This window comes from Phodopus roborovskii, unplaced genomic scaffold (assembly GCF_943737965.1).
Source record: "Phodopus roborovskii unplaced genomic scaffold, PHOROB, whole genome shotgun sequence".
In the NCBI taxonomy this organism is placed as follows: domain Eukaryota; kingdom Metazoa; phylum Chordata; class Mammalia; order Rodentia; family Cricetidae; genus Phodopus; species Phodopus roborovskii.
In genome coordinates this window covers 2,144,944-2,282,500 of record NW_026126550.1, presented here as the reverse complement: position 1 = coordinate 2,282,500, position 137,557 = coordinate 2,144,944, and the positions used below count along the sequence as shown (strand labels likewise).

Genomic DNA, 137,557 nt, shown 5'->3' with positions numbered 1-137,557 from the left:
GACAAGGACTGGGGATCTGGAGAGGGCTTGGTTGGTAAAGTGTTAGCTTCAACATGAAGGTCTGATTTCAATCTGTCATCCAAGTAAAGAACCAGGTATAGTGATACATCCCTATGATCCTATCGCTGAAGGGACAGAAGCAATACAATCTGTAGAGCTAGCTGGTGAACCAGTGTAGTGAAATCAGGTTCACTGAGAGACTCTGCCACAAAATATACAGTGTTGAGAAATCCATCAGGTATCAACACACTCAAACACTCAAACACACACACACACAGAGAGAGAGAGGGGGGGGTGAAGGGAGGGAGGGAGAGAGAGAACCAGTTTCTAGGCTCCTAGCAAGGGTCAGAAAAAAAAAAAAACAACATAGGACTTTTTTTGTTTGTTTGTTTGTTTTTTAGAAAGGGTTTCTCTGTATTGCTTTGGAGCCTGTCCTGGAACTAGTTTTATCTGAGGAATTTCAGGGGGAAATGGGTCAAGCATATGCTTTTGTTGCTGGCTGCATTCATTATTTTCTCATGATGGATTCTGCCCTTTTCTGCCAGCTTATACAATATTGAATTCTGCCAGTTTCTCTGCTATTCTGCTGTGATACCTGCCGCAGACTACCCAGTGGGCTGTGACTGCAGGAAAATCAGGATCCTAGGTACTCAGGTTGGGATGGATTCGGCAAATGACAGATAGACACAAACACAAGAGATGCGATTGGAATCTGCTGCAAGTTTACTTCAGTGAAAGCATCAGATATATACATATGATTTAGGAACTAAGACTTGACCCTATGCCAGGTTATACATAGTCACATCTAATGAGTGGTTACATGTTGACAACTTATCTTGAAACTAAAAGAACAAAGCAGGAAATACCCTCTGAGTACCATCTGGCCTCCAGACAGTGGTTAATAGTCTCAAACCTGAGGTCAATTTTATTCTTAGAACTCTGCTGAGCTGACTGCTATGTAAAAATGCAGAAGTTTTCAAAGCTTAATATATTTATGGCCAGTCAGGCCAATTTTATGTGCTGCTAAAATTCTAGCCTGCGTCTTAAGTCTTCTTCATACCATTCTCTACTCAGATGCCAGTGGCCATGCCAAGCACAGGAAGAAAAGATAATATCGAAACTATGCAGAACCCATAACTCAGGAAGCGAAGCATCTTTAGAGAACATCCATAACTCTTTGGATCCAGAACTGGGCACTCTGCCAGAGGGCTCCAGGGAGCTTAGCCATGAGAGACATAAGTCATGTCACACGGACGACTCTGGAGTTGGTATGGCAGATACCATTCTGCTATTTTCTTCTTCTCTTCTTTGTGATGCCACATTGCCAGCTCTCTCTATCCTACACCACTTATAAAGACCCACAAAATCTTACATGCATTCCATCTGAAGGTCACATACTATTTCCTAAGTAAATGATAAGAAACAAAGTCCTCTCAACAGCTCTAAGCAATAAATCCAGATTAATTGTCACATAGCAAAAAATGAGCACGTTCTTTCAGTTAAACTCCCCAATTAGTAGGCTGCAAACTGCAGCTGCAAAAAGAGGAGTTGTAAATTAAGTTCTGAATTGGTCTAGATAATAATAAGCCAGAGTCAGATATGGAGGGAAATGCTGAGAGATCAGAGAGAAGGAGCAAGACACAGCACACCTTACCTCCTTAGCATCACAGCAGACAGAGCAATTTCCTGTTTCTCCTTACTTATATACTGTTTCTGCCTAGCTACCTCACTTCCTGTCTGTCTGTACAGACCTCCTTTCCTCTATGGTTAGCTAGTGCCTGGCTCCATTCTCTGACCCCAAGACAGGCTTTGTTTGTACAAGCAAGAAATCACCACATGGAGTCTTTCTGTTATCGAATCTATAGAGGTACTCTTATACAACTAAACTATACTGAGAGAAATAAGGAAATTGTGAGTGTATAAATTATCTTAAACATTTTGTGGTTAGTGGTCATAAAAGGCCAGACTTTCTCAGAATGGAGACTTGTTTGTTTATAAACGTGTTCTCAGAGAGTGCAGCAGCTCTAGCTGCAGGGGCAAGAGGCAGGGGTATAACAGAGGAGCCCACTCAGCACTCTCCAAGGCACAGTGACATGAAAAACATTTTAAATCCTAAAATACACTTTCTTCTGTTCTGAATGTAACCCTTGACCATAAAAGAAGGAGACTTGTAACTCTCTTTCAGGGCTATGAAGTTAGTTTATAGTTTGTAGTTAGTCCTAGCCAGTCAGGGAATCTTGTCTGGTGGTGCCTAACAAAGGCCATAAAACTGAGGTTAGGAATCCATGCAAACAGTTAATTACTGTCCCTGACACCACAATTAGGTTACCTGGAACTATTTACCTTGACTCAACAAATCACACAGCTGGCTACATGTCTTTGTGAAAGACCCCAAAGGCTTGGAGTCAGTCGCTGAGAGTTCCAACCCCAAGAGATGAGACCAGGCTACTGGATGCAAATGCAAGAGGCGGGTTTATTGTCCACACAGGTACCTGCAGACACTACAGTCCGCCGGGAGACTGCAAGTCCTGAGGCTAAAACTTGGGCAGTTTATATAGAGTTTGGGTAGCAAGAAACAGGCTTACAGAAGCAGATGCATGATTACAGGCATTTCATTGGTTCATTCAAATAAGGCGATTGGGGTCAACCAAGGACAGAGTTGTTTATTCGGGTTGGGCACAAGGAATTCAATTATGACTATCTCAGCATTCTGGTGGTTTCAATAGAATGTTCCCGAGACCTTCTGTTCCCGGATATCGTTCTGCTGACCTTGTTTTGGCTCAAGCTGTAGACCACAGATATCCTATGGTTGGCGTCAGATGAGAACATCTTGTTCCCTCTTGTGCTTTCCTATAACTTGACCTCGGCAAGAGCAGCTCAAGCAGGTAATATGCATAGTGGGGGTCTTTCATTTGTAAATAAGATTGTAATTTTTTCTGTGAATGGTTCATCTTAAAATCCATTTAGCAAAGCACCTGGTCTGATCTAAGGTTGTTCTGAAATTTTTTATCAGTTGATAGTTACCCCAATAAGTAACTTCTTTCCCATGTTGCCTCTCAATATAGCCAGACCTAATTTGAGGACACAGTCCTTCCAATGCATGCCAGTTTTCTCATCCCTCCAAATGAGCCTTTTCCTGCACTACTATATGCTCACTTTCATTCTGCTGTCCTCTTACCCAGTTATCGATTCTGCCACTACATGGCTTTGTGTACCTCTGTGTTCCTTTTTATCTCCACTATTTGGGCTCCTTTCTCTGACTCCATTATCTGTCACAAAGAATTTCAATCTCTTATACAATCCTTTGACTTAATCTAGCATGGCCTTTGTTATCACCACCACACCACCACCACCACTTACCCCCCCCACAACTCTCTCAAGACAGAGAGAACGTCTGAATGGCATCTCAGGTGTATGCTGATCTCCTTCATACCCCAGGTAAGGATAATAATCCATCAGTGCTGAGGAATCTCACACAGTGGACCTCATTAGGATTAGACTTCTATCACTTGGTCCAAGACTTGTGCCCAACTAGCAGCGAAGCTTTAATGTCCATGTGTCCCATCTGGAAACAGAACACCCACTGACTTCCACATTCCTCCTCCTACCTGTTCTCAGTACTAAATCTTACAGGTGCTTTCTTTACTATTTGTCTTGACGCATATTACCAAATCCTTTTTGTATTACTTGGACAGATCATGAACATGCAGTGATCCATCCAGATAAAATGGATAGTCCTTCCCCAGAGATTCTACAACAGCCCTCACCTCCTTCATCTCACTGACAGCACTCTCCTCCAACATATGGGCACCTCCTTCAGTATAGTCCTCCTTCAAACTGTCTCCACAGCACACCTCCATTCTTGTTGGCTTCCCGACTGAATGGAACAAAGTATCCTATTCTAAAGCCCAGGTATGTTCCTCCCACATAACTTATCTTGCCCTAATCCCTCTCCTCTTTCTTGTGGGATACCTCAACACCATCAGGCTCTGAACTAGAACACACCTTCTCTTCAAACCAAGTGGGGTCTGCTCTCTTTCCTGGGTCTCATGAGTTATTTTTATTTGTATCCACAACTTAGGGGTCTTACCCAAATCACTTTATCAGGCTATTCAGACTCCCCTCATAGACACTTTAGATCCCACCTATACCAGGCTTTTTCTTTTGGGCCACCAACCCAAATCATGACATGGGGACTTACTATTAGTTTTGAATGCTTGACTTTAGCTTAGCTTTTATTTTAATATTTCTCTATTTTTTTTTTTTGCCTCCCCATAGCTGGCTAACTGGTGGCTGCCTGTTTTTTGGTCCCTGGTATGTCCCCCTTGTTCTCTTCATTCTTATTCTCTCTTGAGCCTCCTCTTCTTTTTCTCTCTGCTTGCCATCCCTGCCTATGAATCTTCTACCTGGCTATTGGTCATTTAGCTTTTTATTAGACCAATCAGGTGCCTAGGCAGGCAAGGTGAAACAAATGCAACACAACTTTACATAAACAAATGCAGCATAAATAAAAGTAACACATCTAAATATCATTAACAATGGTAGCAGGAACAAATATAGCACATCTTCATAGTTAAAGTAATATCCCACAGCATAAACAAATATAACACATATTTGCCTGGTTAAAATAATATTCCATAACACCCACCCACTGTCCATCCTTCATTCTCCAAACTTAAAGAAGCCCTCTGACTGCTCTTCTGCTAGGGTTCCTAGGTCCCTCAGCTTTTCACTGTTTGTATACTCCTATAACTTAGCCTTAGGTCTCCTCTGTCAATTATATATAAGGACTCAGCAAGAAGTAGCTCATCTGTTCAAATGGCTTGTCTTTGTGGTTCAGGGTTGGCCTTCTTGCTTAAAAATCCTTGGAGTCAAATCTTGCTAATAATAGAAAACATATTCAAACATACTTAGACATACTCTATTAATACATTACTATGTCCTCCTCTCACAGTCTGCTTGAGCTCATAAGCCAATCTCTCTTCTCCCTCTTTCTCTTTTATACCAAAATATACACCCATGAGTTATACAAAGTCCCTCAGTCGTCCACCTCACCCAAAACAACTCCCCAGCACTACATGGACACCTTGTCGTAAAACTCCCCACATCACCACCTATCAATGTGTTACCTGCTCTCAGGTCTACCCTAAGGGGCTCTGAAACCACCTCCTTCTCCCAACTACCAAACCCTAGGGCATCTCCAGAGACTAGACAAAGTAGATGGACTTTACTCATGTATGCTATTCTCTTCGTGATTCAACTGTATCCTCACTGTGGAAGATACTTACCAGGTTCCAACTATGTCTAAGGCCACAAGAAATAGCTCACACCCACCCTCTTCACCACATTCTGACAAGGGATCTACTTTCATTTCAAAGGTAACTCCTAAGGCGCTGTGACCTACACACATTTGGACTTCCTGACTGGGGATACAGGGAAGAAAGAAGCAACAGACACACATACTGAAGAGCTGGGATTGGATGGGAAGCAGGCTGGGCTGGAGGCATAGTGATGACACCCAGGGTCCTTAGTTCCTTTATTGCATACTCTTAAAAATGGGACACATGTGTGGCTGTTTATCTTCAGGAGGGGGATCAACCATGAAATCAATAAGCTTGCAGGTTGAGGAACAAAAGTAACAGGAAAATATCGCGGTTTAATAAGGATGAGGATAAACAATTACGCCGAACAGATGTTTATTTGGGGAGAAATAACGCACAACATAGACAGGTGAACAGCAACAGGTTCCTGCTTCCAAGAATTCCTCCAGAAGTCCTCCTGTCCCCATGCAGCTTGCAAGAGAGTACTCTCCTGCACCTCCTCTGACTTAGTTCCCCAGGTCACTTCCGCCCCTGGCTCCACTCCCCAATGGGTGTAGTCAGTGCCACAGAAAAAGACAAAGTGAATATCCCACTACAATTCCCATTTTAGTCTAAAGAAAAGATTTCACCAGGAGACAAGGAGGAAAGAGGAAGTAGTAAGGACGAGTCAAGATGGAAAGTCTGGAGAGAGCAGGACGCCAGCCGGCTCTCTGGTGAGATGAAAGCACATGGAAATACGTGGATTAACAGAAATGGGTTAATACTTAAGACAGAGCTAGCCGATAAGAAACTAATACCTGGCCAACAACATTATATCAAATACAGAGTCTCAGTGTGTTATTTGGGGCTGGTGCGGTGGCGGGACAAGACCAGCAGTGGATGGAAAAACCTTACTCCTTACATATGGCACCCACCTGGCTAATAAGAATTTCCACTTAAAATTTAACAAAACTTGAAAAAAGAGTTTTACAAACAAAACAACAGAGATAAGCAAGGTTTCTTGGTAGCAGCATTTTTCTCGGTTGGACTCTGATTTGTGAGAGACAAGCAGATATTTGCGAGGCTCCTTTAAGGAAAGTTGCCTGACTCAGCATAAGCAGCAAAAAAAAAAAAAAAAAAAAACTGCACAGCTTTTAAGGAGCACTGCTAACAATTTATTGGTGTGTATGAAAGATGGCAATGGCAGTGACCACATCTCCAAGCTGGCAGCATGCTGCTGGATGGCAGCACAGACCAAGACAGTGAGCACAGCTCTCACTGCTGGCGGTAATGGTACCCACCTCCATCTTTGGTAAACTGCAGCTGACACAGCTATGACTTTCATTTTAGCAATGTCGTTGTTTACTAGAGAAAAGACTCCTGGCCAGAAAAAGATAAACATTTATAGTAAAGATAGATTCACATTAAGAAAAAAGCACTAAAGGTTTACAATGTGTTCTAAAATATATGTAGGCTTGGGAGAGAAAAGAAATATAATGGTTTTTAAAAGAAATCTCGGAGCTGGTTGTGGTGGCACACACCTTTAATCCCAGCACCCGAGAGACAGAGGTAAGCAGATCTCTGTGATTTCAAAGTAAACCTGGTATGCAGAGTAAATTCTAGGATGGATAAAAGTTACACAGAGCACAGAGAAACCCTGTCTCAAAAAATAAAAAAATAAAAGCAAAAGAAACACAGTAATAAAAAAGCCAGGATGGAGAGAATCTGGGTACTGTACAGTGTTATATTGTCTTTGTATCTTTTGACTGCTGAGGAAGTAGCAACAACTGTGAAAACAAATGCTACTGGATAAATCCAATTTATATATTTTAAAAATGCTTTGACTTCAAAATTTAAGTCTAAGGACAAGTTACTGGGGAAAAGAATTTCTATTTTTGTTTCCACAGAAAATGAAAAGCTGTGAATTCCTTTCAGACTAATGTGGTTTGGTCAAGCCAAACCCCCTGAAACAGAGTCGCAGGTGATCCAACATTCAAAACAGTGGGGACATAGCAGCCTTGCAAACTACTGCCAAGATTTCTGCATCTTCTTAGGATCCTCATGACAGCGCCCCCTATCAGTAGGAAGTAGTTTGAAAAGAATGATGCCCAAATTCCCAAATATTGTTTATAAATGTTTGTTTTCATTTAAATGGGGTTGGTTTAAATGGTTAATGACCACAACCAATCTCTTTTAAAGGTAAAAAGGGAATTATGGTATAGATATGAATACTTTGTGTTGGAATGGATTTTCATTTATTGATACAATTTAAGGTCAATTTTGTGATGTCTATATTTCTCTTGTTTAGGTATTAGGTTTATATAGCTCATTTAGGAATGTAATGTATAATTTAGTACAGATTATAGATAGCTACCTATAATAGTCAAAACTTATAGCTAGGTGAGTTAGGTTTTCTAGATATGTAGAGATATATTTGAGATGAATAGGCATTCTTCAAACCTACAGAATATGGCATTTAAAATGGTTTAGGGTTTTTCTTGACAATGCGGCACAATTGCTCCTGGCAACACCATCTGCGTCAGAAAGGAAGATGGACATTGAAGAAACTCGTTATGAAGTTTACTTCCAATATGGCAAGGCTGGCCATTTGGATAAGATACTGCTCTTGTCTGGACTGTTTGACTTTATGCTGTATAAACTGGACATGCAGGACCCACAGAAAAGTGACTGCTGATTCAAGATGGACATTGCTACAGAGTTTCTGCTTCATGGAAGAGTCTGTCAGACAGTCTGCAGGACACAGAGAAAAATGACTGACAAACTGCCAATACAAAAAGACACTTTAAACTTTCCCGCTTTGCTGAAGAGTCTGCCAGACACACTATGGCCTGTGGGCTGAAGATGGAAGATTACAGAAAAACTTCAGGTGACTGACCAGGCAATGAGTTGTCTCTGTCATTTGTAGAGTTTATATACTATCCTTCTGTTGTCTTTGAAGGAGTTGAAGACAGATAGTTATGGTTATAGTTTTCCTTAGTTAGGATTAAAGATAAGTTACTTAGACTTTAGACACACAAAGATAGATGATGGAATATTTTCTTAAAATCTTGCTAAATGCTAATGAACTAAATATTGTTAACTGTAATTCTTACTTGATAAGTGTTGTGTTATATATTTTGTTTTGTTAAGGTTAAAACCCTTCTTTTTATTTACACAGAAAAGAGGAGATGATGGGAGAAGTCATTCTGTAAATATGTTTCTCACACTGGTTAATGAATAAAACACTGTTGGCCAATAGGAAAGGATGGACTAGGAGACAAGGAGGAAAGAGGAAGTAGTAAGAAGGAGTCAAAATGCAGAGTCTGGAGAGAGCAGGATGCCAGCCAGCTCTCCGGTAAGATGAAAGCACATGGAAATATGTGGATTAACAGATATGGGTTAATACTTAAGACAGAGCTAGCCGATAAGAAACTAGTACCTGGCCAACAGCATTATATCAAATACAGAGTCTCAGTGTGTTATTTGGGGCTGGTGCGGTGGCAGGACAAGACCAGCAGTGGACAGAAAAACCTTACTGCTTACAGGAAAACTGTGAGCAACTTATTGTCTTAAAGTGTTCTTATCTGAAGGTCCTGTTCTCATAAACACATTTATCTCCTTGGTGGAAAGGCCATGACTCTTCATAAAGGAGACTGTTGGGAGGTGTGGCCATGCATTTGTCCATAGCTTTGTGGTGTCACTCAGTCCAAGCTGATGTTGCTCTCCATGTCTTCCCTCTTTCTGAATGATGAATCTTCATGCTTAGTTCAGAGGAGGTTTGTGCAATGCTCAGCACCAGACTGTAAAGGGGATAAGAAGAAAAAAATGTAATAGCTGCTATGTCTAACAGGAATGAAAAGGAGTGTTTTAACAAGTTAAAAGGATTGAAGTCTCAAAAACACATTGAGGATCATTTGTGCGATAATATCTATGGAAACAAGCTGATTGTACTGACTAGTCTTAGGTCAACTTGACACACAAACTAGAATTACCTGAATGGGCAAAACAGTAGGTAGAACTTTTCTGTCCTGCCAGCCAGTTCCAAAGTAACCACACCGAGACTTACTATTAATTATAAATCCTTGGCCAATAGCTTAGGCTTCTTACTGACTAGCTCTTACATTTTAAATTAATCCATATTTCTTATCTATACTCTGCCATATGCCTTTTTTTTTCAATACATCAAGTTCATCTTGCTTCGATTTGAGTCTCCTCATGACTCCTGAGACTCCCCACTTCTTCTTCTTTGTGCTCTTTTTATCTGCAAGTCCCACCTACCCTCTACATGTCCAGTCAGCTCTTTTATTAACCAATGAGAACAATACATATTTACAGTGCACAAAGATTATTCCACAACATAGGACCTTAATTAATAAAATGCCTCCTTAATATCCAGCTGTACTGCATTTTATGAATTACTTTTGATGGGGGAGGGCCCAGACATTGTTGGTGGTACCATTTCTAGGCTGATGTTTCTGGGTGCTATAAGAAAGCATCCTGGACTGGATGGTGGTCATTGACAGAGGGGATAGTAAGATGGTAGTTGTGGCCAACAAAGTAATTACTGCATTATTTCCGGTTATGATCAGTCTGAAATGACTAAGGTAACACCAACTTGTCCTACTCTGTTTTGTGTCTGCCTAAACACTTATTAACCTTACATTCCCCAACAACCACATTGTAAATGGAAATTTTCTGTCCTGACCACCTAGCTCCAAAATAACTAACCTGAAAGTTTAATATTGTAAGACCCTAATTCTAGGGTCCTGATGGGCCAATGGGAGAGCCCCTCAACACAAACACCAAAACCAGGAGATGCAACAAGCAAGAGGTTTTTATTGAATGAGTGCACTCAGGTGTCAGCAATCTCAGGGAAAGCTGCACAACCCTCAAAGGGTTTAGGCTCCTTTTTATAGAGACAAACTGCAAATCAGCATACATGCATGGGGCACAAGGTGATTGATTACCAAGTATGATCTCATATTTGAGAGATCACCCAGGTGTGACCTTTTCTTCTTTAAAGGAAAAACCACAGAATGACTTGGAAAGACCCAAGACTGTCCATTGGCCAGGTATGACCCAGACAGGGCTGTTCATCTGGGACCATTTGTTCCAGGGTTGGGGGCCTTTTTCCTTGTTGTGGGCCAAGACCTGTGAGAAACTTCTTTCATACTCTGGCTTTCTCTTGGCTGTACATTTAGAGCCTTCAGTTATTCCACAAAGGTTTGATGATTCAGTAACTACCCCTATTTAACAAGATCAGTCTAGCATATAACCACTAGCCCTATCACCATGGTAACCTTTCTTGTTCTCATAATTCCTGATCTTTCCACCCATGTCCATTCTTTGTGATTTTCTATATTCTGCTTTCAAGAACTATTCTCCTGACCCTTTCCTATATCCTTGCTCTGCAAACTTAAATCTTTCAATATTAATTATAAATGCCCAGACAAAAGTTCAGGCTTGTTATTAGCTAACTCTTTCACTAAAATTACCCCCATATTTCTATTTATTCTTTTCCACATGACTCATAGATTGCTACCTTATATTCTATACATACTGCTTGCTAGGTGGCCTGCTGACTTCTCTTGACTCCTCCTCCCTTCTTCCCATCATTCTCAGTTTGGCTTTCCCACCTAACTTTCTGCCCAGCTAGCAGCTTGTCAGTTTTTCATTAACCAATGAGAGTAATACGTATTCACAGTGTAGAAAAGGATTGTTCCACAGCACCACATCTGCCTTGGCAATGCTTTTGGGACTGTCTGTGACCCTGACCATGATCCAGACATATTAACTAAAATAATTAACATTTGTGCAAGCTAAAACATAAAACCAAGATAACTAAAGGAAGTGTAAATCAAAAATAACTTCCTGCTATTTGTTGTCTCTTTAAAATATTGCTAAGCTCCACAAAGATAGAAACTGTGTAATCTTGGGGGAAAATAAACCCCTGAGTGGATGTTCAGTGTAGTATATTGGAATGTGAGAATCAAGTAAGCCAGGCAGTAGACTGTTACCAGAGCCTATGTTGTTGGTATCCTGGATATGGGATAATGGCTGACACCTATTTTACCGACTATTTATATGGTGCCTTGTGCCCTTTGAGATTAATTTTGACACCAAATCATAGAAATCGTTTAGAACCCTAGAGTATATGTGTATGTGGGTGGGGGGGGGAGATGTCACAAATGCAACCATGAGAAAACACCCTTCAGTTGCCAGTTTCCCAGCAGGGGTCATGGCCAATATTAAGACTGATAGCAAAAGTCGGGTGGTGGGGCCTCATCTCTGTACTATGGGACACAGCTGTTTCCACTACAGCTAGAGCCATCCTAGCCTCAGGAGAGACTGGTTGTTACGAGCAGTTTCCCTCCAGCCTGGTTCTATAGCTGCAATAGCCCCAAATAACACACAGAAGGACTGTATTAGATATAAAGCTGTTGGCCTGTTACTAGCATTTCTTATTTGCTAGATATGTCTTAAGTATTAACCCATTTCTATCAATCTAAGTGTTTCCATGTGGTCTGATCTTACCAGAGAAAGGGTCCGGATCTCTTCTCTCATGTCCTACATCCTGACTCCTCTCTATTACATCTCCCAGAATCCTCCTTGTCTCCTAGTCCCACCTATCTTGCTTTCCTATTGGCCAACAAGGCTTTATTCATTAACCAATAAGAGAAACACATTTACAGAATGGCATTGCCCATCAATTGGTGTCCCTTTTTAAATTCTGGAAAACTGAAAGAGTTCCTGGCTATTAAGTTTAGATGAGCTGCAAGCTGATTAACATCTCCCAACAGTTTTTGAAAGTCATAAAGAGTTTTGAGATTATTCTTATGAATTTCTACTTTTAAGGGTATATAGTACACTCTTTTAGAAGTTTCCACAGGGATTGGATATAGACAATTTTTAACCTTTGTAGAGAAATATGAAGCTCCCATGCTTGAAGGTTGTCTGGGGGGTCGGGTATCAACAGAGATCACAGCCAATTCAGAAGAGTCAGGATGGCTGAATAGAACATCGTCCACATGGTAGATGATAAAAGCCTTACATTTTTTGTCACATATAACTTGAGAGCCTTAGTAACTGAGGCCTGTACACATACTCTGGGGGAACTGGAGCTGACAGCTACTGTGGACATGGTTAAATTTTAACAATTACTCCCTGCCTTACAGCTGACAGCTACTGTGGACAAAGGTTAACCTTTAACAGTTGATTCCTTTAACTTTTAACTGTTGCCCCTACATGACCCTTTGCCTTGCATTGCCTCCTCTAACTGTTAGGTCATTCATTTGCAGCCCTTTGGAACTGGACTGGGATCATATGGCCCAACACCCAGGGTTCCCCTGTCTGTGTCTGCTGGATTTTCATCTACCCATTTTTATTTACTCATTGTCTTGGTTGTTGTCTTTCCCCTTGTTATACTTGCTTGTGAATTAATCTCCACTATGGGTCAAACTTCCTCTAAACCTAAAGTACCCTTAGACCTTGTCCTTTCTCATTTTCAGGACATCAGGGATGCTACAGCAGTCTCTGCTGCCAGTATGAAACCAGGGTTACTTATGGTCTTTTGTTCACTAGAATGGGCAGCCTTCCAGACTGAATGACCTTCTGAAGGTTTCTTTCATCTTAAACTTATTCTTAAGGTCCAGGACATTGTTTATAGGCTTCCAGACAATCCAAACCCAAGTTTCCAGACAATCCAAACCCAAATCCCCTACATTGTAGCCTGGTGTTATACCTTGATCAACCCCCATTCATGGTTAAAACTGCCACGCCTGCACGGCGGGGGACTGAGAATCTGTGGAGGGTGTCAGGATTAACAACACAGGACTCTTGCTTGATGTTAAGAAGGCTCTTTTTTTATTTTGCTCCAGGGGCTGGCTTTTATACCCCAGTACCAGATGGAAGAGGAGGAAGCAGAGGGGGGTGGTTAGTCATCTCAGGTTCCAAGGACCGGTTAGGGCATTTTTTAGGGGCCCGCCCCAAGGTTGCAGAAAACAAAGAAACATCTTGTCTCAGTAAACCTGTTTTTCTTTTCCTGCAGTTAAAGCTGCCTGCCCTGAGGGCAGCAGGGGGAAGTGAATTCTTAGCCAAGGTCTTAATTCTCACAATTCCTCCTTTTTTATTTTCTATGAGAGACCCCTGGCTTAGGTCGTATAGGGTGTGCAATCCCTTACCCGTCCTCAAGGGACCTGGCAACCCCATGTCTTAGGCAGGAGATTCCCCTACAAGTTGCCTGCCATAAGTGATCCTCATTTCTGCAGCATCTGTAACCAGACCTCATGACTGTTGGGAGAGCCATGGGCCAGACTGAGCAACACTTGTCTATGTAACTGTTCCTTTTGTGAAAAGGGCTGTTGGATCTTGCATAGCACAAGAATCCCTGCCCCGGCCACTACCAGTCCCAAGACCCCTATAGAGACAATGCACCACCCCAACACTGTACTCAACCTCCGATCTGGGCCCTCTGCTGAAATAGGAGTAATTCGAGTCTTATTGACCTTTACTATCTGGTGAGCCAAAACATTGGTAAAGTTTACAAAAGAATTGCAAGGCCTGCCAAGTATGCATTAAGGCTGTTGGCCCCTACAGAAGGTGACACAAGAGGAATAACAAAAGTGTAAGCAGGAGAACTGCTACACCAACCACAATATACCAACTTGTTCTTGAAGTAAGGCAGTTTGCTGATTTAAAATAAGGAATCCAAACTGAATATGAGCATTCAGGGCATTCTGCATAGCTAGAGCTTCGCTGACTCTGCCTGCCAGCTGATTAACAGTGTCTGTGTTGGCAGCGGACTGAGTGACAGCAATCCCTGAAATGGCGGTAGCGCAGGAACTCTAACTACCAGGGCACCAGTGTCCGTTGGGGACCAGCAGTTGCTCAGGGGCCAGGTTCTGGAAGAACAATTGAGAGATTCTCCCTCCCTCACAGACCCATTAAAGGTGGTGCACAGTGTCCCCAAGGCAAGGGCCTGTGCAAGTCATAATTTTTGGGGAGCTTCCAGCATAGGGACCCGGGTCCCTGTTCCCGCTAGAAGTTTATAGGGTATGGGAACTCTCTAAGTCCCAAGCCATTGCTCATACTGGCATTGGGGTGAAAATGAGCAATGAAAACATTATTCAAAACTATACATGACACCGAGAATTACCCATTGGGCAACTGAGAAACATTAAGCACCCTCTGGAAGCAAAGGCTCCCCTGTGTCAGGAAGGTCAAATTACTCAGTAATGAAGTCTCCAGCGGCACATTGGCATCCAGTAGTCCCAAGGAATGATTGGGGGAAAAGAAAGAGGGAAACAGTGAGCTCTCCTGACTAACTGGTATCAGGACTGGGGGGGGGGTTCCTCACCAAGGCCCCTCCATGGGCCAGAAATTCCAGTAAAGCAGGACTAGATTCCTGATCAGGATCCACAGGGCAAACATGTCATTCTGGTATCCAAATAGGTTTCTCTGTTCCTGAGGGGAAAACACAAACAGCCCCCCAGACCCTAGCTAACAGGGGGGTGGGTGGTTGCCATTGTCCTGTAATTATGTCCTTCAATCTGACCCATCCTAATGTTTGAGAGGGTTTGTTCCAATGTCTCTCCATGGCAGACAAGTTATTTTTATCTATAGTCAAAAGATTTAAAATATAAAGTATGGTAGATAACTGGGAATTGGGGGAGGTTCTATATTTCCCCTTTTTTATTTTATTAAAATATTGTTTAAGGGTGGCATGAGTACATTCCACGATGGCTTGTCCCGTAGGGTTCTGTGGGATGCCAAAGGATTGATTAATATGATGTTCCTTGAAAAAGGCTGTGAGTCAATGACTAGCATATGCGGGGCCATTATCTGTTTTTAAGATATCAGGAACACCCATATAGGCAAAGGCCTGTAAACAATGAGAGATGACATCTTTAAATTTTTCTTCAGAATGTAGAGACACAAAACCCACCTTAGAATACGTATCCACAGAAACATGCGTATATTTTAATTTTCCTGCTTGAGGCAGGTGGGTAACATCCATTTGCCAAAGACTGTTAGCCCTTAGACCCTGGGGATTAACCTCCTCATTGGGGGAATTATGATAAGGGGCCCAATCAGGGCATTGAGAAGTAATCTGAGTGGAAACAGGTAAGGAGCAGTTAGTATGAAACTTAAGGGAGCATGCATTTAGGTAATACCACTCATGAAGCTGGCGAGCATGATGCCCCTCTGTGAACATGACTATTGGGGGCCGAGTTGAGGAATCAGCAAGTTGATTGCCCTGGGCAAGAAGTCCTGGGAGGCCTGTATGGGCATGTATGTACCCCACAAATGCAGGGTGTATCCGCTGACAGATAAGATGTTGAAGCTTAACTAGAAGAGAATGAACTTGAGAGGTGGGAAGGACATATGGCAAAGTCTCTAATGGTTTTACAATATTAGCAACATAAATGCTATCAGTATATAGATTAAAAGGTTCTTTATCAAACAACTGAAAGGCCGTTAGGCAAGCAATCAATTTGGCACCCTGGGCGGACATTTGCCCTGTAGGTGTCCTCTTTTGCAAATGACCAGAAACTAGTACAGTGAAACCCTTAGAGGAGCCATCGGTAAATACTGTGCGCATCCCTGAAGGGGAAGCCTCCTTTATAATCTTAGGAAAAATTACAGGGTGCTGCCTAAAAAAGGACAGCAAGGGGCTATTTGGGTAGTGGTTATCAAATTTAGCTCCCATAGATGTGATAAAGAGCATCCATCCATCATGAGAGGTCTGTAAAAGCCCAACTTCTTTCTTGTCATAGGAGATAATGATCTTATCAGGGAGCTTTCCAAAGGTTTGAATGCTAAATTTATGTGATTTCCCTAGCAATTGTAATATAAAATCATAATAGGGGGACACCACCTTCTTAGGGAAGGCTGACAAATGAATCCAATATAGGCCATTTTGAAAAAAAAAAAAAAAAACAGCAGTGGGTGAAAACTAGAGGAAAGTACAACCACAACAAAGGGTTGTCCATAATCTAGGTGGCAAAGATGGACATTTATAATGCTTTTTCATAGCAATTAAATGGCCTCCTTGGCCTCCGGTGTAATTTGTCTGGGAGAGGTTGGAGCTGGATCCCCCGGAAGAATATCATAAAGGGGTCTAAGCTCTCCTGTTTTAATGGAAAGGGAGGGGCAGATCCATTGAACATCTCCCAAAAACTTTTGCCAATCATGAAGAGTTTTTAAATTTGAACAATCAATTTGGAGCCTTTGAGGCCAGAGGCTGGTCTGTTGGATCTGGTGGCCCAGATGAGTGTAAGGAGGTTTCTTTTGAACCTTCTCTGGGGACAAAATAAATCCACGGGCCTCCAGGAGCTCCTGTAATTGAGCAAATGCTTGGAGACATCTCCCCTCAGTGGGCACTGCCAGTAGAATATCATCCATATAATGGATAATGTAAAGATCAGGAAACTTGAGCCTGATAGGATCCAGGCAAGCAGCCACATAAGCCTGGCATATTGTAGGACTATTAGCCATTACCTGGGAGAGCACCAGCCATTGAAAGCAAAGGACGGGTTCCCAAAAATTAATCGAAGGAAGGCTAAATGCAAACCTGGGGCTATCTCGGGAATGCAGTGGAATGGAAAAGAAGCAATCCTTCAAAACAATGACAATTAGATGCCAATCTTTTTGAATAGCCATGGGTGAGGGCAAGCCAGGCTGAAGGGCTCCCATAGGCCACATTGTTGCATTAATGGCCCTCAAATCCTGGAGCAATCTCCATTTTCCTGAAGCCTTTCTAATCACAAATATAGGGGAATTCCAGGGGGTGGTGGAGGGGATCACATGTCCTGCCTCCAATTGTTCTTGAACTAGTTGGTAAGCCACCTGAAGTTTGTTTGTTTGTTTGTTTTTGATGTTAAGAAGGCTCTTTTTTTTTTTTTTATTTTGCTCCGGGGGGCTAGCTTTTATACACCGGTATCAAATGGAAGAGGAGGAAGCAGAAGGGGGCTGTTAGTCATCTCAGGTTCCAAGGACCAGTTAGGGTGTTTTTTTTAGGGGCCCACCCCAAGGTTTCAGAAAACAAAGGAACATCTTGCCTCAGTAAACCTGTTTTTCTTTTCCTGCAGTTACAGCTGCCTGCCCTGAGGGCAGTAGGGGGAAGTGAGCACTTAGCCACCAAAACCCCTCATTCTTTCTTCAGAGAATGAGATGTCATTCTTCCCATTCAACTGAAGAAATCAAAGGAAAACCTAGACCACTTGATACTCCTGCAGTCTTGCCCTCCCCTGCTGGTCCTGAACAGGATGACTCTCATCCTCTCTATAAACCCTGACTCTAGAGATGAACAGGGAACTCCTCTCTGATGGGGGCTAGCAGAACTGCTAAAGGCCCTGCTGCCTCACCTTCCCTTAGACCCTCTGTTCCCTCCCAGAGCACCTCTTCCTTCCCATCTCCATTAGCTGAGTGCACTCCATACTCCCTCAGGAAGTATGATTTGTGACCTCCATTTCTCTCCCTCTCTGCTGCCCCACCCTGCAGTCAGTCAACAGGGACCCTGAGGGAGGGAGTGAAAATAAAGGGACAAGAGACATGAGAGATGGAGACAAGACAGTATTCTGATCAAATCTTGTTTAAATAGTGGACAAATGAGTGAGTGGGGCAAAGGGAAGATAAGGGAGGCAGGACGTTCTTGTAAGCAGAAGGCAGGTATTCTGCTATAATATATATTGTTATATGATAAGCCTGCAGCTGGGACTCTTCCAGGGTCAGGCTGTGTAATTTGCTTAACAGAAAAACAGTCATAGGGGATTGGAAAATTACCAGTATGTTAGTATCAAAAAGAGTAGTAGGAAAGATGGCTGTTAAGATACTAACTTTGCTCTGAAGTTCCCCACACTCTTCACCATGGGGCCACCTGATGTGGAGGCCAACTGTCCCCTAACCTACTTTCCCTTTGCCACCTGTATAACTGGAAACTCCAAACTCCCTCTTTTTCTGAGAAGCCACAACCACTAATAACATTTCTTCATACTGTATTGTTCATCCATCAGCCCACTGGGGAGGATTATCAACAGCTCCCACAGGTTCTACTGCAAAGAGAGAGAATCTGGAGAGAATGCTGCAATTTGGTTCCAAGGCAAGATAGTCACCCCACAGATGGCAAGTATTAATGCTGAAAGACCCCCACTATGCATATTGCCTGTTTGAGCTGCTCTTGCCAACTTGCCAAGGTCAAGTTATGGGAAAGTACAGGAGGGAACCAGGTGTTGCTCTCATCTGACGCCAACCAGATATCTGTGGTCTGCAGCTTGGACCAAAGCAAGGTCAGCAGGACAATATCCTGGAACAGAAGGTCCTGGAAACATTCTATCAAGACCACCAGAATGCTGAGATAGTCATAACTGAATTCTTTGTGCCCAACCTGAATAAACAACTCTGTCCTTGGTTAACCACAATCGCTTTATTTAGATGGAACAATGAAATCCCTGTAACCATGCTTCTGCTTCTATAAGCCTACTTCTTGCCACCCCAACCCTATATAAACTGCATATGTTTTAACCACGGCATGCTCAGTCTCCCGAAAGACTGAAGCATCCACAGGTACCTGTGTGAGCAACAAACAACCTCTTGCACTTGCATCCAGTGGTCTGGTCTCGTCTCTTAGGGCAAGGGCCTTTCCCTGACAGACTACGAACTCTTGGGGTCTTTCATTACTTCCCAGCTTGATGAGGGATGGAGTATACCCATCTGAAAGTAGGGAAAAGCTTATGGGAGGGGAGGTCTCCCAGAAACTGCTAGACAGCCCACAAATTTGTCTAAAGTGAGTCAGGTGGTACAGGGAAAGAATAAACCACCAGAACCATTTCTTGAATGCCTGATGGATGCCTATTATACTTACATGCCATTGGATCCTGAGGCACCAGAACATCAGATGGCAACCAATCTGGCCTTCATTAACCAAGCAGCTCCAGATATTAAAAGAAGACTTCAGCAGTTCAATGGATTTGAAGGTAAAAAACTGTCTGGATTTCTGGCTATATGCTAAAAGCCATTATCGTTTATTATAGCAGATTGTGATTAATATTCAAGGTATTGAAAGACCCACAGAGCGTGGACCCTCATGCCCCGACTCAGGAAAGGTGCCCCCCACAAATCACTCACAAGAAGCGGTCTTGATGTGAGAGCATGAAGTCTTTTATATTCCAAGTGCACTGGGGTCCACAGTCATATGCCATGCAAGGGTAGAGGACCGAGGACCATGAGTACAGAATTGAGGCAGTTTTTATAGGATAAAGCCCACACATCATAAACTAATCATCTCATAGAATCCACAGCCTGTTCGGTGTGGACCAATTAATTTAAACCATCCAAGCCCACACTTTATAGACCAATCAGTTTTCTATAGCCTGGGCTCCTGGGTGGGGTGACAAAGCTCATTTCCTGTACTCACGTACTCATAGGCCCTGTCATAAACAGTAAAGAATGTGACCTTTTGCCTATTTACTGGCTGAGGGCAGAGTCTGAAATTTAAGGCTTAAATTTCTAGCTTTCTGGGGTCATTGGAGAGTTAGGCTGTATTTTCCCATCCTTACAATATCAACCCACCAGAAATATCTTCTAATGGAGGAAATTCATATTATTGAAAAGTCTGAGAGAAATATATACTCCAGAATATTTTTGCTTCTGTCTATAATTTTAGATGTGCTAAATTGCATTCTTTCCCAAGTGGCTATGGGAAATTCCCCACAGCCTGTATCTAGTGTGTATCTCATGATTACTATGCTGATCTACTGGGCATTTTTATATGTGGATTGTCAAGAAGGTTGCTTCTCCCTAGCTGTATTGACTAATTGATATTAACAATGTTAGCCTATATAGAGTTTTGATGAATAAAATGAATACAAAAAGATACTACCCAAATCATGGGTCATAAGTTTCCATTAAGAATGGACTTGGAGAACACATTAAGAAAATAGCTGTATTTTCCCCAGCTTTAAGATAGCTGTATATTATCAACTGATATAAAACTTCAAAATAGCTTTAGATCAGACCAGGTGCCTGACAATGGGTTTTAAGATAAACTATTCATAGAAAATTACAATCTCCTAGTGGACACCAGAGCTCACCATTCAGTGTTTAAAAAGTCCACTAGGTCCTCTATCAGGCAAACATATATGGATTCTAGGGGCTACAGTGACCCCATTACATCTATGAACCACAAAATAAATTGGGGACTTTGGCAGGAAGAAGTAACACACTCCTTCATGGTTATCCCTGAATGCCCCTACCTCTCTTGGAAAGAGACTTATTGACCAGGATGAAAGCCCAAATTCATTTTGCTGGGAAGTGGATAATGATCTCCCTACTGCCCGAAGTCTATACCTTGTATCTGGATCTAGAAGAATGCAGGCTTTTTCCACCAATACTTCAGAAATGTCGCCTCTCATGCTTGGAGTATAACATTCTATCCCAGGAGTATGAGCAGAGGCCAATCCACCAGAACTATCAATCTGTTCCATCTATTTTAATGTTGACATAGGAAAATGAAGATCTCAGATGTAGGTTCAAAAGGAACACTAAAATGGACTGTTTTGCGGGAGTTTATTAAAGTGTAAGACCCTCAGAATGAGGAGTCTCCCAGTTTCGGTCGGTACCCCCAAAAACTCAATGTCCAGTCCAGTTGATGCAACACACAACAGGCTTTAATGAACAGGAATCATTTGCACAAACAAGCTCTCTCAGCACACAGGCTAGAGAGAAGCCCCATCCCCCGGGGCACAGGTGTTTTTAGCTTAGGGAGGGGGTGTGACCCTCTGTTCATTGAGTATATGACCCTTTGAGGCAGGATGGTCTTGCTGTTAGGGTCAACAGACCTTAGGGCCTCAGGGTATGCTAATTAATTTTGTCTGGGCAAACCGGAGGTGCAGCTATCTCTTTGTTTTTTAAGGACCCTATTTACCACCTGTTGACTCACGGAAAGGAGGGGCAGTGTGAATTCTTGGTATCCTGCCATCACAGGGCCTTGTGAAGGGAAGTTAGCAAATTCCAGATCAGACTGTCCTTTATTTTAAGTGGAAGGGTTTCCTTAACTTTACTTTTTTGTCTTCCGAAAGTTGTTAATGGGACGGACAGACAAAAAGCATGGTGGGGACTCTGGAGAAGAACCAGACCCACATGGTAAATAAGTTCTTCTCTTACAGCTTTCTGAAGATGGGGATGGTTTTATAGGACAAGCCGAAGCCAGGCTCTCCAATTCTTAGATAGGAGACAGGGAAGAAGTGAGAAACCGAATGTCTTCTACCCTCACCCACCCAATATCACCGCCACTGAAAACTCATTTTTATGGGTAAGAAATCTGGGCACCTGAAGTCTGTTAACTAGAGAAGCACAGACAATGCCTCAGCAGGCAGCTGCTTGTGTGAGAGGAGGAATGGCTGCTGCTGTGATTGTGGCCTGAGCAACAGCTGGTCTGGATTCTAGCCTTTCATTCTTAAAAAGAGAAACTGAAAACGATGAAAGCATTAGGTCTGTCCTGTTGGCTCTAATTGTCACCTTGATACATCCTAGAGTACATGAGAGAAGAGACCACCATCCAGTAATTGCCTAGATCAGATTGGCCTGTGGGAAGGTCTTTGGGGAAGACTATCTTGATATTAGTTGATGGAGGACCCATCCCACTGTGAGCAGCACCTATCCTAGGCTGTATAATAAGCTAAGGCTAATCATGAATGTGTGAGTAAGTCAGAAAGTTTGGAAGCATTTGATCAGTGTTTTATCATAGAGCGGGGAGGGGACCATACCATGGCCTGAACTATAAACAAACCCGTTCTCCTTTATTGATTCCTGTCTATGGGATTTTGTTAAAGCACCGGACAGGGTGCTGTACAATGAGACAAGCAGTGCCAAAAACTCTGCATCCAAAAGATGCAATAAATCTTTATTCTTTTTAAGTTGGTAATGTCAGGTATCATTCCAAAGCAATGAAGAATTCATTAGTATCCAAACAAATTTATTTGAGGGAAGAAAACTATGTCTAATAAAGTATACAAACTCATAGAATAAGAGTTTATCCATTAGTTAAAAGGTGTAGATAAAAAAAAATTCTAAAAGACCCAGAAAACACACATTGATGTTTAACAGACTACAGTGAGAGCTTGTCAGAGCAAGCCCTGCGCATGGGGTGATCAGCCTGAGACAGAATGTGATGCTCTGAGAGGATCTCCTGGATCTTGTCCAGGCAAGCTTTGTTTGCTGCTATCCCTGCTTCAAACTCCTGGCGTTCCTCTTTCTTCTCTGCTTCTAGAGCCTGCTTCTGGTAAGCAATTTGCATCTGAAGTTGATTCTTATACTCCTTAGCCAAACCACAGCGCCTAAGGTTTAAAAATAACAAAGGACAACATTAAAAGTTACCATTTGTATTTATTCATAGCATTATAATTAAATATAGTGCTTCCATGAATATGTACATGTGAATTCCATTTAGAGACCGAGAAGTGGGATTGCTAGATCATGTGACAATTGGGTTTTTTTGTTTGTTTGGTTGGTTTGGTTTGGTTTTTTGTTGTTGTTGTTTTTAATATTTTAAGAAACTCCAATGCTGGAGAGATGGCTCAGAGTTTAAGAGCACTGACTGCTCTTCCAGAGGATCCAAGTTCAGTTCCCAGCAACCTCATTAGAGGTCACTACCATCTGTAACTCCAGTACCAATATCCCCTTCTGGGTCTAAGGTCACCAGATGAAACATGTGGTACTGGTAAAACATGCACACACATACAATAAAAATAAACAAATAAATATCTTTTTTAAATAAAAAAGTAAATTCCGGTTTGTTGTTCCATAATAGCTACTGATATACAACTGGGACACTATCTTAAACTGAAACTCATGGTCCTAAAAAAACGAGCATGGATATCTCTTTAAAACTCCCTTACCAGTTCATCCATAGCTCTTCAGCAGAATACCTGCTGCAGTCTCCCCTTCCTCTCTGATTCCCATCTCCAATAGGTCATGGAGACCTCCTCCTCCAACCTTCCTTCCTCCCTCTCATCCTATTGGTCCAGCCCCCCATAAAAGCAGACATTCCATGGGAACATGCTGGCCCCACCAGCTAGGGAAACAGGCAAGCTAACATCAGATCTTTGCCTCTCCCTTCCCTCTGAATCCAGCCCCTAAGTGTCATCCCCACCTCTGTATCAGAATCTGCTGCATCCCCATTCCTCTCTGTTCCCATCTCCATCGGACTACAGCGATATCTGTACCCAAAATTACAACTTCCCCAAATGCAGATGCCTATCTGCCAGCATAAAAACACAATTAATAACAGCCAAGAAAATAGGCCCCCTTAGAATACAAGAAGTACTCCAGTATGTGGGAATTAAGACCTTGGCTAAGAATTAACTTCCCCCTGCTGCCCTCAGGGCAGGTAGCTATAACCACAGAGAAAAACATGTTTACTAAGGCAAAATGTTCCTTTGGTTACAGGAATACTGGGACGGGCCCCTGAAAACGCCCTGACCATTCCTTGAAACCTGAGATGACTAACTGCCTTCTTCTGCTTCCTCTTCTCCCATCTGGTACAGGGGTATAAAAGCCAGCCCTCTGAGCAAAATAGAGAGCCTTTTAACATCAAATGAGAGTCCTGTGTTGTCAAACCTGACACCCTCTGCAGATTCTTGGTCCCAGGCTGTGCAGGCACAGCACCAGTAGGCCTTGAGAAATGCAAAATAGCTGTAGCATAAGATAGGGAACTAGCACATCCATTGCGGATATGATGGAGCACCTCTTGGAGGAAGTGAATAAATACCTTAAAGATAGCCATGAAAACACAAACAGCAGAAGAAAAATAATAAAAATGTTCAAAACTTCAAAGTGGAAATCAGTCAATAAAAAAACCCAAACTGAGGGAAATCTGGAAATGAAAAACTTAAGAACTTAGACAGGAACCACAGAGGCAAGCTTCACTAACACAGTACAAGAGATAGAAGAGAAAATCTCAGGCATTGAGGACACAATAGAAGAAATGGATACCTCAGTCAAACAAATATTAAATCTAAAATCTCCCTCCTGTTACAAAACACATATGAAATCTGGGATACTACGAAAACACCAAATCTGAGGATAGTAGGAAAAGAGGAAGGGGACAAAACACAGGTCAAAGGCAGAGGAAAACATTTTCAATAAAATAATATAAGAAATTTTTTCCTAACCTAAAAAAAGAAATGCCTATCAAGAAACATACAAAACACCAAATAGACTGGACCAGAAAAGAAAGTCCTTTGGTGTATAATAAACAAAACACTAAAAATACATGTCACAGAAAGAATATTAAAAGCTTCAATGGAAAAAGACCAACTAACATATAAAGGAAGGCCTAGTAAAAGAAACCTGACTTCTGATTAGAGTCTCTAAAAGCTAGAAGAGCCTAGACAAATGTTCTACAAATTCTAGGAGACCACAGATGACAGTCTCTGCTACTATACCCAACAAAACTTTCAATTATAATAGATAGAGAAGATAAGAATTCCATAATAAAACCAAAATTTATGAATATATATTTACCAATCAAGCTCTATACCCAGGGCTAGAAGGAAAACTCCAACCTAAAGAGGTTAAACACACCCAAGAAAACACAGAGAATTAAATAATCATAGACACACAAATCAAAATCGAATAACTACACACCACAATAACAAAATACTAGGCATCAACAAACACTGATCATTGTTATCTTTTAACATCAATTATCTCAATTCTCCAATAAAAAGACAGAGTCTAAAAGAATGATTTGAGATGAGGATCCATCCTGCTGAATCCAAGAAACACACTTTAACATCAAGGATAAACATCACCTCAGGGTAAAAAGATGGAAAAAAAAAAAAAACCAGATATTCCAAGCAAATGGACCTAAGAAGCAATTGGGTATTTGGGTGTGGCCATTTTAAGATCTGACAAAAGAATTGTAAAACCAAAACTAATCAGAAAAGATAGGGGGAGGACAGTACATACTCATCAAAGGGAAAATCCATGAAGAGGGCATTGCAATTCTTAACATCATGCATCAAATATAAGGCACCCAAGTGTTATGAGCAGTTTTCCTGCCAGCCTGATCCCAGAGCTGTGTCAGCCCCAAATCACACAAAGACGATATATTAGATATAAAGATGTTGGCCAGTTACTAAGATTTCTTATTGACTAGCTCTGTCTAAAATATTAACCCATTTCTAGCAATCTAACTGTTTCCACGTGGTCTTATCTTATTGGAGAGAGGGTCCGGACTTCTTCCAATTCCCTACATCTTGACTCTCCTCACTACTACATCTCCCAGAATCCTCCTTATCACCTAGCCTTGACTATCTTGCCTTCCTATTTGCCAACAGTGCTTTATTCATTAACCAATAAGAGAAACATATTTACAGAATGGCATCTCCCGTCATCTCCTCTTTCCTGTCTAAAATAAAAAGAACGGCTTTAACTTTAAAATAGTAAAATATATAACAAAACAGTTATCAAATAAGAACTATAGTTAACAATATTTAATCCATTAACAGCAAGATTTAAAGAAAATATTCTATCATCTAGCCTATCTTTGTGAGTCTAAAGTCTTATATGTAACTTATCTTTAATCCTAACTAAGGAAAACCATAACCATAACTAACTAAGGAAAACCATAACCATAACTAACTGTCTTTAACTCCATCAAAGACCACAGAAGGATAATATATAAACTCTAGAAATGACAGAGACAACTCGCTGCCTGGTCAGTCACCCGAAGTTCTTCTGTAATAGCCTATCTTCAGCCTATAGGCCATAGTGTGTCTGGCAGACTCCTCAGCAAAGGAGGAAACTTTAAACTGTCCACCTGTATTGACAGTTTGTCAGTCACTTTTCTCTGTGTCTTGCAGATTGTCTGGCAAACTCTTCCATGAAGCAATCCTGTAGTACTGTCCACCTTGTTTCAAGAGTCACTTTTCTGTGGATCCTGCATGTCCAGTTTATACAGCAAAAAACAGTCCAGACAAGAGCAGTATCTTGCCCAAATGGCTAGTCTTGCCATATTGAGTTTCTTTGATGTCCATCTTCCTTTTTAATGAAGGTGATATTGCCAGAAGTTGTGCCTCACTGTTAAGAAAACTCCTAAACCATTTAAAATGCCAAATTCTGTAGGTCTTTGAAAGGTTTGAAGAATGCCTATCCATTTAAAATATATCTCTGTATATCTAGAAAACCTAACTAACTTAACTATAAGTTTTGACTATTATAGGTGTACTAAATTATATTTTTTAATATATAAACACAATACCTAAACATGAGGAGAAATATACATATCACAAAATTGACCTTAAATAGTATCAATAAATGAAAATCAATTCCAAAACAAACTATAATTGTAGTGAGATATCCACCCCTCCTGCATCTGTTGCACTGACCACGCCCATTGTGGGTGGGGACAGGGACTAGGTCTGGGGTTGGGAACCCCAGAGCTCTCTCTTGCTTCTTGGATGGAGACAGAGAGCATCCTTGGGACTGGAACCTACTGGTGTTCATCTGTCTCTGTTGTAAGTTATTTCTCCCTGAATAAACATCTATTCAGCCTACCTGTTTTCTCTAAACCATATTTTTCACGATACCCAAACTCATAAAAGAAACACTACTACAGCTTAAATCATATATGAACCCTCACCCACTGATAGTGGGAGACTTTAATACCCAACTCTGGTGGAATGATGAAAAATCTATTTAGCCTTGGCCTTTTAGTATCAAAACATGGTCATAGGGCTTCTAAAAGCCTTGAGGGAACAAGAATATCTTCTTTAATTCACCAAATCAAGTCAGTTTATGGTAAAGAGGTGGATCCCTAGGTGGGTTCAAGACAGGTTTCCAGTCACCAGAAAGACTAGTTCTCGGGTACCAGAGGCAGGCTCTAAACCCACTATGTAGCTAGACATGACCTTGAACTCCTTCCTAATCCACCTTCTACTTCCACTCAAGTGCTAGAATTATAGGTGTGTACCACCACATCTGACCTGGATATCATCATCATCTTCTATTCCTCCTCCTCCTCTTCTTCTCCTCTTCTCCTTCTCCTTCCCTTTCCTCTTCTCCTTCCTCTTCCCCTTCTCCTTCCCCTTTCCCTCCTCCTCCTTCTACTATCTTGAAATTAGTGCCTGGGAAATGACTCAGTGAACTGAGTTCATATCTTTAGAACCCACAAAAGTTGGGGACAGTAGAATGCATCTGTAATTCCAGCATTCCTATTGTAACTTGCCTGCCTGTCTCTCTCGCTTGGTTATCAAACTACTAAAACAATGGACCCAAGAAAGTAAGAGTTTGACCATAGTAGAGTGCCTCCTTTGCAAAAACAGGAAAAACTGGATTTCAATTCAATCACAGCTGGCCTTTGCTGAGACAGCCTATTGCCCTAAAATAGTCTGTCTTGCTTGAACAAACAGTTCCAGGAAGATAGGACCATTGCAATCTGCATGTATGGTTATTATAGTTCCTACTTCCTCACCTGCAAGCCCATCCCCTAACCCTATAAAGAGTTCCAGTAAGCTCCAACTCCCAACCCCACCTCCGGGGAGACCCCCCATTACCTTAGGAGAGAGGCTGGCCTTGCTATGTGTACCAATAAACCCAGCTCAACTGTTGAGGTCAGACTCTGGTCTCTAGCTGGCCTTTGTCTCTTTACTCTGCACTTGGGTCAAAAATCTAACAGTGTAGGCGTATCCTGCCTGAAGCTCTGGGGACAGCAGGGGAGAAATTAGTCTCCCAGAGAAAGATACACAACTTATTGGGAAGACTTTCAGGAGAGACCTTACCTTCAGTTAAATCTGATCCTCATGTTGGGTCCCCTGAAGATGGATTTGAGGGGTTGCTGGATCTCTGTGTCCCTTCTTACAGTGTGGCCACATTCAATAAAACTCTTTTGTTTCCCTGCTTTCATCTATTAATTTGACTTTTTAAGTCTCATAGAGTCTAGGTGGCCAGACCTAGATTGTTGGGACAAAAGTTGTAACTTCAAATATGGTAACAATCACACAAGATGGGAGGTGCCTTGGTGGAGAAGAGCACTGACATGCAAGCATGAGAACTTAAGTTCAGTTCCTCACTACCCTGGTAGAAGCTGTGCATGGTCACACATGCCTGCAGTCAGCCTAGTCAAAACAGCCAGGCTCTGGCTCAATGATAAACTCTGCCTTAAGGCAATAAAGTTGGAAGGGGTAGAGGAGGACAGGCTGCTCTACTATCAGTGTTCCAGGCCTTGTGATACTGCTGCAAACACAGGTGAGATCTCCAACTACAATCAAACACACTGACAGTGATGAGTAGGTGCCTTTAGGTCTACCCCAGTCAAGCCTTCAGGTATACCCAGCCTTAGTTCAAATCTGGCTTTAATCACATGAGCTATCCTAAGCAAGAACTACTGAGTGGAGCCTTGCCAACTTTAACTGATTTAAACCACAAATCTTGGATGTTTTCAGGCAGCAACAGGAATCTACAATGCTTTCAGTTCACACTCGTTTCTTATCCCCCGGTTGACTTGATGTTGAGTAGGAAGGAATGCTATTTATGGAGACACTTTCAAATATCCAACAATAAACTTTTCAAAGTAGGAAGGAGGGACTGTCAAGATGGCTCCACAGGTAAGGAGGTTGCCACACAATCTGATGACTTGAGTGTGACCCCTACAGCCCATATGGTGAAAGCTGACTACAACAACTTGTCCTCTGACTCCCCAGGCATGCCAAGGCAAACTCACACACATACACACATGAAGATATGTGTGTGTGTGTGTGTGTGTGTGTGTGTGTGCATGTATCTCTGTGTGTAATAAGACAGGCCTATAGAGCAGATACAGCAATTAGAAGTCAATAAGGTCAGTTACATACTATTTTTATCAAACTGGAAAAAGACTTAGATACAAAACTATTCACTCTTAGAAAAAAGAGAACATATTTAAATGCACCAAGAACCAATAAATGAACAGAAAGCCCTCCTCCTCCCCAAAGCAAAGAGGATGACTGAATTAGAGGATACAGGCCCTCTTCTACTGCACCCCATGGAAGGTAGTGAGGAAAGCTGCAAGGAGAAGGTGGCCTGTTTTTCCACCTCAGCCTGACTGGTAATCCTAAGGGAACACAGTGATCCCAGAGAAGACAGCTGTCGGACAGTGGTGTTTCCAAAAACAAAACAGGTAAGCATTTTAATCTTGGGGACACATACAAAGAGTGCTGTGAATATAAGCCATTCCTGCTAATCTAACTAGTAACCATGCTGGGCTATGCCAGGGGTCTCCTCAATTGCTCTTCATGGTATTTACTGAGGCAGGGTCACCTGTTTAACTCAGAACTCACTAGTCTAGCTAGCTAATTTGTCCCAGGGAACTCCTATCTTTATGTCTGAGTGCTTCCAGCCTTTATGTGGGTTCCTGTGATCTGGTCCAGTCCTCAGGTTTCTGCAACAAGCACTTTATCCACTAAGCCACCTGCCCAGCCCCCCAGCCTGATAGCAAACACTGTTAAATAGAACATTCTGGGAAGTCCTCTGGTCACCAGAATCTTGGCCTTGGTCACAATATTGGGACCTTGGCTGCTTCTTCTCCCCATCTCCTGTATCTCAACCATGAGGGGATTAGCTTTCTGCACTGCTATAGGCCCAAAGAGATAGTGATAACTTAACAAAACTATGAATCAGTGAGGGGAAAAAAATCTCTCTATAAAAAGAAAAATAACTGGCCAGGTAGTGGTGATGCACACCTTTAATCACAGCACTCAGGAGGCAGAGGCAGGAGGATATCTGTGAGTCTAAGAATAGTCAGGTCTTCTGGTCTAAAAGTGAGTTCCAGGACAGTCAGAAAAACACAAAGGAACCATGTCTTGAAAATCCACCCCCCTACAGACACAAAAAGAAGGGAAGGAAGGAAGGAAGGAAGGAAGAAAGGAAGGAAGGAAGGAAGGAAAAAAGGAAAGAAGGAAGCATTTCTTCTTATGTGGGAGGTATGGAGGCTGTTATGCTCACAGGTAATCACTAGAGGAACCAGGCATGTTAAACACAGGGCTGTGTCTTTAGAGGGAGAGATCTATGCTCTTTCTTCTTCCCAGGAGTGAATGTGGCTAATAGCCTGGTGACCTTTGTGCTATCTGTGTGACCAAAACCACACTGATCCTCCCCCAGACCCTTATTGTGAACTTGTTTGTCTCAGTCAATCTATAGAATCCAACTTCATGCAAGTGTCACTTGTATGTTACAAAGAGTTTCAATGTCTTAAGCTTTATTGTGCACATGGAATTAAGTATCACCAGGGAAATTTTCACCAAATTGTGCTGTGCTTAAACATGCCTAAAACACACTACTGGTCATCAGACTCTCAAAGTTTGAACCAGAAGCACTACTAGTCTTGTTGAACTGAGCTGCCTTCTTTCCTCCTGTGGATCATTACCCTGCAGGCTGTAGTGAGCACAAACAAAACTGCCCCAGAATCCCTGTGAACAGTTTTCTTTGGGTATTTGTAACAGTAATAAAAGCTGACTCACACTTTTTTTTTTTTTGCTTTTTGCTTTTTGCTTTTTGTTTTGTTTTTTGTTTTTGTTTTGTTTTGTTTTGGTTTTTTTTTTGTTGTTGTTGTTGTTATACTTCTTGCAAATTCATGTTATTATTTAAGATGATCATCCGGTCTAATAACCAACGTGTATATTCAGACCCACGATGACAGCGTCATTTGATTTTACCAACACAGCTTGTGCCTATTTTTATATGAAATCTTATTAATAGCTCTGAGGTTCTAGAAGGACCAGCACAGCATTAATACAGGATGGTATCGGTAATGTATGGATTAATTGTAGTGAGATATTCACCTTGTCCGTACCTGTGACATAGACCATGCCCATTGGGGGTGGAGAAAGGGCTATAATCCCTAAGAATTGAACATTTACCTCTTGTAGGGGGCCATCATGAAGGCCAAGATTTATTAGTTATGATAGTTACATCAGCCCCTGTGTTAACAATATCTCCAAACCATCTGTTACTCATTTTAACTATCAATCTAGGCCTATGACTGTTTGTAGAGGTTTGCCAAACTATACTGTTTTTTTTTTTTCCTTCTTTCAAGTTTGATTCAACTTCCATCACTAGTTTGTCATCCAGAGCAGTATGAGTTTTTACAATAGGCACTGGATTTTCTAATTGTCCTGTAGGAAACTGTCCTCCACTGTGACTGGGAATGTCCAGACCACCTTTGACATGGGGTCTTCGAGAGGCCCCCCAAGGAGTTTCCTGATTGTAAATGGTTTCCTTGCTTGTCTCTAGTTGATCTACATTCATTGGTCCAGTGTCAGCCTTTACCACACCTTCTACATAACCCAGAAGGATGAGGCCTTCTGTTCAATTCATTCCTGGGAGTGTTATTTCTAGAAATTATTTGCCTACAATTTTTGAGATGTCCTATCCTACCACAATTAAAACATCTGACATTTTGATATCTTTTCAAACATTTGGAGATGGCTTCTCCTACCCAAGCTTCTATGTCACCATAGTTAAGACATCTGTTATCTTGATGTCTTCTCAGACCTTTAGATATGGCTTCTCCTACACAAGCTTCAGTGTCAAATTTGTGTTATTATTCAAGATGCTCATCCAATCTAATAACCAACATGTATATTAAGATCCACGATGACAGTGGCATTTGATTTTACCAACACAGCTTGTGCCTATTTTTATATGAAATCTTATTAGTAGCTCTGAGGTTCTAGAAGGACCAGTGCAGCATTAATACAGGATGGTATCGGTAATATACGGATTAATGGTACATTATCCTTATGCTAAAGATACATTTTTCTTCATAAGAAACAGTAATAAAGAGAATAAAATCATACCTGGCATAATTCTCCCTCTCTTCACAGTTGAGCTCTTTCAGACCTTGACTTATTCGTTCTTGTTCCATAGCAAGTTCTTCCTGTTCTCTAAGTTTTCGTTGTACTAAGAAAGGTGAGAGAAATTACTTGACAAAAAAAAAAAAATCCAAATAAGACTGGCTGATGTCATTCTGGGCACTAAAGCCATGTTGCCTTTAGAATTGCTTGCATGGATGCTGGATTAAGAATGGAGAAGTGAGATGGTTTGGTGGGTAAAGGTTGCTAAGCCTGAAGACCTGAGTTTGATCCCTGGGACTGAAACATGATGAGATGAGAAAACCGACTCCAAAAAGTTGTCCTCTGACCCCCACGTGTGCCATGGTACATGAGTTTGTGCACACACATACACATGTAAATAAATAAACAAATAAGATTAAAATAATTTTTTATAACTAAAGGGAAAGAGAAGTACCAGCCAGGCATGCAGTTGTGCTCCAGTAGTCCCAGGTACTTGGAAAACTGATGGGACTCTCATGAAACCTAAAGGCTTCTGTGTAGAAAAGTAAACTGCTAATTGAGTGAAGGTACATGTTCAAAGGAAAGAAAAAATATTTTCTAGCTACATGTAACAGGGCCCCCGGTCTTAACACAACTAAGTCAAAGATAGAAGTACCATTTAGGCCATAAAACTCAGCACACATATAGCACTCACTAGACAAAAAAGAAAATGAAGAACTAAATAAATCATTAAAGCCCATCATTCTTGGAAAGTCTCCAAACATACTGACCTTGCTTTTCTGCTTCTGTAGCTCTACATCTGACTATCTGTTCTTGTTAACCCAAGTATGTCAACCCATGATATGGTCTTTGTGCTTAAAAGCTCACCCTGAGAAAGGCTTGGGGCTACAGTGAGATCCTGATATACCCAATGTAGTCACCAGTCAGCTACTAGAGACTTTCTATTGGCTTAAAACCATTATGTGCATACCCCATAGTTCTATAGGTTTCACTGAGATCCCAGAGACCAGACTTTGAAACACTGGGGTCTCAGAACCCCTTGGAACAGGAAGAGTGTGGTGGTCAAGGGGCTTCTTGGGAGTTCACCACCTGAGATGTCCCAGGTCCCCATGATGACCTTTGATCAATCACTGCCTAACACTTTGGGGAAGTCTGAGACCTCCACCCCAAAAGGAAATGAGATAGACAGTTGTCCGGTCTGCCACTTCCAGAGGTAATGTGAGGGCTAAAGTTATGTTTTCACTCTAATTTACTGTGCTTTAAGAGAGCTGTAAAAGAATACCTCTAACCTGTGAGCCCCACTTTGCCCAAGGACAGATAATTTCCTGAAATGCTAGGAGCTGTTGCTCATATAAGACAACAAGCCACATGTTTTTGCTTCTGTAAACAAGTATGGTTACCCCAAATGCACAGGATGTGCTTGATTGTACATAAGGAAGTACATAGACAGAAGTATGTCAGGATGCATGCTTTCCCTTATTGGATGAAAGGTGGGAAGTTTGTAGCCCTGTGGGTTTTGGCTTTGCAAGCCTCTGACTAATTTAATTTGGTGCCATACTCTGGGAGTCCTGGGTATGGACCTGGCCAGTGTCCATCATCCTGGCCAGTATTTAATAAAGCTTGCTTCAAATTTGGCTCAAAATTTGTGGCAATGGTCTTATTCTCATCCCATGAAATTAACAGTAAGCCTTGTTAAGGCACCTCCTGTTAGGACACATAGGAGAGGTTGAGCAATGATATTCAGCAAGTATCCAGAATCTGTGTGAAATGTCACCAGATTCCCCTGTTTGTTTCAAATATGTGGTGGCCACCTCTGTGTGTGTGTGTGTGTGTGTGTGTGTGTGTGTGTGTGTGTGTGTGTGTGTTTCTATGTGTTTCTGTCAGTTCTGTATCCCAGTATTGACCAATGGCTTCCTCTGGTGTGAGATACCCTCCTCCATGGTATTGTCTGTACCCCTTCCTGTTGGGGACCTGAATCCTTTTGACTTTGCCAGGTTGACCAGAAAAATTATCAAAACAAAAAATAAAAAACAAAAACAAAACAAAAACCTCCACTTGTCTCATTCCCAGCTTGCTTGTTTTATCCCCTGACTCCCATTTCTGGTTCAGAAAGATCCCTGTGTAGAGGACTGTAGAAGCTGGGCCCCTTGACATCTAAACAGAATGCACACTTGAGGCCTGTGCCATGAGAGAGAGCCCATGTCTGATACTGCATGGATGGCCAGGAACTGGAATCTGGATGAGTTAGAGACCTAGTGTAGAACCAAGAAGACTGACCAAAAACAAGTCAATGAAATGATTCCTAATGATATTCTGCCTATTTCAATCACCATCAGAAAGGCTTCCTCTGGCAGCTGATGGGAACAGATACAGAGACCCACAGCCAAATAAATATTAGGCAGAGCTGGGAGAACTCTGCGGAAGATATGGATGAAGAAAGGTAGGAGTCAGAGATATCAAGGACCAGAAGAACATGAGTCACAGCATCAACTAAGCAGGGCTAACAGGGGCTCACAGAGACTGAAGCGGCAAACATGGTGCCTTCATGGGTTTGTGCTAGGTCTTCTGCATACATGCTGTGGTTTTAGATTGGGGTTTTGTGTGATTCCAAACAATGGGAGTAGGAGTGTCTTTTTTTCTACTCTTGGGACCCTTTTCTTCCTACTTGGTTGCCTCATCAAGCATTGATATGAGGGATTGTGCCTAGTCTCGATACATCTTGTTCACCGGGTACAGGGGGATCTGGTCCGCCATGGTCGCGCCAGCCCCGCCGGCCACACTCCGCTCCGCATCTCCTCCCCGCCGGGTCCTGTCGCTGCCAGCCAGGGCCGAGCCCCGCCCCCCGGCTTGTTATGCCATGTTCAGGTGGTATCACAGGGAGGCCTGCTCTTTTCTGAAGGGAAAAGGAGAAGCAGTAGATCTTGGGGAGAGGGGTAAATGTGAGGTGGGGGGGGGAGAACTGGGAGGAGTTGAGGGAGGGGAGGACTTGGTCAAGATATATTGTATGAGAAAAGAATAAAAAGAGAAAAAAATGCTGCACCTGCACGACCAGAGTGCCGAGTTGACAGAGGGTGTCAGGATTGAAGCACTTAACAGACCACCATGAGAAGTGAAGACAAAGCTGCTGCTTATTACATGAGTAATGGGCTTACATACCCAAGCCAGGGGATGGGCTAAGCATAGGAGGAAGTCATGCACCACCCACACCTGGGGTCAAGGTACCTGTACTGTGTACCAAAAAGTTCTGAGAACAACCTTGTTTGCTCAACCTTGAGAGCATGGAAGTTCTACATCTGGGTGGGGAGGAAGAGAGCTGTAATGGACAAGTACTTAAATTTCCCAACAACAAAACAAACAAAAATACCTCCCCCACTGTCTCCCAGGTTCAGAAACCAGGAGTTGGCAGAAATCTTCAACCATTCATTTCCCAAGTCACTACAGGCCCTCTAGTCATCTATAAAGTCTTTTCATTAGACTATTTGAGAGACCCAACTGACCTTTAAGTCCACCACAGTTTCCCCTTGTTTGAGTCCAGTGATACTGTCTGGGTCAAGCAGGTAGCCAAGGGGATGCTAGAACTAACTTGGAAAGGACCCTACAGGGTGATTCTCTCCAGTCCTATAACCATGAAAGCAGCTGAAATTACACCATAGACCCACCATACCCAGGTCAACAAAGAGGAAGCCACAGAAGAGGATGCCAAATGAACTGTTTCAGGATGAGGTTTTATTGGCCCCAGGTACCTCCACTCCCTAGTACTCTACTTCCTCCTGAGTCCTGTGTTTCGTATAAACACAGGATGTTGTCCAACATCAACTAGTGTGACTATAGACCAGTAACCCATATTCATCTTGGCCTTGCTCACTAATACCCACTTTAAATGCCTGATTGTACTGAAAAAATGGGGGGATATAATAATTTATCTTCTCAGGTAAAATTACAGGGTTTACAATTCTACGCATGTCCTTTGGCTGGGCCTCTTAGTTGCCAAGAACAAGGGAGTTTCCTTTGCAAAAATCGGGGTACTTAAACTTAAGGGGGAAATACTTAAAAACAAATCCGGCATTTGGGAAACAGGGAGAACCTGAGGATCCGACTTCATCTGTGTCAAGGACTGACCAACTCTCTCCTAAAAGCACTTGACACACCCAGAGCCAGAGTTTCATCTCTCACTGCCCAGGAAGCCGAGAGACACCCCATCCCTATTATCTACTCTTGACATGGTCCATTGCTTAGTTAATCATCCTCAGCCAGAAATCATCCAGGATTGCTGGTTATACTTAACCCCCAACCCCCTTACTACATAGGGATAGGAACTAACCAGACTGTCAGCTCCTTGACTTACAAAATTCACTGTGACTGGGAACAGTTCAAATTAACATTAGAGGACTTACAAAAGGCTAGAACTTGCATAATATCCAAATCTAATCTAGGCAAGTCTTTTATTCTGATGCCTGCTATTCTGCCTTGTGGGTTAATTCATATGGACAAAACAATATAACTGAGCCCGTGAGAGCACTGCTGGTCATGTACTAATGGCTTTACTAAATGTGCCTCTTCTAATGCTTTCCAAACTGGAAAAACCTTTCTATGCCTCTTAGTACACACTCTGCCACAGGTATACATATAATGGGGAAGAAGAGAAAATAAATTTTAATATGGACCCAGAATGTGTGTGTGTGTGTATGTGTGTGTGTGAGAGAGAGAGAGAGAGAGAGAGAGAGAGAGAGAGAGAGAGAGAGAACTGTTCCTCTTGTTCTGGTCAAAACAGGCGTTAGTATTCAGGCATCTGTACTGGTCTTCCTTTGGAGTTCTGACAGGATACACCCTCAGCTGCAGCCACTAAGAGCACCACCTGTGCACATTCACTACATTCTGGTTTAAAAGGGCCCTGCCCACCTCCCATTTCTCTCTCTCTCTCTCTCTCTCTCTCTCTCTCTCTCTCTCTCTCTCTCTCTCTCTCTCCTCCCCTCCCCCCCCCCCCCCCCCCCTCCCCCCCCCCCCTGCCTCTCCTGTCCCCAGAGACCAGTCTTCCTTCTTCCCTCCCCCACTTTTCCCATTAACTTTCCCCTAATGGAAAAAAAGGCCTCCATCCAAGCTCTGTCAAATGGCATCTTTCTCTTGTGTGGTGCTTTCTTAAAAATTGCAACAGGCATAGCCAGATCAACATCCATATCTTATCAGCCTTTATCACTGGAGATTAAAAACCTTAAGGAACTAAGTAGACATGTTGATTGGGACCCAGAGGCATTAAAAGTTTCCATTTTTATATTAAAACAACCATTAGATTCCCTCACAGAGATGGTCCTTCAAAACCAGAGAGACTTAGACTTACTTCTTATGAAATAAGGGGACTATGTCTGGCTTTAGGAAAAAACCTATTGTTTCTATGCTAATTGATCAGGAGTAATTAGAAAAAAATCTTTTCCATGGGGAAAACCTCAAAAAAGGAAAAAACACGAAGGCATAATTCAGATAGTTGATACCAGCATCTGTTCTCTCAGTCCCCCTGGCTAACTACTCTGCTATGAGCACTCACATTACTTCTCATTCTAATTTGATTAAAGGCAGGGACCTGAATCTTAAACTATATGGCCAGTTAAGTATCACTTCAGTAAACTTAATGATCCTTAGGAGCAGCTACACCATCTCTACAGCAGAAAGAGTCCACAATTTGACTCACTCAGTAAGGCCAGTGCAGAATGTAACCGGCCCCCCAGACGTTAGGACAACGAACTCCATGATGGAAATGCTATCCAGGCCATAAAACTCAGCACATAGACAGCACCACCTGCCAAAATGAAAACAAAGACCCAATCCATCAAGTCCACAAGTCTGGAAAAGTCTCTAAATGCATTAATCTTGCTTTTTGGTTTCTGTAGTTCTGCTTCTGGCTAACTGTTCTTATTAACAGAAATATGTAACCCAGGATATGGTTTTTGTGTTTAAAAGCCCAAAAAGGCTTGGGGCTATACTGAGACCCCAAATACCAGTGTAGTCATTGGCTGGCTAATAAAGTCTTTCTACTGGCTGAGCAGTCTTCTTTGGTGGATATCCCACAACACTATATATCTGGCAGAAGCTTAATAACTTGAGTATACAGGGAATAAAATAAAGAAACAGCCTTATTAAAACGGAGAATTGTGGAACTAAACAGAGTTCTCAAAGGGAAAAAAAAAAGTAAGATTACTAGAAACCACTTAGAAAATGTTCAGTATCGGAACAAAGGAGACCTGCCTATCCATGCGGGACCAACCGTAATTTCCACCTGCTTGGTCTCTGACCCCACCTCCAGTGATCTGCTGGAGTCCCGGGCCCCTCCCAGAGATCCGCCTATCTCTGTAGGTCCACTCTGAGTTCCTGCCCGCAAGAGCCTTGACCCCCAAATCCGGGCCTCTGCTAAAGAAAGAGGCCTCAGCTGGAGAGTTCCAGTTTCCAGTGAGATCCGACTATCCTGCAAAACCTTCCCAAGTTTCAGCTCAGCCTTTGTCCTCTTCCGCCAGCTATTGGCCAGAGGTGAGTCTGGGCCCAATCGGGGCTGCCTCTCCCCTACAACCTCCCCCCCCCAAACTCCCTGGGTTGGCCCCTGATCCTGATGCTCCTGTGTCCTGTCCCCATCGAGAGCACCCGTGGAGCTCTGATACACCCCCACCCATCCCCACTGCGAGCCTGCCCGCCCCACCCTGTGCCCTACCCTGCCCACAGTCCTGCTGCTCTGGTTGAGCACTGGGACAGAGGGTGGAGCCAACAGTCCACCCTACTTTGGAGACTTCTTGGAGCAACTATGAACAAAGGAGACCTGCCTATCCACGCGGGACCAACCGTAATTTCCACTTGCTTGGTCTCTGACCCCAACCTCCAGTCCTCTGCTGGAGTCCCGGGCACCTCCCAGAGATCCACCTATCTCTGCGGGACCACTGTGAGTTCCTGCTGGCATCTTCTACTGGATCCTCGTCCTTGACCCATCCCTGGGTCCCTGTCTGCGGAGAGACCTCCTAAAGAGCTTGGACCACACAGATCTACAGATATTGAATCTCTGACCCAAATAAGCCCACCGGGGAAGTACCATGGAGAGAAGGGGAGAGCCCATCAACACCTACTGGAAGAAGCTATAGGAAGAAGGCAATACAAGGAAACACCTAACAACAGAAAGACAAGCATGACACCACCAGAATCTAGGGAATCTACACCAACTAGAACGGAACACAACAACAAAGTAGAGGAAACAGAAGGGAATGACTTAAAAATTACCATCAGAAAAATGATAGAGGCCCTCAAAGAAGATGTGAGAAAATCCCATAAATAAATGGAGGGGAAAAAAAAACAAACAAAAAAGTGGAAGAAATGAACAAATTCCTTAAGGAAAGTACAGAAAGCCAAGAAAAAACAATTAAGCAGGTGAAGGAAACGTTTCAAGACTTGAAAACTGAAATTGAGAAAATAAAGGCAACACAAACCGAAGGAATGCTGGAAATAGAAAAACTGGGCAAAAAATCGGGAACTACAGACACAAGCATAACCAACAGAATTCAAGAGATGGAAGACAGAATCTCAGGCACAGAAGATAATCTAGAAGAAATAGATTCATCGACCAAAGAAAATCATAAATCCAACAAATCCTTAACACAAAACATCCAGGAAATGTGGGACACCATGAAAAGGCCAAACCTAAGAATAATAGGCATAGAGGAAGGTGAGGACACCCAGCTCAAAGGTGCCGAAAACATATTCAACAAAATCATCGAGGAAAACTTTCCAAATCTGAAGAAGGACATGCCCATGAAAGCACAAAAAGCATACCGAACCCCAAATAGGCTGGACCAAAGAAAAAAGACCCCTCGACATATAATAATCAAAACACCTAGCATACAGAATAAAGAAAGAATATTAAGAGCAGCAAAGGAAAAAGGACAGGTAACATATAAAGGCACACCTATCAAAAATACACCTGACTTCTCCATGGAAACCCTAAAGGCCAGAAGGTCCTCGATAGATGTTCTAAAGGTATTAGGAGAACACGGATGCCAGCTTAGGCTACTATATCCAGCAAAACTCTTAATCACTATAGATGGAGAAAACAAGATATTTAATTTAATGACAAAACCAGATTTTCCCAATACGTATCTACAAATCCAGCCCTACAGAAAGTATTGGAAGGAAAACTCCAACCCAAGGAAGGTAACTACGCCCACAAAATGTAGGCAACAGATAATCCAACTACACCAGAAACCAAGGGTAAAGCAGAACTAATATATTCACAAAACCACTGCCAACATCAAACCTAAATCAAACAAGCATCAACAATCAATGGTCCTTACTCACCCTCAACATTAATGGTCTTAACTCACCTATAAAAAGACACAGGCTAACAGAATGGATATGAAGACAGAATCCATCCTTCTGCTGCATACAAGAAACACATCTAAGCTTCAAAGATAGACATTACCTCAGGGTAAAGGGTTGGGAAAAGATTTTCCAATCAAATGGAAATAAGAAGCAAGCAGGTGTAGCTATCCTAATATCTAACAAGTTAGACTTCACACCAAAATTAATCAAAAGAGATGAAGACGATCATTTCATATTCATCACAGGAGAAATCCATCAACACAAAGCCTCAGTACTGAACATCTATGCCCTAATACAAAGTCACCCACATTCGTAAAAGAAACACTACTAAAACTCAAAGCTCATATAAAACCTCACACACTTATAGTGGGAGACTTCAATACACCACTCTCAACACTAGACAGGACCACAAATCAGAAACTCAACAAAGACACAAAAGAACTAATAGAAGTTATGCCTCAACTGGGGTTAACAGACATCTATAGAACATTCCATCCAAAGACAAAAGAATATACCTTCTTCTCTGCTCCACATGGAACCTTCTCTAAAATCAACCACATATTAGGTGGCATAACAAACCTCAACAGATACAAGAGAATAGGAATAGTCCCCTGTATCTTATCGGACCACCATGCTTTAAAATTGGAATTCAACAACACAAATAGCAGAAAACCTGCAAACTCATGGAAACTGAACAATGTGCAATTGCACCACTCCTGGGTCAAAGAAGAAATAAAAGAAGAAATCAAAGACTTTCTAATATTCAACGAGAATGAGGACACAACATACCCAAACTTATGGGACACCTTGAAAGCAGTGCTACGAGGGAAGTTCATTGCACTAAGTGCCCATATGAAGAAAACAGAGGATAGTCACATAAGAGAATTAAGACCGCAACTGAAAGCCTTAGAACAGAGAGAGGTGAATTCACCCTGTAGGAGTAGACGCCAGGAAATAATCAACTTGAGGGCTAAAATCAACAAAACAGAAACCAGGAAAACAATACAAACAATCAATGCGAAGAGTTGGTTTTTTGAGAAAATCAACAAGACAGACAAACCAAATTAACGAAATTATCCAAATTATCGAAAAAGCACAGAGAGAACATGCAAATTAACAAAATCAGAAAAGAAAAGGGGAACATAACAACAGACACAGAAGAAATCCAGACAAAAATTGAAAGTTCAAAGGAAATGGACAACTATCACTTACCAAAATTAAATCAAGAACAAACAAACAACTTAAATAGACCTATAACCCGCAATGAAATAGAAGTAGTCATCGAAAGCCTTCCAACCAAAAAAAGACCAGGGCCAGATGGATTCAATGCAGAATTCAACCAGACATTCAAGGAAGAACTAATACCACTACTCCTCAAATTGTTCCACAAGATAGAAACAAAAGGTTCATTGCCAAACTCTTTTTATGAGGCCACAATAACCTTGGTACCCAAGCCTCACAAAGGCACAAGTAAGAAAGAAAACTACAGACCAATATCCCTAATGAACATCACTGCAAAAATACTCAATAAAATACTGGCAAACCGAATTCAGGAATACATCAGAGAAATCATCCACCATGACCAAGTAGGCTTCATCCCTGGAATGCAGGGATGGTTTAACATACAAAAATCTATCAATGTAATCCACCATATAAACAAACAGAAAAAGAAAAACCATATGATTATCTCCCTAGATGTAGAAAAAGCCTTCGACAAAATTCAACACCCTTTCATGATAAAGGTCTTGGAGAGGTCAGGGATAACAGGAACATACCTAAACATAATAAGAGCAATATATAGCAAACCAACTGCCAACATCAAACTGAATGGAGAGAAACTTAAGCCAATTCCTCTAAAATCAGGAACAAGACAAGGCTGTCCTCTCCCTCCATATCTCTTCAATATCGTACTAGAAGTTCTAGATAATGCTATAAGACAACAAAAGGAGATCAAGGGGATCCAAATTGGAAAGGAAGAAATCAAACTGTCTCTATTTACAGATGATATGATAGTTTACATAAGCGACCCAATAAACTCTACCAGGGAACTCCTACAGCTGATAAACACTTTCAGCAAAATAGCAGGATACAAGATAAACTCAAAAAAAATCAGTAGCCCTACTTTTTTCAAACGACAAAGAGAAAGAAATCAGAGAAACATCACCCTTTACAATAGCCACAGGCAACATAAAGTATCTTGGTGTAACGCTTACCAAACAAGTAAAAGACCTATATAATAAGAACTTTGTGGCTCTAAAGAAAGAAATTAAAGATACCAGAAAATGGAAAGATCTCCCATGCTCTTGGATAGGTAAAATAAACATAGTAAAAATGGCAATCTTGCCAAAAGCAATCTACAGATTCAATGCAATCCCCATTAAAATCCCACCACAATTCTTCACCGACCTTGAAAGGAGAATAATCAACTTTATATGGAAAAACAAAAGACCCAGGATAGCCAAAACAACCCTATACAATAAAAGAACTTCAGGAGGCATCACCATTCCTGACTTTAAGCTCTACTACAGAGCTATAGTTCTGAAAACAGCCTGGTATTGGCATAAACATAGACAGGTAGACCAATGGAACCGAATTGAAAATCCTGATATTAACCCACACACCTATGAACACCTGATTTTCGACAAAACAGCTAAAATTATACAATGGGGCGAGGACAGCATCTTCAACAAATGGTGATGGCACAATTGGATGAGGGTGTGTAGAAGACTGCAGATAGACCCATGTCTGTCGCCATCCACAAAACTCAAGTCCAAATGGATCAAAGACCTCAACATCAATCCAGCCACATTGAACCTCTTAGAAGAGAAAGTAGGAGGTACCCTTGAACAAATTGATATAGGAGACGGCTTCCTGAACATAACTCCAGGGGCACAGACACTGAGAGATACAATTAAGTAATGGGACCTCTTCAAACTTAGAAGCTTCTGTAAGGCAAAGGACACAGTGGACAAGACCAAACGGCAGCCCACAGACTGGGAAAAGATTTTCACCAATCCTATATCCGACAAAGGGCTGATCTCCAAAATATACAAAGAACTCAAGAAACTAGTCAACAAAACACCAAATAACCCTATTAAAAAATGGGGTACAAAACTGAAGAAAGAATTCTCAATAGATGAAATGAAAAAGGCTGAAAGACACTTAAGAAAATGCTCCATATCCTTAGCTATCAGGGAAATGCAAATCAAAACAACTTTGAGATACCATCTTACTCCTGCCAGAATGGCTAAAATTAGAAACACCAATGATGACTCATGTTGGAGAGGATGTGGAGAAAGTGGAACACTCCTCCACTGCTGGTGGGAGTGCAAACTCATACAGCCATTTTAGAGATCAGTATGGCGGTTCCTCAGGAAAATGGGAATTAGTTTACCACAGGACCTGGCAATCCCCCTCTTAGGCATATACCCAAAAGATCCACATCCATGCAACAAAGACATCTGTTCAACTATGTTCATAGCAGCATTATTTGTAATAGCAAGAACCTGGAAGCAACCTAGATGCCCCTCAATTGAAGAATGGTTAATGAAGATGTGGCACATCTACACAATGGAATACTACTCTGCAGAAAAAAATAATGGTATCTTGAAATTCACAGGCAAGTGGATGGCACTTGAAGAAACCATCCTAAATGAGGTAACCCAGTCACAAAAAGAGGAGCACAGTATGTACTCACTCATATATGGATTTTAGACCTAGATCAAAGGATCACCAGACTATAATTCACACCACCAGAGGAACTAGGATACAAGGTGTATTCTAAGAGATTCATATAAAGTCCCCCCACAGAACTGGTAAGGGACAAGTCCCCCAAAGCTCAGGGGAAGTGGGGGGACAGCTCATGGAGAGAGAAGTAGGAGAAAACGAGGGGGAGGAAAGGAAAACATGTGCGACCAGAAGATTGAGCCTGGTTAGGAATAGAAGACAGGAAAGAGAGAGATAGAGAACATAAAAGAGGGAGCCAATATTGGTTTGAAGATAAAATTGAACACAAAGAAAGGTCTAGAGAAGTATAAGACTGCTGCCAACTAACAATTTGAGCTTCCGTGGAAAGGCTACCATAAATGCCCTTCCCGGAGAGTGAGATCAACAACTAACTTATCCATGGAGCCCTCAACTAATGCCTGTTGGAAACAGGAGCAAACACCCATACATAAACACTGAGTCTAAGTAGAACCCAGATGCAGATGGAGAGGACAAGGCCAGGTTGCAGAAACACATAGAGACAGCTTACCTTAACAAGGAGGAGCTAACGGGCCACCAGACTGATACCTGGGAAGCCAGCATGGGACTGACTCAGGCCCCCCTGAATATGGGTCTCAGCCAGAAGGACTGAGCAGTCTAAGGGACCTCAGACAGTGGGGCCAGGATGTATTCCTGGTGCACAAAAGGACTTTGTGAACACATCTCCACCCCCACCCCCACCCCCGCATGGAAGGACAACTGCCTTAACCTAGAGACAGGAAAGAAGCCCTAGTCCCTACTTCACATGACCTGTCAGATCTACATGACCCCAACTAGATGGCATTCCCCTACATATGGAATTGGGGTGGGGGGATGGGAGTGGAGGGTGTTTAGAGTGCATGTGAGAGGGCAGAGAGAGTAAAAAGGATGGAAGGAGGGAACGAGGAAGGGAGGGAGGGAGGGGGAACTGGGATCGACATGTAAAATAATAAATTAAATTAAAAAAAATGCTTTGACTCCAAAATTTAAGTTCAAGGACAAGTTACTGGGGAAAAGGATTTCTATTTTTGTTTCCACAGAAAATGAAAAGCAATAGATTCCTTCCAGACTAATGTGGTTTGATCAAGCCAGACCACCTGAAACAGAGTACCAGGTGATCCTACATTCAAAACAGCTGGACAAAGCCAGCCTTACAGACTACAGCCAGGATTTCTGAATCTTCTTCGAATCCGCCCATGACAGCACCTCTTACCAGCAGGAAGTAGTTTGGAAAGAACGATGCCCAAATTCCCAAAGATTGTCTATAAATGTTTGTTTTCATTTAAATGGACTTGGTTATATAAAATAAAAAATAGAAAGAAAAAGAAAAATTTCTCGGGAAATTTAGGCTAAAACTACTTTGATAATTCCATCTCGCTCTTATCTGAATGGCCATGATCAAGTATATAAATGATAGCAAATGATAGTATGGATGTGGGGGAAAGTAACACTTACACATTACTGGTGGGAATGTAAACTAGTCTAGCTGCTCTGGAAATCTCTTATAGAACATTTGATCACACTGTGAACACTGAGTTTGCATTTGCACTAATTACAGTCAACCTTGGGTCAGGAAGTAACCACAGAGCATCAGAGGGAGTCCAGAAAAGGAATAGAGAGACATATAGGAAGTAGGAGGGAGGGACTTTGAGTGTGGCAGTACTTTTTTTTTTTTTGGTTTAGAGTGACAGAAGAGATGCCCTCTTTCTGACACTCCTGTGGAGAGGAAAGGTCAGCTAATTGCTCCTCAACCTCTCTGAGGTAGCAGGTTTTCATCCCAGCCTCTGATTCCTGAATTTTTATTGGTAAAGGTAATGACAGAGATTTAGTTTAAAACTACATTTGGTGTCAGCAGCAGGAGGCAGACCTAGCAGGACATAGGAGTCCCACTAAGCTTTTCCTGAGAAGCATAACTACTGAGTAGTTAATAGCGAAAACAGCGGTAGATTCAAGCACAACTACTGTGCCAGTGGAAAACAACATTTAGGCTCCCAATGTGAAGCTGTTTAACAGTCCTTGTGAAAGAACTTTTCAGTGGTACCTTTAGAAAGCTGGGAATTTTATAAGTAGGCACTGAAAAGGCAAATTTTTCTCTATCCTGTTCTTATAAAGGTATAGTTTAAAACAAAAAGCAGTCTTTTAAATCAGTCACTATAATAGGCCATCCTTTAGGTAATAAAGAAGGTAAGGGAATTCCAGGCTGTTTAGGATCCATTGGCTGAATCACCCTATTTACTGCTCTCAGATCTGTTACCATTCTCCATTTTCTAGATTTCTTTTTAATAATAAATATAGGAGAAATACAAGAAGTTTTCAGTTCTTCAGTATGTTGAGCCTTTAGCTGGTCCTGTACCAGTTGTTTTATAATGTCAAAGGTCATTGTTCTACCCACACAGGTTTGTCGGTTAACAATTTAAAGGTAGGGCTGTTGGTACCTTAGAAACACCAACAGCTACTGTCCTCTGCTTATGTACAACCCGAATGGTCTGTGATAATAACTTTAAATAGTTTTCTCAGAAGTATTCTTTATTTTATTTTTGGTTTGTTTCTGAGATTGGTGAAATGAGAATCTGTATTTTCCATTACTGCAACAAATCAAGTTGCCATAAACACATTGCTATGTTAGCCACAAATAGCTTTAACTGTCCTATCTGTCTTTCTGGCCCAGTGCATTCAACCCATCTTGTATTTTGTTTTACCTGAGATAAAGTTCCAATCCTAGAAGTTGAACATTTACCTCCTGAAAAGGCCAATTGGGATGCCAACATTTTTTTTATTGTTATATTTACACCTGTATCTACTAATCCTGCAATTCCAATACCATTTATTTGTATTTTTAACTTTGGTCTCTGATAATTTATAGCAGTTTGACAAAATACTTGTTTTCTGGTCTCTCCTGAAATTTTTGTTTTATCTCCTAAATGTTTTGTCTTTGATCACACCCAGAGCAGTGTTGTTTTCAACAGGCATTAAGTCTTTTAGTTGTTCTGTGGATGTGTTTCTCCAATGCAGAGAGGGAGTGATTGAAAAAAAAATTGGTATTGGGGCCTGTGTTTCCCAATGGCAAGGTCACTTTGCCTGTCCAGTGTTTCTCTGCATTCATTAGTCCAATGCCAGCCTTTGCCACACCTTCTGTATGTCCCAGAAGGCTAGGGCCTTCTGTTTGGATTAACTCTATGAGGGTGGGGGGGAAATGTTTCTAGGAACAACTTAACTACAACTTCTTCTCAAATGATCTTGTTTACCACAATTATAACATCTGACATTTTTATTTCTTAAAATTTTTAGAAATCACTTCAGCTGTCAAAGTAGCATCATAAGCATGAGATCTAATATCAGCTGTATTTCTCATCCATTCATCTACTGGTACTGATTATGTATTTCAAAGTCTAATCACCATTTTGCATTTTGAATTAGCATTTCTAAAAGCCAAAGATTCAATCAATATTCATCTGACTTCTGGATCGGATACAGCTGAAATCAATCTTCGTTTAAAAAAAAAAATCAGTGAGACTTCTTTTCCTGATTCTGCAACCTAGTCCCAAGCATTCAAAGCTGCTAAACAGCATAGGGCCAAGGTGTGATTATTAAAATCAAGCTATCTTTGCAATTCAGACTTGAGAGAATGCTGGGGAGAAAGGTAGAGTGGTCAGCCAGATGCAGAATGAGTAGGGGTATGTAAAAAAAAAAAAAAAAAAAGTGAGGTAAATAGCCATGAGCCACATGGCAGTATGTAAATTAATAAATATGGGTTAATTTAAGTTATAAAAGCTAGTTGGTAACAAGCCTAAGCTATCAGTTGAGCATTTATAATTAATAATAAGTCTCTGTGTGGTTATTAGAGAGCTGGCAGGCAGGACAGAAAGTTCTACCTACAGTGGCCTTCAGCATAAGGAGAAGGAGGAGAAGGAAAAAGAAACAAAGAGAATTCACTAATGAACAAATACAACTAGCCTCATTCTAATTTTTGATAGAAAATCATACACACACACACACACACACACACACACACACACACACACATATATATATATATATATAGAGAGAGAGAGAGAGACTGAAGAGATATTCTTAAAACCTGTGAATAGTTATGAATTACTGGGTGGTAGAATTACAGCTGGTTTTATTTGCTTACTTGTAACTCACCCTAAATGTTTCAGTTTACCATTGTTTCTCAAAAATTCAACATTTGTCAATGATGAATACAAGCATAGTTTCCACTTACAAATTTTCTTCTCACTTACTGAGCACTTTACCTAATTCTATTTAACATTTTTGACTGTTGTTATAGTTCCTACAGTGGAGAATTAATCAGCAAAAGCAGGATGAGGTACTCCTGTAAAGACCATGTATGTGAAATCTAACAATACTCTCACAGTCTATATTGTAATGCTCTGGCAGTTACCTCAAGGTAACCACAAACCTGACTCCAAGACCAAACCCTGAATGAGGATGAGGAAACACTTCAGGGTAGTGCATTTGGCTATATGAGAGAATGTGCTTAAGAGAAATGCAGACACATGCAAATAAAGGTAAGGGCAGCTCAAGCATGGGACAGCAGAGTAGAGAGAGTGGCAATTGAATCTTTAGATTTTGAAGGAGGTTCTGGGACACCAAGGAAATAAAAATGTTATGGTTCCATCTGTACTTAGATTATGTTCAGGAGACATGCCCTTGGCTCCCAGAAAGTACAAGAAAATTGGCTATTTGAAAAAAAAAATAGGAGAAAAGTTAAGGGTTAGATACATAGCTGAAGGACCCCAATGTACCCCACATTTTCACCTTGGTTTATGGAGTCTTATATGGGATTCCATAGATTCTAGTCGTTTCCTCACAAAATGACAGACTCTGTCAAATAGGGTCCCAGAGGGTGTCTGGCCTTGTGAGTTTGCCCCCCTCAGGTTAAAAAGGACTGATTCCTTGTCCCTGGAGACAGCCACAGATAGTTACAGGGGGACCAAAGCTGTAGCTCCAACAGCACCCCTGGGGCCTGGGGAAACAAAAAGGCAAATTTGATTTACATATCATGCTGGTCCTGATCTGCCTGATATCTTGGCCACTGATTCTGAGAAATATGACCATGGAGGATGAAGACACCTAATCTGTGGCAAAAAAAAAGGTACCTTGAGTCTAGGCTTCCATGAGATTTATGGAGAATTAAACTCACTCCTTTACCATAAACCTTGTTTAGAGGGATTTGGAGGAAGACAGTGATGGGGAATGTCCTTCTGTATATGTTTCTCTTATTGGTTGATGAATAAAACACTGGTTTGCCAATGAGGCAGGAAGACAGGTGGGACTAGGATATGAGGAGGATTCTGGGAAACAGGCAGAGTCAGTCACCATGTAGGACACCAGAGGAGTAGCAGGACCGGACCCTTCTCCAGTAAGATAAGACCGTGGAAATACTTATATTAATAGAGATGGGTTAATAGCTATGACAGAGCTAGCCAATAAGAAGTCCTAGTCATTGGCCAACAGCTTTATAATTAATATAGCGTCTGTGTGTTCATTTGGGGTAAGGTGATTGCAGAACTTGGCGGGAAATCCCACAATAAGACAGTGATGGTTTTAACTGCTTTCCCATATTTGAGTGGCTTGATCCACAGAATCACAAGCCAAATGATATGCTGTTATGACACTGTGACTTCAAAGTTTTAAAGGGGATCAAACAAGCCTGTGCAGCCTACAGACCTACAGCTCCATATATCCAAGGACTTATTCAGGGTATCCTCAGCGACAATGACTACCTCCTTCTGATTGACTGCCTGTGGTGGAAAGATCTTGCCTCAACCCAGGTGACTACCTGTTATTCTAAAACAGGTTTACAGAATTCTGCCAAGTCCAGGTGCAATGTACTCCAGCCCATGGAGTTGCTGTAACCACTGATGTGCTCCTGGGGATATGGAACCTTACCATGGGTTCACAACCAATTACACTGTCCTTTTCAAGCTTACCAACAAATTAATATCGCTGCCTTCAGGGCAATGAGAGAACTGTCCTCCAAAGGGGAAAAACCTGGTCACTAACAGATTTGCCAGGGCAGCAAAACCGTAACCCATTCTTTGTGAGCTGGCTCTCACAGCCCTGACAGAGGTATACTGCAGGGGCCAGGAAGACCTTCCTGGTTTTCCAGTTTTTCCAGTCTTTGAGTAGCATGATTGGAATCACCCAGGTCAGAAGCCAAGGAGTTTTGTTTTTTTCTTCTCCTCAGTCAAGTTGCAGAGACGATGTATGTGGAGCTGCTGCAGGGACTAGAAGTCAAGCTTCCTCGGGAGCCGGAGCAGTTAAGAAACAAGAAAGGGAAAGATACAGGAGGCAGATGAAGTCCTGAGTAAATATGTGTTGTTGACAAGAGCAGAGCCAAGTTGGGGATGCCAATGCCTCAGACCCATGGGAACACCCCTCTGGTCCAAGTGCAGATGTTGAGAAATGCTTGAACTCTAGCTAAAACCAATGTGTGTAAAAGTACCAAGTTCATTCTGTACAAAGTACCAACTTCATCCTGAGACTGCCTCTCTATAGAGACTCTCTACTTAGATTAGCTAATACACCAGATAAATGTGCCGAGGCTCAAGCTGCTGTCACTGCACCTCACACCCAGATTTTCTGTATGTGTTTACCATTTCTTTGTCCCCTATTGCCCCAGTTAGGTCAACTACAACTATGCAGGTTGTTGAAATAAACAAAGACTTCAGTTATTTTCTTATTAATATTCCTCACTGTATTAACAGATCTTTCTGTTAGAATATTTGTGTTAGAATATTTATTGATTAATGTATTATTATTGCTGTTTGAATTGCTGACTTTATTTCATTTTAAAAGATCAGCAAATGAATTTTTCTTTAGATTAGGGCAGAATTCCCAACAATGTCTGCCATTTTGAATTATATGTTTATGTGAAGTGGTATTTTCAGTATTGATGATTATAAAATAAAAACACTAAACAACTCTCAAAAATATTAAAAGCGCTATCAGTCTTGTATTATCAAACATTCAAGCAAAATTAAGCCCCAAGACTTCAATCTTTGTGTAATTAAGCAAGCATATCCATCTCATTAGTATGCAATGTTGCTTTTGTCTTTAATAAACTGTAAAATACACATATACTAAAGAATTGTTTTAAAACAAATTTACTTATGATATATTATCAGTTCATGTTTGATCTGTGTACCTATTTTATACACTCATATGTGTGGGGTTGTTTAACAATTTCCAGGGTGAAAGGGTCATGAGTGGGAAACCATAAAAGAAGCTACAAAGTAGACACCCTGAGGCCATGGACTCCAGGGGACCCTTTGAGCATCTTACTGAAAGGCTTTGCATTCAGAGAGCACGAGGGACACTATGTTCAATTAACCTTCTGGGTAAGGGATTTATTGAAAGAAATATTAACTTTAATAAAGACATGCAGATACTAGCATGGCAGAAACTCTGGGGAAGACCTCAGGCCCATGCAGTAGAGGAAAGGTCCCTTATAGACCTCAGTAATCCATAGTACACACACACACACACAGTCAGACTCCCTCTGATTCCCATGTGGTGGATTAAGAGGGGTATCTTGCCTTTGGGAAAGGAATACATGACCTTGAGAATGAATAAGGAGGATAGGCCCATTTAGTTAATGTGTATCTATCTACAGTTGGGAGTGTGTTAGCCTAGGTCCAGTATGCAGAATCAGCTAGAGGGAGGAAGAAGACACAGCCACTAGCAAGCATAGTCTGAGAAGTATCTGGTCTGGATTCTAACAGAGTTAATAGACTCCATCACTTAGTGGTATGGGGCAACTTGGTTCAGGGAGATCCATGAGATGGGGGTAACTCAGCACACATGTAATTCCAGAAGTCTTAAACTAAACTTCACCCTCATAAGAATACGTCAAAGTTTCTTATGAAACACACCTGAGAACAGATGTAGACTGACTGCTAACAGAAAAAGACCCTTTTGGCCCATCAGTCATCAAATTGTAGTTAAATCCTTGGAGAGAAGGATACACTTTATTTGGGGGAACACAGAGAGCCTCGAGTGAATGAGCCATTTGAGCTGATTCCAACAGACACCTAGGATTTCTCAAGGTTTAGCACATTACAGGCTGTTTAAAACTGACTTGTACAAAGTTACAGAGGGACAGAAAGACCTTCAGAGAGAAAGGAGGGACAGATGAAAGGGAGGAGAAAGAGGCGGGTGTTTCCTGTCTTTTATAATCATCAAGGTGAACAGCAGTCAGAGCACACACACTGTTCCATCTTGAGAGCCACCTCCCCTGGAACTGGGCAGTGTCTGCTAGAATACAAAGTTTCTCGTGCATTTATGCCTCCTATTCTAAATTGCATATGATTTGCAAAAGCAGGGGTCTTAATACTTGCAACGTACATGGCATTGCCCAGATGGATACCTAAATGTTTTGGTCGTTAAAATAAGAGCATGGGGGAAGAGGGGACAGAAGAACGGTGGAGAAGGGTGAATGAGAGCACAAAATAATGATAAGTATGAATTAAAATGTCACAGTGAAACCCATCATTCGATGCTAACTAAACAATTAACTTTTAAAAAGTAAAGGCAAAGATGAGATGGATATAATTCAGTTCCTTACTCTTTTCTTGCACTTGGAGTTTTCTTGTACACATGACTTCTTTCATAAGTTGCTTCCTTGCCTCCCTTTCAAGTGCCAGCTGCTGATCCTTCTCAGCCAACTTCTTTGCCTTTATGTCTTCTAGTATTCTGTCTAGTTCTTTCTCCTGGGCTTTTTCTTCCATTCGTCGCTGTATTAGATAGTCATTGTATATCTTCTGCTCTCTTCCCATGTCTTCCTACATGGCATAAAATTTAATTCATGTTATTAGAACATATCAGTAAAAGCAAGTTTATTATTTTTTAAACATATGTTGTCTTAGTTAGGGTTTTATTGCTGTGAAGAGACACCATGACCATGCAACTCTTATAAGGAAAACATTTAATTGTGGTGGTGGCTTACAGTTCAGAGATTCAGTCCATTATCATCATGGCAGGGAGCATGGCTGCAAGCAAGAGCTGAGAGCACTGCATCTTGCAGACAACAGGAAGTCAACTAACACACTGGGAAATTTCATAAGCATAGGAAACCTCAAAGCTCACTCCCACAGTGACACAAGTCCTCTAACAAAGCCACCCACCACTCCAACAAACTCACTCCTTATGAGATTATGGGGACCAATTACATTCAAACTATCACACATGGTAATTTATTTATTTGATGTCTGAGTGTGTAATGTGTGTGGGTGGAAACACATGTGCCATGGTGTGTGTGTACGTGTGCACATGCCTGTGTGTTGGGGGAGAGGGGTGTCAAAGACAATGTTTAGTAACAGGTTCTGTCTTTTTACCTTAGGGTAGATCTCAAATCAACAGGCTTGATAGTAGACTCCTTTACCTGATGAGCTATCTTGTCAACCCCAGGGCAGCCTAAAAAGCTGTCTTCCAAAATGTGCCATCCTAATCTATGGTGCTATATACTTAAGGATTCACTGATCCAGTATTATGTCTGGGATTTACTTCAAGAACTCAGGAGTGCTTGTAGGCATAAACAAGACAAGAATGAACTTTAGTTGAAGTTTGCTAAAGCTTGTTAAGGATACAAAGGGTCTCAGACCATCCATTATGTCTGTTTGAAATGTTTGACAACACATTTTTGAGTAAGCTAGTTCAAATACTTTCTCAAAGAGTCTCCTAAAGCAGTTGCCAGCACACTGTCAATGGGAATGCTGCTACCCTACAATGGGTTGACTGGAACCTCAACAGGAATGACCCAAGTAATCCACAAGGAGACCTTTCACTTAAGGGATTGTAGAGAAGGCAAATAAGAGCACAAAACACTGTGCAACAGCATTAACTATTAGGGGAAAAGGTCATATGTGATGTTAGTCAACATGTACCATAATAAAGCAAAAAGAGTGACAATATCAAATGCTGAAGAGAGTGTGGGGAAACTGAAGTGCTTCTGCATTGCTGAAGGGACTATAGCAATCTTTTATAGTCTTCCCCCCATTCCTCCCTTCCTCTCTCACTCTTTTCTTCCTGCCTTCCCTTCCTCCCTTCCTGATAATGGAGATTGATCTCAGGGCTTTGAGCCATAAAAGCACACAGAAAGTGACAACTCAGCAGCCAATCCTGACCAGCATTTAGTAGGCACTAAATAAATGTCTTACTTTCTTTTGCTTCTTCTTATCTGCCTCCTCTTGTAAGTCTTGAAGGGCCCTTCCCACGAGTTTCATGTTCAAGTCCTCTTCCTCTCTGTGCTCCTGCTGCATAGACTCTATCTTCTTTTGTAAGGCTTTCTGCAAAATGTTCCTAGTTTCCCGCTTAGTCTTCTGCTTCTGGAGCTTCTCTCGTTCGTCTTCTAGTTTAACCTGTGCGTTGTTCTGCTCCTAAGGAGGAATAACGAAGGGCACCATTAAGCAAAGCAAGTAAGTTAATGCTTTTGTTCTACGCTGGTGAGCCTATGAGGTTTCTTGGAAACGTGTGCACACAGCAGCATTTAGGGGGATTGTAGAAATGGAGCTTTTTTAACATAGCTGAGTCAACAATAAAGCTTTGTAGAGATTGCTGTGTGATTGTAAAGTAAGTGATAAGTGGGTATAAGTCCAAAAATAAACCCCCTAAAAAAATAAATGTAAAAGATCTTTGACCCCACTACACATCACTATAGTCAACATGCAAGCCCACATTCTTCCAGGCTTTATGCTTCTATTCACACCTGTACATCTAGTATGTTATTAAGAAGCAATGAGACTTCCAAGTGGAAATGTGCTTAATGGACCAGCCCCAAACTCCAATCCGGAAAACTGTATTAACCAAATGGAAAATGCTACACCCATGGAGCCCATCACTACATCACAGGCACCTGACAGGGCTCACCAGGAGGCGTGCCTCCTCTTCCTTCATCTGCTGTGCAGCCTGCCTTTGCGCCTGGAGGCTGGTGACTTGAGCATCCAGTCCCAGGCGTGTGTTTCTAACCAGCTCTTTCTGTCTCCTCTCTTCTTGAGCATCTCGGTTTTCCTTGGCTAGTCTGTCTTCCTCCCAGAGCCTCGCATACAGCTGCTCTTCCACCAGCTTCTGCCTCTGCAGCTCCTGGTTGAATTCAATCTGTGCTTTCCGTTCCTCAACCACCTTCTTCTCATGGATACTAACCAGTTTACTGCGGAGCTCCTCACAGCGCTCCCTGGAAGGGAAATGAAAAGAGCAGACCCCAGCATTTTGTGAGGCAGTGCTGTTTTTAGGCATATATCTACACAGTAATGCACTGGATTAAGGAAAACCAAAACACAATCCAGATGCTGGATGCAGACCTTCTGGACAGAGGAAATGTGAGGAAGTCAGGGGGTGGGGGTACTGCTAAGATACAGGTGCTGCTACCAGGCAGAATCAGCTTGAATCCTTGCTCCTTGCTCTGCTATTTCGTCTGTGACACTGGATGCCTTTAGTTCCAGCACTCAGGAGGCAGAGGTAAGCAGATCCATGCCAGTCTGGTCTACAGAGTGAGTTGTGGGACAACCAGAGTTACATAGTGAGATAGACCCTGCCTCAGAAAGAATTAACTTACATGGGCCAGTTGCCTTGTCATTAAAACACCTACCCATAAACTTGTTCTCTCTGGGTTCCTCAGTCTGAATTTACTCTTACCAGCTGTTCCTGCAACTCATTATAGCAGCTTACTTTTCAGATTAGCATCTAGTGCAGTGGTTTTCACCCTTCCTAGTGCTTCAACCCTTCAATATAGTTCCTCATGTGGTGTGACCTCCAACCATAAAATTACTTTTGTTGCTACTTCATAACTGTAATTTTGCTACTGTTAGAAATCATAATGTAACTGGGTGTTGGTGGCCTACACCTTTGATCTCAGCACTCAGGAGGCAGAGGCAGCCAGATCTCTGTGAGTTCTAGGTCAGCTTGGTCTACAGAATGAGTTCCAGGATAGGCTCTAACACAGTACTAAGAAACCCTGTCTTAAAAAAATTTTTAAAAAAATCATAATGTAAATATCTGATATGCAGGATATCAGTAAGAGTGTTGTTCGACCTCTAGAGAGGTCGAGACCCACAGGCTGAGAACAACTGCTCTAGCAGGAAGGATTAGGGCAGTGTGTATTGTTAATGGAAAGTCTACAGAACTGTTGTCAGTGACATAGATTCCATGGTTCTCTGAACCACACCTCCATCTAATTTTGCTGCTTTGCAAGTGCAATGAAAATGAACTTTGTATTCTCCCCGTTAAGTGAGAACTTACTCAGAGACCATCTGAATGCAGTTTAACGAGAGACATCCCTTTGCTGACTCGTGGTCAGTGACTTGAAAACCTTACTGACATTCATTTTCCTTACATCAGTCAACATTGTATTCATCAAAGAGTCTGATATATGTCCCAAAAATATTTACTGAAGCCAGGTGTGGTGGCAGTCTGACCACTTGGGAGACTACACCTTGAGTTTTGAGCAAAATTAGACCTTATTTAAAAAATGAATGCATTTGGGCTGGGGACATGGCTCAGCCGCTAAAACACTGGTTGCCCTTGCCAGTATCCACATGGCAGCTCACAGCTGTTTGCACCTCCAGTTCTAAGGCCTTCGTGGGCACTAGGCACACACATGGTATATTTACACCCATGCAGGCAAAATGTTCATAAATATAACATAGTAAGTGTATTTATTAAATGAATTTTAAAAGGATAAAGGCCATGTTTTAAACACTTCCAGGAAAAAAAAAATTCAGATCCCTTCTGAAGATTAAAATCTTAAAATTAAGACATATAAAACCCATAATCATTCATGTGACAATCGGTACTTTGAAGAACCTGAATTTAATAAGAGAGCAAAATGAAGAAACCAACCTGAGAAATATGATAGCAATTTCTTAAAGTTTTGTTTCGTTTCTTAAATTATGTGTATATGTTTCTGTCTATATGTGAGTACACATGCTAGTGGAGTCCAGAAGAGGGCACCAGATCCCCTGGAGCTTCTGCAAAAGCAGTACACAGCTCTTAACCCCCTGACAGCAATGTCCTTAATGTTCACCTCCCAGAAGTATGAGAGGCAGGGAAAATACAACCACAGAATAATAAATTAGTTATAAATAGGTTCTTCCTCTGGCAATTATAGTCCTAGGAAGAAACAGAAATCATAGGGACTTTACCAAGTATCTTTGCATTAGGGCTGGGGAATATATAAGAGCATATATATATATATATATATACATATATATATATATATATATATATATATATATATATAAATACAATCTGCTGAGTATGTCCAATGTGATTTAATGTATGTGATTTCAGGACTGATCACTCAGCACTGTAATACTAACCAAGAAGCTCACCCCTGGAAGACTATTTCTTACACTCTCAACATTCCTTAGTTGCCTGTAATTATTTGCTTGCGTTATGAGACATTCCCCTTCCACAGCTCTGCTAGCTTTCTTAGACAAAGAGCTCAGGCCATTTGTCTAAGGGTGACACTACCCACAGTAGCCTAGGACCTCTCACATCAATCATCATTCAAGACAATTCCTCACAGACACAGACAGAGGGAAATCTGATCTGGCCATCCCTCAATTGAGGCTTCTCTCAGAAATCTCTAGGCTGTGTCAGGTTGATAGTGAAAGCCACCTAGGACACATACACACACACACACACACACACACACACACACACACACACACACACATACTTTCTTTTAAAGGTAAGGAATGTGTCTTAGTCTATGAAGTTAAAAGCAGCTGCCACAATAGGTCGTTTCAGAGAAGGGGTATTTCCTTCAAAATGTTCCATGAAATCAGCACAGATTCAGGACATCTTAAGATGGAAAGGCAAAATGAGAAGAGACCTAGAGACAACCACAGAGTTAGACTGACTACAGGGAAGACCAGCAGGGTCTCTGCAGTCTGTGACAGAAAGCAGATCACAAGTCCAGGTGATCTGAAATGGCCACAGTAATAATCAGACCATAGTAAATGGGAACAGAAGTGGAAACAACCCTCACTTGGCATTTCTGTCCTTGGGAGGCAAGCACAAAGCACGAGAGCAGGATTTTGAGACAAACTGGGCACTTGTGTTTTAAGTGACCTATGTATTTAATGTATGCATTTTAAGTGATTACCAAGATTTGACATATGATTACAGTGTACACCTGTCTAAGGCTCTAACTTACTGTAAGTTGATGTTCCTAAACCATTTTTAATATACCAGCTGGAATGCAGGATTGTCCCTTTAAGATAGTGGTCACTCTTAAAAGACTCCAGAACCCAAAGAAGTCGAGCCCTCCTCCCCCACAGCCACCTCCAGTGCATAGAGAATTACAAAGCCCTGATAGTTCTTAATTTATTCCAGCCCTTTGTCATGACTGTTATGCTGAACTGAATCACCAATGTTAAACTTCCACCAGCCTCCCAACAGTTATAAAATCTGGTACTTTCTTTGTTCATGAGGTTGCTCTGGAGACTTTCTGTGAGCCCAACCCCCACCCATCCCAGGTGCTCCAGTGAAGGGAGGGGCTCTCTCCCTCCACTCCATCTCCCCTTCCCATACCTTTCTCCCTCTCCCTCTCCTTCCCCTCACCCCTCCCCATTAAGGGCCCCATGGTGTGTTCCCACATACTGCACCATTTTCTGTCTAATGTTCTCTCTCCCATCTCAAGGATCCATCATGGTCCTGAAGTTCTTTCTCCCAGTAAAGCACTATTCCCGAGGGGAACTATGGGTCTGCTTCTTTCCCTTGGCTAAGGGCAGCTGCTTTGTCCCTTTAATAGTCTAGGTAACAATCCTATGTTCACAATCTGCCTGTATGCTCTTCCAAATTATTACCTGAATTGCTGCTCTAATTTTTCAGCTACAAAATCCTGCCTCTCTTTTTCCTTCTTCTCTCTTAATAGCTTGGTTCTCTCTCTCATTCTGTCTTTTTTCTCTTCAATGGTTTCTCCTTTTGATTGCAGTTCAGTAAAATACTCATTTTCTTCTGATGCTAAAAGTTCACGTAGCCTGAAACAAATGAATGAAAAACAACTAAGTTATTTACTCTTTAAAATTATCATTCTAACTAACTTTTGTTCTGCATTTGTGTCTGATAATTTTTAAAGAAATAAAGAGATTGGGCTGGAGGGATATCTCAGTGGTTAAAGGCTATACTCACAACCAAAAATATAAGAAAAAAAATCTTCAAACCTATAATGGCTCCCTCTTTTATGGTATCTCTCTCTCTCTCTTTCTCTCTTGATATTGTCTATTCCTCCCCTGACTCAATCTTCCTAGTCCCACATGCTCTCCTCTCCTCCCCTTCTCTTTCTCCTAACCCCCTCTCCACTCACTGTCCCCCAACTCCCAATATGCTCAGGAGATCTTGTTCCTTTCCCCTTCTGTGAGGGACCTTGTATGAATCTTTTAGGTTCCTCCTTTTTTCCTAGTTTCTCTGGCAGAGTGAATTATAGGCTGGTGATCCTTTGCTCTATGTCTAAAATCCATATATAAGTGAGTACATACCATAGGTTTGAAGAGAAAACTGACTCTAGAGAAATGTCCATAGTCCTACAATGATAGGAGATGTCATTTTGTAAATATGTTTCTCATATTGGTTAATGAATAAAATACTGTTGGCCAATAGGAAAGCAAGATAGGCAGGACTAGGAGATGAGGAGAGAGGAAGTAGTAGGGAGGAGATTCAAGATGGAGGACGGAGAGAGAAAAACGCCAGCCCCTCTCTCTGGTAAAATGATACCATGTGAAAATACTTAGATTAATAGAAATGGGTTAATATTGAAGACAGAGCTAGCCAATAAGAAACTAGTAACTTGGCCTACAGCTTTATATCAAATAGAGCATCTCTGTGTTATTTGGGGCTCGAGCAGCAGTGCGACCAGGCCGGCGGAAAAACCTACTCACAACATTACAAGGATGACCCCAACTAACAATCTGAGCAACAGTGGAAAGTCTACTTTAAATGCCCTTCCCTGATAATGAGATTGATGACTAACTTACCTACCATCATAGAGCCCTCATCTAGTAGCTGATGGAAACAGAAGCAGATACCCACGGCTAAACACTGAGCTGAACTGGAATCCAGATGCAGACAGGGAGGAGTGATAAGAAAATGGGGACAAGACCAGGCTATAGAAGCCCATAGAGACAACTGACCTGAACAAGGGGGAGCTCATGGACCCTCAGACTGATAGCTAGAAAACCAGCATTGGACAGACTCAGACCCCCTGAACATGGGTCTCAATTAGAAGGCCTAGGCAGTCTAAGGCCCTGGTGCACGAAAGGACTTTGGGAGCACATTCCCCATGGAGGGATACTCCCTAACCTAGAGGCAGGAGGGAGGGCCTAGTCCCTACTCCAAATGACTTGACAGATTTTGTTGATCCCTCCTGGAAGGCATCACCCTCCCTGTGGACTGGGGGAGGGGTAGAGGTGGGGGGTGAGAGGAAGGGAGGGAGAGTGAACTGGGATTGATATGTAAAATAAGAAAAAACATTTTAAAAGAAAATAAAATCACAATAAGGTTGAGGAAATACAGGAAAATACTTTCCAGTAAAACATGGGTTTTGTTCCCAGAAGCCACGTTCAAAGACTAAAAGAAGAGTAGGCTGATGACCTGAGTCTGACCCTGAGTGAAAGGAAAAAAACAAAAATTGTTCCCTGACCTCCACTTGCACAATGACACACACTCCCTTCGATAAATAATGTTTAAAAAAAATCACCGTGGTTCTCCATAAAATAAGATCTTAATATCTATATTACCATAGTTTATTTGGAAATATACAGATAAAATATGAAATGCTTATCTTCAAAAGTGGCAAAGTCAATACATTGTTATTAAATATTTTAATTAAAGAAATAAACCATAAAGCAGTATATTCTTTCTCCGTCAAAATGTAGCTAACATAAATAAAGATAATAACCAACAATAGTTATTGGTTTGATTATGGCACACTTAGCCATGGCCTTTATTTGACCTGATTGTTTCGTGCACGGTATTAAACGTTTGCGAGCGGAGGACTTGACAAAATGTCAGAGAACTTGCCTAATATAATAGAGGCCCTGGGCTTGATCCCCAATGCTCAAAGGAAATAAAATGCTCTGGGGGTTCTTTGATGCCTGGGTACCAGGTCTGTGAGCCTTACTTATTCCGTCTCTCCTCAGTGTTGATGATGAAGCCTTGCATGGCATCCTTGACTCTTGCTTGTACAAGACTGTCAAAGTACTTGCGGTCATTGTGCTCAATCCAGTCAGCTCTCAGGCGATCCTGCTCATTGGACTTAATGGAAGCCAAAGTAGTATGGTACTTGTGGTAGCTGCGCTGGATTCTTTTCAGATGTTGCTCAGCCCTTTGAGCCTTGGGAGGCTTGGCCCTCTAAAAACAAAGGACAGCTGTCACAATAAGCAAAAATCAAAAGACTGACTGTGGAAAGAAAAAAATGTGTGTGTGCTATTACAACCAAAAGCATCTAAAACTTAGGTGTGTACACACACACACACACACACACACACACACACACACACACACACACACAGTCTTGCTGTTACAACCAAAAGCAGCTTAAGCCTCTAATGGCTAACTTGTTTGGTTCCCTGAGTTTGATATTCATCAAATCAGCCTCAAGTATGGAGTCTTTGGCTTCTAATGGCATGCATCCTGAAAACCTATTGTAAACAGGAGATACTGTTAGTAAAAATGCATTTAACACACACCAAGCATAACAAACACAAACATATCTATCATTTGGCCTCACGCTCTCGCCTAAGCCTGATGTAAGTTTAACCTCACTGTCCTGGCCAAGACCCTGAGAGTAACCTTACTTTATATTGCTAGTCCATGAAAAGATCCAAATTCACATTTTAAAGTACAACATACTGAATGCCTATCATTTTTGCACCATCATAAAAAAGTAAGTCAAATCATGAGTTATAGATCATCTAATTTCCTTAAAAGGTCCTTTGATTAAAAGTAAATATAATTATTAAAATTAAAATTTGAACAGATTTTTGCAACACTTTCTTCATATTCCCACCAGGTCAACACATACCTCAGTCCTCACCAGAAACTTCTATTTTTAGTAGGTGGTGATTAACCCTAACAACCACAATGGGCCAAAGTACATAGAATAATAGCCCACAGGATGCTCCAAAGGAAACATAAATACTGTACCCCAGTCCCCCACCCACTCTCAAGGCTCAGAGATCATTGCAGAACAGCCAGGAGTGGCAATGACAAAAAAAAAAAAAAAAAAAAAAAAAAAATCTTCTGGACACAGGAGGGCAGCTGCACATATGAACTCACAGTGATTGCAACAGCACAAAACCTTTGCAAGCCCCAGCCAGACAGCATCCCAGCATGGAGAGGGAGGCTGGGCAAACAATCCAATCAGTAGCTATGGAGTGAATGGCAACAACTGTTAGCTGCTGAGAGAGAGTTGGTTTTCTCTCAGAGTGTATCCCCTGGTAAGTTGACCACACTCAGCAGAAGACCACACATCCAAGCATATGGGGGCAGCATAAACTGGTCTTAAAGGGTTAAAAAAAGAAAAAGGATTCAAGTTGGGTGGGTATGAAAGGAAGGGTGGATATGAGAAGAGTTTGGGTAAATACAAGCAAAACAGGCATGGAACTGGAAACTCTCAAAGAACTAATATGGATGGATGGACAGGCAGACAGACAGGCAGACCGATAAAAATTTAACAGACCAGGTTCTAGAAATGATTTAGTCAACCAGACATGTAAGTGCTATGCTCAACATGCTTTAAATAGGATGGGCCTGGATAGTAAGAGTTAGGGGCTTTCTCAAACCTGCTCTTGTGACCTACTGTCCAAACATGGTTTCTAACCAGTTATTAGCATCAAAATACTTTCAACGAAAAAAAAAAAGGAAAGAACGATGAAGGAGGGGGCTGATTTGCTTCATTTTTAAAAGTTTGAATGCAAGGCCTATGCCATGGACAATGCTGGCACAGTTTCAATTTCTTTAAATGTATGCTTATTGCATAATGGGCACTCAAAAGTTGGACATGTGTGCACATTTTGACTATATATCAACACATTAAATGAAATCTCCTTGACTATATCTTTATCATTTCTGTATTGCTAGCGCTGAGCACACTCTTCCCAGAATTAGCCTCTCAATATGAATGAGCAAGCGTTTCTGGATGGTCTTGATACAGTGTCCGTACCTCCTGGTGCCACCAAGAAATCAATAGTCTTGAACTTGGTGTTTTCAGCAGTGGTTTTATCAAGTCATCCTTGGGTGAATTGTGGCAGGTCAGTGCTCATTCATAATAATAAACCCAGAAGGCACAAGGCAGATTCTTCTGCTGAATTACATTTAGAACATCAGTGCCAAGATTACCGGATACTGGGTTTGATATTTGTAGTAAAGCACTTGGAGGAAACAAACAAACACAGCATCCAAACACAAACAGATGGAATGTTTCAGACTTGGGGGTACACAAAAGGGTACCTGGATGCAGCTGAAACATCCTGTGAAATGGGAGACCCAAGAGCAGGAAGTGTATCATGAGAAGCAAATCCACATCAAAATTATTTGGAGTCTAGAGTCATCCAATTAAGCTACTGTTCGTGAACATTCCTGGTATGTTATGAGCACACATTCTGTAACAGTGAAGTAGGGCAGGGTCTCTTTGGCAGGGGACACAGGAAGCCTTTAGGCTTCTGATTGTGGGCTGAGTACAACACACAGGCCAACTACAAGAAATTGTTGCCAGTTGTCAGGACAGGAATCAAGACTCAGGATACACTGACAAAAGAGAGGAACAAGGGAAAGAGTTGGTGAGAAACAGCATGAGTGGTAGCTACACCTGGAAGCCCTGTAAGACAGTGTCATGTAGCTCAGGCTGGCTCAGACTCTCTCTTTAAGATCTTCTGCCTCTATCTCCCAAGTGTTGTAGTTACAGACTTGGGTCACCACATCTAGCTGAGTCCCCAGTTTCTGGATGATCAAGGTGGGACCTTGAGTTATCTAAAAAAGGAATAGAGATGCTAGTTGAGGAACAGGTTTGTCACTGACCAAAATCCACACTGTTCAATAGAAATATAATGCAAAACAGACACTAAGTTTTTCTTGTAAATGAATTAGTTCAGTGAAAATAGGAAATTACTTTTGATAACATATTTCTCCAGTATACCCAGAACACTATCTTTTCAATGAGTGATTCAGCATTTTCAACACATTTCCAGAAGTGGAAAGTTACGTGTGGCCAGTAACTACAATAATGGACACTGATGCTCTGACCACACTAAAAGATGAGCAAAGAGGATTTGTGATGACCTAGGAAAGCCTTTGCTACCATAACATCTCAGGTTCCTATTTTAAAGAACAATGGCTTTATCTGAGTTTGACTCTGAAAAGACTCTAGGGATTCTAGGTTTCAAGTCTAGGGTTTCTCCTTTGTCAAATAAGAAAAAGAAATGTGCTAGTGGCTCCTCACATGATTGCTTGTTCTTATTGCTTTTTCCTAGAGAATTTCTGAGGGTCCAAGCTTCACCAATTCTGATACCACTCATGTCTGTGTTTCTTATCACACACTTAGACACCAGAGAAGAAGAAATAACTCTGACTTCTTTTGGCTCCTATGTTTTTTCCTGTAAGAAGACAGAATTCAGTGGCCTGCTTCTGCTTTAGCAGTCTGGCTTTTTTTTTTTTTTTTTTTTTTTTTTCCTGTTCCTTATTGGTTATTGGCATAAATAATAGTCATCAACAAATGGCTTGGATCCCAAGTGCTGCATTGAGATATGTGATCCTAAAGTGTTCTGATTCTGTCCTTCATGAAGTTTTCTTGAGCCCTTAAAGCCCTTAGCAGTTTCCAGACTACTTTTTCCAAGTCCAGATCCTATAGTCCTTCAGCCTAGAGAAGAGGGAGGTCTGTAAGTGAACAAAAAATGTGGCACATGCCCTATGGACCATAACACAACTGTATTCTTGATTAGCCCAAATCTTTCTTCCTTCCACAAGTTGCCACCACAGAGAACATAACTTATTACCTGCCTTTAATGGCTTATTTAGGAGGAAGCTGTTTCTTTGCCTTGTGGATGGGGCTTTTAATGGAGGGGAACTCACTGGATTTGCCCCCTGTATATTCTTTAGCATTGCACACCCATTAGAGGTTCCAGCTAGGACTCTGAATTATGGCAGATTTTCTGGTGTGTAGAACTAGCTTGCAGGAATAAAGGAACCCAGATGCATGGATGAGGAGTGCCTGGATTCCTAGCAAAATGCATTAAACTACTTTCTTATGGGCTACCATTACTGGCCTACCCTAGGAGGCTGATTTCCGGTTTTTAGGGACACTTTTGTTCAACACACAGGGAACATTCCATTATCACACACAGCATTCAAAGCCCAATTCCCTTTCTATAGACTTTTCATAGGGTCACAACATCAACCCAAGTTTGTACCGTTGAACTGTAGCTGGCACAGATCCAGAATCTGCCTCTTGGCTCAGAACCCTTCCCACACCCATGCACATGCAAGGGGTCAGCCCTTTTCGTTTGGGGGAAAACACACACACACACACACACACACACACACACACACACACACACACACACAATTCCCAAGTAGTGATTGTAGCTGGAGGTAAGAGTGGAAAAGATTGGGTTGGGTATGGGCAGAATGATAGGAGAGCAACAACCTTTTCTTCCTCAAAACCCGCGGCATGAGGAACCTGCTTCCCAGGTGAAGGAACCCCGACAGGTCGGGCTCCACCCAGAGATTAAAAAAAAAAAAAAAAAAAAAAAGTTTTAAGTTTCCCCACGCAAACGTCCTATACTTACTATGATCACCGCCTTGGGAGTGGGACCCTTAAATTCTCTTGGGACAGTACCAAACCGCTGGCTGTACATTTTTAAGTCTGCTTGGGATGGTGACGACCAGGAACAGCAAAGTCCAGAGGAGTCTGCTTCCCAGACACAGAGGTCGGTTGCCATGGTGAGCCAACCCTCCCCGCGAGCTGCTAGTGAAGGTGGGCGGGTCAAGCGGAAGTGCCTGGTTACTGGCCCATAAGAGCACTCTGTTGTTATCACTCCGCCCAACCATTGCCCAAGCCCTGGCATCTACACCTCCACCCACCTCCATTATCTCCAGGGCTAGTCAGAAGGTGGGAGTGGGGAGGAACAAGGCCAACACACCTCTAACTGAAGGGTCAAAACACAATCCAGTGGGTTTTGCTAGTTATCTATCGCCTGTAACTGACCTAAAAGCATGAGAAAGGTTAGTGGGCTGTGAGTGGAAAGGTTAAAAATTTTCAACTACCTTAATCTTGATAGTGGTGATAATCACATGGCAACCTTATGCTTGGAGTCGTGTTTGGTTTTCTTACAATTTGCAAAGTATTTCCAGAAACAACCTTTGAGGCTGACAACAATCTTACAAGGTTGAAAGACCTGAAGGTATCATTAGCTTTATTTTACAGTGAAGTCCATTAAAACTCAAAGAGCTTAAGTGCTATATAGAGCCACACAACCCGTACTATCTGTGAACAGCATCTTCCCACTGCACTGAACAGAAAACAGGGCTTAGACTTTAGGTGAACACAGGAAACAAGCAGGTCAAATGTACTGGTGGGGCAGTAAGTAGTCTTAGAGGTTGAATACAATAAAGTCTTAATGGAGGCATCAGTGTGGACCTGGACTGTGGGTCACAAGGTCAGCTACTCAATCCTTGAACATCAGATCCCAGGCAAAACTGGCAACATAGTCCAGGGAAATGGATGGTCCTCAGCACACATGGGAACCAGAGCTGTAGTTCCCATTGGTAGTAAGATAGTTACAATGTTGAAGCTACTTTGGTACCCATTCTTAAGTGGTGGGCAGAAGAACAGAAAAGTAGATGGGGGAGGGGCAGTAACAAGGTCAGCCACTGACAGACACTAATAATCTGAATGTAACTCATGTGTATACCCTCTTAAGGTCGGTTTTCTTCAAATTTGCATGCTTAATTATTTGGAACCCAACCACTTCAGATGTTCTATACGGTACATCTCTAGATTTGGATTCCATTTCCTGAATTCCGGGTTCAGCTTTTCAGCCACAAAAGAATGTCTTTCTTCTCTTAATAATAATTGTTTTTCTCTCCTACAGTACTTCTTCTTTCAACTGCAGTTCAGTAAAATACTCATTTTCATTTACTGCTAACAGTTTATGTAGCCTGAAACAAACAAAAAAGAAAAAAATTTAGAGGATGTCTGGGTTTCCCGACAATGTCCGAGGGGCAGCTCCTTCATCTGAGTGGCTCTAAGTGCTGGCTTTTAGGCAGGTTCCCCTCACCCCCAGCACACATTCCACAGAAGGAAAGAAACCCCTCCAAGAGGGTTTGTGAAAGACACCAGAGATTGGGGCTGCCTGCCCCACACCCTTGAGATTTGTGTAGACAGAGGACCTGTTGGTGAGTTTGGGGCAGCCTGGGGAAACTGACCCTTGGAGACAGTCGGCTGCCTGCAGGCAGCTCAAAACCATCCTGAGCTCAGAGCACTGGGAAGGAGCAGCCTGGGAAGGAAACTCCCAGTTTAGACTTTCACCATCCTCTGAAGAGTGGAGCTGGCTTCTGTGTACACCAGGAGGTACTGCTGGTACAGGCTCTGTCCCAGGGTGCCTGGCACGTAAGCTACCCAATGGTCTTCTCAAACAGCCTAGGCCTGGAGGAACCTTAGCGGCTGCAAAGTAGATGAGTAGCACGCACATTACCTCAGCCTGCAATCACCCCAGTCTGAAGCCTAGAGAAATGACAAAACTGACCTTCATCTGGCCACCCACAATCCCAATTTTTCCACAGTAGTCAACACTGTTACCACCACCAAATAGTTCTCTAAGAAACAGTAACACATAAAACTGTTGGGCCCTACCCCTGGGGGATCTGCTGACCAGCTTGTTGATCAAGTGCTTATTGTGCTAGAACATCCTGCAACCCTCCTTCCTAGATGACCTGACAGTAAATTCCTCTTTCCACCCCCCAGCTGAGACGCCTCCTGCTTATCAGAACTGGAACTTCCAACCCTGGTTTTCCACTGTGCTGTAAGCCTGTATATAAGGCTCCCCTGTTCCTTCAATAAACGGCATTCTCTTAGCATGAATGACCTGCTGTCTTATTTTCTTTTAAATCCTCAGCCCCTCGCCCGACCCATTGGGTAATGCAGTAGTGCAGGTGCTACAAAAAAAAAAAAAAAAAAAAAAAAAAAAAACAGTAAATAGAACAAGAAAATTGTTTTAAAATAATTTTAAAATAGAACAGCTTAGAAATAGAAATGATTAAGTTTCTAACTTCTATAGCATCTCAAAACCTCAAACAAGGGCTGGCTTCTCCATAGTATACTAGATCCTATATTTTGAGCATCAAGGTCCATAATAAACTGGAGATCTTTTTATCACCTGTGATATATATTGATGCAGTTTATAAAATTGCATTTCTGGATCATGGTATCATGTACAGTGATAACTATGGGCCAAGTTTTCAATAACTGGATGAGTGACACAGCTAACAGCTGAGACCAGCAAGACTGTTAGGGATGAGCTTGACAGGGTTTCCTTGCTTGCTGGGACCATCATGAAATCCATGGTCTTCAGCTTTACATTTTCAGCAATGTAGTTGTCGGTTATCCTTGGGTGGTGGTGAGACCTTTGGGAGCTGAATCATGGCAGGGTGGCTTTCTAACATGTCACCTTGACTAGACTATGCTTCCCAGAATCCTTCCCCATAGACTTCTAGTTAAGAAAATCCACAGAAACATTGTGGTTAGCAGAAGTGAAGCGGCAGCAGGCTGTTGGGAAGTTGGTGCAGGGATACCAGGCATGTTGCAGTTCACACAAGCAGTCATTAATCTGCTGTCTCACCTTGGTGTGGGGAAATAGCAAGTCCTGCAGCCAGGCCTTCAGCTGCTACTTCCCTGGACTCTTCCTTCAGCTTCTCTAGTTCCTAGGCCAGATGTTACTTCACTCTGATGAAGGACACTAGCTTCTTCTGCGAGACACAAATGTCATCGAAGCTGGAGGTGGTTAGACACTGACATAGTTCCAGGTCATCTTCTTGAATTTCAACTCTTGTTCTTGAGCTCCCATGTGTCCATCCACCTTCCCTTCCGACTGCCTCTCCTGAATACTTTAAGTTCCAGCATTACATACAAATGACAGCCTTAGAGGCTTCTGAACGATCTCCCAAAATTATGTAAAATGTCTCCCAAAACTCCCTTAAAACACATACACTATTCTTTGTTGTAGTGGTTCTGATTTTTGATCGCACCCTAGTCACATAGTGACCACAATCTTTGTTCACAGGTCAAATGCCAACCAGAGACATTGTTACCCTTAGAACACCAGCAGAATTGCCAGAATACTAGGGACAAGTGGTGTGCTCTAGAGGTTAAAAGCAATATGACTCCAGGACAGAAGTAGGCAAATCAGGGCAAAGGAAGAGTAGAAGCTGCCAAGAGCTGTGCCTTATAAGTTGGAAATAAGAAATGAGAAATCCACATCTGAAATCACCTAAAGCAGCAGGGCTGGGGCTAGGCTACAGCAAGCGGGCCACACAGGACACAAAGTATGACGAGGCGCTCAGTCCTGGCCCAGTAAAGCTGGCTAAGTAACCAATTATATTTCTTTTTGGCATTTAAGTATGGAAAGTGAGGTAAGGCTGAGCCAAGATCAGCCCATGGGCAGGACTCAGTACATAAGTTAATTCAGCCTCCTAACAAACATTTGAGCTAGGGGCAGGAAATAAACATAAAGGTCATCAGAGAAAAGATGCTGCCAGGAAAAGACGGTCCAGGCTGGCAGCTTTAGTTCCAAGTACTGCTCTGGCCAAAGTGAGACCACTTGGGCTCAAGCAAATTGTCAGCAGCAGTGGGGAAAAGCACAATTTCTGGGTTGAGGGATCCTATGCAGCATCTAGGGCCTTCAGGGAACCTAGATTCTAGATGAGCCAATGCCCTGACAAGAAGGTGACCCCATCCATCCATAGCCTCAGCATTCCCTAAACCACAATAGAGGCAAAAGTGTAAAGGATATCTTGCAGTGTTCATAGTGATCCACTGATATTTTCAAAGTCACTAAAACTGTTATTGTAATATACATTATTGCACAAAAGACTGCAGTTAACAGTTTAGTGGATTAAAGAACAAAGCTTTTTATAGCCTGGTGTATTTCTAGACTCTACCAACACTAGCTGTCTAACACTGGGTTCATCTCTTCTGAATCTGTTTACCCACCTGCAAAAGTGCACAGTTATCACTCAGGCTTCCTAAGGGCTACTGTGAGTGCTCAGGAAGTGGCTCCAAAAGAGGAGCACACCAAACAGCAATGCCTTCTCCTCCTTTATTCTGTAGCATCTGAATTGCTGTTTCCCTGAGAAAATGCTCAGACACACTGCCAGGTGTCATCCAGAAGCCACCAACCAAGTGTTAAGAAGATGGCTTTTTTGAATGGTTTGTAGTGGTTTCAATTATATCCTTCCCCTACCCCTACATCCAGCTTTTCATTGCACTGAGATCTTGGGAGGAGCAGATGTTCTTTCATCCTTCTACACTTTCTCTTGCTTTCCAGTTTGCTTCCTCTAAGCTTCAAGGACTGAGCAGCCTGTTCCTCGATTGTGCTTGTAGGTTTTTCTCTTAGGGTTGATTCACAAACAAACTCTGTAACCAGGCCAGGGCCCAGCACCTGGTAGATCAAGGTTCTTTCTCATAGAGCCGGTCTGCAAATATCACCTCCAGTCCTACAGTCAGCAGAAGCCTCCAGTCTACTGCATTTTAGCTTCAGGTTTTTTAAGGTCCTTGGACCTAGGGAAGAGGGAGCAGGTCTGTCTGTTGAATGAGGTTTGCCATGTATAAAAAAAGAGTATCACACAACCATTTCCTACTGTTCTGCATCTGCATCCATTTCTCCTAATTTACTTACAGTCACTTTCCTTTCTTCTACAGACTAGCAAAGTAAACAGTACAGAACTTATCTGTTAAGAGGGATCCTCTATCTCCTCATGGTAAGCCTTACAGCCTGCAGAATCATGGCTAATGGAAGTCCCTATCTGCCATACACCAGGCATGGTCTCTGCCATCTCCAGCTGCTATCTACAAGGTACTCTAGCAGGTTTCCTATCGATTAAAACTGATGTATGGGAACAATGGGATCCAGATAGTTGGCCTAGAAGATTTTTTTTTAACCTTGGGGGTGGGTCCTCCTCCTACTACAATGGCATCTCTCCTCACCTCTGTTACTAGACTTGGGGACAGTTCTACACAGTATCTGAAACGATAAACTCAACAGAAAAGGTTTGGGACACAAAGCCCAAATCTACCCACAGAGGCTACTCTAGGAAGTGGGGGATCCACTTGAGATCACACAGCTACACACAGACTCAGCCCACACAGCCACTTAAAGCCCAATCCCCTAATTCCACTGCTTGGGAAAGTCCAATGTCATCTGTGTGACACACATTCTTCCCATCATCAGAAACAGCTCACCCAATAATGAGCTCTTGGGGGCATCTAAGGCCTTCAAGATAATGAATGGTGATCTTCTGAATAAGAATGCTTATGTCAAGTCTGACTCTTAAAAGGAGAGCAGCCTCACTTTATCTGTCTTCTTTCTAGTCTCATCATGGTGCATCAACCCTTCTGTTCCTTTCCCAAGAGGAGAGCACTAGAATACCAACAGGCTGGATCTCAAAAGCAATCTTCACAGTGCAGCACAAAACACTACCTTACTGTTGCAGGCCTTTATGTCCCTCTGCACCTAATCAAACTGCTGACCCTAGGTTTAAATCTCAGGGCCCACATCTGGCTGGCAACCACCCCATCCCGACACCTAACTGAATGGGGCACACCTTGGCAACCAGGCTGCTGCATCCCGAAGGCGGGTTCCACCCAGGCTGAAAATCTCTGTGATCTAGGAAAGAATAATAACATTATGGGTCAACATGACAGGAGAGAAAGCAAGGTCAGGGTAGGGTGGGAACGTCCCCCAGCACTGACCACTGGTGTGCCAACCCCTCCTATCTCCTCCTCTGGGGTTGATGCAGAGACACAATCTTCTCTGTTTTCTCTATCCTCCTCAGGGCCAGGGGGCTCTTGTTTCACAGGTACAAGATCTGGGTCTACTACCTAGGAGAATGAGGAAGGGCTGTAGTTAAGACAGGGCCAGCCTGAGGCAAGTTTTTATTTTTGTTTTTAACTAGCCAACCCATTATGCAGACAGATCTCACTTTTATAACTAAGAAATGCCATCTCTCTGCTATTCCTCAACAATCTTCAGTCTCCTATGAGCTGGGCAGTATGGCAAGCAAACTTAGTTGCCTATGGAGAATAAGGCACCTGCTAGATGTGCTGGATAATTCAACAGATTGGTCATCATCAGCATACCATAGCTATTCAGTGCCACCATCATGGCTCACTATAATTCTGTTTATAGACCACCTGTATGGCACCCATAAGACACCCATTACCTCCCCAACCTTGCTAGGGCAGCCAGGCTGCATGGTGGATGGAGTCAGGAAGGCTGTGCCTGCTGCCCACTCCTCTGGAGCATCGGCCTTCTCTTGCTTCACCTGAGGCAAGGCCACAGCCCAACTCTGGGCAGAGCACTGGGCCTCCTGCATAAGAAAGGAGGGCAACAGACTTGGTCTCAGCTCCATGGCACAAAGCTGGGTGGGGCCTAGAAGAGTGGGGCGAGGGGAGATCCTTACCTGTAATGGAGCTTCTGAGGAAGCTGCAGCAGGGCCAGGCACCTGCAAAGGACTGCTGGCACCTTCTCGTAAAAACACAAGGTCTGTGTCAGGTGGGGGCAGCACAGAGTCTCCACCTGCTCGCTGCCTGGCTGAAACCTGGGCAGGGCCTGGTGGGGCTGTACGAGCAGGCAAAGGTGCTTTTAAGGAAGGGCTCGCATGCATTTGTCCAGAAGAACGGGGCCTCCTTCGACAACGGTGATGTGGAGGTGATACTGTTCCCTCCTCAGACCCTGACCCAGTACTGGGCAGCAGCCGCTTCTGTGAGAAAAAGATTGAGTGCTGTGGTCACCCTGGTGCCATCCAACTTTCCCCACCCTGCCCTACTCAATGTGCCTGCTAATGTCCCATCAGAGACCCTGCTGCTAACATGAGCTCTCATCACTGAGCCTGCTAATCAATCTCCTGTTAGCAATGGCAGGAGAGCTGGACTCACCCCAACACACTATCTGCAAATTCTCAACGGGAATCACTACACCACCCACCCATCTACCAGGCCTGCCCACCACTCCCAAACACGGGGTGGGCCAGGCCCAATCTAGCCCAATCCGCCTAACCCTTCCTGCCCCACCCACCATGGCAAATTGCAGGCACTGGCGCCAACGACACTTCTGGCGCTTCTGGTTGCTGCCCCCGAATTTGGGCTTGTCGCAGCAGAAATCGCAGTGGCCACAGTCCATTCGCCGTAGGCAGGCTGCACAGGCCCCGCACTTGCGGTTCTGCCGGTGATTCGTGTAGTGCTGCTGGGGTGGAGGGGAATGGTGCTACTGTCACTAAGACTAGGAGAGGCCATCCTCAGCACCCACTTCAGTGCCATTCCTGGTACTCCTCAAGCCCTGGAGGAGCTAGCTACACATGAGGCTCAGCCTGCAACCTCTCCTCAGCATTTGCGATGGCAAAATAAGCCACAATCACTATGCCTGCTGGCCTCCAAGACCATTAGGATTGAGACTGCATCATTACTGTATCACAGAGCACCTGCTATCAGGACAATGTCTTTGGTCCTCACCTCCATCAGGACTTGGCTGACCTTCCATTAGTCCTCATCACTGCCAGCTGGGTTGACTAGTTACTCTACACAAACGTATTTACCTGCACCCTTATGTCACCATTCAGCATGTTTGTCATGCACCAGACATTGATGTTGGATCACCTGACAGTAAGCACCACACTGCTAACCCCTTCTTCCCCAGTAATTGCTTATCCACCTTGGTACAAACTATTACTCCCTACTAGTCCCATTACAGCATCTGCTTCCTTGGGGTTACAGAAGCATCAGGAGTGTCTAGGTTTATCCAGGTAAGGTGGGGCCACTCACTAGCTCGTCCTCGTCTACACAGTAATAGATGAACTCAGCAGGTGATGTGGGCGCTAGGTCGCTGATGTGCTGCAGAGGCAAATGTGCTGGGGTCAGGGCAGGTGCTGAGTGAGTTTAGGGTTGTGCCTTCCCCCTGCCCACCAGGGCCTTACCAGCTCCGTGGGCTGTGGGCGCTGGGATGCAGGAAGTGGAGGCAGTGGCTGAGCTTGGGAGTCATTCTGGGCAGCCACCTTCGAGCCACTCTTACGACACTTATGTTTACCCTAGAAGTCAAAAACCAGCTAAGGCTTGGTGGTACCAGGTAGACACTGGACCCCCAGGGAGTGCAGAAAGCATGCATTGACTGGTCAGGTGAAATGTGTGGTCAGACACTCACAGTGGGGGCAACCACAACCTGGGGAGGGTGTCGGTGACATCCTTGAGGGTGGTCACGGAAGCGATGAGCAAAGTGCTGGCAGAGAAAGGCAGGTAGGCAGAACCAAGGAGGTGAGCATGGGACGGAAAAGAAAACAAGACATGAGGCAGGCAAAGCCAGATTGGGTGGAAGCAATAGCAGTGTATGATCCCTGGCCCAGCCTTTGCTCCAGCAGCAGTGATCGCTGAGCTGACTCACCCAAAAGCAGCGGCGCTGCATACACCTCCACTGGCGCTTGACACCAGGGCGGGAAGGGCGAAGGCAGACACGGCAACAGCCACAGTCTTCTTGGGTCTGACAACCCCGACACACTCCACACCCTCGGCTCTGTGTGGGGAGGTGGGAACAGAGTTGTGACTGGTGGAGTCAGGGCCTAGAAGGCCAGGGACTGAGGAGAGCCTTGGCCCACCTCATCTAACTGACTCACCTTCTCCACAATCCGTAGGCAGCGTCTCTGCTCACACTTGCAGAAGAGTCCTGATGCCACATCATGGGGTAGCTGCAGACGGCAGATGGAGCAAGTCCCACAGTCTTCTTTTACCAGGCAAGCTGTACACTCTCCACAGCCAACTCTCTGTCAGATATGGATGGGGTAAGATTAGAAGTCTAGGTAGGGGACTCGAGGACCACTATCCTTCCAAATGTTACCCATGCTTAATAGTCTCCCATTAGCTTCCTTACTATAGCTAATAAACTAGTGACTAGCTTATCAATACCAAGGCCACTACTATGCCTTCTACCAGTACTCTGTTAAATTAATCCCTGTGTTTACTGATAACCCATTAATTCCCATTATTGCATCTACAAACAAACCAACAGCCAGGTCTCAATTTAAAAAAAAACAACGAAAACAAAAACACCAACCCATCATGCCTTGTAGGCCTGTCATGACTCCGAACCCTCCATTAATGCTAGGACACTCTGCTCTCCTGTAGGCTGCAAAAAACAAACTGTTCTTACCCTAAACATTCTCTGTTCTCGGTTGAAGGCAATTCTCTGTGCTGATGAAAGAAGAAGAATAGTGAGAAAGGAAAAGGAAGCAACAGACACAGACACACAGCTTCAGCTACTTCCTTGACCCTGACTCTCACCATTCTACCTATGCCAGTAGAGTGGGATCCCAGGCGGATTCCACATACACCCAAAGCCTCTGTCCTGACCTGTACCATACAACCTCCAGTTTAGCCTGGCACTGGGTCTAATATGTGGCCTGTCTCCTAATCCCTAGGGTCTGTCTTACCTCGGCAGTCTTTGCACAATGCCTTGAGCCTCTGCCTTTTGATATCCCATGAGAAGTGGATTCCACAATTTTCACAGCACCTAAAACGAAAAGAGCAGAACCATGTACTCACAATCCCAAGCCTCAGTAACCTGGCTCACCTTAAGCCAACACTCACCCAGGAGCAGGTAATGAAGCTGGAGCTGTACCAGTGCCAGTGCCAGTGCCAGCCTTATTCCCATCCCGTTGGGTCTCTTTCCTGACCTCACTCTTCTGGGGTCCAACCTGACATTTCTTAGCCTTGGCTGGTGTAGAAGGCTGCTGCTGCTGCTTCTTCTTATTCTTATTCTTCTTCTTCTTGCTGGGGACAGCCACAGGATGGGTCTAGAGATGAAGACAGGGAGTGTGGATCAGCACATGGGTATCATGTGACACAGTTACCCTGGCATAGACACTGACATTGGGAAGTACCTTGGGAGCTGGATAGCACAAGATGCCTTGTCTGAAGTCAAAGAGGGTAAGATCACACGCAGGGCCGAGGTATCGAGTCAGCTCAACTTTGCTTCGGATCTTATCTCCTGTGGGGCTGAGAGTGAACCACAATGAGTTGGCCCAAGAGGGAGCTAATGTCATGCCACCTACACAACATACCCACAGATCTGGTGATCCCCTCACAGCCTGTGAGCCCCACCCAAGTCCTACCTCTGTATAAGTAACAGGAATACAAGATATGAATATAAATACCAGCATGCATACAAATGTTAATAAATAATTCAGCTGTGAACCTCATTTTGATCCACGCCATCACATATTCTATAATAATCCCATAAAATTATAATAAGGGGAAATTCTAACATCTGGCAATACTGTAATAATTTTAATGTCACCACACACAACGTTATACACGCATCTGTAGTGGGGTTATTGTAAACAAACCTAGTGTAATACCTATAGCACATCGACATATAGTAATACTTGATTAATAATAATTACAATCACTGGTTTATGAACTTAATGTGTTTTATCATTTTAGAGTCCTACATATGAAAAGAGTTAATGTACTGTGAAGCTGCAATGTTAGACTAATAGTAATCTCATACAATTAAATAATTACCGCTTTTCTTGACTTCCTAATTCTCTTTTGTGTTTGATTTAATCTTGGAAGTTGTCTTTGTGGGGCTGCAATCAGAACCAGCTGAGCAGCCCCAAGTTCATACCTGAGTGGGGGTGTATGGATGAGGGAAAGGCTAGCTATAGACGATAAAGAAAAGACAGAGACACAGAATAAAATCAGGAGGGCAGATCCAGTTAATACTGAAATGCCACCAGTTTATTTTTCACCACTCTTATATACACCTTATCCAAAAAGGGAAACATGGTATTATGTATATAATACAACAAACAGATTTATCTTCCTCCTTTCTCTAAGGGTTCAGGAACCACACCTCAAATACAACTTCTTGTTCCCTAGCCTTTAGGCTCAGGAGTAGCCACACTTCAGACCAGGTCTGTTGTTATTTAGAATGAGACAGACAAGTCCAACATCAAACACCCTACTGTAGCTACACCTTTGACCTTTAGGTCTTATGACTTGCTGAGGACAGTTTTGAACTCTCTGCCCTTGAGCCAAAATGGTATGCAGCCATCTTTATGGGCACCAACAGATTATTAGTAACCTAATATAATTAAGTGATTACTGCTTCTCTTGACTTCCTAATTCTCTCTTGTGTTTGATTTAATCTCGGAATTTTTATTCAGTGGAGGAGCATATTCTATACCATATACAGTTATGTGGTATCCAATGATGTTCTCATCAATAACCAACTGCATATACATGACATTCCCTAAGATTATATTGTCTAATGACATCACATTCTAGCTGTATAATCTATGAATTTAACATGAAAAATCATTAAATAACATGTGTTTCAGAATGTATCAATACCAGTAAGCAATGTATGACCATATGAATATTTAACTTAGATGTATAGTGTAATATATACATCACCTGAGTTTGTGTATTTCTCAGACTGTATTACTATTGGCAACTGTATATAGACACATAAACAGGCAAGACACTGTGCACATGCCTTTAATCCCAGTACTGGGGAGGCAAAAGCGGGTGGGTGGATCTCTGAGTTTAAGGCCAGCTTCGTCTATACAATCAGTTCCAGTATAGCCAGGGCTCTGTAGAGAGAGACCCTGCTCTAAAATAAATAAAAATGAAGACACATAAACATCCTTATAAGATGTAACACCATTAGTGTTGAAAATGAATAAAACTCAACATAAAATACTTACTAAGTGCGTAACATATAAATATGCTCTTTTGGTTTGCTTTACTTTGAGATGGGGATATCACTTTAATCCAAAGGGCTTTGAAACTAGTATATAAAGAAAGATGACCTAGAACTTTGGATACTCCTGCCTCTTCCATCCCAGTGCTAAGGTTTCAGAAGTGTACCATCACACTTAGTTTAGGTAGTGCTGGAAATCAAACTCAAGGCTCCATGAACACTAGACAAGTACCCAGTACTTAAATGTTATGCATTACATACCGAATGCATGATCATAAAAGCTTATAACAAAACTATGTTTTAAAACATCAAAATGAAACTATATTCAATACAAAGTATAAGCAGTTAATGTTGAGGGATGACACTCCAGGTCTTTTCACTTCTGCAAGCGTCATCAGAGGTATTCATTATCTCCTGAAATAACAAACTACCTTCTCACTGTTTGCAAAAACAGGTAACTTTTGAAAAAGTCCCCTTTCAGGGGTGCTTATCATACTGATACTTGATTATCTAAACTCAAATACACAGGCTGCCTTTCCTATATACAGTGCAGCACATATGCTAATTAGCCCTTTCCATGTCATCCTATGGGAATTGGGATTCTGGGATATGTTAAAAACAGATATTTTAGATTCTGATACTACTGTGAGAAATTTTATTATCTCTGATCCAGAAGTATCACTTCCTACCAGCATCCACAAAACTAACAAACCCATTTACTAGTCTGATAAATACATATCTTTTGCCAATTACTTTTACGTTTTGAAATTTTCATATGTGAAGAAAGTTAAAAACATAATGAGAAATATCTGAAATTTTATGATATTCTACCAGGGAAATGACAACTTAGATAAACAGGAAGGGTATAGAAATGTTAGTAGCTGTATCAAGAATACCTGCTTGTCTGTGGGAGCCCACAGTGACTCTATTCCATCTTGATTTAAGGCCACAGATTTCAAGCCTGTTCTTGCTCCTCATGGCCAAATAACAGGATGTTTGACCAAAGGTGTGGTTACTTGATGTTTTGAGAATTAAGGAGATGATTATGCTTGTCTTTTCCTTGAACCATGGTTAAGGAAGTCTTTTGCCCTCCCCTTTTGTTTTGGGTATAAAATGACTATGAGAAAAAATTCTGGGCTGTTGCAATATTCACTGAAAGCCCTCCGGACTCTATCCTGTCTTTTGTCTCTTTCTAAATCCTCACTCTCCTTTTCAGGGACTTTTGACAGGTCGGCTGGCCACAACACTTAGGAATTTTAATGTTAATGTATTTATCGTCAATTCTCATTATATGTAGTAATTATGTATTATGAAGTTCTTGAATTCATGCAACAAGGTTCTTGTTGGTCCTACAGGAAATACACAGGTGAGTTCCAGCAAGCCTGTCACATTTTCAACAGCTGATCAATCATAGTCTTGTTTTATATGTTTCTGTTTAAAGACCCTGTAACATTTATTTCTTATAAATGACTTCATGATTGGTTAATAACTAAGGGCCACACTGGCTTCAGGGGATGTTTTGTCTAGGTTTATCTGCCAGTGTTTTAGTCTTGTTTTTCTGATATACAGAATGTACATCCCAAGTTTAATGTTTTTCATACCATATCACCTTCTGAAACATGCAAGTCAGACAGAAATAGCTAAAATGGTTTACATTTTCCTAATGCTGACCAATATGACTTTGGCTTTCTTCATAACAATGATGTTCATTATGCTTTACTGTCCATCAGTTCATGAATCTACAGATTTAGCTGCTTTCCCAACTTCTCTGAGCATCATCAAGTACTACATATGTTAATTTTTGTTCTTTCCAGAGCAGCCTTATACACGTCTCAGCAAGTTTCCTCTTCTCTTTCGGGATGTACCATTTCTGATTCTTTAACATTGTAACTCAAGCAGATAGTACATGCAATTCATGGAAGAAGCTTATCTGACAAGGAGAAAAAGCACATGCCTTCTTCTTGCACTCAGAATACTAGAAGACACTTCAGCACTTTATTTGGGAGATTTTTTTAAACAACAAATTTGGCAACAAAAATATGGCACTAAATAGATCATGGAAAGGATGCTCGATTTGAAACAAAAAGTTCTTGTTCAGCTTACTGGGAATGCAAGCACTAGACAATTCAAATTTCTGGCTGCCCCATGCATGTCTGTGAATAATCACAAATGCACTGTGAATATTGACTTTGGTCAAATAAACTTTATTAAGAATGGGTGATTATGAAAACACAAAACTTTTAATAAAGGACTGACTATGTGCACAATTTTAACTTCATCCATAGATTTAAACAAACCTGTTTAATTACTAACAACGTAGTTAGTAACGACTCCATTGAACACTGTCCACAACCCTCCCATTACCTCTGATAATAGATGTCTGAGCGTCCACAAGAGGCCCCTGATTTTCGAAAGGCCTCACGTCGCTTCCAACCAGGGCCCAGGGCTGGGCAGTCCTGCCAGTCCTCAGCCATAGGTACTTCAGAAATGAAGAAACGCCTAGGAGGACTGGAAGTAGGTAAGGTATGGAAGAAATTAGTGGCAACCTGTTTCCAGGCCATAAAAGTCAGGTGTTGACTTTAATACTTGCCCTAGACAAGTGTAAGTATTTGCTTGCCATCCCTCCTCTTTGTCACCCTCCAAACATATATACTACAATCTGGTCCCTATGCCTCTTGTCCTCAGCCCCCTACTTCAATTTAACTTAATCTACATTTTTCTTGATCTGAGCTTCCAATATCTTTCAGTGTTTCAGCTGCATTTATATGCATGAGTGCTCAACTCCTCCATATATCAGTCCTCTCATTTCTTTTCATTCCTCAGCCTGCAATCTCCCCTCAAGTCCAAGAGCTCTCCCCAAAACTGATCTTCCCTCATTTTTCTGGCCCCACAATTCCTTTCCAGCCTCATCCCTCACCGCTACAGCCAGCGTTTGCTACTCCATTTCTCTTATCCTGTGAAAACTTCCTTGTTCCTGCCTCTCAATTTCTGTTTCTGATCGGGGACAATACCACCCGTGTCAGTCTTCTGACATTCCTCTTTTCGTCCTCCACGAGTCTCTAGTCCCTCATAATTCTAACGCTGGTATTTCTCCTGTGACCTGTCTCAGGCCCCGTGTTCTCACTATCAGCGTTGGGTTCCCCGTCCTATCCCGTTAACATGGAGGCCTGACGTCTCTCTGAACGTTCTGATTTCTTCCATTCCTCTCCATCCTCGTCCCAGAACCTCGACATTGCTGTCAAGGCCGTGAACCACATACATCCCTTCCCTTCCTGCCCTCTGTCCAGTTTCCCCAGTGCTCTTTCAATTCACAGAAGACGCCATTCCTCCTCCTAGCCTCAGGGCCCTTCGTGTCTCCCCGCCCGTTCGGAGCCTCAATTCCTCCCCAGCTCCTCCTGAGCTCCCAACACTTCCACGCCCACGGCTGTCTCACCAGCAGGACAGGAGGCCCTTAGCTTCCACCGCGCTAGGCCCGTGGACCCATGGGGACGATCCCGCCCCGGGCGCCCCGCCTGGTCCACTCTTCCTCCTCCTCCTCCAACGCAGGCTCCACCAAAGCACTAGTTTTGTAGCCTCTGCGGCCGTTGATTACTCCCGGAACCGGAAACCCACGGGCCGCCTTTTGGGCTCCGAACAGGACCCACACCTGTGTGCAGTCTTGACAAGCCTGCCCTGAGTGGGGAGGCTCCAGCGCTTGCGTACTGTGACTTTCCAGGGGCGCGCGGGTTTTCCAGGGATCTGCTACGCCTGCGCGCTGACAACATCCGCATCCCCGCACAGCCTGTGCGCCTGCGCTCCTAGCTTTCCAAGTCAGTGCTCCTTTTCCACTCTGCTTGTCCTGTGAGGGTCGGTGATGTCCGGTCCCAACACAAGGGGGAGTGGACACCCTGGCCAGCTCAGCCGGCTCTTATTTTTCTTTTGTCTCCACAAGTATCAGGCTCACGATCACCGAGCTTGTGTTGTTGTGCCTACCGGGTTTCCTCTACCTTCAAGGAAGTACTCCCAATTGTAAAAGCAAAAGGTTTTTATTGCTGAGAACCTGCTGGGACCTCACTCATCAGAAGAGTAAGGTGCCCGCTTAAAATTGTGAAGCGTTTTTAAGGTTTCCAATAGAGTACAAAATGTTTACAAGGCGGGATTGTTTAGTACACCTGCAAAGTTAGGGGGTTTCCTTCTCTAGGACCAGCAGGCTCAGTGGCCTTGTCCTTAAGATAATGGGGGGGGGGGGTGCAGGGAGAATGTACTCTCCAGTCAGGGAGTTATCTATAGCTATTGGCAGAAGCACTTGCTCTCACTGGTTTTCTCTTGTTGCCATGAGTCCTGCATTTTTAGTTACTAATTTTCGCTCACATTCCCCCCTTTGCTATGAACTTTAGAGGCCCAATCTTGGGTCTCTAGTAGTTAAAAGACTTCTGGTGGGTTTTAGGGTACAGGTTGGTCATTTTGTCCCCTATATATGATAGCCTCTCAACCAGGGAAAGGGGCGACATATTCTTTCTTGTGCTACTTCCTGCTGACTTTTGGGGTGTTGTCTGGGGCTCTAGAAGGCTGAAATGCTAGTCAAAGGTAAAAAGAAAAGGTGGGGGGATTTAGGAAATGGAACATTTATCAGAGGCATTAGTTCGTAGACTCTTCTGAAGATTCACATCGGCTGAGCTGGTTCACATCCACAGCAAGTCTGGGGCTAGCAGTCTTTTGGAGGAGGCTGTAGTTAGTAACTGATGCTCACAACTAAAAGGTTAAAACTTGTAACACTGAGAATTGATACATAAATTTAACAGTCATCCAGGTAATAATGGTTTTAAAAACATAAAGGGTACTTTATTTTTGATATTATAAAAAGATGTTAGTAGCCATCCTTATAAATAAACTGTTGGTTATAGTCAAGGTAAGTATTAATAATTAATAATGGAGATAAACCTTACTCAGTCACCTGTATATGTTTTTAAAGGTTAAGCTTAAAACAAGTAACCAAAAACAAAGTTGTCTGTTTAGATCTACCTAGGCAGACTTCTAATACTACAGAGATCTACAGAATATGGCATTTACAATGTTAACTTAAAAGCTTATATCAGAGAATCCCAGATCCTGACAGTAACCTAAGGTCTCTAGAAAAGATTATGGGGTACCATGGATTGTGACAACACTGACCAGTGAGCAAGATGCTCAAATGTGATGCCTGCTGCCAGGCAGGACCCGGGTTAGACTGTGGACAAGCTGCAGGGTACTGGAAAATTGATTGCCATGTCCCTCTTCCAGAGAGAGAGAGAGAGAGAGAGAGAGAGAGAGAGAGAGAGAGAAAGCCCTCTCACTTTTTGGACCTGGTGAAGACTTACTTCTGCCCCCAACTCTATAGAGACTTGTTTATGGCTAACTGTATATGGACTGGTCCGTGTCATTTTTTAAATAGATTCAAAAGTTACACAAATTTATCCTTCTCAGATCTCTGATAGTATTGATGGCTGGGCTAGCCATAACTTTGTCAGCCTGACAATATTAGGCTGCCTTAATATGGCTCCTAAATAAAAAAATCTAAAAATATAAGGACATATAAGTCTTAAAGATATAAAATAATTTAAAATATAAAATTTCAGAACTTAACATTTAATAAAGTTCTGATAAGCTAATAGAGTGGTGACTACCTGCTGTCAGTCACAAGCTCAAAGTTTTATAATTTATTTTGGTTTTCATCTAACTATAAATATAAAGGGCTTTTCATTAGGCCTAAGGCACTGCTGTCCAATCTATACCTGGCTCTCTTTAGACAAAAGAAAAGTACAAGCTTCTAACCAAAATCTGTAGTTTTTGCTAGGACTCAAAGGTATATTCTTGCTGTTTTATAGACATCCACTATCCACTTTTTCTACAATATGGATTTCAGTACAGATTGGTAATGGTAATATATCTAAAACATTTATGTCCTTTTATATAATTAAGTTCATATAGACTTCAGAGGATCAAAAGTCATAAAACTTGGATCCACTTCTCACAGGTCAAAAGGACTCCAGATAAGTACAGCTTATCTCCTGAGGATGGGATTTTCTCCCTGGTCTTGGGACTCCTGTCCTTCTTGATCACTAAAATTTTGGGTCTAAGAGTTCCCATTAAATATATAAGTTTTAACTTCTGTTCCCAGTTTAAACATGTCTCAACAGATTTCTGCTTCTGGCTTAATTTTTAACAGATTTAAACATAAAACAGTTTTATCTGAATGTAATGACCAGAGCTCAGAGATAAATTTTAAGCTATATCCATAAATGACTGTTGTTTGCATTAGACAATAAAAATATTTAAACCATTTTTGTTTTAACTCTATATTTGTAACAAAGCTTACATTTATACCAGAAAATTTGAGCCTCTCTGAACCCTCCATTTTTTCAACTGTTGACTTTTGTTGGGGTTTACCAGCTCTCCTATTATGATGATGATTTGGGGGGGGTGGTCAATCCTTTGTTTGTTTGTTTGTTTGTTTGTTTGTTTTATCTTTTATTGCCCAGAGAAGTAGAGTTATACTTTTAAAGCTCCTTCCGATGTTCTCTGTGCTGCTTTGGTGTGTTTTATGGACCTCTGAATTTGTAGCCCCATTTGACTTACATCCATTGTTTTACTATATTTTGTCTTCTTTGTATTAGACTGTACCAAGTCTTCACATAGTCATTAAATCTATATTCCATTTATTTTGTTAGTCTTAATTTTTTAGTTGACATAAAAATATTTATCAAAGTCATCCCCCTCAACCTCCCACCCCACCCCCCACCCCCTGTACCTGCATTGCTTGCATTGCCAGGGGAGGGAGGGGCTGGGTGCTGTTTACCCTGGTATTCTGCTTTGCCACCGGGCTGTAACTTCCGGGGGATGCGGCAGGAAATTGTATGATTTTACACAGAGGAGGAAGGAGTCTGTCCTATGTTAATTTTTGTCTGGAGTAGTGTCCATAGGGGAAAGACAAAGGAAAAATACACCACACAAATGAACACCATAAGTAGACAAAGGGCCCACCACAGAGACTTATATACACTAGGTTCTCTTGGATTCAGATGGCCTGACTCCCCCGTTTACCAGAGGGTCTATAATGCCAAACACAGTATGGATGGTAGGTAGCCTCCCCAGTAGGGTGACTCGGTCCTTGACCGAGTCTTCACCCTCAGATGTCAGGTTAATCCAATTCTTGGCTGGATCCCTGCCCAGATGAGAACTTGAGGCGTCCCCCAAATTCTCCAGTTATGACCCCTTTTAGTGCGTCCACTGAGGTGCCATTGACCTGTATACAGATACAGATGTCCACTGCTGGACCAGAATGAGAGCCTTCCTCTATATATTTTTTAGACAGACAGACATAGAACACTCACCCTGGCCAGGAGCTTAACCTTTCAGGGTCAGGGGTCCTGGGAGGCTGGGGGAAATCCAAGACAAGCCCCCAAATGTTGTGCCTACCGGGTTTCCTCAACCTCCAAGGAAGGACTCCTGACTGTAAAAGCAAAGGGTTTATTGCTAAGAACCAAACCAGCTGGGACCTCACTCTATCAGAAGAGTAAGGTGCCCCTTATAATTGTGGTGTTTTTAAAGGGAAGGGGAGGTTTGAGATTGCTAGTCTCAGCCTATAAGGTTTCCAAGGTTACAGAGATTTCATAGAGTACAAAGTGTTTACAAGGCGGGATTGTTTAGTACACCTGCAAAGTTAGGGTGTTTCTTTCTCTAGGACCAGCAGGCTCAGTGGCCTTGTCCTTAAGATAATGGGGGGCAGGGAGAATGCACTCAGTCAGGGAGTTATCTATATCTATTGGCAGAAGCACTTGTTCTTACTGGTTTTCCCTTCTTGCCACGAGTCCCGTAGTTTTTAGTTATTCATTTCCCTCACAGTGTCTGTCCATTCCTTCCTAGGACACACACACACACACACACACTTTGTTCCTGTGACTACCTTCTTCAGGATTGGTACTCACTACTTCCTGGCACTTCCCAGGGGCACTACATCCTGGCCAGTTTTCTTCCTTGGGAACCAGGAAGGAGGCTTGATGCATTACCTGTAATGAGGGAACCAAGTGAGAGCTTGCCCATACCTCAGTGGCCAACAGGATGGTGAACTGACCAAGGTAACTTGTTTTGCTTTAAGCTAACTCCATTTGCTGCTCCACCCAATGGCTCCTCAGCCCTGCTGTGTTGTGGTGTTAGGGGATTGCAAACTAATAGGAAAGACCATTCAGACTCAATCAAATCCAATTTGTTGAATTTTATTAAGCTTTACAAGCTAGGTCTAAAATTCAGTTTCTTAAACAAAGGGCTATTAATCAACTGAGAGGCCAAACACCACCAGGCAAGATTAATGCCATTTTAGGCTGGACACTATCTTAAGAAGCTGATGGCCAGACAGTGAACCCAGTTGCTGGAAAAACCACAAATAGCTAAAAGTTGTTCCAGGGCCCCCACATCCTGCTGGATCAGCCTGACACTGAGGAAACAGACATTTTATCATGGTCACCAAATGCTCTAACCAAAATGTCTAAATCCTTACTTAACCCCAGGGCCAATCGACCCAGGAAGCATCCCCCATGAACCAATCAGAAAATGCCAAGTTTACACTCCCCTAGCTTTTGAGTTTTCCCTTTATAAGCTCACTCCTGTGCTGGTTTGGGGCTGTTCTCACCCTCACCTGCTTCTTGGGAGTACTGCTGGACTGCCCAAGCTCTAGTTCGTTTTTAATAAGCCCCTGTGTGTTTGCATCGATACTTGGTTCTGTGGTGGTCCCTCATCCCAGGCATAACACAACAACATCCCAGACAGCAGGAGCTCCTGGGTCAGCCCCACAATATATCAAAGCAATGATCACATAATGATAGTTCCTACAGCCCCCCCTCAAAACTTGGCCAAGTATACCCAATGATTAAAAAAAAAAAAACTAAAACCCCAGACAGTCAAAAATATACTAATATAACTGCTAATATATATATAAATATATAGAAATATATTTATATAATTTATAAATATATAAATTATATTTAATATGTCCCAACTCTGAAATTCCCCTAGCTATGCTTAAAAGAAGCCTGCATGTGCCCCTCAGGGTCATCATTTGTACAAATGGTGGACCCTGCATGTTGAATTTATACTGAAGAATAAATGTTCTTTGTTTTTGCATACTACTTGAGTTTGGGGTCTTCTTTAGTTGTTTCATGGACCCTTACAGCATCGACTTCCACATTGGGATAAAAGACTGCAGCCCAGGCTAAAAGGGGAGGGGAGCTTTTAAAGGCAAAAACCACAATTACTTCATTTCTGAAGAATTTATAGTTATGTGTACTTTGCTCTTACACACACAGAAGTGTGCTTACAGAAGTCAGTGCAAGCAGCTAATCTTTTGACAGCAGTTACATATTGCTGGGAAACAGGTAAAGAAACTATAATAGTTAGAATTCCCAGGAATCCTTTACCAGATTCTGCTGATAGACTGTACTCCTAGGATGGCTATCTTGGGTAAAATGAACTTGTTTAGGCCACTGCATCCTCCACTGTCTCTGGATCATGTGGATCAAATCACTGACTCATACTATTGTTGAGCTGTATATTGATATTGGACTGGTAGAGCCAACATCTTAACCACAGTGATGATTTTTGTATATGTAATTAGACAGTTTATGATATAATACAAGGCCTATGGTGACATCAAGAAGTAACAAGAGGAATAGTCCTGCAGTTAGGGTAGTGAGCCAAAGGGACCAGAAGAAAATTGATTGATTGATTGATTGATTGATTGATTGATTGATTGATAGATACCAGTTAGAGGACTTCCTCTGGTACTCTGATCTAGATTTTGTTTTACCTGGACTAAAGTCTCCCTTCACAACTCCTGAGTTATTAGCATTAAAAATAGCAGTTTTCACCAAAGATCTCTTTAGGAGTAAAACATCCTATCCTCTACAATTTTGTAATAACATCTCAAGGACTCTACTTGTTTTTTATCTGGTCTATGGAGATTCAAAGGTCGTCTAAATCTTGGTCTACTTGAGATCTTAGAATTTGAAGGTTCTGATTCCTTAAAGCTGTTGATCCTATTATTCCTGCCCTTGTAAGAAGGGGAGTGAGAATGGCTGAGACCACCCTCCTGTTTATATTGAATACTCCATCAGTCAATGGGTGGGGAGGAGAGCAGGAGTATGGTGATGTTTTGTTTATGATAACAAATTAAGCTTCCATCAAGATCAGAGTGCAGCCCTGATCCTGTTGCTCCTGTCTCCAGTCCCCATCGAGAGCACCCTTGGAGCTCTGATACACCCCCACCCATCTCCACCGCCAGCCTACCCCCCCCCACCCTGTGCCCTACTCCACCCACAGTCCTGCCCCTGCCGCTCTGGTTGAGCACTGGGACAGAGGGTGGAGCCAACAGTCCGCCCTACTTCGGACACTTCTCCGAGCAACTCTGAACAAAGGAGACCTGACTATCCACTCGGAACTACCTGTAATTTCCACCGGCTTGGTCTCTGACCCCGCCTCCAGTCCTCTGCTGGAGTCCCGGGCCCCTCCCAGAGATCTCTTTGGGTCCACTTGGAGCTCCTGCGGGCAAGATCCTTGACCCACAAATCCTGGCCTCTGCCAAAGAACAAGGTCTCAGCTGGAGAGTGCCAGTTTCCACTGATATCCCACTACCCTGCAAAGGGTTCTCAAGTTCCAGCTCAGCCCTCGTCCTCTTCTGCCGGTTATTGGCCAGAGCTATTGGCCAGAGGTGCACTGTGAGTACCTGCTGGCATCTTCTTCTGGATCCTCATCCTTGACCCCATCCCTGGATCCCTGTCTGTGGAGAAACCTCCTAGAGAGCTTGGACCACACAGAGCTACAAATATTGAATCTCAGACCCACATAAGCCCACCGGGGACGTACCATAGAGAGAGGGGGGAGACACCACCAACACCTACTGGAAGAAGCTATGGAAAGAAGGCAATACAAGAGAACACCTAACAACAGAAAGACAAGCATGACACCACCAGAATCTAGGGAATCTACACCAACTAGAATGGAACACAACAACAAAGCAGAGGAAGCAGAAGGGTACGACTTAAAAATTACCATCATAAAAATGATAGAGGCCCTCAAAGAAGATGTGAGAAAATCCCTTAAAGACATGGAGGAAAAAACAAACAAAAAAGTGGAAGAAATGAACAAATTCCTTAAGGAAAGTACAGAAAGCCAAGAAAAAACAATTAAGCAGGTGAAGGAAACGTTTCAAGACTTGAAAACTGAAATTGAGAAAATAAAGGCAACACAAGCGGAAGGAATGCTGGAAATTGAAAAGCTGGGCAAAAAATCGGCAACGACGGACACAAGCATAACCAATAGAATTCAAGAGATGGAAGAGAGAATCTCAGGCACAGAAGATAAACTAGAAGAAATAGATACATCGACCAAAGAAAATCATAAATCCAACAAATCCTTAACACTAAGGGTGAAGCAGAACTAATATATTCACAATACCACTGCCAACATCAAACCTAAATCAAACAAGCATCAACAATCAATGGTCCTTACTCACCCTCAACATTAATGGCCTTAACTCACCTATAAAAAGACACAGGCTAACAGAATGGATACGAAGACAGAATCCATCCTTCTGCTGCATACAAGAAACACATCTTAGCTTCAAAGATAGACATTACCTCAAGGTAAGGGGTTCGGAAAAGATTTTCCAATCAAATGGAAATAAGAAGCAAGCAAGTGTAGCTATCCTAATATCTAACAAGTTAGACTTCAAACCAAAATTAGTCAAAAGAGATGAAGACGGTCATTTCATATTCATATCAGGAGAAATCCATCAACACAAAGTCTCAGTTCTGAACATCTATGCCCCTAATACAAAGTCACCCACATTCGTAAAAGAAACACTACTAAAACTCAAAGCTCATATAAAACCTCACACACTTATAGTGGGAGACTTCAATACACCACTCTCAACACTAGACAGGACCACAAATCAGAAACTCAACAAAGAAACAACAGAATTAACAGAAGTTATGTCTAAACTGGGGTTAACAGACATCTATAGAACATTCCATCCAAAGACAAAAGAATATACCTTCTTCTCTGCTCCACATAGAACCTTCTCTAAAATCGACCACATATTAGGTGACATAACAAATCTCAACAGATACAAGAGAATAGGAATAGTCCCCTGTATCTTATCGGACCACCATGCTTTAAAATTGGAATTCAACAACAACACAAATAGCAGAAAACCTGCAAACTCATGGAAACTGAACAATGTGCAATTGCACCACTCCTGGGTCAAAGAAGAAATAAAGAAAGAAATCAAAGACTTTGTAATATTCAACGAGAATGAGGATACAACATACCCAAGCTTATGGGACACCTTGAAAGCAGTGCTACGAGGGAAGTTCATTGCACTAAGTGCCCATATGAAGAAAACAGAGGATAGTCACATAAGAGAATTAAGACCGCAACTGAAAGCCTTAGAACAGAGAGAAGTGAATTCACCCCGTAGGAGTAGACGCCAGGAAATAATCAACTTGAGGGCTAAAATCAACAAAATAGAAACCAGGAAAACAATACAAAAAATCAATGCGAAGAGTTGGTTTTTTGAGAAAATCAACAAGACAGACAAACCTTTATCCAAATTAACGAAAAAGCAGAGACAGAACATGCAAATTAACAAAATCAGAAAGGAAATGGGGAACATAACAACAGACACAGAGGAAATCCAGACAATTTTCAGGTCATACTTTGAAAACCTGTATTCCACAAAAATTGAAAATTCAAAGGAAATGGACAAGTTTCTGGATAACTATCACTTACCAAAATTAAATCAAGAACAGACAAACAACTTAAATAGACCTATAACCCACAATGAAATAGAAGCAATTATCAAAAGCCTTCCAACCAAAAAAAGTCCAGGGCAAGATGGATTCAGCGCAGAATTCTACCAAACATTCAAGAAGAACTAATACCACTACTCCTCAAACTGTTCCACAAGATAGAAACAGAAGGTTCATTGCCAAACTCTTTTTATGAGGCCACAATAACTTTGGTACCCAAACCTCACAAAGACACAACTAAGAAAGAAAACTACAGACCAATATCCCTGATGAACATCGATGCAAAAATACTCAATAAAATACTGGCAAACCGAATTCAAGAATACATCAGAGAAATCATCCACCATGACCAAGTAGGCTTCATCCCTGAAATGCAGGGATGGTTTAACATACGAAAATCTATCAATGTAATCCACCATATAAACAAACAGAAAAAGAAAAACCATATGATTATCTCCCTAGATGCGGAAAAAGCCTTCGACAAAATTCAACACCCTTTCATGATAAAGGTCTTGGAGAGGTCAGGGATAACAGGAACGTACCTAAACATAATAAGGGCAATATACAGCAAACCAACTGCCAACATCAAACTGAATGGAGAGAAACTTAAACCAATTCCTCTAAAATCAGGAACAAGACGAGGCTGTCCTCCCTCTCCATATCTCTTCAATATCGTACTAGAAGTTCTAGCTAATGCTAGAACAAAAGGAGATCAAGGGGATCCAAATTGGAAAGGAAGAAGTCAAACTGTCTCTATTTGCAGATGATATGATAGTTTACATAAGCGACCCAATAAACTCTACCAGGGAACTCCTACAGCTGATAAACACCTTCAGCAAACTAGCAGGATACAAGATAAACTCAAAAAAATCAGTAGCCCTAATTTTTTTCAGACGACAAAGAGGCAGAGAAAGAAATCAGAGAAACATCACCCTTTACAATAGCCACAAGCAACATAAAGTATCTTGGTGTAACGCTTACCAAACAAGTAAAAGACCTATATAATAAGAATTTTGTGACTCTAAGGAAAGAAATTAAAGAAGATACCAGAAAATGGAAAGATCTCCCATGCTCTTGGATAGGTAAAATAAACATAGTAAAAATGGCAATCTTACCAAAAGCAATCTACAGATTCAATGCAATCCCCATTAAAATCCCACCACAATTCTTCACCGACCTTGAAAGGAGAATAATCAACTTTATATGGAAAAACAAAAGACCCAGGATAGCCAAAACAACCCTATACAATAAAAGAACTTCAGGAGGCATCACCATTCCTGACTTTAAGCTCTACTACAGAGCTATAGTTCTGAAAACAGCCTGGTATTGGCATAAACATAGACAGGTAGACCAATGGAACCAAATTGAAAATCCTGATATTAACCCACACACCTATGAACACATGATTTTCGACAAAACAGCTAAAATTATACAATGGGGTGAGGACAGCATCTTCAACAAATGGTGATGGCACAATTGGATGAGGGTGTGTCGAAGACTGCAGATAGACCCATGTCTGTCGCCATCCACAAAACTCAAGTCCAAATGGATCAAAGACCTCAACATCAATCCAGCCACATTGAACCTCTTAGAAGAGAAAGTAGGAGGTACCCTTGAACAAATTGGTATAGGAGACTGCTTCTTGAATATAACTCCAGGGGCACAGACACTGAGAGAAACAATTAATAAATGGGACCTCTTCAAACTTAATAGCTTCTGTAAGGCAAAGGACACAGTGGACAAGACCAAACAGCAGCCCACAGACTGGGAAAAGATTTTCACCAATCCTATATCCGACAAAGGGCTGATCTCCAAAATATACAAAGAACTCAAGAAACTAGTCAACAAAACACCAAATAACCCTATTAAAAAATGGGGTACAAAACTGAAGAAAGAATTCTCAATAGATGAAATGAAAAAGGCTGAAAGACACTTAAGAAAATGCTCCACATCCTTAGCTATCAGGGAAATGCAAATCAAAACAACTTTGAGATACCATCTTACTCCTGCCAGAATGGCTAAAATTAGAAACACCAATGATGACTCATGTTGGAGAGGATGTGGAGAAAGTGGAACACTACTCCACTGCTGGTGGGAGTGCAAACTCATACAGCCATTTTGGAGATCAGTATGGCGGTTCCTCAGGAAAATAGGAATTAGTTTACCACAGGACCTGGCAATCCCCCCTCTTAGGCATATACCCAAAGGATTCACATCCATGCAACAAAGACATCTGTTCAACTATGTTCATAGCATCACTATTTGTAATAGCAAGAACCTGGAAGCAACCTAGATGCCCCTCAATTGAAGAATGGTTAATGAAGATGTGGCACATCTACACAATGGAATACTACTCTGCAGAAAAAAAATAATGGTATCTTGAAATTCGTAGGCAAGTGGATGGCACTTGAAGAAACAATCCTGAATGAGGTAATCCAATCACAAAAAGAGGAACACAGTATATATTCACTCATATATGGATTTTAGACCTAGATCAAAGGATCACCAGCTTATAATTCACATCACCATATGAACTAGGATATAAGGTGTATTCTAAGAGATTCATATAAAGTCCCTCACAGAACTGGGAAGGGGTAAGTCCCCCAGAGCTCACGTGAAGTGGGGGAGGACAGCTCATGGAGAGAGAAGTAGGAGAAAATGAGGGGGAGGAAAGGAAAACATGTGCGACCAGGAATATTGAGCCTGGTTAGGAATAGAAGATAGGAAAGAGAGAGAGAGACAGAGACAGAGAGAGAGCACATAAAAGAGGGAGCCAATATTGGTTTGAAGATAAAATTGAACACAAAGAAAGGTCGGGAGAACTATAAGACTGCTCCCAACTAACAAGTTGAGCTTACGTGGAAAGGCTATCATAAATGCCCTTCCCGGAGAGTGAGATCAACAACTAACTTCTCCATGGAGCCCTCAACTAATGCCTGTTGAAAACAGGATCAAACACCCATACATAAACACTGAGTCTAAGTAGAACCCAGATGCAGATGGAGAGGACAAGACCAGGCCACAGAAACACACAGAGACAGCTTACCTGAACAAGGAGGAGCTAAGGGCCACTAGACTGATAGCTGGGAAGCCAGCATGGGACTGACTCAGGCCCCCCTGATTATGGGTCTCAGCCAGAAGGACTGAGCAGTCTAAGAGACCTCAGACAGTGGAGCCAGGATGTATCCCTAGTTCACAAAAGAACTTTGCGAACATATCCCCCATGGAGGGATAACTGCCTTAATCTAGAGACAGGAGAGAAGCCCTAGTCCCTACTTCACAGGACCTGTCAGATCTACATGACCCCAACTGGATGGCACTCCCCTACATATGGAATTGGGGTGGGGGGATGGGAGGGGAGGGTGTTTAGAGTGCATGTGAGAGGGCAGAGAGGGTAAAAGGGAGGGAAGGAGGGACGGAGGGCTGGGGGGGAGGGAGTGAGGGAGGGAGGGAGGGAGATGGAACTGGGATCAACATATAAAATAATATATTAAACTAAAAAAGAAAAATGCTTTGACTCCAAAATTTAAATTGAAGGACAAGTTACTGGGGAAAAGGATTTCTATTTTTGTTTCCACAGAAAATGAAAAGATGTGGATTCCTTCCAGACTAATGTGGTTTGATCACGCCAGACCGCCTGAAACAGAGTACAAGCTGATCCTACATTCAAAACAGCTGGACAAAACAGCCCTACAGACTACAGCCAGGATATCTGAATCTTCTTCGAATCCCCCAAGACAGCGCCCCTTACCAGCAGGAAGTAGTTTGGAAAGAATGACGCCCAAATTCCCAAATATTGTTTTTAAATGTTTGTTTTCATTTAATTGGACTGTTATATAAAATTAAATTAAAAAAAATCAGAGTGCAAAGCTAGCCACAGCCATAAAGGCCAGGCAGTGGTGGCACACACCTTTAATCCCAGCACTCAGGAGACAGAGGCTACACCCTGGACTACATGTGAATGAATCAGACTAAAACAGAAACAGAGCTCACACCTTTGATCCCAGCTCTTAGGATCACACTCCTTTAATCCCAGCACCTGGGGAGGTAGAGACAGGAATGATGTGACTGGGCAGAGGAGATAGGAGCTCATTGCAGTCAGAGGTTTGGTGGAGAGCACTGCAGTATGGAGATGCAATCTGAGGACAGGATCACCCCTTCAGTGTAAGCATTGGTGGAGGTGAGGACTCTCAAGGGGCTGGCCACTTTCTGTCTCTGCTCTTCATCTTTAACCCCAATATCTGCTCTGGATTTTTATTATTCTTGCTGCACAAGAGGTCCCCAGTGGAAGTTTTACAGCTCTGAGGGGAAAAGTGTTCTAGCAGTCAGGAGTCCAGGAATACCACAGTCACACCACAGAACAATCCTCACTCAAGAGATTTATTGGGAGGTGTCTGAAGCTGTCTTTTGGGGGCTGCAATCAGAACCAGCCAAGCAGCCCTAAGTTCTTACCTGTGTGTGGGGGGTTGTGGATGAGGGAAAGGCTAGCTATAGATGATAAAGAAAAGACAGAATAAAATCAATAGGGCAGTTTCAGTTAATGTTGAAATGCCACCAGTTTTTTTCAGCACTCTTATATCCCTTAACCCCAAAGGGGAACATGGCATCATGTATACAGAACAAATAGATTTGTCTTCCTCCTTTCTCTAAGGGTTCAGTAACCACACCTCAGATTCAGCTTCTTGTTCCCTAGCTTTGAGGCTAGTGTTTCTTATTGGCTAGCTCTGTCTTAAATACTAACTCATTTCTATCAATCTGAGTATTTCCATGTGGTCTCATCTTACCAAAAAGAGGATCCGGACCTCTGTTCTCTCAAGCTCTACATGTTGAATCTCCTCCCTACTACTTCCTGAATCTTCCTTTTCTCCTAGTCCCATTTATCTTGCTTTCCTATTGGCCAACAGTGCTTTATTCATTAACCAATAAGAGAAACATATTTACAGAATGACATCTCCTATCAAAGGTTTCCTACCCAAGATATAATCTCTGAGGAAAGAGTACCCTCACTGCAGCTCAAAAAGGAAACCACCCTGCAGATCCCTATTCCTCAGATCAAAAACAGCTATGCGAACTTCTGGGTGGGGTGGGGGGGTGGGGTTGGGGGGGTTGCAAGTTCATGCTGTCTTTGGATCTTTGGTCTTGCCAAGAAAGCAAGGCCTTTGTTTGACCACTACAGCTTACCAACCATGAAAATGGACTGAGATAGAAAACCGAACCTTTTAGGGTATAAGGATGCTCTAATTCAAGCTCCAGCTCAGGCCTTACCAGATGTGACAAAACTGCTCCATCCTCCCTTTTGTTCATGAGTTCTGGGGATTACAAAGGGTGTGCTTACCCAGACCTATGGACCTTAGCAGAGGCCCAAAGAATACCTATCTGAATGCCTAGCTTCTGAATGGTCACCCCAACTGTGTGTCATAGCTGCTACCAGCCCTATTGGTAAAGGAGGCTGAAGCTCACCTTAGGCCAGGGCTTACTGCTTATGGAGATCCTCTTCCAGGGACCAATGACTGATGAATATCAAATGACTATGTTCCCAAATAGAGCCTGCTTCTCCATCAGCCCCATTTCCCTGTTACAACTGTTCAAAGTCTCATCCCAGTATCAGCAATACCAGACAGTGAGTGACCTGAAGGTACTCTTAAATAATTGTGAGGATCTGCTGGATATTCTTCCCAGACCCCCATCTCCACCCAAACTTCTCCTTGCCTGAGGCTGACATTGACTTGTTTACAGGTGGAGGCAGTCTCATAATGAATGGGCTCAAAGGGCAAGACCTACTGTAACCACCCAAAAAAGATATTTTCACCCAGGACCTGTCCCTGGGCACCTTCACACAAAAGACTGCACTGTTTGATCTTTCCTAGGCTTCTCTCAGGAAGGGGTAGCTGGGTAAACATCATCAAAGGCCGCAGGTATTCCTTCACCAGCCTTCATGTCCATGCCACATTCTATATGTTAAAGGCGCTCCTAGTTGTGGGAGGAAAAACCATCAAAAACAAAAAGGAAAACCTAGCTCTCCTTAAGGCTGTCTCCCCAAGGAAATAGCAGTCATACACTGCAGGGATCATCAAAAGGTTGACATTGACAACCAAGGATCCCTAGCAGCCTGCCGAACTCTACATTGAGCCATGCATCATTCTGCCCGGAATGTTTTTTGACCCAGTATTCTCCCCTCAGCCTACATACACACAGAGAGAAGGCAGTACCATTCCTAGGGTGCACAAAAGGACCCTGTGGGATTCTGGACCCTGCTGGACTCCAGGATCATCCTTCTCACAGCCTTCGGACACCTGCTTGTAGACCAACTACATCGGGTACTCACCTAGATGCCACCAAACTGAGACACTATCTTTTAAATAACAGATCAAAAACTAACTGCCCTGCCAGTCTTCCTCTGCCTTTCATATGCTCAGGTCAACTCTAAAAGGGGGACCAAAGGTATTGGTATGCAGGCCATTCTCTGTTTCGAGATATTTGATTACCCTGTGTAAAGATATGTCACTGTGATTGGTGTAATAAAAAAGCTAAATAGCCAATATATAGGCAGGAGGTATAGGTGGGACTTCTGGACAGAGTGTCCTAAGAAGAAAGGGGAAGTCACCAGTCAGACACAGAGGGGGCAAGATATGCAGGAGGAGAGGTAAGGGCCACTAGCCACATGTCAGCACATTGATGAATAGAAATGGATTAATTTAAGAGCTATTTTAAAAACAAGCTTAAGCTATAAGCTGAGCTTTGGTAATTAAGTTTCCATCTCATTTTTTGAGCCGGTGCCCCTGCCCCTAATCCATCTACAAATGGCACACAGCGTGGGGCTACACACTGAGAAAGCTTAAAGAAAAAGTTTGGAACACAGAGTCAGACATGGTGTCCTGATGACCATGGTCTCTCAGGCCCAGTGACATACAGGGACTGGCTACTGGCCATTGCCTGTGGACTGCAGCCAGCTGGCAGTGCCACATGCCAGCACCATGTACTAAGCTGAGCTGCATGGTGGCTGACATGGTAGTTAACTCTTGTCTCACACAGTGAGAATGCTGCTGACACTCCGTAAAGACAGATCCTGATGGAAAAACACCTCTAAACAGGTTAGTGTGTTTAAAAAATATGTATAAGCTTAAAGAAGAAAACGTGTATAGACAATCATAGAAAAAATAAGTTTATAAATAATAAGGTAGTCTTTGAAGAAAGAATAAAATAATATTTATTATTATATTAAGACACACAAAGCTAGAATATACACAGAGGGTCTGGATCCTATATGGTGCCTTACTGATTTTAAATTTTTGATTGCTGATGAGCAAGCAATAGCTGCTGAAAGACATTGGATTATAAAAACTGCTAAATTAAACCAACCTATATATTTTTTAAAAATGCATTACCTTCAAAATGGAAGTAAAAAATATGTTGTGTTGGGGAAGAGGTTACGCTTAAGTTCCCACAGAAAATGAAAGGCTGTGTGTAGGTTGGTTTTTCTTTGGGCTGTCAGCTCACAAAACCAAACAAAATAACAACAAAAAGCAGAGACTTTAAGAGGGTATGTAGTGGGATAATTTTTTTGTACACTGTGAAGATGTGTCAATGTGATTGATTTAATGAAGAGCTAAACAGCCAATAGCTAAGGATTTCTAGGCACAGAGGATGCCCAGAAGAAGGATGGAATTGCCAGGAGACAGAACAAGCAGGATGGACAGTACAGAAATGAAGTCCTAAACTCATGAGGCAGAAAGTAGATTAATAGAAACTGGTGAATTTAAGTTATAAGAGCTAGTTAGAAGCATAAAAATCAAGAAAGATAAGCTACAGAACCCAAATACACAGAATTTGATCAGTACACTGGAACAAAGCATAGGGGCAGAATGCCAGAGACCTCTGGGAAACTAAGTTCTGTGGAACACATGCCTCTGGTCCAAAAACATGGTTTTCACCATGTCACACATGTACACACACACAAAGGAGCACAGATAATGATGACAAGACATGACAGGAGCATGAGTACAGATCCCTGGAATTTCCTCAAATAGGTCACACTCTCACAGCCTAGGGGAGCACAAGAGTCTGCTGAACATCCCAGCCTGCTCATTTACCATAGCCTCTCCGGAGGACAGATATCCCACCTTGTCCAGGGGCTGGGCCTACAACTGAAAACAGAAGAATGAAGACTGTCAAGAGCTATCCTTGTTGGTTGTTCAAAATTTTTATTAACAAAACCCGTTTGCTTAGGGGATGGGTATAGACAAGGATGAGTAAACTCCACGGTCTCACCCCAGCACTGAATATGGAGAGGGACAGATGGAAGTCAAAATGTAGATGGGCACAGGGATAACTAAGGAGTAGTGGAATAAACAAATGAGTGGAGGAACAAAAAGCCAGGGATGCGCAGGGCCGCTCCCCTAACTGGAATGCAGGGGTGAGGGGCTCTAGGCTGGTGAAGCTCAGCGGTCAGCACTAGATCGAAGGTCGGTAGTGAGTGGGTCGTGTTGGATCGTTTGGTGCAGCATCAGGGCAAGTAATCCTGCTCGGTTGGTCATGGCTGTGCGAACATTACGCTCCTGCTCAAACAGCTCATCCAGCTTGTACCACTGCCAAGGAAGAGGAAGGAGGCATGAGAAGCAGCTCCAGAGCTCAGGCTGACTACAGTCACGCTCGGCATAAAACCTACCACCCGCACGCGCTCTAAGTCCACTTCTGCGCGCCGGAGTTTCTCCCAGCAGTAATGACGATTGCACTGGCGCTTAGGCAGGCGGCAGAAGTCACCTGTGAGCTCAAAGACATCACGTACAAGTGGACACCCACAGACCTCATCAGCAGGCACCTGCAGGGGCAACAAGGGTAGAGATGAAGAGGAAGAATGGAGAATTTGAAAGAGAGTGAGGGGTCAAAAGGGGGAGGGCCTGGAGATGACTAACAGGAAAGAGAGGAAATGAAGTTGACAGAAAAAAAAAAAAAAAAGAGGAGAAAAGGAGGGATAAAGGAACACATGGATGTGTGACTTGAGGCAGGGAAGGGCAGGATGCAGATAACTGAAGGAAAATCTTACTTTGGGGTCCCGTGAGTGCTCAGGGCATAGCACCTGGAGCCGCTTACAGTATGTTTTGCTCTGGGGATTGTAGACGTCACAGAAGAGTCGGGTAGCCCTGGCAGAGATTAACAGGAGGGTAGCCTTGAATAGCTCCTTGACCACTTCAAGTTCCACACATAATCCCATTTCCAACCCCCGGCCTTAACCACCCCTCCTAACACTATATGGCGCCCTTACTCACCCTTCAATGCGTGTGGGGTACATGGACCCGAAGGATGTCTGGCTCTCATACTGGAAGGATGAGCACAAATAAAAGGACTTTGGGTGCCCTCTTAAGATACCACCCATGCGACCAATCTGTGGGCCTTTTGGGCCACTGATATCCCCACCCCATCCACTCTTTTAGAATGGCCCCTGACCTTGGCGTAGCAACGCTCCATGTGGCGCAAGGCAACACGTGGGTTGATGGGATGCCCGCAGGAGACACAGAAGATCTGCAGATCTGTGTCGTCACTGTCATTCTCATTGTTCTGTATGGGGAAAAGAATGATGAGGCCAAGCAGGGCAAGGTACTGGTTCCTGCCCTGCTATGATGGCATGGCTATACATCTTTTTACCTCCTCATCCTCACGCACAGCCTGCTGCTTAGCACGAAGAATAATAGCTTCAAGCTCGTGGAATCTGCGCTCCATTTCTTGAAGACGAGTGCGGGCACTCTGCTGCTCACGGCGGATGCGTTCAAGGAGCTTCTTGCCGTGCTCTTCAGCAATGCAGGGGCTTTGCTGCCACTGCTGGATGCGCTGCGGGAGGATCTCATAGATTCGGCTGCAGGGAGACAGTGAGGTGCAGCAGGGAAGCACCAAAAGCAGTTTAAGTGGGGTGAGCAAGGGACAGACAATGAAACGGTACAATGATGAGTGGGTGAGTGGTAGGGGGAAGGGCAGATGGTGACTGAATGGTGGGTTCATATGGCCATGGGGGGCTTGATTGCACAGTACATAGACTGCTAACTGGAGAGAAAGTCTGGCCATGTCTGTTCTACTTCCTGACTCCCTTCAGTGCCCCAGGAAAACTCACTTGGCCGCCAGCTTCATGCCACAGTCATCTGAGCAATACTTGGAACCAGGCTGGGCAGCACGCACACAGCCGGGCCCCAGGCACTGTGGCAGTGATGCAGGGTCCTTGGCATCAGCCCTCTCTGGGTGTTTCCATTTGTCTTTATGCTTCTGCTTCTGTCGATGTCGTTTATATCGCTCCTCCTTCTAAGGGGCAAGACATGTCATGTCATGGTGCAGCAGAGGTTAGCCTCGGGCCTTCTCTGCTTCTCCACTCCAGCCTTTTGGCTCTCTCCCTCTTCAGCCCCTGACTTCTCCATCTCCCTTCCTGCCCCATCCTTCCTTTAACACCCATTCCCTCTCCATCACCTTCTTCTCAGACTTCTTCTCTCGACGCTTCACGTGCTTTACTTTCACGGCCCGTTTCCTCAGTGCAGGGTCCAGGAATGGGGACTCTTCTGCGTCACTCATCCAGGGCTGCAAGCAGGGCATGCACTGACCCACCTGACAACTCAGGACAACAGCCCCTACCTACTCATTTCCCAAAGCAGCCTTATGTGCCCTCCACCTCGTCTTTCCCATGCTGTGACTTCACTTTGTCCCATTTCTTCCCGACCTCAGGATGTTCCTGCTACTCACTAGGCCATGATCATCAAAGGCTCCGGCACAGAAGTCCTGGTACAGATCAGGGTCCAATGGCAGGTCCTCATCTGAAAGTGGGTCAGGTGTTGCTGTAGTCTCTGGTAGCTCCTTGACCGTGGATGACAACACTGTCCCCTCATCTTCACGGATGCGTCCTAGCTTCTGAGATGGCTGTGGCTGCTGTTGAGTGGGTGGTGGCCGGCGGGGCCTTGGCAGGGCCTCTGAGGGCGTCACCGGCGAGAGCTGCGGGGCAGAATCTCAGGACTGGCCCTGACCGCCCTGCCCGCATGCCCTGCCCCGCCCTGGGGGGCTGGACTCACCGAGGAAGGGAAGTACTTGTACGATTCCTGTGCGCAGGAGGAAGGCCTAGGTCAGCCCCAGGAAAGTGGAGGATCACCCTGTCCTATCCCCAACTACTCATCCTTGCCTGACCTCGCCAAATGTAGTTTTATCCCTCCCCTCACCTCAGAGATATGCTCAGCCCTACCTGTTGTATCCTGGCATGCCTGACTACCTAAAAATTTATGTCCCTGCCAGCTAGTTATGTCATGTGGCATTCACCTGAACATGCTAGGTCCCCTCCCACTCATCTGGACATAATGAAGACCCACCCCACCTGCACTTTCTCATCCATAGCTCAAGCAGTCCTACTTGGGCCTCCCAGCCATGCTCTCCCACCTGAATCTGCCCAGCTCTGTCCATACTCACCCGTGCCCGCAGCTGACACTGGCGAAGCCGGCACTTCTGCCGGATCTTGTTGGGGCCCCCGAACTTCTTCATGTCACGGCAGAAGTCACAGTGGCCACAGTCTTCTGTGCGCCGGCACGCCTCACACTCACCACACATGCGGGCTGACCGTTTGATTTGTTGCTGTTGTTGTTGCTGCTGCTGCTGTTGCTGGTGATGCTAGGAGTCAATGCACAGAGTAGAGATCAGGAACCCAAATGGAGGCCGGAGCAGAATTTCAGCCACCCCAACCACCGCAGTCACTCACCTGGCTAGGTGTAGCCACCAAGGGCTGTGGAGAGGATTTGTGGGGCGAAGCAGAGCCCCGAGCAAGTATGGTCCCAACCCCTGTCCCTGCCCCTGCCCGGCGCTGCAAATCTGGATCTGAAGCAGGCCTCTTGCGCCCTCCTCCCTCGTCCCGGGGCTCACTGCCGGCCCGTTCACTGCCGGCCCGCTCACTGCCATCCCGCTCTCGGGACTTCTTGTGCCGATAACGAATCTCCAGCTTCGGGTCCTTCTCTGTGAGGCAAAGAGTAAGACCAAAGTGGATTTGCAGGAGGGATATGAATGATCCCAGAACCTTCTTCTCTGTTCCCACCCTCAGCTTCTTCTCCGGCTCATGCTATAAGAGAGAGCTGCCCCTTCCTCTAGGGTCCTCCATTATTGATCACATTGAAGATGGCATTCCAATTCACCAGAGACCAACAATCACTCAGTCCACAGAGGACACCTTGATTATCCATGATCCCTCCCACTATGGTTCCTCTTCATCTCTTGGAGCCCACCTGCCTTCCCCGCCCAGACATTGGGCTCACCTCGGCAATCCCGACAATACCATTCCCGGATGGCCTTGGCCATCTTCTCAGTGATCCGGATGCAGTCCCCATGGAACCATTCATTGCAGTTGTCACATCCACTGCATATAACGGAGCAAGTGGTAGAGACATGAGGGGTGCACTTCTTCAGGATCCCCCAACCCCGACAGGCATCAGCCCGCCCGCCAGCCCGCCTCTCCCTAGCTCACATCATGAAGCAGTTGATGTCTGGTTTGCGGCAGATGCAGTAGATAGGAGCATTCTCCCCATTCTCAGACTTGCTGTCCTCCCCAGCGTCTGGAGGCTCGAGGTCTGAACCGTCTCCTTCCTGTGAGACCCACCCCCCAACGACAACTCCTTAATTCCCACTTACAGCTCCACTACAGCTCAACACAGGTTCCGACTGTGTCTTTGGACGTCCTCCCCCTCATAGCTTCCCATCAGCCTCTCCACCACTGTTCACCCAGACCCTCATCACTCAACCCTGGGCCTCATTACTTTGGCTTATACTGCTCACCCCTCACACACCTCACTGACGGGCATCCTGTCACTCTACCCGCTCATCACAAACACTTACCACATTGTCACCTTCAAGAGTTCTACCCAGAAGCAACTTGATCTATTCTGCTGCCGTCCCATCCCGGCTTCCAAGTCTAAGTTAGTTCACAGACCCCACCCCACCCTCTACCCCCAATGACGGTTCTCCAGAGCCCGTGTAACACTCATGGCCAAATCCTCATCTCTCTGACCAGGACCCTCACGTGAAGGCGTGCCATAAATCTGCTGTCTGGAGTAACACTGTGGACCCCCTACAACGGTTCATCAAAGAACTCACAGACGGTTCGCCTCAAACCCCAGCACACACCTTTCGCCATGGGCCCCCAGCTCAGCTCAGCAGAAACCCCATGCGCCTCGCCAACAGGCAGCAGTTGCCAACCCCGCCGGCCTCTGCCTCGCGGCCGCCCGGCACTCACCATATCTCCGCTCACAGCGCAGCCGCTCTGGACCCCCGGCAGCACCCCGCGAACCGAACGAGCCCCTGGGCAGCTTTCCGCGGCGGTGGCAAAGGCGCCCACAAACCACTTCCGCTCCCGGTCCCGCCCCCGCCGCACCGCACTCTCGGTCCTCTCGCCCGGGACGACCGCTCAGCCGCGGACAAACAGGTCGCCCACCGACAGCGGCGAACGTCGCCCAGGCGCCGCCATCTTAACCATCGAGTCCGTAAGGTAGCGAACAGCGTACGTTCCGGGAGTATGGCCGCGCCCAGAATGCAGATCCTCCGAGCGCGCCGCCACCCTCCCAGTCAAAGTCCGTACGGTGGCCGCCAGAGGGCAACATGGCCGCGCTTGCTTCGCGGCTGCGACGCAGACGTCATCAGCTGTTTACGCCTAGTCGGGCGGGCTCCTAGGCAACGAGCGGCAGCTTCCGGTTTGCTGCCAAAGGGCGTGGCCTTCTTGATAGTTGACTTGGTAGGTTGGGTGCTGCTGCCACTGACAGGATAACTCTGTTACTGCCTAGATCATGTCTCATTCATTCTTCCATCCAATTATTTTACCCTTCGACATTTATCAATGGGATGCCAGGCCTGCGCAGAAGAAATAAATGTCGTGTTGTAGTCGCAAAGTTGTTTATCCACTTTTTACCCTCCTCGCCCTTCATATTTTTCAGCCAGATCTGACTTCATTTTCCTTTTGTTTTGTTTTGTTTTGTTTTATTTTACGTTTCGAAAGGGTCTATCCCTGGCAGTCCTTAACTCGCTGTGTAGACCAGGCTCGTCTCGAACTCACATAACCATCTGCTTTTGCCTCTCAAGTACTAGTGAAAGACCCCTACTATGCATATTGCCTGTTTGAGCTGCTCTTGCCAACTTGCCAAGATCAAGTTATAGGAAAGTACAGGAGGGAACCAGATGTTCCTCTCATCTGACACCAACCAGATATCTGTGGTCCGCAGCTTGGACCAAAGCAAGGTCAGCAAGATGATATCCGGGAACAGAAGGTCCTGGGAGCATTTTATCAAGACCACCAGAATGCTGAGATAGTCATAACTGAATTCTTTGTGCCCAACCCAAACAAACAACTCTGTCCTTGGTTAACCACAATCGCTTTATTTAGATGAACCAATAAAATCCCTGTAACCATTCAAAACAGCTGGACAAAGCAACCTTGCAGACTACAGCCAGGATTTCTGCATCTTCTTAGAATCCCCCATGACAGCACCCCTTACCAGCAGGAAGTAGTTTGGAAAGAACGACACCCAAATTCCCAAATATTGTCTATAAATGTTTGTTTTCATTTAAATGGACTTGGTTATAAAAAATAAATAAGTAAATAAATAAATAAGTAAAAGAAAGAAAGAAATCCCTGTAACCATGCTTCTGCTTTTGTAAGCCAGCTTCTTGCCACCCCAACTGACGGGCTCAGACTTCTCCCCCGCCACCCCAGGGATTTGGGGAGCCCGATTTTTCGGGGTTCGCAACGAATCTGAGGGATTCGTTGTTCTGTCAGAGACGGGACCTATAACCTTCCCTGCCTCCATCTCAGTATTTGGTTTCGGTTTTACGCCGAAAACACGCTGCTCGTCTTTGTGCCGGCTGTCTATGTGTTTTGTCTGTTCTGTCTATCTGTCTGATTCTATATTTTGAAGAAAATATGGGACAATCTTTAACCACCCCCTTAAGTTTAACTTTAGATCATTGGAATGAGGTACAGAGCCGCGCTCACAATCAGTCAGTTGATGTGGGGAAGAAGAGACTGCAGGGGACTCCCCGGTAGCCGTCCGACTCCGTGGTCGAAGGGAACCAGCCATGGAAGGAACCTCTTTCCGCTGCCGGATTAGGAGGCCAATTTCAATACTGGCCTTTCTCGGCCATCCGACCTTTATAATTGGAAATCTAACAACCCCTCCTTCTCCAAAGACCCTGTAGCTCTCTCTAACCTAATTGAATCCATCCTAATAACCCATCAACCCACTTGGGATGATTGCTAACAGCTTTTGCAGGTCCTCCTCACCTCGGAAGAAAAACAATGTGTCTTCCTGGAAGCCTGGAAGAACGTCTTGGGGGACGACGGGAGACCCACACAGTTACCTAATGAAATTGAGGAATTTTTCTCCTTAAATCATCCTGATTAAGACTTTAACACCGCCACAGGTAGGGGACACCTATGTCTTTATCGCCAGTTACTCATAATGGGCCTCTGCGGCGTGGGACGCTGCCCCACGATTTTGGCTCAGGTAAGACAAATAACCCAGGGACCAGAGGAAACTCTGACTGCATTTTTGGAGAGGCTAAAGGAAGCCTACCGTATATATACACCCTTTGATCCTGATAGTAACGAACAGAGGGGCAAAGTTTCCATGGCCTTCATATGGCAGTCAGCTCCGGATATCAGGACCAAACTGCAAAGGCTAGATAATTTACAAGATTATAGCCTGCAGGATCTTGTAAAGGAAGCAGAAAAGATCTTTAATAAGAGAGAGACACCTGAAGAAAAAGAAGAAAGACTTAGAAAGTTGCAGGAGGAAAGAGAGGACAAATTAAAGAAAGAGCTAGAGGAAAGAGAAAAAGAAAGAGATCATAGGAACCGGAGAGAGTTAAGCAAAATTCTGGCCACCGTAGCTCAGAATAGCCATAGTGCAGGAAGTCAGGAAAGAAAAGGAGACATAAGGAAGCCCCAGGTAGATAGAGACCAATGTGCCTACTGCAAAGAAAAAGGCCATTGGGTCAAAGATTGCCCTAAGAGACCCAGAAATCAGAGATGCAGAGATGGCCCTCAGAGACCAACTCAGCTTCTAGCCCTAGATGAAGACTAGGGCGGTCAGGGCCAGGAGTGCCCCCCCCAGCCCAGGCTAACCTTAAGAGTCGGGGGACAACCAGTCATCTTCCTGGTAGACACTGGAGCCCAACACTCGGTTCTCACCGAAAAGGATGGTCCACTGAGTACCAAACAGCTTGGGTACAAGGGGCCACCGGAGGAAAACAATATCGATGGACCACGGAGAGAAAAGTTCACCTCACATCAGGTAAAGTCTCACATTTCTTTTTGCATGTACCGGACTGTCCATATCCGTTACTGGGCTGAGATCTACTGACCAAATTAAAAGCCTAGATCCATTTTGAAGGATCAGGAGACAAAGTCTCTGGCCCACAAGGGGCTCCACTTCAAATATTGACTTTGCAATTGGAAAATGAATATAGACTTTTTGAAAAGGCTCTGGAGCAGTAGGAAGGAATGAACTTATGGTTAAAACAATACCCCCTGGCCTGGGCAGAAACAGGGGGCATGGGGCTGGCCATACAACAAATTTGCTGTGACCTCCTCTCTCAATCTCTCTCTCTCTCTCTCTCTCTCTCTCTCTCTCTCTCTCTCTCTCGTGTGTGTGTGTGTGTGTGTGTGTGTGTGTGTGTGTGTGAGATTGCCATTTCTCAATACTTAATCTGATCACCTAAAATTGGTGTTTCCTGGGCCAATCTCCATAATAAGTGTAGGCAGATTTTTCTGTTCCTCCAGATCCTAAATTATTACACAAGGACTTCTTATTAATTGTGTAAGCTCAGCTGATAGCGTAAGCTTGTTACTAACTAGCTTTTACAGCTTAAATTAACCCATTTTTTTTCATCTATTTGCTGCCCCAAGGCTTGTTTACATCATCTACTTTCACCCTATCTTGCTTGCTCTGTATCTCATGGCATCTCTTCTTCCCAGCACCCTGTCTGCCTGAACATCCTGCCTAGTTATTGGCTGGCCAGCTTTTTATTGAACCAATCACAGTGACTAATCTTTACACAATGTAATCAAATATCTCACAACAACTGTGGGCTTGGATAATCTTTTTTCTGCACAACGATGTGTGAGACTCTGAGTTTTAGGATGGCAGAAAATTTCCAAATGATATTTTAAATAAAACTGCAACAAGAGTTAACATAGGTTCATACTTATTCCTGACCTGACAAACCTCTTAGAGTTTGCAAAATTAAAAAGAAAACCTAAAGAAACTTTGCAGATTTCCTTGCTTTTGGTTATTTGCTTGAACTACCAATAATACAGATCACATAACTAAGCAAATATAGAAAGATATATGAATGATAGACAGATAGATAGATGATAGATGGATAGATAGATAGATGAATGATAGTCTTTCTACATAACTCTGGTCGTCTTGGGACTTACTATATAGAACAGGCTGGCTTCACCCTCACAAACTCTGCTTCCTGAGTGCTAAGATTAAAGGCATGCAATACCATGCCCAGCCTAATCAATGCATTTTGTTATAATCTCCATTGTATAGTTAGTTCACAGTGACAGTGGTTGCTCAACTGTTTTTCCATCTATGGAGGGCATCTATGTCTGTCTTAAACCCGAAGAGTCTCCAAAGAGATGCCTCAAACAATAAAAGCAGTAACTACACAAGCTTGATTGTAGTGTTATGTTTTACTCTTTGGGCTTTTGGGGGGGGTGTTGTTCCAAATAAATCACACACAGAGTCTTGTTATTAAATATGAATGCCTGGCCTTAGCTTGGCTTGTTTCTAGAAAGCTTTTCTCATTTTAAATTATCCCAACTACATTTTGCCTCTGAAATATCTTGCCCTATCTATCACAACACACACACACACACACACACACACAATTTTCATACAATGTATTCCTAGCAGCCTGGAAGGAATTCTGTTCCCTCAGGCACTGGGTCTGCTGCTGCTGCTAAAGAGAGCTTTAACTAAATCTCAATCATTCTATTTATAAATAAGACTTGAAATTCAAAGGCTAGAGTGAAAACCTGCTAGCTCAAAGAGGTTGAATAGCAACTAGATAACCCTTCCTTGCTGGTGTCTCCAAAGAAAGGGTTCTTTTTGCCAAAACAAAACAAAAACAAAACAAAACAAAACAACAACAACAAAAAAAAAACACTCCACTACAAATCCCATCCTACTACTTCCAGTGTATCTCTCCATATATTCCAGATGCCTTCTGATGCTCTACAGTTACTTTCTGTCAATGAATTGCTAACTCAACCTCCTGACAAGGTTAATTTTATTTAATTAAAGCAAATGCAAGCTTTGGGTTCACAGTGTGACTAAATATCCCCAACAATGCCTTACAGCTGGATCTTATGGAGCCATTTTCTCAATTGAGGTTCTTTCCTTTCAGATAGATCTGCCTTGTGTCAAGTTGTTATAAGACTTTTTGGGACATCTTGTGTCTCAGGAATCTTGTTTATCAGATACATGTTTCCCCATTGCTTCCTAAAGGGCCATCAGCCACAGGCTACAGAATATCTACTGCCCATAACCTGGCTTGATGGGGGCAGGCAGAGATTCCCCCCCAGCAGGCTCGGCTCAGGGACCCTGAACTAACCAAGACAGGAAAAATCTCCTGAGAGGAGGGATCTGCCCTCAAACTTTAAGGAACCCTATAAAACCCATTTGCTTCCCCCTGTCAAGCTGCTGTTCTTCACACTCGTGAGATAGCCCAGCAGTTTGTTCCCCAATAAACTTTTATCTACCCATGGTGGTCTTGTTCAGTGAGTTCACTACACTCCCTATGACACTCTTGTTGGGTGGCTCACAACAACCTGTAACTCCAGATCCGTGGGATCTGTGATGGTTTGAATGAGAATGGCTCCCCATAGGTTCATATATTTGAATGCTTGGTCACCAGGTAGTGGCACTATTTGAAAGTATTAGGAAGTGTGGTCTTGTTGGAGTTAGTATGTCACTGGAGGTGGGCTTTAAGGTTTCAAAAAAGCCCATTCCAAGGCCAATCCCTGTCTTCCTGCTGCCTGCAGATCCAGATGTAGAACTCTCAGCTACCATGTCTGCCTGTGTGTTGCCATGCTCCCTGCTATGATGATAATGGACTGAGCATCTGAATCTGTAAGCAAGCCCCAGTTAAATGCTTTCTTTTGTAACAGAGACTCTGACAACCTGTTCTGGCCTTCCAAGGCACGTGGAGTCACATGCACAGACTCCACACAGACACGGAAACATACTTAAAATTAATAAATAGCAAAAAAGGTTTAACTGGGTGTAGATCTCTCTGATTTTGGATAACTTAGTCTATTAGGCTTTGATGACTGTTCTTGGTTGTCAATTTGACTACACCTAGAATAAACAAAACGAAACAAAACAAACAAACAAAACTGGGTACACCTGTAGGGGATTTTTTTGTTTGTTTTTCAAGACAGCGTTTCTCTGTATTGCTTTGGATCCTGTCCTAGAACAGGCTCTTTAGACCAGGCTGGCTGGCCTCTAACTCAAATCATCTGAAGTGGGAAGACCCACCTTTATTCTGGGCTACACTTTCCCTGATTAAAGTGGTGGTAGATTCAAAGGACATAGAACAAGGGATCTTTATGTTCTTTTTGCCTGATTGCCTCTCAATGGGTTGTCCACTTCCTAACTGCCATTAGAGACTACTTCTTTGGGATTCCACCATTTATTGGATGGTTGTTTTAGATCCTTTTCCTGTTGCTGTAACAAGAATAATACCTGACAGAAGCCACTCAAGCAGGAGTGAGTAGCTGGAACTCTTCACACCTCCACAGACCAGAAAGCAGAAATCATACATTCAGAAAACCTCAGTGACTGCTCCAAGTCACCCACTTCCTATAGTGATGCTTTTGTCCCTAAAGATGGGTTCCACCCTCCTCCCCAACAGTGCCACCAGCAGTAGACCCAGTAGTGGTAGTGTAAGCATTTAAACTCATGAACATGAATGAAAGTGGGGGACACTTTTCATTCAACCACAATGATCTTGCCTATATTCAGGGCAGGTCTCACTCCTTTGGGTCATTGTTTCTAGAAACCTCTCAGGTGTGTGCTTTACTTTTCTCCTAGGAATCTCTCAGTCCAAGTTGACAGGCAAGATTTTCCCTGTTTTCCTCAGACTCCTACTTCCTACTTGTTGAGAAGTCTGCATAATAGTGTAATCACATGCCTATTAGGTTCTGTTTTTCTTCTTTTCTTCCTGCTCCTTAACACCAATAATGCTCATTGCTAGTTTCAAGATCCAGGAAAATACCTTAAAGGTGCCAGGGGTGGGAGGGTGGGGGCTTGGGGGGTGAGTCTCACCCTCATCTCATCCTCCTCATTGCCTGGGACAAAAGCTTGATGACCGACAAGTAGTTGTCTTGCAAGGATGGCAAGAACTTGGGCATTTGATGACTGTGGAGTTAGTATCCTCACCCTAGAACACTTTCTTCCTTTTCTCAGCAGTGAAGATTAAACTTTTAGAATGTGAAGTAGCACATTTCCTTATGTCATTTCATATATACTTACTTGGTTATAATTGGCCCTTCTCACTCTCCCCATCCCCACTTCAACCCTCACCTCCTCAGTATCCTCATATCATAAATGTTTGCAGTTTTAAATATTGACCTTTATAGGTAAATACAAACACCATAAAGGCAGAATCTTTGAGCTCACCAATCCGGCTGCTTTTGGAATCTTACCGGAGCATTTTAAAAACATGCTCTGACTGCCTGAGCTCAGGATTTCCGCACAGTCACTGATGTTTGTAAAAGTTGCCCCTGATGAACTGTGCAGCAAATTCTGAGAACTACTGAACAGCTCGTTTTATGTCAAGCTCCAGCCAGATTCAAAACGCAGCCTTTCCATACTGGAAGCGAGCCAATCCTGTCCTAGGCCCCGCCTCAAGCCCCGCCCCCAGGCCCCGCCCAGACGTCGCTGAGTAGAGCGGAAACTCGTTTGCTAATTGAGTCTGCGCAGTTGAGAAGCGCGTTTATGCGCTTGCGCGGCGCCAACTCCCGCAGACAATTTGAATTTTAGTGCGTGCAGTACTTTTCACGGTTTGGCGTCTTGGCGGTATCCTTTTGCGATCACTCTCCCAGCCGCAGCGGAGAGTCTTCGCTCCCAGAACCGGCGAGGTCCCCGACCCGGAAGCTGCCCGAAGCATCGTTTAGCAGGTGAGCGCACCGGGCGGCGCGGAGGATCGGCTCCCGTCTTCTCCCACTTAGGTTTCCAGCCAGGCGCAGCTGTCCTGGATCTGGCTTGAACTTGACGCTGTCGTGCCGCAATGTCAAAAGATTGGACACGCTTGCTCAGATCGGCATCTTTTCACTCACCCTTACGAGGACTTTTCGCTATGGATTTTTCGCTTCATCTCACGCCCAGAATGTGAGGCCGCGACTCCCACATTCAGCCCGGAGGAAGATGGTAGCTCTGGTTTATTTATGGTGTCTGGATATCCAGCAGGAGCCTCCAAGACATGTTACCAAAAAAAAAAAAAAAAAAAAAAAAAAAAAAAAAAAATGCCCTCGAATTGTGTTCTTTCTTTTCAAAAAACAATGTTGTTGTTTACTATTTGTAGGTTTTGAAAGTGAATAGAAATTTAACTTTTCGTAACGTTTTTTAAGAAAGCGTTTCTATGTGTTTTATTCAGACGCTTGAAGGATGGCCTCAGATCTAGAACAGTTATGCTCTTACGTTAATGAGAAGATTGACAATATTAAGAAAATTCTCACGATAAGAAATCTTGGTAAGCGACATTGACCCACTGCTTTGGGGTACACACCTTACTTCTTTGATTATTCTGTTGTGAATGTCTCTTGGTAAGGTAATTTTAGATTTCCAGTAGTGAATTTTTGTTTCAAATAATGCAGAGTCGATATTAAATAATGGATGAATATTTAACTTTACTTACTTTTTCTTAGACATTAGTCCAACTTATAGTAAGGTTTGAAGGGGATGTATTATCCATGGTTCTAGAGCTAACTGGAAATAAAAATAAAAATAAAACGAACCAACCAAATTAAAAATTTCTAATGAAAAGATCTATTAAGGGTGAAGTAGCCCATTACCAGTTATCATCATGTTTAGAGGAAGCTTATCCCTGTGTATCAGGGTAAAACAGATAGTTGAAAATAAAATTGTTAAGGCGTAAAAGTCAAACAGATAATCCTTGTCAAGTCTAAAATGTTTTCAAAATCAAGTTTCCTGGCTTTGTCCAGTAGAGTTCAAAGCCTTCTTAGTAGACAGAGTTGTCTTCTTGAAAGATTGTGGAGATTTTGCTGTAGTTTGTGATGTGGTTTTAATTTTCTTCGACATGAAATTCTGTTGGATATCTCTCCTAGAAATTTGGTATTGTTCAGTCCTTACTTGAAACTCCTATTAAAAGAACTGGTTTATTTTGTGGCTCATGGTTCACACTCTATAGAAAGTTATCTGTGAACTCAACATGCCAAGCCTCTCATTTTATTCTCAGGGAAATCACAACTCCAAAGAGGCTTGCCCAAATCATCCTGAGTTTTTGAACACTCAGGTAGGATGATGGCTCTCAGTCTTAATTCCTGCATAGCAAGCCCTCTCATTTTACACTCAGGGAGACCAAGACTCCAGCTCCTGAACACTCAGGTGGTTCTCGGTCTCAATTCCCACTTCGTATCTCTCCACTCATATGCCACTTTTATTGGGGAAAAAAAAAAAAAAAAAAAGTCTGGTCAGGCATAGCACATACCTGTGATCCTAACACTCAGGAGACACTGGCAGGCACAGGTGAATCTGTGAGTTCAAGATCAGCTTGGCTTACTTATTGAGCTCCAGGGCAGCCAGGACTAAGTAGAAAAACACTGTTTAAAACAAAACTAAAAGGAAATTGGAACTGACAGCTCTGTCTTAGAAAATATTTGGGTTGGAAAGGACAAGTTCCTGTTTTGTTGTTATATGCAGTTTCTATGCAGTAGCCGGGGCTGCCCTCAAGCTTAAATCCTCCTGCCTCAGCTTTGTCAGTGCAGGGCTTACATGTATGGGCCACCAGGCCTGACGTAACTTTCATTTTAAAGTAGCAAGGAAGAGAAGGAGGATAAAAGCAAGTAAGTATAAAGTGTTTCCTGCTGCTTTTATTTTTGGCAAGTCCTTTCACTATAACAAAACACCTAGAAATAATAAGCACCTGCATACAAGCATTCATGAGGGAGAGGTTAGTCTTCCTGGGCTGACATGAAATGGGACTCACAGACACCAAGTAGGACTTGTGGGCATTGGTGACAACATCCCCATCAGTATGAAAGAATGCTAGAGAGGAGGTTCTGGTCTCAGTGACCACCTACCCTTGACTTTACTGAAGACAAGAGCCAATAACTTTGAGGCCTCAAACCACAGGGTGACAGAAATGAAAAAATCTCAAGAGAGGCTGTTACCCTGCTTCGGAGGACACATTATTAAAGATTGACCTGAAAAACTTGAAGCTCCAGGGCAATGAACTCATGCTTAGACTACTCAAGTGTTGCTTGTATAGAGCTCCAAGACTAAAGGCAGGGTAAGCTTGGAGTTCATATTTGCACCATCTCTACTCCTCAAAACCTTCAATCAGAGATAGAAACCAAAACATCTAAGTCCAACATAAAAATACAGAGCAGGTACCTGTTTTGGTTTTTATATACTTTGTTTTCCATTTCCTCTTTATAACAGGCCAAGCACCTTCCTTGAAGACCACCTTAAGTAAAATAGAAGATGAGATCATTACAGTAAATGAATTTCTAAATAATCTTGAGTTGGAAATTCAGTATCAAGAACAAACCAACAAGTCACTTAAGGTAATGCTTCCCTAACTGGAAAACTGAAGGCAGTAAATACAGACTACCTAATCACCAGATCATTTTTAAGGATCCTTTGTTTGCAGTATTCTCACCTTTGTAAATTAGTCTAAAGAGTAACTTTTGTGTTCCGAATGCCAACTTTTTCTGTGTGCTAACGGCCAATAGCATAGAACTTTTACTAGAAGGGAAGTTTCTAAAGAATTTTTTATAGGTAGGTTTAGTGTAAACAAATGATGCCCTGGGAGAATGCTGAGTGGAGAAGACCTGCTCAGGCGAGGTGTAGGTTTTTACCTTGGGTGCCCTGGGTGCTCTCTTCCAGGCTGAGAAAGCCATTTTACCTCTTGAGGTCTCTCATCCTCTTTTAAAGGGTAACAGAAAACTGAAAAGACTATTTCTTAGCTGCTTTCTGTCTGTTTATTTCTATCAAAGAAGAGAACAATTCATTTGAGAAAAGCTGAACTTTTTGTTCTAAATGAGGCTCCTAATTAACTTCAGCCAATAGGAGTTTGTGTACTTTCTAACAAGGTAAACAATCGACACCCAAGCTATGTCTTGTTGGCGCCATTGTAGTGTTCAATGAGGTTGAAAAGGGTAGCCTCCAAGGTCCTTCAGCCTGCAGTCTTCACAGTCTGAGAAGACTTTTCAGCTCTAGACATACTTATCCCCAGCCGAAAATAAAGAGTGGCCATGAGCATAATTTAGTTTTTGAAATGAAAGATGTCATAGGTTCAAAATGGAAAACAGTATTGCTCTATCAGTTTCCATCTGTGCAAGAATATGCAGGGTTACATGAGAGTGTTCACTTGAGACATGAAGTCTATTCACATTATGGTTGACCAGGTATCAAGAACCCAAAAATATAGACTATTTTTTTCCTGAATTAAAATTTACATGAGTTCATTACCCCCATGTTCTAGTAGAAGTTAAATAAAACACACATTGTACAGAGACACACACTATATATAATTTCCCCACACTGTACACACAGAGAGAGAGAGAGAGAGAGAGAGAGACGAGAGAGACATACTCACACCAAACAAACATCTCTTGTCTGGGTTGACCTCAGTCATTCTGGTGCTGTTTCACAGGCAGCACTGGGAAACATGAGCTAACTCAATAAGAGCAGTTTGCCAGACTGAAAAGCATTGATATCTCATCTGTTTCTTAGTTGCTTCCCAAGGTTAAAGTATTTGGGAAAGACTTAAACTTCAACCCAATCTCACACTTGTACTATGATTGATTATAGTACTTGTTCTCTGAAAAAAGAAAAAAAATCCCAATAGAAAAATATCATCTTCTAGAAACTCTGGAAATTACAGGGCAGGTCTCCCCTCTCATGCCCAACTCCCACCCCCTTATTTTCTTGTGTTGGAGATCAAGCCCAGGGCCTTGTACTTGGTTGGCAGTGCCCTTAAGTCCTTCATTATTATTTTGTTCATTTGTATTGCTGCATTTGGTGCTTTCCCACTGCATTCTGTGTTCTCAGCACTTACACGGACTGTGAGTGTGGCTTGCAGTCTGACCTGCCTGCGTACACATATCACATGTGTAGAGGGAGGAAGCCATGCTCACAAGCATTTCTGAAACTTAGGAGCTCTGTGTATCTCTTGAAGAGGATTTGAAAGATGTAGAGCATCTCAAAGAACACATTCCGTCCCATTTGCCACAAGTGACAGTCACCCAGAGCTTGTAAGTACATTCCTGATTCTTGCTGTCTGGAGTTGTTTGTGGAAACAAACACCTCAGTTGTCTTCTGTCATGTACTTGAATTTTTTGTCAGGGTTTGATCAGTGTCTTAAACCACACTTAATCTGTCTCCTCCAGTTTCCTCACTCTACACCTCTGAGGAAAATGGTCCCTCTCCCCAAGCAAGGCTCCCCTGCAACCCTCCACACCCCACACACCCCCTTCATCTTAGACTTTCAGGTTTTGACCAGAACATGCTTTGCTTTGAGAATAGAGTATTTAGTAGCATCACTGTCTCCTTCCACTATATACCAGTCTCATGTCTCCTCCGAACATCAAGATTTTGACCTCTGTGTAGTATCTCCATTACCCCTTGGGAGCCAGGGAAACCACTCTGCCTTTAGGGTAAGCTAAGCACAGTGAACCATCAGCTTTACACTTGCCATTCTCCCAGAGGCCCTCATGCCTGGCTTTTAGCTATCTCTGCCACTACTCTTGTACAAACGATGACTTGAAGGTTTTAGAGTTTGTCCTCTGTTCCATGTCTGTGTTCCTCGATCGCACACTTTGTTTCTAGGTGTTAGTCCATGCTGCCCCAAGCTTCCTGGCTGTAGTCCTGCGTTCCTCAGATGTGGCTGCCTCCTTTCCTCCTCCCCTTCCATGAAAGATAAACCTCCCTGACTCTGGTAGTCAGTGCTCCGAAATGTCCAGTTCTTGTCTTAACTTAATTCAAGTGTTCTTGTGGCCTGCTGGAAATCTGATGAAGAGCTGTTTTCTCTCAAACCTTGCAGGTCCAAGGCTGAATTCAGAAACTCTCTTATTGCCTGTATATGTATCCAATCTAACCGCCTTTTTTGTTTGTTTGTTTTATTTTTGCTTTTTTAATTGCCTAGACAGGGCTTCTTGATCTCTCTTAGCTACTAGCTGTCCAGTATGTCTCTCAGGTGGTCTTTTCTACTTCCTTGTTCCCATTGCCTGGCTCTGAATGAGATCTTTTTTTTTTTTTTTTTTTTAAGAGTCTCTATGTTGTGCCTGCCCTCAGCTCTCCAATCCTGACACCAAAATTGTGTTTCTAAAAGGTGTTTTCAATAGGTACAAATATTCTATGGTCAACTTAATTTTTTAAGTGTATCGTGTAGAAAAGTGATTATAGTAGTATATGTAAAACTTGAAGAATAGTCAGTATCCTTGTATGTATGAGTCAAATTTAGAACAGTATAATACCAGTACCATAAAACACTTGTGATGCAGACCCTTCCTGTAGCGATAAAGGCCATTCTGGCCTTGAGAATGCTTAGGATTTCTCTACAGAATAGACTGCCAAGGAAAGTCACAAGTGAATATTAGGGAAAATAGGTCTCCTGGTTATTAGTCAGGAATATAGAGTGAGATGGACATTGGATATCCAGAGGAATGTGGCTAGCAGAACAGCACTTCTGTAGGCCAGCCTTTGCTGTCCAGGTCAGGTCAAAGCAGTTTGAAATAGGTTAAAGATGTTTTGGGTGGATACAGTGAGCTGGGCATTCGGGAGTCATCAGGTTGAAGATGTTTATGGTGGATACAGTGAGCTGGACATTCAGGAGTCATCAGCACATTCTTATCACATGATCAGGAATAGAACATGAGAAAAGAATCAGGTACATGGAAGAGTTGGCCAGTTTAGTGATGGAGGTCACATTAGCATTCACAGTATGGCACCATCACTGCTTGTTTATTTGTAATTTCTACCATAATTATACTACACAGCCAAGATAGTGTTTCAGATTTTATTGACAGCCCACAACAACCAGTTTGCTGTGTTCTGGGTCTGGTCCCTTGCTGCTCTCTTTCTGGGGGAATTCCTTCACTTGTTTCTGTGTTGAATCTACAGATTTTTGATCTGTTGTCTTTCTTGGAACATTTCAGCCACTGTGGGAACAGATGTCTCTTCTGCCTTGGCAGTTAGTCTAAAAGACACAACCTGTTTCTAGACTCCATTTGCCAGAAGAGTCTGCAATAGGTAGTGGCTAATAGTAACAACTAACAGAATACACCAGGATAGATGAAAGATGGCTGTTGTTTCTAGTTTCAGAACTAGGGAATTAAAGAAGGGAAGCTATTGGAGTTTAGTTCAGCTTTACATATGTCAACTTTGAGAAGCAAATGGGAATAAATACTGGTGAAGGTGTGTAATGTATATTTTGTGAATGACATGTTTTGGGTATATAAGTGAATAGACATACTCTGAAGATTTAAGAATTTAATTTTCTCAGTTCCTTTCACAATTTTGATATTCATTACCAATGGGTAGGGCTACTAAAAAAAAAAGTTGGCTATAAAATTATTAAACCAGGTTGAAGAAAAAAAAAGTATGGTGTGATATTTAATTCTATCAATTACCTGTGTGTGTATGTGTGTTTATCTCTACTCTGTAGGATTGACAAATCCGATCTGGATCCTAAAGAGCCAGTCAAATCTAAGGAACCTGTCCTGGCAAAGAAGCCTCCCAGAGAACAGAGAATTATAAAGGAAATGCAGTTTATAACCACTGATGAATTCAATGGTGTTCCTTCGTAAGTACTGAGTATAAATTCTAATGTGCAACACTACTAATCAACATGCATGATTGTTTAAGTCATGCAAAATTGTAATGTGATGTTGAAGCAAAAAGGCCAGGAAGTATTTGTGACAGGGTTTGACTATAGTTCTGGCTGGTCTAGAACTCATTATACAGATCAGGCTGACTTTGAACTCATGGAGATCCACCCATCTCTCCTAAGCACTGGGATTAAAGGCATGTGCTACTATACCCTTGTACTGTGTCACTTTGTGGTTTGGTGCCTGCCACTTTTCTTACATCAAATCCAGCGTTTTAGATACATTCACTATTTGCAGGAATACTATCATCAAGGGAAGGGAGAAATGTGGTTTCATTATTATCTCAAAAGGAAAAGTTTGTATGATGACTTTTAAAGAATAACTACATACATTGGAACATGAAGCCCTCAGTGGAAGGGCCTCCATTAAATTCCTCTCCTCGGGGCTCAGGGAACCCTACAGAAGAGGAGGCAGAAAGATTGTAAGAGCCAGAGGAGGTGGAGGACAGCAAGGAATGAAGGCCTCTAAGTCAGCATGACCAAAGCACATTTGGACTCAGACTGAGGCAGCATGCATGGGGCCTGCAGGGGTCTGCCTCGGGTCCTCTGTGTATATATTATCCAGTGTTTTTAGGGGATTCCTGAGTGTGTGAATGAGTGGGTCTCTGATTCTTCTGCCTTTTCTTGGGCTCTTTTTCTTCTGTTTGTCTAATTCCAATGTGTTGTTTTGTTTTACCTTATTGTTTAAAAAATAGAGGTGAATATTTATATAATTAAGGAAATATAAAAAGTAAAAAAGAATAACTAAATGCTTTTTTTAAAAAACAGGTACATGAAATCCCGTTTAACATATTGTCAAATTAATGATGTTATTAAGGAAATTAATAAGGCAGTGGTTAGTAAATACAAGATTATATATCAACCAAAAGCATCTTTGAGTTCTGTGAAGAGAAATCACTACCAAAGGTTTATTAATGAAGAAACAAAGGACACGAAAGGTAAAGTGATGGAATCTAAGTGAGTGCATGTCAACTGTTTGGAGGAGGGCAAACCCCAAATTCTAGAAAACAATGTTTCTGGAGAGCTAATGATATCCAGTCCAGCTAACACTTCACTGCGTGCTGGACAGCACTTAGCTTTTGTTTTTAGTCCGCAGAGTGCCTGTGTCCCATTTTGCAGACTAGACAGAGTTCTCAGCTCATCTAAGTTCTAGTTAGGTGATAGAGTTGCAGTGGTTCCTTTCTGTTTACTGTTTCCTCAGAATGCCTCTAGAGAAGTGTGCAGTTAAGACATACCAACACTGCTCATTGATAGCAGGGCTACCCTGGAGAAATGTGGCGGTGATGCTGTATAGCCTCACTTGATAGGACATTATTTTAGCAGGAAGACCATTTCCCACTGTGTTTTGTATTTGGATAGGGTTAGTAGAAGGACTCAGGTATGATGCTGTTAAAAACTGTGAGAACTGGATGCAAGGAAGTTAGAACCTGGTGTTTCTCTTTTCAGGTCATTATTTCATTGTGGAAGCTGACTTAAAGGACTTTACGAACTTGAAAATTGACAAGAGGTTATATGTGATCTTGAACATCTTGCGGCATTGCCAAAGGCTGTCAGAGGTTCGAGGGGGAGGACTTACCCGATATGTCCTAATCTGAGACTTTTGCAGGCTTGGGACTGTCTGGCAATAGGGTATAGAGCATAGTCTTGAAATTTCATACGTAATGTTATTAGCTACTACATTTCCTGGTCTTGTTTTTTTAACACTTATGTATTTTCAAAACATACTGTCTTTAGGAATGTGGATAAAGCTGGGACTCACAGTAAACACAAAAGCCAAAGTCAGAATGATAAATCTGATCTCATGTGGAACCCAAACTGAAATTATATATGTGCATGAGTGCAGATCATGAGACCAGAAAGTAAGGGGAAGGGAGAAACGGATGATAATGGCATGATGTGAGGACTATCTGGGAACTAGCCAATGGGCTTGGGGTAGAAGCACAGGGAAGGGCACGGCATGGGTTAGAATAAAGTATAATGACACATGATGTATGAAAATGTAATAATAGGACTCATTTCTTTGTTATCTCAAAAGTTAATTTTAAAATTTGATACTTTTTAGCAGATACTCAACACTACCAAATCTAGCCTGTGTATGAGGTGTGCAGTGAAAAGCACAACTAGTTCTGTTAAGTGGACAATACTGCAGATACTATGGGCATAGACTTGATGTAGGGGAAAATGAGGATACCCAAGCCCTCTGGGTTGTAAAGTCTGATTACTGATTTTCCCTGTGCCTTTAGGGAACAGCTTGCCTAAATTCAGTATAAGCCAGCCTGACTGCTTCAACCTGTAATGAAGTATATTGAGGGATTGTGATATTGTCATACAATAAATATATTACATGTTCACTTTCAGTTCTTTGTTTAGAGTTTCTAAAATCCTCATGGTGTTCTTAATGATAGGTGGGGTGCATCTTGTGTTGAGCCCAGTTCCTGACTGTCGTTCTCACTTGCCTTTGAATTTCCTCATCAGTGCATGTGTTCTGATTACAGCGGGTTGATTCTTGGATGGCTTTGAGGTGGGAGGGAGCTGGTTACTGGAAAGTCAAAGCCATGACTAGAAAGCTACAATTTCGAGCCAATCTCCATTCCCAGGGAGGGGATTGGGGCTGGAGATTAATTATTGATCACACCAATGGGCTGCATCTGTATTATATCCTTTACCTGTAAAATTTGGAGAGCTTCTTGGTTGGAAAATATATTGATATGCCAGGAAAGTGATGCACCCCAACTCTATGTGGACAGAAGTTCCTGCGCTTGAGACCTATTGAGGCAACCTCTTCATCCAACTGTTTATCTGTTTGCTCTTTAAAAGCCAAGTCCAGTGCTTTCCTGTATTTTTAAGTTGTCCTAGCAAAATTACAAAACCCCTAACAATGGAGCTTATATTAGTCAGAATTCTCTAAAAAGAATGGATCCAGTGGGATGGAAAATACATATATGAATTTATTAAGTCAGTTTTAGAATAGTAAGAACAACAAAATCACATTGGAGAAGCTGTGAATCGAGTAGTTATTTAGTTCTTGAGACTAGATGCCACAATAATTCAGGTGGTCCTACAATAATGGAGGGGCAAAAATGGGTAGTTACTTAGTTCACAAGGTAGGGGCCTCAGCAGTCCTATCTGCTGGGAACTACTGGTCCATGATGATAGCTTGGAAATGCTGGTGATGAATTGGCAGCAGTAACAAGGCAAATCAGCTTGGTGACAAGAGGGAAAGCCAGTTGAACAGGAGGCAAGATGGTCTTCCTGCTGAATCCCCTTTATATCTGGGCTGCCAGCAGAAGGTGCAGCATACAGTCAGGGTGGGCCTTCCCACATCATCAAGGTGATCTGGACTTGTCTAAAGGTGATTCTGATCTGTTGCAAGTTACTATTAAAGCAAGTGTGGATAGTCTGGGGAACCTATGTTGTGATGTAATCTGAAGTGGGGGTATTCTTGTGAGAGTTTGCCCTTAACCAGGGGCTACACTAACTCTAGGTGGTGTTAGCATTGGATTGTGGGATGCCTAGCTGCTATCCAGATTCTTGGAGAGTTGATACCCAAGGGGTGGGGAGGGGAAGCCCTGCATATTTGGGATCAGTATGTATAATAGAAGAAATAGCTTTTCCTAGTGAGATGAAAATGATAACCTGTGAACAAGTTGAAAAGGGTCATGAGAAAATGGTAATTGGATTCTAAGAACTTTGCCTAGTTCCTCTTCTGCACCTGGGGAGGCTGTCTGCTCTATAAATAGCTGTGCCATCTGCTTGCCAGGCTCATCCCTGCAGTAGGGAAAAAAATATGTCATTACTGTGATGGCCACAGAGTGAATTACAGGCCTTGCATATTCATTATTAGCCACCTTCTTCAATTCAAATGCACCCCCCCCCATTTTTGTGATCCTAGAGGTCAAACTCAAGGCCTTACACATAAAAAGTAAGCACTCTGCCAACTGCAAGAAACCCTTGGGCCATTTGATAAAATATGAAGAGTGATGGGGGAATGTCCTTCTGTATATGTTTCTCTTATTGGTTGAAGAATAAAACACTGTCTAGGCAATGAGGCAGGAGGATAGGCGGGATGAAGAGATTAGAATTCTGGGAACGGTAGGCAGAGGAAGTCCACGAAACAGTTGCCATGTAAGGACTGGGAAGAAAGGATGCACTAGATGTTCTCTAATAAGATAAGGCCACGTGGAAATACATAGATTACTAGAAATGGCTTAATAATTGAGACAGAGCTAGCCAATAAGAAGCCCAAGCCATCAGCCAACAGTTTTATAGCTAACATAGCATCTCTCTGTGTTTATTTGGGACTGAGAAGGGAAGCAGGGCCTGGAGGGACAAGAAAAGCTCTAGCAACAAAAGAGAATAATGAAGGGATTAATTTTAGAACCACTAATCTGTTACTTGACTTGGGGTATTTTGATTGTACTCTTAACACTAAAGCTAAACCTTGAATCAGGGTGGAGCCAGTGACTGACTGACTGGAATTGCCCATAGAGAAGCCAGCAATTTGTATAGAGAAGACACACAGGAAGAAAAGGACAGACACTTGAGTTTGCAGCTTCTTTTTGGTTCTGGAACAAAGGGAGAAATTTGTCTCCTGCAGCGTCTCCCACCAAAAAGCAAGGTCAGCTAGTTGCTTTCAACCTTTCTGAGCTAGTAGGTTTTTACCCCAGCCTTTGACTCCCAAGTCTTAATTGGTAAGTAGAATGATAGATACTTAATTTAAACCTACATATTCTGGTTGCACCAGAGCTGGGTCCCCAGGCTACACATATGATGTATATCAGATTGGTGTGCAGCTGCTAAGACAACAGAAAAACATCATTTGACCTTTATTTTCAAGCAAAACAAAACTACTTACTCTTTTTTTTTTTTTTTTTTTTTTTTTTTATGGCATCTTTAATTTTTAAGAGAAATCTTCATCCTGGCTCTGCCCTCAGGTCCATCTCTCGCCCTTGTTGCTATCTGTCTGCTCATGGCATTCTGTAAACTTTTCTTGAAGATACTTGTACAGTCTCTTCATGCTATAGGGCACCAACAACAAACCATTCTATCCAAGTCTAGCTTGGTGAACCAGTGGGTTTATTGGGCTTTATTTTGGGAGTATGGGTGACTGCAGAAGAGCTACATCACTCATGAGGTCCAGGGTAGCATGGGAGCCAGCCTTCTCGATGCAGTGCCTCCTTCAGTGACCCTCCATCTCTTGTGTACCGAGAACATACCATGTATAACTGGGGCTAGGGCCAGGCAGGGTAAGTGCTGTTATCTTAGGTGAGGGTCTGGTAACTGGCCTGATCTTGTGAGGAACTTAGGCAGTAATCACAGTTTTCTGATTAAGATGACAACAGCTGCATCACAGCTGGAGAGCCGAGTTCTACAGCACATAGGAATAAATCCCTATGTGCTTGTTCTGGCAATGCCCTGGAAAGCATAGGACTTGGTTTACCCACCTTACCCTCCCCCACCCACTGTCCAGATGGGTGGTGGCCATCCAGAACTTCCAGGTTATGAGATAGGAATATTTATGTGATGTTAATCTGAAAGGCAATTGGGGAAGTACACAAACTTTGGGTAGAGGGGCTGACAGGATGGCTCAGTGGGTAAAGTGCTTGCTGCCAAGCCTGAACTCTGACCTCTATCAGGAGTATTCACAAAGTTGAAGGAAAGAACTAACTGGCTCTCACAAGTTCTTTGGCTCCACACCCATGCTCAGCTACACTTGTGCACATACACAAGTATTTTTAAGCATTCTCTTAAATTGATGTGAGCCAACATGAGGATGACTTTCTGGGGAGACATGTATTCTATTTACCAAAAACAAATATTGTGAGATGACATCCAGAGGGCCTGTTCTTGTTTTAAAAAAAAAAAAAAAAAACAGGGTTGCAGTAAAGTGGTTATCACAACCTCACTAGTGCACATGATGACACAGGCCATTGATTGGTCACTACTCTTTGATAATCAGGTAAGGGCTTTTCCCAAGGTTGTCTTCATGGAGTCAGAATCAGCATACTGCTATACTACAGCTGCTATCATGCCTGAACTGCCTAGTTGTGTTTGTCAACTTGACACAAGCTAGAGTCATCAGAGGAGAAGCCTCAGCTGAGGAAATGCCTCCATGAGATCCAGCTGTAAGGTACTTTCAATTAGTGATCAGTGGGGGAGGGCCCAGCCTATGATGGATGGTGCCATCCCTGGGCTGATGGTCCTGGGTTCTATAAGAAGGTGGGCTGAGCAAGCCATTGGAAGCAAGCCAGTAAGCCACTCCCCTCCATGGCCTTGTCAGCTCCTGCCTCTGAGAGCTGTCCTTGTTTGAGTTCCTGTCCTGACTTCCTTCATTGATGAATAGAACTACTGAAGTGTAAGCCACCATAAACCCTTTCCTCTCCAACTTGCTTTCTGGTCATGGTATCTGTGACTGGGCTCATCAGGGCTCAGTAGAGCAAGCAGCCCAGATTCTGAAACAGATGAGATGAAAGGAGTCTGAGGGGACACCCATCTACTCAGGGATTGTAAAGGGAGACCTTACATTGCTCTTGGAGAAGTACCGTGTTCTCTCCTGAGGGAGTGTCAGACTTACCTTCATCCCATCTCTGCAGTGCCAGTCTCCAGACCTCTCTCAGCTGAGCCTGCAGAGGTTTGACTCATTTCCAAATTTAATGGAAGTAGCCAGTCACATTCTTATGGGCTTTACCTTTGGAATAGGTGGGAGTGTTTGGCCACCGGGTGTACCTTTCCCAGTGAGAGAGCAAAAGGAATCTGCGATAAACTGTGTCTACTTAGGAGTCTATGTTCTAATCTCCCTGGGAACACCTTCTGTGGCAGAGGGCCTGCTATCTCTCTTTGTTTTGTGGAGCCCCAGGCAGCTCAGGTGTTTGTCGCTTTGCATTTTCTTCTCATCTTCCCTGCTTATTTCTCTTTGCTTTCCCAGAGAAAGTGTCTGCCTTACTTCTGCATACCATGCACCAAGATAAGGCCCTAGGCCCTGGCTCTGTATTTCTCATGTGCATTAGTGACACTCAAGTAGGTTTTCACTTAATTCCTTTAACTTTCTCCCTCCTACAGAATAAAAATGTGGTTTTGTGCTTTTTGTTTACACCTTCTTTAACAGTGCTTCACAGTAGAGGGCGCTGGATAATATTTGTTGGGTGTACAAAAACTAAACCAGTTGATAGACATTGAGGCAGATGATGTCACCTTTTGTGTCTCTGTTTCCTCCTCTATATGTTGAAATTGTTGGATAAAATTTCTTAAGGACCCTCTGCTTTTAATATTCTGTGTTCTAATATCCCTATTTTCTTTTACTTGATGCATTTATTGTAAAATTAAAGAATATTCCAATTAGATCATGAAAAATATTTCAAAAATCTCACATTGTAAATTCATCTTTTAAGCAAATAATCTAAATTATTGTTTCAAGAAATACTGACATTCTAAGTTAATAATTATACAACTAGAGCAAGGTTTTATTGACTAAGAACCCTTCTGAGATGTCTAATTTATTTTGCTTATTAGATATGGTCTTAGGATTGTACCAGGCTTTCTTTTGGGCCATGAACCAGCTCCCAAATAATGACATGGTAACTTCTCATTAGTTATGAATGCTCAGCCTTGTTTCTCTTTTTCTACATTTTGCCTAAAGGATTTTTCCTTCCTTCCTTCCTTCTGTTTTATTTCTTCTTTCTTTCCTTTTTCTTTCTTTCTTTGTTTCTTCCTTCCATCTGCCTTTCTTTTTCTTCCTTCCTTCCTTCCTTTCTTTCTTTTTTTCTTTCTGTATATCTTACTTTCCTTTTGCCTCCCTGTCTGGCTGGCTCCTGCCTGGCTTCTGGCCCAGGGTGTGTTCCTCTCTTTCTCCCTCATTCCCTTCTCCATCTCCTTGAACTCTAGATTTCTCCTACTACTTATTTTTTTCTGCCTGCCAGCCCTGCCTATCCTTTCTCTGTTACCTATTGGCCATCCAGCTTTTTATTAGACCAATCAAGTGCCTTAGGCAGATAGGGTGAAACAGCAACACTCATCTTTGCATAATTAAACAAATGCAGCATAAACAAATGTAACACATTGTTACATGCACTTTCCTTCCAGTCTGGTCCCATAGCCATGTCAGTCCCAATATAACACACAAAGATGCTGTATTAATTATGAAGCTGTTGGCTGGTTACTAGAGTTTCTTATTGGCTAGCTCTGTCTTAAATATTAACTCATTTTCTATCAATCTAAGTGTTTCTACATGGTCTTATCTTATTGGAGAGAGGGTCTGGACCTCTTCTTTCATGTCCTACATCTTGACTTCTCTCTACTACATCTCCCAGAATCTCCTTGTCTCCTACTCCCACCTATCTTGCTTTCCTATTGGCCAACATGGCTTTATTCTTTAACCAATAAGAGAAACATATTTACAGAATGACATCTCCCATCAACACATCTTTACATGGTTAATTTCCACAACAAAGGATTTTACAGTTTATTGATAAACTCTACCCAGCCATAGTTGAAATCTCTATAGTACATGACATGGAACTTTTACATCATGTAGTTTCATCTGTACTGTTAATGACTACTTTTATGAAGCATTCCATCTCTTGGTACTATTATTTATGGTCATTGATCAACAATTACATTTTCTAAAGCAAGAAGGAAGAGTTACTCAAGACACTAGGCTTCTCTCTGATGTTTCCAAGCAGGTTGCTCAGACTTTGGAACCAAGACTACATGTGATTAGGAAGTAGATACACAGCATAATGCACTTGCAACTGAGTTCTGTTAGAGATACACACAAAAGTGTGTATAAGATATGGGTTAAGTGTGGTAGTGCTTACCTTTAAACCCAGGCACCTGGGAAGATGCAGGTGTATCTCTATGAGTTCAAGGCTGGCTCAAGGCTACATAATAAGATTGTGTTTAAAAAACAAACAAACAAAAACTGAAAACAGAAAAGGAACCATAATACCACTACTATGCTGTACCTCACATTATTTACTGTAAATGTCTTTTGCCCCTGTGTACTGAAAAGCAGTAAGTTAAGCAGCTAAGTGCCACAAATTTTTAAAAGTTAGAAAGGAACTGGGTATGGTATGATGGTGCACACCTTTAATCCTAGCACTCAAGGCATAGGTAGGTAGGCAGATCTCTGAATTTGAGACCTATCTAGTCTACAAAGCAAATTTCAGGACGTCCAGAGCTACACAGAGAAACCCTGTATTGAAAAACAAAAACAACAGTTAAAAAAAAAGTGAGAGCTTTACAGAGAAAGACAGATTAAGGATATATACTAATGAATATTCATAGCACACACAAGAAACAATGTAGGGAGATTCTTTATCCAGTTTCTTGTCATGGTGATATATATAACTACAACATCATAGACTGGAAAGAGGACCTGAGTTCAGTTCTCAGCACCTAAACCCTAACTCCATCTGAAAGACATCCAACACACTCTTGGAGCTTCCTGGGGCACCTGATAGATGTGATGTAATAGTCAGGGGTCTTTAGAGTAACAGAACTTATAGAATGAGAGGGAAAGGGCTACACATATATATGTTTACATGTGTCTATATAATATATATTACATATATACATATATATATATATATTATTTATTAGAATGACTTTCAGGTTGTGGTCTAGCTAATCCAATAATGGTTGCCTATGAAAGGAAGGTTAGAGAATCTAGTAATTATTCAATCCACAAAGCTAGCTGTCTCAGCTGATCTTCAGTATATGCTGGAATTCTGTAGAAGTAGATTCTGACGTCAGTGAAAAAAGGCTTGTTGTCGAGGGCAAGAGCAAGCAGGCAAAGAGCAAAGCTTCCTTCCATATCTTTTACATAGGCTTCCAGCAGAAGGTGTGATCCTAATTAGTGATGGATCTTACCACTTTTGAAAGATCTGGATTAAAGGTATGTCTTCCCACCTCAAAGATCCAGATTAGAAGTGGATCATCCCATTTCAAATGATTTGGTTAAGGAAAATCCCTCACAGGTGTGCCCAGCTGTTTTGGGGTTTTAATAAATTCCAGTTGTAATCAAGTTGACAGTCAAAACAGTCATCACATGTGGTACACACACACACACACACACACACACACACACACACAAATCTTTTTTAAAAGTACAGTACCACCACACTCAGGATATTGATATTGATGTATCCAAGACACCAAACACTGCCAGCACCACAAGCCTGCCCCTGCTGCATTTTTATAGCCTTGCTTACTTCCCTTTCATCATTACCCCTCCTTAGCTAGTCACTGACAGGTACTCATTTGTTCCATTTCTATAATATTATCACTTGAAACTTGTGATGCAGCTCAATGCTAGAGTGCTTGAATACCATGTGAGAGGCCCTGAGTTAGGTTTTTAAAATCTTACATATACAGTATGAACTAAATGAAATGATGGTGGTTCCTCCTCCCCCCACTCTCTCTCTCTGAAGATACTGGGTCTCACATGTAACCTGGCTAACCTAGAACTCATATAGATCAGGCTGGCCTTGAACACATAATAATCAATCTACTTTTGAGAGTTCGGGAATTAAAGGTGTAGTCACAATGACTGGCTACAATGAAGACTTTTGAGATAGACATTTCCCACTCACCACAATTCTGCAGATTCATTTGGTTGCTATTCTGATGGCTAACATTATGTTTTAAGTTTAAATTACTGTGCTTAAGAGATCTATAGAGATATAGAGATCTAGAAAGAGAGAGAGAGGAAGGGAGAGGAGAGGAGAGAAGTACAGAACAAGTGCATATCCTACTCTGTATGTGGATGTAGGGAACAACTTTGGGAATCTTTTACATTCTAGGGGTCAAATTCGGATCATCAGGCCTGCTGGGAAGCAGTTCACTGGCTGAGCCATCTGGCTCTCTTTGATGCTTTTATGCATGTGTTATTAAGAAGCATGCTGTTTAATCTGCAAATGTTTTGAGATTTTTCTAACTATCTTTCTATTGTTGACTTTCAGTTTAATTCCAGGTTGATCTGAGAGTGTACTTTAGTTTCTGCTTTGTATTTATCCAGATATGATTTTTGACTCTGGGTATGGTTAGCATTTACATGTTTGCTTGAGAAGAATTTGTATACTGCTGTTAGATGATGTATTCTGTAAATGCCACATAAATCCAACTGATTAATAGTGCTGTTCAGCTCAATTCCGTCCACACTGGTTTTTTTCCATCTGTTGATTACTGATTGAGTATGTTGGTGACTGTAAGAGGAAGTTTGTTTCTGGAGTGTTGTTTTTGTTTTTGTTTGTTTGTTTGTTTGCCTCATGTGTTTAGGTCATCTGGAGTTTTTGTTTGGTTGGTTGGTTTTTTTTTTTTTTTTTTTTGCCTCATGTTTTTAGATCATCTGTTACAAGGCAAATACACCTTAAAGATTTTTACTTTTTACATCTTCTTGTAGAATAAACACCTTTTTTTGCTAATGCCTACTTTGTCTTTGATAATTTTCCTTGTTCTGAAGTTTACTTTGTTTAAATGTTACTTATTATTTAAGCTTACTTATCCTTTATTGAAAAATACCAATGATGTTCACAGACTGCAAAATCAATTCACCCTTCCAGAATACAAAGACATTTTTTTTAAGCTTTCTGTTCAAGGTTAGCAGTTTTATAAATCGAATTTGAGAACTGAACTAAATATTTTCCAGCCTTATTATTTTGGAAGCATCACGGCACTTAAAGCAGAGGGTGCAGTAGGCAAGAATAAAGGGCCAGATGTGCCTGGGGCTGAGCTGTAGTCAGTAGCTGAATGTTTCCCAGCTTTGGTGTGGAAACCTAAAATTCTGTATAATACTGATCCCTAGAGCTCTCTCTCTCTCTCTCTCTCTCTCTCTCTCTCTCTCTCTCTCTCTCTCTCTCTCTCTCTCTCCTTTTTATTAGTGTTAGCAAGGTATATATGGTACCTTTTCTTATTTCTCTTAGTCTATTTGTCTTCATTTAAAAAATGAGTTTCTATGGCCCATGCACTAGACCAAGCAAAAGAAGGACTAGAAGGTATGAAGATGAAGGCTGATAAAACACAATAAACTACCAACACATTCACTGATATAGGTAGCAACTTCAACACCCCTGAATCAGTAATTGACAATACACAAGCAGAAGAATCAATGTGGACAGAGTGGCACTGAACAACACTGACAATCAACTGGATTTAAGTGTCACTTACAGAATGGCCCCTTCAACAGCAGCAACAATTCTTCTCACACTTACAACGAATGCTAACCAAGAACTCATATCTCGGGCCATAGATTGTACCTTAGCAAATATAGACAACAAAAAATGATGAGGATATTATTATCCAATAATACTGCACATATTAATATCTAAGAAATTCTAGGACACAAATCCTAGGATATAAAGAGAACAAGCCTAAGAATCCATGTTGTAGAAGAAGGAACTTAAATACTAAGGGCAAAGAGAATTCATTCAATGAAACTATAGCAGAAAAATCCTCATATCTAAAGAATGAATATATATTCAAATATAAGTGGTAGTACAACCCCAAATAGATGCAACCAGAGAAGAAGCTCTTCATAAAATAGTCAAGGTATCACACTACCTGTGTGAACTATTAATGAAATAAGGAGCAGCAACTCACCCCAGACAGTGAGGCTAAATCTCCACAGGTGAACGAAAATGCTGGAAGTTCTGAACAGGCTAATCAGGGCTTGAGGAATTGGAACACAAGAGCATTGCATGAGTGATGTTTACAGTTAGGGTAAGCACATACAGTTCAGGGAAGAATATACTTACTGTTATATTTTATTAATATTATCTTTGGTCATGTGAATGAGCCAAGAATATTCCAAGTCTCTGTCTTTCCCACAGAGATAATATGGATATGCCAGGGCATTCCCTTCATGTTCTTGTTTTCAAGTACATACACTTATCATAGTTTATTCCATTCTTTCTAGAAGGACATCTTGTGGGATGAACATTTTACACTCTGTCACATTCATTGTTCACAGATGTCTTACATGGGCTCTCACAAAAGAGGCCATGATTTTGAAAGAGAGCAAGGAAAGGTGTATGAGAGATGGGGATTGGAGGGAGGAAAGGGAAGGGGAAATGATGTAACTAATAATATGGAAAAAAGTGATAACATTTTTTTACGCTGAAAAAAAAATGTAAGAGAAAAATTCTGAGTCACATAACTATAAACACATCAGAATAATATCAGAGTTCTTATTAGCAACCTACAAAGCTGGTGAACATGGAATATTGTAATTCAACACTGAGTAAATGACTGCCAATTAAGAGTGCCATATTCAGAAAATCTATTTTTTAAAAATAAGAACATTTAAGACAAGTACAAATTAGTTCATGACCACCATGCTAGAACTTCAGAGACATTTAAAGGACTACTACACAGACAAGCAAGAGTCTAAATAATGAGAGTATAGGAAAGAATGAAGTGTAGCAGGCTTTCTTGGGGGCTATCAATCAGCTCTCAAATCATGACACAGAGACTTGTTATTAGTTATGAATGCTCAGCCTTATCTTAGCTTTTATTTTAATCTGTTTCTCTTTATGTACATTTTGTCTAGGGGCTTTTTACCTTCCTTTCTTTCTGTATGTCTTGCTTTTCTGCTGTCTCTATGTCTGGCTGGTGGCTGCCTTCCTTCTGGCCCCAAGGTATTCTTCACTTCCTCCCTCATTCTCTCCTCTTCCTTCTCTGCTATATTTCTCCTTCTACTTATTCTCTCTGTCTGCCAGCCCCACCTATCCTTCTTCTGCTTAGCTATTGTCTATTCAGCTTTTTATTACAACAATCAGGTGCCTTAGGCAAGTAAGGTAAAACAAATGCAATACATCTTTACATAATTAAACAAATGCAGCATAAACAAATGTAACACACCTTCACATAGTTAAAGTAATAGTCCTCAACAGTGGCAAATGTAACACATCTTTGCCTAGTTAAATATTCCACAATAAAGTTCATGAGAATAGTTAAAGGAATCCCTTGTGTCCAACACAGGAAATCAGCAAAGTTCTAATATCAACAATGAATGCCAAAAGTAAAATAAAGAATAATCCAAATACAATCATCAATGTAATCAAGGGTGCAGCTGTGGAACCACCAAATGGATCATTCTGTATGTAGACAGGAAAGTGTACTTGAGGAACAGGTATTAGCTGAATATTCCAACAGAATGTCCAACAGAGGCAGAATATATTTTCTTTTCATTAGCTCAGGGCACCTTCTCCTAAAGAGACCACACTTTATTCATTCTTCAATTGAGGGACATCTAGGTTGCTTCCAGGTTCTTGCTATTACAAATAGTGATGCTATGAACATAGTTGAACAGATGTCTTTGTTGCATGGATGTGGATCATTTGGGTATATGCCTCAGAGGGGGATTGCCGGGTCCTGTGGTAAACTAATTCCCATTTTCCTGAGGAACTGCCATACTGATCTCCAAAATGGCTGTATGAGTTTGCACTCCCACCTGCAGTGGAGGACTGTTCCCCTTTCTCCACATCGTCTCCAACATGAGTCATCACTGGTGTTTCTAATTTTAGCCATTCTGGCAGGAGTAAGATGGTATCTCAAAGTTGTTTTGATTTGCATTTCCCTGATAACTAAGGGTGTGGGGCACTTTCTTAAGTGTCTTTCAGAAGAAGTGGCACATCTACACAATGGAATACTACTCTGCAGAAAAAAATAATGGTATCTTGAAATTCGCAGGCAAGTGGATGGCACTTGAAGAAACCATCCTGAATGAGGTAACCCAGTCACAAAAAGAGGAACACAGTATGTATTCACTCAAATATGGATTTTAGACCTAGATCAAAGGATCACCAGCCTATAATTCACACCACCAGAGGAACTAGGATACAAGGTATAGTCTAAGAGATTCATATAAAGTCCCCCACAGAACCGGGAAGGTACAAGTCCCCCACAGCACAGGGGAAGTGAGGGGGGGGCAGCGAATGGAGAGAGAAGTAGGAGAAAACAAGGGGGAGGAAAGGAAAACATGTGCGACTAGGAAGATTGAGCCTGGTTAGGAATAGAAGACAGGAGAGAGAGAGAGAACATAAAAGAGGGAGCCAATATTGGTTTGAAGATAAAATTGAACACAAAGAAAGGTCTAGAGAACTACAAGACTGCCACCAACTAACAATTTGAGCTTCCGTGGAAAGGCTACCATAAATGCCCTTCCTGGAGAGTGAGATCAACAACTAACTTATCCATGGAGCCCTCAACTAATGCCTGTTGGAAACAGGAGCAAACACCATACATAAACACTGAGTTGAAGTACAACTCAGATGCAGATGGAGAGGACAAGACCAGGCCACAGAAACACATAGAGACAACTTACCTGAACAAGGAGGAGCTAACGGGCCACCAGACTGATAGCTGGGAAGCCAGCATGGGACTGACTCAGGCCCCCCTGAATATGGGTCTCAGCCAGAAGGACTGAGCAGTCTAAGAGACTTCAGACAGTGGAGCCAGGATGTATCCCTGGTGCACAAAAGGACCTTGCGAACACATCCCCCATGGAGGGATAACTGTCTTAATCTAGAGACAGGAGAGAAGCCTTAGTCCCTACTTCACATGACCTGTCAGATCTACATGACCCCACCTGGATGGCATTCCCCTACATATGGAATTGGGGTGGGGGGATGGGAGGGGAGGGTGGTTAGGGTGCATTGAGAGGGCAGAGAGGGCAAAAGGGAGGGAGGAAGGTAGGGAGGGAGGGAGAGGGAACTGGGATTGACAGGTAAAATAATAAATTAAATAAAAAAATGCTTTGGCTCTAAAATTTAAGTTTAAGTACAAGTTACTGGGGAAAAGAATTTCTATTTTTGTTTCCACAGAAAATGAAAAGCAGTGGATTCCTTCCAGACTAATGTGGTTTGATCAAGCCAGACCCCTTGAAACAGAGTACCAGGTGATCCTACATTCAAAACAGCTGGACAAAGCAGCCTTACAGACTACAGCCAGGATTTCTGTATCTTCATAGAATCCCCCATGACAGCGTCCCTTACCAGCAGGAAGTAGTTTGGAAAGAACGATGCCCAAATTCCCAAATATTGTCTATAAATGTTTGTTTTCATTTAAATGGACTTGGTTATATAAAATATAAAAAAAGATCACACTTTATATCACATATCAAGTATTAACCAAATGCAGCCAAAAACAATCAACCTCTTGTGTCTTATCATATCATTCTAGTTAATCTAGAAGCCAGTAGAAAACCTACAGAAAGTACACAAATACATGAAAATGGAACATTTGTTACATTTTAATTGAAAATTTATGCAATATAGTCTGATCGTCCCCTCTCCCTGTTGATTTTTTGTTTCATTTTAATACCCTAAATATTCTACTCCCCTCTCTGCATGACTTCTGGTGGGAAGTCTGATAAAACTGTCACCTTTGTCCCTCTGTATTAGATTCTGTTGTGCAACTATGACTAAAACACCAACAGAAGCATCCCAAAAAGGACAGCTTTATTTGGTGCTTCTTTCTTCTGCCTGTATTCCCAGAGGAGATGGCTGAGGTAGGGACTCTGCCAGCTGTCTCTCTGGTGGTTGTCTGTGATGACAATAGCAGGTGCTGGCATCACTAAGCTGGAAGGGAGTGACTCACTGCTGATAATCATCCCCCATGAGACACCATGATAAGTCACAACAATGATGAGGCCCTGTGTTGGAACGCCCAAGCCTCTGCTGTTGCATGTGGGCAGGGCATGGCAGTGGGTGGCTCTTTCCTATTTTGAGGTCTCTTGGAGGTGGGGGTTGATTCAGAGTTATAGAGTCACAGCACCTGTGCCATTTCTGAATGTGAGTGGGCTTCTAGCATGGGAAGGGGTTGATTTGCTCTTTCTGCCCCCTTGGTCTGCTCTGAGTCAGAGAGACTCCTGACATTAGCCCAGCTATGTACACAGCCTATTTGCCGTGGTTCTCAGTCTGCATTGTCCTTTTCACATTGCTAAGCACCAGTGTTCTGCTCCTGAAGGCTTGGAATCCCTGTGTCAGGTGGGATTTGTTCTGCATATACCACTGAGAAAGAAGTGCAATGATAAAAGCAGTCCTGGTTTTAAAATATTTGTTTACACAATGCAAAGATTGGACTCTTGAGAATGTGGAGATGTAATAACTAAGTTTTCCAGGGGCAAATCTTGTGTTGATTTGGCCTCTAGATGGCTGGGGATGCTCTCAGGTAGTTAGGTGTCCATATCTTGCTGGAAAGAATCCTGTGACTTATTGTAAGGGTGGAAAAATGACTGTCCCCACTTTCTTAGTTCCTATTTTCTCTTTCTTATCTGATTACACTTCCTGGTTTGGCCATTTATTTCTGTCTACTCATTGACTATCCATCGTCCATCACTCGCCCTCTGTCCATTACTTGCCCTCTGTCCATCACTCACCCTCTGTCCATCACTCTCCCTCTGTCCATCACTCATCCTCTGTCCATCACTCATCCTCTGTCCATCACTCATCCTCTGTCCATCACTCTCCCTCTGTCCATCACTCTCCCTCTGTCCATCACTCTCCCTCTGTCCATCACTCACCCTCTGTCCATCACTCTCCCTCTGTCCATCACTCACCCTCTGTCCATCACTAATCCTCTGTCCATCAGTCTCCCTCTGTCCATCAGTCGCCCTCTGTCCATCACTCGTCCTCTGTCCATCACTAATCCTCTGTCCATCACTCATCCTCTGTCCATCACTCGGCCTCTGTCCATCAGTCTCCCTCTGTCCATCACTTGCCCTCTGTCCATCACTCATCCTCTGTCCATCACTCTCCCTCTGTCTATCACTCTCCCTCTGTCCATCACTCATCCTCTGTCCATAACTCATCCTCTGTCCATCACTTGTCCTCTGTCCATCACTCATCCCCTGTCCATCAGTCGCCCTCTGTCCATCATTTACCTTCTGTCCATCCAACACTCTCCCTCTGTCCATCACTAAGCACAGCCCTAGCATCAGCCTCCACTGGCTCCATGTGGTCTTCCCCTACTCTCTGCTGAAATGAAGACCACAGCAGAAGCTCTCACACAGTAGCTTTCCTTTTTTTCTCTCCTGTCCTGATGGAGAAGATAAAACTATTTATCCATTTGACAGATGTTTGCTGAGCCTCTAAGCACTGAGTTGTAGGAACTGAGGATTACTGATATCCAGAAACATGAGTTTTGCACATGAGTTATTCTGGGGAGCATGGTAGCTACCACTACAAAATGGCAATGTGCTAAAGGCTTTGATGTGGCCCAGTGGATACTAGAAGGACATATAGAAGCACCTAACAGTACACTTCTATGATAACATTGTCATGGATGGCATTTCTTTACCAAACTTAGGGAAGTAATATGAGAAGACTATGGATTTCAGATTTAATTAAAAACACAAAAACACAATGTTAGTATTAGCAGTTTAATTAAATGTTTAA

The 137,557-nt window shown here is 42.7% G+C and overlaps 4 protein-coding genes across 39 annotated transcripts; 1 reads left to right on the top strand and 3 right to left on the bottom strand.

The window, feature by feature from the left end:
* Positions 1 to 22,177: 22,177 nt before the first annotated feature.
* On the bottom strand, positions 22,178 to 66,142 carry Cfap53 (cilia and flagella associated protein 53). Its single transcript, XM_051201259.1, has 8 exons — positions 66,031 to 66,142; positions 61,368 to 61,597; positions 59,056 to 59,229; positions 55,115 to 55,418; positions 54,406 to 54,624; positions 52,815 to 53,031; positions 32,135 to 32,237; positions 22,178 to 22,633 (listed from the first exon to the last, which is right to left on the bottom strand). The coding sequence occupies exons 1-8, from the start codon at positions 66,097 to 66,099 to the stop codon at positions 22,405 to 22,407; spliced, it is 1,545 nt and encodes a 514-aa protein (XP_051057216.1). The 5' UTR covers positions 66,100 to 66,142; the 3' UTR covers positions 22,178 to 22,404.
* A 488-nt stretch (positions 66,143 to 66,630) lies between these two features.
* Positions 66,631 to 81,928, bottom strand: Mbd1 (methyl-CpG binding domain protein 1). Of its 36 annotated transcripts, none has more exons than XR_007835576.1 (18): positions 81,641 to 81,927; positions 80,572 to 80,706; positions 76,382 to 76,496; positions 76,089 to 76,294; positions 75,932 to 76,011; positions 75,652 to 75,692; positions 75,119 to 75,265; positions 74,890 to 75,018; positions 74,653 to 74,727; positions 74,429 to 74,539; positions 74,277 to 74,345; positions 73,534 to 73,701; positions 72,920 to 73,219; positions 72,680 to 72,826; positions 72,210 to 72,338; positions 72,062 to 72,123; positions 68,620 to 71,018; positions 66,631 to 67,402 (listed from the first exon to the last, which is right to left on the bottom strand). XR_007835576.1 is itself a non-coding variant. In XM_051201222.1 (17 exons), the coding sequence occupies exons 2-17, from the start codon at positions 80,679 to 80,681 to the stop codon at positions 67,330 to 67,332; spliced, it is 1,962 nt and encodes a 653-aa protein (XP_051057179.1). In that variant the 5' UTR covers positions 80,682 to 80,706; positions 81,641 to 81,927; the 3' UTR covers positions 66,631 to 67,329. The 36 variants fall into 36 exon arrangements, 31 of the variants coding, with proteins under 31 accessions (XP_051057179.1, XP_051057180.1, XP_051057181.1 ...); XR_007835577.1 differs by having other exon boundaries at positions 66,631 to 68,398; positions 69,082 to 71,018; XR_007835578.1 differs by having other exon boundaries at positions 69,082 to 71,018.
* A 17,278-nt stretch (positions 81,929 to 99,206) lies between these two features.
* Positions 99,207 to 104,406, bottom strand: Cxxc1 (CXXC finger protein 1). Its single transcript, XM_051201221.1, has 15 exons — positions 104,263 to 104,406; positions 103,498 to 103,616; positions 103,289 to 103,389; positions 102,742 to 102,992; positions 102,456 to 102,653; positions 102,068 to 102,094; positions 101,745 to 101,990; positions 101,475 to 101,582; positions 101,128 to 101,312; positions 100,668 to 100,875; positions 100,470 to 100,580; positions 100,292 to 100,341; positions 100,069 to 100,165; positions 99,691 to 99,843; positions 99,207 to 99,610 (listed from the first exon to the last, which is right to left on the bottom strand). Exons 1-15 carry the CDS (start codon positions 104,263 to 104,265, stop codon positions 99,464 to 99,466), a joined length of 2,004 nt encoding a protein of 667 aa, XP_051057178.1. The 5' UTR covers positions 104,266 to 104,406; the 3' UTR covers positions 99,207 to 99,463.
* A 7,762-nt stretch (positions 104,407 to 112,168) lies between these two features.
* Ska1 (spindle and kinetochore associated complex subunit 1) lies at positions 112,169 to 120,807 on the top strand. Its single transcript, XM_051201264.1, has 7 exons — positions 112,169 to 112,212; positions 112,689 to 112,784; positions 114,716 to 114,840; positions 116,435 to 116,532; positions 118,944 to 119,081; positions 119,934 to 120,103; positions 120,612 to 120,807. The coding sequence occupies exons 2-7, from the start codon at positions 112,700 to 112,702 to the stop codon at positions 120,758 to 120,760; spliced, it is 765 nt and encodes a 254-aa protein (XP_051057221.1). The 5' UTR covers positions 112,169 to 112,212; positions 112,689 to 112,699; the 3' UTR covers positions 120,761 to 120,807.
* The last annotated feature ends 16,750 nt before the right edge of the window (positions 120,808 to 137,557 follow it).

Coding starts and splice junctions, on each gene's coding strand:
- Cfap53 (XM_051201259.1), bottom strand. CDS start 66,099: ATGTACAGCCAGCGGTTTGGTACTGTCCCAAGAGAATTTAAGGGTCCC. Junction 59,230..61,367: donor ACTGAGGAGAGACGGAATAA/GTAAGGCTCACA, acceptor CATTTGTTTCAG/GCTACGTGAACTTTTAGCAT. Junction 22,634..32,134: donor GAGAGGGAGAATTATGCCAG/GTATGATTTTAT, acceptor TTTAAACCTTAG/GCGCTGTGGTTTGGCTAAGG.
- Mbd1 (XM_051201222.1), bottom strand. CDS start 80,681: ATGGCTGAGGACTGGCAGGACTGCCCAGCCCTGGGCCCTGGTTGGAAG. Junction 74,346..74,428: donor GCCCACAGCCCACGGAGCTG/GTAAGGCCCTGG, acceptor TTGCCTCTGCAG/CACATCAGCGACCTAGCGCC. Junction 72,124..72,209: donor GAGGGGTTGGCACACCAGTG/GTCAGTGCTGGG, acceptor ATTCTTTCCTAG/ATCACAGAGATTTTCAGCCT.
- Cxxc1 (XM_051201221.1), bottom strand. Junction 100,342..100,469: donor TGGAGCGTTGCTACGCCAAG/GTCAGGGGCCAT, acceptor TCATCCTTCCAG/TATGAGAGCCAGACATCCTT. Junction 99,611..99,690: donor ACTTAGAGCGCGTGCGGGTG/GTAGGTTTTATG, acceptor CTTCCTTGGCAG/TGGTACAAGCTGGATGAGCT.
- Ska1 (XM_051201264.1), top strand. CDS start 112,700: ATGGCCTCAGATCTAGAACAGTTATGCTCTTACGTTAATGAGAAGATT. Junction 112,785..114,715: donor TCTCACGATAAGAAATCTTG/GTAAGCGACATT, acceptor TCTTTATAACAG/GCCAAGCACCTTCCTTGAAG. Junction 119,082..119,933: donor GAATTCAATGGTGTTCCTTC/GTAAGTACTGAG, acceptor TTTAAAAAACAG/GTACATGAAATCCCGTTTAA.